Source organism: Crocodylus siamensis, chromosome 12 (assembly GCF_052110815.1).
Source record: "Crocodylus siamensis isolate JL-2025a chromosome 12, ASM5211081v1, whole genome shotgun sequence".
Classification (NCBI taxonomy): Eukaryota; Metazoa; Chordata; order Crocodylia; family Crocodylidae; genus Crocodylus; species Crocodylus siamensis.
Window position 1 is genome coordinate 28,686,774 of NC_143406.1, and position 144,179 is coordinate 28,830,952.

The 144,179-nt window shown below is 43.3% G+C and overlaps 1 long non-coding RNA gene across 1 annotated transcript; it reads left to right on the plus strand.

The window, feature by feature from the left end:
- Positions 1-18,238: 18,238 nt before the first annotated feature.
- LOC149854843 (uncharacterized) lies at positions 18,239-120,091 on the plus strand. Its single transcript, XR_016438789.1, has 3 exons — positions 18,239-18,419; positions 118,686-118,802; positions 119,432-120,091. It is a non-coding gene; the product is annotated as an uncharacterized LOC149854843 (long non-coding RNA).
- Positions 120,092-144,179: the final 24,088 nt, after the last annotated feature.

The window sequence follows — 144,179 nt, forward strand, 5'->3', positions numbered from 1 at the left end:
AAGGGACAGAGGTACCACAACTGCTGATACCGCGAAACTACCAGGAACCCTTCTTGAAACTCACTCATGCAAATCCATTAGGAGGGTACATGGGAAGAGCTAAAACAGAAACCAGGCTAACTAAGTGGTGTTTCTGGCCCAGAGTTTATGAACAAGTTGAAGACTATTGCAGAGCCTGCCCAAGTTGCCAGGGGGTAAGCCTTCAAAAATCCCTGCGGGCCCCCTTACAATACATGCCAGTGATAGGAGATTCATTCTCCCACATAGCCCTGGACGTGGTTGGACCGTTACTGAAAAGTGTGATGGGTTACCAATTTGTACTTGTCTTGATAGACTATGCCACTTGGTTTCCAGATGCCGTCTCATTGAGAACAGTCACTGGGCCTCGAATAGCAGAAGAATTGCTTAAGTAGTATCTCGCTTTGGTATTCCTAGGGAGGTCATTATGGGCCAAGGCACAAATTTTATGTCCCAGGTTATATGGAATCTGTGCCAAGTATTTAAAATAAAACACTTGCAAACCACGGTTTATCACCCCCAAACCAATGGGTTAGTGGAGACATTAAATGGAACCCTTAAAAATATGATGCGTAGATGTACACAAGAGGAACCGTGGAAGTGGGACTTAGCCATACCCCTCTGTTGTTTGCAGTATGGGAAGCCACACAATCATCCTTAGGATTTTCCCCATTTGAGTTGATTTATGGGCATCAACCCCGAAGCCTGACGGACATGGTCCAAGAGGGACAGGAAGAAGGAGGAACCCCAGGGGTGAGGCCATCTGAATATGTCAAAGAATTGAGAGAACAGTTATGAAAAGCAGAAAATTTAGCCCAAGAAAATATCCTACAAGCCCAAGAGAAACAAAAAACTAGGTATGACCAAAATATGAGTGAAAGGGACTTACAACTGGGACAAAAAGTGTTAGCCTTACTCCCAGATACTACAAGTAAATTTTTAACTTGTTGGCAAGGTCCATTCATGATATCCAGGTGTGTTGGACCTGTCGACTATGAGGTTCTTCGCCCTGGAGAAAAAAGGAAAAACAAATTTTTCACATTCATTTACTAAAACTGTGGAAAGAGCGAGAAGGTTTAGTAGCTTTTGCTATGAGAGGGCAAGCAGAAAATGAGGGTACAATGAATAGGGAACATCAAAACCGGCCAACAAGTGAAGAAGTCTGTCTAGGTACCCAGTTGACGGTGCAACAAAGAGATCAATTAAAACTGCTTATACGAGAGTTTGAAGATGTGTTTAACGAGAATCCTGGCTGTGCTACCAGGATTAGCCATAACATTGTTACATCAGAAGGAAGGGTAATAAGGGAAAGATGGCGGAGAATCCCGTATCATGGATATGAAGTAGTGAAGACAGAGATAGACAGGATGTTAAAGCAAGGAACAATAACAGAATAACAGATCCCATGGCGAAGCCCATTGGTAATTGTTCCAAAACAAGATGGGTCCCTCCGTTTGTGCATTGACTTTCGTAAATTAAATGCAATTTCAAAATTCGACACTTTTCCCATGCCCCAAATCAGCGAATTACTGGAGAGAGTAGGACAACCCAAATACATATCTACATTAGATTTGACAAAGGGATATCGGCAGATACCTGTATGCAGACAGAACCAAGCAAAAACTGCTTTCGCAAACCCATGGGGTTTGTACAAATTCAAGCGAATGCCATTTGGCTTGCATGGAGCTGCAGCCACTTTCCAAAGACTCATTGATTGGGTCCTAGCACCACACCAACAATACGCAGCAGCCTACATAGATGATATTATAATTTATACAGATGAGTGGGAACAACATTTAAAAGCTCTGCATGCTGTCCTCCAAGAACTCAGGCAAACAGACCTCACCGCCACCCCAGGGAAGTGTACCTTAGGTAAGGCAGAAACTAAATATCTTGGCTTCCTAGTAGGACAAGGATGCACGCACCCCTTGGTAGATAAGATCGAAAAGATACAGGATTATTCACCTCCACAGACGAGAAAACAAACATGCCTTCCTCGGCTTAGCCAGCTATTACCACAAGTTCATACCACATTTTGCTGAGATAACCACCCCCTTGACTGACTTATTAAAAGGATGAGGCAATGGGCCTATAAAATGGGAAGAGATACATTGAGAAGCTTTTCTTAGGAATCAACAAGCTTTATGTAACGACACAATCCTTCATACACCCGACTTCACCCGTCCTTTCATTTAACAGATGGATGCATCAAATTATGCTGTGGGCGCGGTGTTGACACAGGAAGTGGGTGGGATAGAACGCCCGATTGCCTATGCTAGCCGGAAACTTAGCCCCCCAGAACAAAGGTATGCCACGATCGAATGCAAGTGCCTAGCGATAAAGTGGGGAGTAGAATATTTTTGGTATTATCTCCTGGGCTGTAGATTCACTTTGGTTACTGATCATGCACCCTTGTAGTGGTTAAAGACAACCCAAACAGATAATACACAAATCACCAGATGGGCACTCGCCTTACAACCATTTCACTTTGATATTGAATATAGGCCTGGGCATGCCAACATGGTAGCAGACTTCCTATCTCAATGTCATCCTGATACCCAACCCCTAGAGGCATCAAATACTCAGGAAGATCTGAACTCCCTCCACAAGGAGGATCAGGGTAAACAACAAAAGGCGCCTAGTGGCATCTTAAGGGGGAAGGTGTGTGAAAGAGTAAACAGAGATGTGGTGAAAAGAGCCGGAGAATGCCGCTTCCGGAGCTATTACCATAATAGGATAGAAGCTCCAGGAAAAGAAAAGAAAGAGGGTATGGGAGTCTCAGAGAAAAATAAAAAAGAAATAGCGTCTGAAGGAGAAAATGAGGGAGAAAGAAGATCTCCAGGAGATAAGAGATTTACCTCATGATTGTTCTCAACGCTGGAGAGAGTGGAGCTCAAAGAAAGAGGGCGGATCCCCGAAGAGGCACAGGAGACGCAGCTGGCAGCCGTGCTGAAAAGTGAACAAAAAAACAAAAAAAGAGAAGAGTAAATTGACTCAATCCCACAAGCTTAGAGAAAACATCTGAGTGCTGGCCACAAGGATTCAAGGCTTCAGGCATGCATAAGATAAAAGGTGTACACATGCATGATAACAAAAAGAGAGAGAGAGAATACAACAGGGTTTGAAGAGAAAATTCTGCCCCAGAAAAAAAAGAAATAAATGAATGAACCACAGTTAAAGGGATTTTGTTTACTAACACCAAGTTCAGCCCAACCAAACTGATAATAGTTAAATAAGAACAGTATGTAGATAGAATTACAAAGTTGATATAACTCTTACTTAAAAAAAGAGATAAATGGATCACTTCTGTTTAAAGATAAAGAAAGTTTGTATAGTGTTATAAAGTATAAAAATAAAGACAAGTGTTAATCTGCATCTGATTGTGAATATATATATCGGCAAGTGTGTGTGAATAGTTGAGTGAAGTTTGCCTCTATAATACCGGGACTTCTAATAGAGACACCTAAAGAGTAACATAAAACAACAAATATATCATATCAACCCTCCCAACGAGTGACATCATAAAGCAGAACATATTATAATAACATCCAAGATGTGGCAGGCGGGAAAGTCAGGGTACTTACAGCTCTTTTGGAGAGAGGCATCGTAAGGTCTGCCATCACATCTATGAAGATGATTTTTCCAGAAGGTGCCCAAAGTCAATAGGTCATCAGATGGGGAAACTTGCCTTATTAGCAGCTGTGTTGTATTTGTGCTCTAGAGCTGTGGATGTGGTATAATCCATAAGCAAAACCTTAAGATTTTAAACACTGGAAAATTTTTATTTGTGTTACTCGTTGGGGGGAGTGTTTTGATATTTTTATTCCCATTCTTCCTCAGTAATACCACTCATTGACTCTCCATAAATGGATTACCCTTCTGCTCATCTTTTTAATGTTCCATGTTGTGGCACATCCTCATTGCGTTCTATCAGTATGAATTCAGTCTTCTCAATGAAGATTGTTCTACACTGATTTCTAGGTACTTTACCTTTCAATAAAGTAATTTTCCCCAGTCTATTGACAAGATTAAGAGCCAAAAGATCAGCTTAAGCTGAACAACCTTGTATTTAGATCTCGATTTTGAATATCCCAGGTGCTGGTGATGTTATGACATGCAATTTTGATTTACTCATCAGAAGGACAGAAGCCAGTTGCAAAATGTGAACCTGAATTAGGTTTTGGGATGAGGGGAAAAAACTGAGTCATGAAATAGGCCATGAAAGAATGGGAAGTCCCACTACAGTTTGTCCCTCTCGTTTTTCTAAGACTTTGCCACAGTTTAGATCTTCCTCTAATGGATAGACCACATAAAAAGTTTGAAGTCTGTTGTTAATTACAAGTTAATGGAGCTCTTAGCCCATGTGGTGGTGAGTCCTGCATTTAGATCTGACAGTCCTGAGTTTACATACAACCTAGTCAGGAACAGTGTGAGAATTGCTGGCTCATAAAATAATTGAATTGCTGAGCACTTCAGAATCACTGCATGATCTTCCTTGTTTTGTTTTTTTTGTGGGGGGGGAGGGAGTAATGTTAACCCAGTGGTATTCTGTATCCTTTTTCTAATGACTAGACCATATAAGTGGTTTGAATTTGCTACTGCCTCTCTGTGACTAGAGGGGAATTGTTTGCTCATATTCTGTGGCATTATCTAAAAAGCAGAATTTAGAGCTCCTGAGTATGACATTGTTATATTTAGCATCTTGAGCAATAGATCATCTGCTCAAGAAATATAGTGCCACATTCTGTTATTGAGAGAACAGTGACTTTTTATTAACAAGCTAAATTATGCCTCTCAAAAGTTCAGAAATGGAGCTTTTTCCTAGTGCCATGAGACCCCAAGCCTGTTGAGTGTTTAAGTACTACCACAGTACAGATACAAAGACCCAAACAAGTCCATGGGGATGGATGCAGTGCATCTGAGGGTGCTGAGGGAATTGGCTGATGTAACTGCAGAGCAGCTGGCTATTATTTTTTAAAACTCGTGGTGATCAGGGGAGGTCCTGGACAATTGGAAAAGGGCAAATATAGTGTCCATATTTAAGAAAAGGAAAGAGGACCCAAAGACCTACAGACCAGTCACCTTCACCTCAGTCCCTGAAAAAGTCATGAAGCAAGTCCTCAAGGAATCCATTTTAAGCACTTGGAGAAGGAGAAAGTGATCAGGAACAGTCAGCATGGATTCACCAAGGACAAGTCATGCCTAACCCATCTGATTGCTTTCTATGATAAGTTGAATGACTCTGTGGACGCTGGAAAAGCAGTGAATTTGATATATTTTGACTTTAGCAAGGTTTTTGTTATGGTCTTCTACAGCATTCTAGTAAGCAAGCTAAGGAATTATGGGTTGGATGAATGGACTGTAAGATGGATAGAAAGCTGGCCAGATGGTTGTATAGTGATCAATGGCTTGATGTCTAGTTGGCATCTGGTATCAAGTGGAGTGCCCCGGGGTCAGTCCTAGAGCTGGATTTATTCAGTATCTTCATTAATGATCTGGAAGACAGGTTGGAGCACAACCTCAGCAAGTTCACAGGTAACACCAAGCTGGGAGGGATAGTAGATATGCTGGAGGGTAAGGCTAAGATTCAGAGTGACCTCAACAAATTGGAGGATTGGGCAAAAAGAAATCTCATGAGGTTCAACAAGGACAAGTGCAAAGTCATGCGCTTAGGATAGAAGAATCCCATGCATGAGTACAGGCTTGGGAACAACTGGCTAAGCAGCAGATCTGCAGAAAAGGACCTGGGGGTTACAGTGGACAATAAGCTTGCTGTAAGTCAACAGTGTTCCCTTGTTGCCAAGAAGGCTAACAGCATATTGGGCTGCTCTAGTAGGAGCATTGCCAGCAGATTGAAGGAAGTAATTATTCTCTTCTATTCTGCACTGGTGAGGCCACATCTGGAATACTGTGTCCAGTTTGGGGCCCCCCACTTCAAAAAGGGTGTGGATGAGTTAAGGAGAGTCCAGAAGAGGGGAACATAAATGATTAGGGGACCAGGGGCACATGACTTCTGAGGAGAGGCTCAGGGAACTGTTCTTATTTAGTGTGGAGAAGAGAAGACTGAGGGAAGATTTAATAGTAGCCTGTAACTACCTGAAGGGTGGTTCCAAAGATGATGGAACTAGACTGTTGTCATTGTCAGACAGAACAATGAACAGTTGTTTCAAGTTGCAGCAAGGGAAGTTTAGGTTGGATATTAGGAAATACTTTCTCAGTAAGAGGGTGTTGAAGCATTGGAATGGATTACCTAGAGGGGTGGTGGAATCTCCTTCCTTGGAGGTTTTTAAGGCCTGGCTTGGCAAAGCCCTAATTGGAATGATCTAGTTGAAAATGGTCCTGCTTTGAGCAGAGGTTTGGGCTAGATGGCCTTCTGAGGTCCCTTCCAACCCTAATTTTCCATGAAATTCATTTTCTGTGATTCTATAAAATTCAAGTAGATGTTGGACTTAGCAAGAGAGTGAGTATCCCTTGGAGAAATACAAAGGGAACTTAAATGTGGTGAGATGATGCTGGCAATAGTTCTGGATTCTAAACCATCTACATCTAATCCCTTAGCAATTAATGTGAATTTCAAACAGTTATTCCACACTTTGCGGACACCTTCCTATCTCGTATTTTTAAATTATGTGAGTCCCACTGGTGCCATAGTGGTTTAGATTTTAAACCTGTTGTATTGTTTTAATATTGTGTCCTGTCTGGCCAGCTCTGATTGCTTTCTTTGCTGTGCATAGCAAGAGCAAACTAATGTTATGAGGACAAAGGAAAATGTGAGGTGGCTGTCATGGCCATTGTGTTCCAGCCTCTTAGCCCACCGGGGTGGGGGGGAAGTGAGCCACCCGCACAAAGGGGAGCAACCGAAATGGTGGCTTCACCGCCTTCCCTTGTCTCTTGCTACTGATTGGCTGAAAGTGTTGCCCACATGGCCATGCCCCTCTTCACCAATCAGTGGCAAGGGGTGGGTCTGCATGATGGACAGTGCTCTCAACCAATCAGTGGTGAAAGGCAGGGCTGCCAGGCCCCCTAGTCCAGTCAGCAACAAGGGGCAGGCTCTCCATGAAAAGGATGCAAAATCAGCTCTGTGTTAGTGAATGGCCCACAAAAATCCTTTTCACATGCCGCAACTTAGGTAACTCCCTAAATGTGAGAGAAGGGAAACAATCAGTTCAAACTGCTTGTTGTTTGAGGCTAATGCAAGGGTTCACAGGAAGCTTCTGGTGGCTATATTGTCATTTCTAAGCATTATGGTAACAGCAGGTGATTATGGGGCAACTGGCTTTCCCTCAGAAATTTAATGCTTTGGAGGCCCCATTTAACTTCTGGATTATAAATAAAATTGAAATAATCAAGCTCATGCTTTGTTGAGTGGTATGCACATGGGTATGGCAGCAGGTATCAATCATCTGCATAGCTCCAGGTTTGATAAGTACAGTACAACTTACTTTCATGAGAACTGTGTACCCCAAGTTCTTCTCAGGATTAAATATAAAAACTACCATGGGCAGGGCTGTCCCTAAGGGGTGCAGATCGGGACAACTCCCCCAGGCCCCACGGAGATGGGTGGAACAGTGGTGGCGTGGCGCTGGGCAGAGCGGCGGCTCCACAATCAGCCGCTTGCTACCCTGACGCTGCCAGTAGTGGCAGCAGCTTTTTCAGGTATGGGGCCCATGGGATCAGAGCGGGGTAGAGCCCCGCATGGCCTGATTTGCCCTGGGCCCCACACCCTGCTTGGGTCAGCTCTGACCATGGATCATATATGGAATATATTAAAAGGAAAGTGGAGTGTTAAGATTCTATAATAAATATTCAAGTATTCATTCAGTCTGAGAATGAGCATATAAAATATACATATTCAGATGAGATTTTAAATATAGATGGAGAATCAATGAGTGAGAAGGATACAGAAAGGCTGAAGATGGCAGGAGTGACAGAGAATCAGGCTATGGCTCCAACAGTGATGAGACTTCTGGAGAGAGAAAGAGGAGATAGGTGTTATATTTTTTATGGATCTTAGCAGAGGTGAAGTCAAGACAGTTGCAGAAATTAATTGTGCTGCACAAGGCAAGTTCAAAGACATAGTGTGTCAAAGGGAGTAAAGTTTATGGCCAGGTAAATGTAAAAAATAAGTCAGCTTCCCAGAGGGGCATAGGGGTATGATAGTAGTGCTTCAAGGATGATCTTTTATCTAGCTGAAAAACATCTTCCTTGGAAATATATGATGTATGGTGGAGAGAACATTAAATAGAAAGCAGAAAAGAAATGTCAGACCTAAAACTGAAGGCTCAGTTGAGGTCAAGAATTCCTAAGTATATTGATCCATACACTGATGGGTCCCTAACCACATCATGTTATCAGGGTAAATCGGAGCAACCTTTTATCTAGTCTTTTTCCTGAACTGGTCCAAAAATATTTTTGAAAGAGTTTTCCATAGGAAAATTTAGAATTCCCCATACATTTCTATAGAATGGTTACAAGTCCTCTAAAAGGTTTGGCTCACTATTTACTATTATGAGATGCATCTGTTGCTATGAGACATTTCCATAACTGTGTCCTTATGTGACTGGCAACAGAGTCTGAGGAGCATGACACAGTGGCATCATACCTGACATTCTGCAAAGCTTTGCTCAGTCATCAAAGATGTCTCTCTGTGACAGTCTGCTTCCCATTGCATCTTCAAAGCAGAAGTGAAACAGCGGCAGTAAGGGCTGTTTAACCATAATACCAGCTTCTGAATAGATATGCTTCCACTCCTGAATCATCCTGATTCCTTACTTCAGACTTCACAGTAGAACTGTCCATCAGCTGTGGAAGTGAGAATCTATTTGGATAAATTAGGAATTAAAGTAAACCTTTCCTTGACACTGAAACCAAAACCAAACTTCTCATTAATACCCAGCTAATTTCATAGTAATGTTCAGAGGCTTTGTACCTGTTAGAACCTCTTCTATGCTATTATAATTTATGCTGGGTTCCTAGCCTGCTTCACAGCCAGTTAAGGAACACAGGAGGCAAACAGGTGCTGTTAGCTCCCGTTGAACTCTACATTCCCTAGTTTTAATCTTCAGCTGCAGGATCTGAAACTAAGTATCCTCATGGCCACCGTGCATGAGGCTGGTGACAGGGTTCTAGCATTGGGAAAATAAAACTGAAAACCAGCTAATGGTCTGTGTGATCAAATTGTGTGCAATGTGCTTCATGTTATGGCTTGATCAGTAAAGATAAATTAAGTTTGAAATAGGAGGGTAAAAAAAAAAGAAAGCAAACCTTTAATGAGTTCTGAATCATATACAAATATTTCTGGTGGAGCAGCTGGGTCTTTCAAGTAATGGAAACTCAATTAACTGATTTCTTTTCAGCTCAAATACAGCAACATAACCTTTAGAGTTAATTAGTTTAAATAACAACAAACTGGTGAATTTCAGGATAGGATGATCTGTTAGTACCAAGAACAAATAACCTTGATTTTTATTGGACCCAAATTGCATTGAAAACCTGGAGCAATATCAGAATATGACTTGGATAGATGTTGTAGTTGATATAGTATGCAAAGCATGGGAAAATAACAAGTTTGTGACAGAAAAAAGGGGACTTGGGGACTTTCTGAATTTATAATGGCTTTACATATTGGTAATGGCAATACAAATTCAAATTTTGCCAGACGTGATGAAGTTTTCCAGATTTAAAAAAATTATTTTTTTGTTTTGCTCTATAGAGTATAGAGAGCACTCTTACCATGTCAGCTACTATGTTTCAATTCATACCAGTGTTTTTCATTGAGTGGCAGTAGAAAATAGCGTGTTTACTAGGGTTATTGAAGTACCCGTTTTCTGGAGTTGTGCTGGAAGACAAAAGTGGTGGTTATGCGGTTAATTTTCCAGGAACTATAGCTTTGAATGTGTTAACATTGCCAGATGGCAAATTAAGTGAGTATTCAGTACTCTAAATCCACATACCTTCTTTGGTGCAGTGTGTACTGTAAGATGTGCAAAGTGTGACTTCTATAAAGGAAAGATTAGCACAACTTCTCCTGGCTCTGATCAGTATCTGTCAAGAGGTGGGACATGTGCATGTGCATTTGTATGTGCAGACAGCCCCATATCTTACAGAATGTTAAACTGTGTACCAATCTGAGACTCCAAAAGTAAGAGGGACTTCTAATACAATGCCAGAGGGACTTCTAATACAAACCACTGGAAATGTTTATTTTCCTTCCCTTCTCTATATCACTTTCTTTTACCTAACCAATGACATTGTCCTTCCAGCAGCCCCATCCTTCTTCTGACTTCTCAGTAATGCTTCTTATTCCTATCCATATGACAAAATCTGTATGCCTACTGATCAGCAACTCTTCTTCTAAAAGTCTATGGATTAAAATTTGTGCTCAGCTCTAATTATATTACACTAAGATAAGAATTATATTGGTGACAAAGTCTGTTTCCTAAGAGGAAAAACTTCTTGCAGCCTTTTACATAAAGAAGCTTCAGTTGCTGGTTTGATTTGGAGGGGATTCAGCCTGATTCGGCGACCAAATCTCTGAATACGAATCGAATCGGAAGACCAATAAAAAGGTCCTAATTGATTAAAGGCCTCTGAATTGACTTGGAAAAGATTCAGAGGAGATTCAGAGATTTGGGCAGTCCCTGCTTACCGTCACAGGGAGCTGGACCCAGGCTCCATACTGGTGAGTGGGGGGGTGCTGAAGGAGGAAGGAGGGGACCATGGGGAGACCCCCACCAGGCCCTATTCCCTGCCTACTCCCCCAGCTCCTCTGAGTGCCCCTGAACCCCACCCACTCTCCCAGCCCTGTCACTGGCTGCCCCACCCAGCTTCACTTAAAAAAAAAAGCTCCACACTCACCAGCTGTTGCAGTGGCCATCAAGGCCTTTGAGGGGCTTGTGGCAGAGCCCCCTTGCACAGCTCAGGGCAGTGGGGTGCAGTGGGGACTGTCCCCCCATCTGGCAGGAGCTGGTAAGTGTGGGGCTTTGGGGTTTGTTTGTTTTTTTAAGTACTGAGATGCTGGGACCAGGTAGGGCAGCCATTTACTGGACTGGGAGAGTAGGCAGGGGATGGGACCTGTTCAATTCAGAGATTTGGCCAATTCAGCAGTGGCAGAATCTCCAAATCAGATTTGGCTGAATTGAATGGGACAGTGTTTTGAATGATGGATCGAATCTCTTCCCCCCGAATTAGCTGAATCTGAATCCCACACAAATACTAGGCACCTTGCACAGGCCTATTATGCAGTAACTCTGGTTACTGCACAACAGTGTATCATGTAGACATGCCCAGTCTATGCAGAATCAGGCCATGCAGGGTTCTAGAAATAGATATAACAAAGTGAGATCTGCACTAATCCAGGGCAAATCTTCTCCACTCTTCCAGAGCTTCAGAAGAACCACTGTTGTTCTGTTATTAAGAGGTGTTGGATGGGAACAGACAGTGTAGGAGGCCTGCAACCTCAGCGGGTCCCATTTTTATGGAGGTTTGCTAATTAGGCCCCTGTATGGGGAGGTAGGGTCCAATGGAGTTATGCAAGTCCTAATGATTATGTTCTGTGTTTTGTATTTGAATTTATAAGTTGAGGAAGGGAAAAAAGACAACTTATAACTTCAGAGGGAGACTGACTGACTGACTTGGGGTCAAACTGATAGATGGGCAGAGGTTGTAGAGGCACCACCTGTCTCAGTCACAATTCTGTGTGGTGTCTGGGCCAGGTGGTGCTTCAACAGACAAAGATAAGCTAAGTTTAGGTAAGACAACTGGTCTTATTGGCATTGGTAATCTTTTGTGTGTTGTTGGGAGTACATTTTTTCTGTGGTTTTGCTCCTCTGCATAACAGGGTCCAAGCTCACGTGAGTCCCTGTGGTAAAATGGTTTACAGATAGAGGTACTGTGATCTTCTCTAAAGATGGGAATAAAGAGCAAGTATAGATCTGCTACTTAAAAGAAGTGTTGGAGAAGTCAGGAGCTCTCCCCTTTACAAACCAGGTAAATAATGCCATATTAACATCATGTTTCTAAATCATTTACTTAAAACCTTAGGAAATCCATCTGCAAGCAACTTGGAATGTTGACATTTCCAAGGAGAGGCAAACGTCCATCCTATCAAAAACATCAATGTGCATGTAGTGAGTATACACTGAAAACACTGTCTGCCACATGAAGTGACATAAGAGTGGGCATAGGACAGTTTTAGCATTTTCCGCCATCAAGACTGTTGAATCAGTTTATAGAAAATTACTTCATGTTAAGTCACATCACATATGATGCTGTATTATATGATATGCTGCGCCCTTTTACAGATCATCAAACATTTAACATAACTTTTCTGATTTATGCTGTTATTAGCCAAAAGTTGAAGGGAGCATCTAACATCCAAGCATGGTGGATATGTGTCCCAAGGGCTACCCCCAGCTCCCCTACTCCTCTTTTTTTTGTTAAGACTGCTACATAAATGGAAGAGAACATCTTGATTTTAGTCATTTTCCTGATGTTCCTGTTCAGTTGTTCTGTACAAAAGTGGGTCTGAGCTATAGCTATAATACAGTTTGGCCCCTAAAACTTTGAATCTCTCTGGATTTTTTTAATGCTTCCTTATATCCAATGTTCATATCAATCTTGAAAACTTTTGCATGAAACTTGAATTTTATAAACTACTCAGGTGTTGTCTGTGTAGAAGAGGGGGTTCCCAATGTAGCCTCCCTGTTGCGGGTGGGGGCATAAAGCTAGTGTTCCTTGTCATCTTTGGTTATATTAAGTTCTATTATTTATTTTCCTTGAATCTCTAAAGGTTAAAAGTAGTGACATTTCTGAAAGCTCCTCTTGAGTAGGCCCAAATATATGCTGATCTTTTTTTTTCTTTCTTTTCAAGGCAACCTCAGAGCAATAGTGTTCAAATAATGATGCTGGCTCAGTGGTTAATTGCAAGCAGTTCATAGGTGCAATTTTCAAAACCTCTCACAAGTTTTCTGTTTGTTAAACTAGGCTTATTAAGAAACTTGTGGGGACTTTCCATCTGACCCTTGCCCCTTTCCATTCATTGGCTCGATTTGATAATTGTGCTACACTAGTGATTTTAGGTGTCTCTCTTGTCTATCTTTCCTGGGTTCTTGTCAGTATCTTGCAAAATTACCGTATTTATTGAAATTTAAGATGATCACCCAATAATTAGATTCCATACATGGAAAATTTATAAATTAGTTAACATTTTCCATGTATAGAATCTAATTATTGAACGGTCATCTTTAATTCATTCTCCCCCACAATGCTGCAAAGGGGCAGGCAGTGGAGGTGCAGTTGTTGTGAGGAGGTCAAGCAGCTAATCCTTGCTTGTGTCTGCCCCCTGCCCATGCCCCCACAAAGCCTGAGCCCCACCACCCTGCTCTGCCACCTGCCCCTCCACCCAGCCTCTGCTCCCCCCTCTTCCTAGCCTCTGTTCCCCTTCCCTCCCCAGTTACCTTTTCTTCATGCTGGCAGGCTCCATCCCTGTTTTTGCCTGGGGCACAGAGCACAGTCCCAGCCCAGTCTCCATAGCAGCTGCGCACTGCTGCTATGGACCAGGCTGGGGCTGAGCTTAGTGCCTCTGGGTGCAGTGTGGATGGAGCCGCCAGCACAGAGAAAAAGTAAGAGTGGGAGAGTGGAGGCTTGGAGGGAATGGGGGAAGAATGTGCAGGAGGGAGAGGGCAGGGTGCAGGAGCAGCAGAGTGGGTGAGGGCAGGCAGCAGTTATGGTTGCAGCTGCTCCCGCAGCCCCAACCCCAGGAAGGGGCTTGAGCCTGAGCTACAGCAGCTTTTTGTCCATCCACTGATGTTTTACACAGTTCTAAGATGAGGGACTTCCCCCCCTACCTACCATATTAAATGGGGGAAAAAAACCCGTCTTAGAACTGAGCATGTATAGTACATTGTCTCCCTTATGAGTATGAGGGACACTCATGAAGCCTGATCTATAGCTAGCATTCAAGACAGTGGCTAGGAATCCAAGACAGAAACTAGTGCAAAATGCAGCAGGGAGGTAATGGAAAAGGATGGATGGATGCTTAGCTCAATGAATTCTAATTTAACCACCAGTTTAGGTTGAAAGAGGTTAGAAAAGTTGATGTATTTGAAGAATGATTTTTTACCTTTTTTTGGTAAACTCACTTACCTGCCCTTGCATATTTGAAAGTCACTTTAACTTTTCAGTCCAAGTCTTGTATTATTAAAACAAAATCAGGATAGAGCGAGCAATATCGGTATAATTAAGTTTCTAAACAAACCAGTGTACTGCTTGTCTCCTGCTGACAGGTCAGCTATGTTGGACGTGAATGCCCAGAGCAATGCCTTGGTCAAAAGAGCTGATGTATTCATCAGATATGTCATGGGGAAGCTTGAACAGGACTGTAGAGTTACAGAACATCTGCATTGACAGTGGTGTGACCACTTGTAGTATGCCTTCCAGTTCTGGTGTCTGCAGTTCAGGAAGGATGTTGATAAAACTGCAGATTGTTCAGAAAAAAGACTAATTAAGTTCTTGGAAAATGTGCCATGCAGTAAAAGACACTAGGGCTTGAAACTACTTTAGCTATCAAAGGGAATATAAGTGGTGACTTATTCCTGGTCTGTAAGCTCCTTCTGGGGAACAGTTTAGTAATTAGCCCTTCAGTTTCCAGGCTGTGGTTCTTGTTATATCCCTGACCAGCAGACTGAAGCTAGATAAATTCAGACTGGAAATAAAGTCCCTTCTCCCTTTCTGTCTTCTAGAGTTTTGAGAAGGTGTCACTTAATCCTTTCCTATCCATTCAGAGTGACCAGCCCTTAGATGGGGGAATACTTGGGACTAGCAATTATATCTGAAAACTCATTTTACTGCAAACTTTCAACCCAGGCGCATTGCTCAATATTAACTGTCTTTCAACCCAAGCCCATTGCTTGATATTACTGTCTGGCTTATCATGACTAGTGGAAAATAGATTTAATGTTCATGATTGCTTGATTAGTCATAGTTTCAGTTCCCAACAGTGTCTGTCCTTGCTCTCCAGAGCTCTCTGATATCCACAGTGGCTGAGCCACCAAAGGGTTCAGTTATATAGACTTCTATGATGCAGTTATGGCAAGGAGTGTAGACAGAAGTGACAAGTCTCACCTGATCTAGCCCCAGAAAGTAGTCTACAACTGTAACCAAACAGAAGTGCATAGCTATAGATGGCTTATAAGAGCCTGATCCCATGAAAACCTGAACCCTCATTGCATGATGGTTCAGATGAACACTCTTCAAAATGGAGTGCAGTCTGTAAATTGTGTCTGCAGATCTCACAGCCTGTCACTGTTTTTAGAATGGGAGAGGGGCAATGAACACAGGGAGTTTACTCTGGAGTTTTTTCAGCCAGTGATGGAGGGTGGGGCAGGTGAATTGGCTGGCTGGGAAACCCTGAGAACAAACTCCCTCTTCTCCCTTTCCCCACTCCCATTCTGAAAACAGAGACAAGCTGGGAGTGGGGAGTGGTGCCGCTATGAAGAGCAGGCTGCAGGCTCGTATCAGCTGCTGGAATCTCCAACTCCGGGATCCAACAGTGAACTTCTGTTTGGTCTGGGGGATTGTTGCAGTTCATAGCATTTCCTGCAAAGTGCTATAAGTTACAATGGGGAGCTGCTTTTCTGTCTGCACTCCCATGGCTGTAAGCCACATTAGCTATAGGCACACCACTATACTTACCATAATATCATACCATGTGTGCCCATGAATAGGAGCCCAGATCAGCTGTTGAGACTCCCAGCCATTGAAGTGCATGATGCACCCCTACAACTGGGAACCACATCAGCTGTGGGCTCCCAGCTGCAGAAGCTTGTTCCTTGCTGGTGGAAGGGAAGCCTAGCATCAGGAACCTGGGTTTCCCATGCACTGGCAATTAGATGTGATGGGATCTGATGCTTGATGCCCCTGCCATGCTTCCTCAGAAATAGCCGTGCTGGCTGGAAACTCACCTATCTGAGTCTAGATGTGTGGCATGGCCCCCCGATGCATGCCAAAACACAGCTGCCAGAAATCCTGGGAGCACGAGAACACATGCTCTGGAGAACTGGTCCTAACTGGCCAGTGGTAAGAAGCAGGCAGTTAAAAGAGAGGATGCCAAAGAGAGTTTGGTGTTCCTGATGAGAAAAACCTTACTGGAGATGGCAGGAGAGGACAAGCCCCAAAGAAGAAGATCTGTGAGCCGGACTCAGGAACTGCCAAGACTGGGACAAGCCCTAAGGAGGGATTGACCCCCCCTGCCTTCGAAAGATAAGTAAATGGGAACAGGGGAAGGGACAGAGTGGGTCTCTCCCCACCCCCGCAGAAGTCCAAATTGATCTCCTAGGGAAAGAATCTCCCGGGGAAATAGTTGATGTAAGCCAGCCAAAGAAGGAGGGAGGAAGAGAGAGCAAGTGAGCTATTCTGCAGGGAGAAGTAGGGACTGAGAAGAAAACTAAGGCAGCCAGCAAAAAGGAAAAGGTTATACATGTCCTACTGATGAGAGAAAAACTGAGCAGAGGCACACTGTGTGAGGCAGTACATACCCTTGGAGAAGGGAGAAAAGACCCAGGATGTATACCTGCTAGTTTTGATTTATAAAAGAAATAAAGGGAGAAGTGGACCATGGTGGACCTGTATTTAACTCTTATATTAGTGGGGAAAATGGTAAGAACCCTAGCTAGAAAATTTGATTTAAAGTTAAGGGGGAAGCTGCACCTATTTTTCAAACAGGGAAAATTGAGGAGACCCAAAGTCAAAGGGCCTGGGGTCTGCAGGGGAAGGACTGCTAATGAGTTCATGAAGATAACTCTTATTTGAGTCAATGAGAGTAGTTCATATAGTGATGGAACTAGTGGAGAAAGAATATAGGGCATTGTGAGTTAAGACTGGGGAGAGAAAGAAGCCAGGATAGGCTTTGCTTGACGTCTATGGAGAATACCAACCATCCATCCAGGAGGAAAAGGACAGGATGTAGGGGAGGTGGAACCCTGCAGAAGATCTGCCATGAGGTCAGACGGACTGGCAAGTCAGAACATTCATCTTCCTGAACATCCATTTTCCATCAAGATGCGGTAAGTAAGTGGGAAAGAAAGACAGAGGTCAGTATAACACTTTGCAGTTCTGAAGCAGAAGAATAGTGCCTGCTCACGCATACATCTTGCCAAGTATATGTGGCATGATTATGTGGATCACACATCACATCCTATTGTGCCTTAACCTGTATGTCTGTTAAGGGCCTCTGTCTTGCATTACAAGAACTAGTGACCTGAGATTGACTAAGGTACTCATATAGCAAAATGAAAGGAGTGGGGGAGAGGTTCCAATCACTCTTTCTAATAAAAGATTTTTATAAAACAGAACATTTTGGCACTTGTGAACATGGTAGCTGCCTCCATTCAGGCTAAATGAGGGAACAAATGAGTGATATTAAATCAATAGAAGACACTACCCAGAGGCCAGACTGAATGCAGATGCAGAAATTAAGGATTGATGCAATGTGCGTCTATGTAAAAACAGTAGGCAGAAAGGAGGAGAAGTATAGGATACTGTGAGGGAGAGAAAGAGCCAGCAGGCTCCTTGGCTCCCAGACTGAGCTGAGGGCCAGTGACCCCAGGCCCGCAGCCCGAAAGAGACAGGAAGAAATCCCCCTTACCCAGGTGTGTGGGGAAGGGAGGGGCTGGTACTTCCTTCACCGGCATAAAAGAGAGGCTGGGGTCGACAAGCGGAGGCAACGTAGAACCGGAAGGAGGACGTGGAGCTGATGGAGCACGCCGGTGTACGTTGAAAAGGCTGCGAGCAACACTGAGTGCCGCTAGGAACCTCTGGCAAAGGGCTAAGCCCCAGCAGGGTTTTTGAGCCCAGTCTGCTGGCCCCTGAGGGGCATAGGATTGTTTGTTTAGCGGGTGAAGCCCGGCTGGAGCTGGGTACCGTAAAGACCCTAATAGAAGGGCACCATTTGACTTTGGGTACCGTAGCCCCTGTAATAGGGGCGCAGCTCAATAGTGACCTTTAAAGGGGAAGCTGACCAACCCCCCCCCCAAGGGACTTTTCGAGAGCCAAAAAGGGGCTTGACCCCACAGTTGGCAAGTTTGTATTTGAGGACGACTGCAGATGTCTGGGGCAGCCGCTCCGATCACGGGAACCCTCTCGGTCATAGTGCTTGTTTTGATTTTCAGGTTTCCTTTTGTGGACTATCTGAGTGATGTCCAGATACATGGCTGGACCAGACAGTCGGCCACCACCCGGTGGAATGGGTGAGGGTGTAGGGGTGGCGGAGCCCTCAAACTCGGGACCCACAGGATGCCAGTGAGACTCATAATTGGACTGCGCATGTTGGACATCTGAACCAACTCTGTTAACATCAAAGTCGTGGCAGGCGAAGCAGGCATGTGAGACACACCCAATCAAAGGTGAGGATACACTCGGCAACCAGCAGGCGGGCATTGGTGATAAACGTGACAGATACTGCAAAAAAAAGATTTGTATGTGGACCTAAGAGAGATCTAAAACACAGCTTTTGGGGCATAGTGCTAGCTGGAAAGGCAGACTTGAAATTATGAGAAAGGAAATAGCCCCATGTCACTTAGTGTGTTCAGAGAAATAGGACCTTGGACACACTTTTATTAGGTTCTTGGAATGCATGAATCCAGTTCTGATTCTGACTTTTTGTCTAATGTATGAGACAAAATAATTTACCTTTCCTGAGGGACATGGTTTCATATCGTACTATCTTGATTCTGCATATGTACACTTTACCTGCATCTAAAGTGTCTATAGTCCGTGACAGCAACTATGTTACAACAGTAGAAAAATTAATGTAAATAAACCGGAGATATTGTGAAAGGCACAAGTTTTCATTTTTGCAATTATTATAGAGCTCTATTTCTATTTTTCTGGGATTACAAAGGAGAAACTGTATTTCTTAAATACAGTGAGCATGTATAGACATGCTTCAGGAGGTGGGGTGGGAGGTGCTTTAATTAGTGAGCCATGCTAATTTAAAGCTCCAGAGTGTGACGTTTATCAAGCTCCAGCACACTTGATTAGTCAAGTCTGCTCCAATGCACTGAATCTCCTGGCATGTGTGTTAAGTGCCCAATGAGTTGATAAATGCTGATACAGCAGGCTTACCTGCAGGACAGTAAATTGTAAATTTCAAGCCCTTCCTGCCCCTCACTCATCCCTAGCTCTAGTTTGCATGACTTCATATTCTTATGAAGAATGGTCTCATCTGGAATTTAACCTAGTATCCCGATACATTTGTTAAATCAACAGTTAGTCTAAATGGCAATGGGAGAAAAATTAGTGACACTTATTGCTACTTTGAAATGAGTTTTCAGTGGTCTGAAAGGTCTATTTCAAATTTAACACCTTCCCCCCGCCCCCACCCATGGTTATTTCTGTACTTAGATCAAATGTTAAACAAAAACATAAATACTCAGTTCAAGAGCTGGCCCCTATAGGAGAGACACATTTTTCTATTTTATATATATTTCAAGAAAACAATATCTCTATACATGCCTTAATCAAGCCTTTAATACATGGTAGTGATCAGAAATGTCATGTTTTAGCATACAGCACATTTTGTAGCACTGTGACTTTGAAACTCTTGTGTGTCAGCAAATAAGTTTATTGCTACTGTGATTTAACAGCAGCAAAGGGTTTACCATCCTTTCAGAATTTCTTTTGATATAACCCTATAACCCTTCAAGCAGTGTTTTTGACAACATTCATGGGGTAAGTAGGTGTGGCTTCAGTCAGGACATGGCTGTACAGGAGACCTCTATGCAATCCTTTAGTGCTGGAGAAGCAACTCAAAGCTGTTGTTTCATCCTAAACAGTGCACAGTGTCAGTGTGGCAGACTGATTTATGAAGGGGGTACTCTGCTGGTAGAAGTGCCACCACTCACATGATAAGCAAAACAATTGCCCTGATCAGTTGTATCATTCAAACCCCACAACATGTCTTAGAAGAACAAAGGTGGTGCCCAGGTTAAATGTGACTTTGGACATCTATGCTGTCTTGTCTACTTAAAGCAATCCATGTCACTTCAAGCAGACATGATATGCTAATTTCCTTTTGTAGAATGTTTCTATGGTTATTAAAAATACATTTCATTTGTCTGCCCAGGGGTGGCTGCATTTCAGTGGCAGGAAGAGTGACACATTTGTTGTGAATATTTAATATATTTGTACAATTGCCCTGGAAAATTTCTAAAATGCTTTCAGGTTTACATAGAAGTTAGGCACTATCTAAACAGAACATCCTTATCCTTGCTGGGGAATTATTGAGACACAGTAGTGAGGTGTGCTAGGTTATTTATTAAATTATTGCAAAATATCATCTGATGCAATTTATTCAGTGGTCTAATTCTTGTCTGTATTGTGTCAAGGCAAAACGCATTAACTTCAGCCCCTTAGCTCACTCTATGACATCAGATTTCCAGTGGTGGTAGTTAATTAATTTGTCATTTATTTATACTTTTTAATATGCATACAGATTACATTCATAATTCCTTTTCTGGAATGAAAGGTTGGGGAATATGAATTATGTTAAGGGAACAGGGGACTCTCCTTGTTCTCTCTGTCATTCTCACTAATCTTTGGCATCATCTAGCTGTACAAGAAGACTACTGCTCTGATGTGGACGGTAAAAGTTGTTTAAATGGGTATAAGGATATCAAGAAAACCTGGTTAGGGCATGGGCCACTGGGATGCAGTCAAGAGACTGTTAACCTGCTATGTGAGCTTGTACAAATGATTTAACTTCTTTAACTGTCGGTGGAAAAGGGGATATAAAAAAGTAACAAGCATTTTTATAGGTGCTTTCAGATCTGCCAATGACAAATGCTGATTGATGTGGGCATGCTGAATACAAATGGTTTGATCCTGATCCTCATGGACTCAGATTATCAGAACTCCACAACATCAGTCAAATAAGCAGAGCAGGGAGCTAAGTGCCTCTGCTTCTAATGCAAGATCAAACTCAGCAGGGTAACACAGACATTAACCAGATCAATAAATGAAAATCAATATTTTCCCAACTCTGAAGTGTGAAGGGAAGGCATTCTGCATAGGTTTTCAAGGTCACACATTAAAAGATCCCAAAAAGATAGTGGGCCAAATCCTTTACTAGTTTGCAGGATTGTCCTGGAGTTGAATGGGCTCAGGTAAATGCAACATGCATTTCAGTGTACTTGCTTCCTCTCAAGTCTCAGTTCATTCAACAAATGGAACTAGAAAGGATCACAGGAACTAGCTGCAAATCTTATATTGATACTTTGCACTCCTACCCTTCAATATATGCAGGCAATGAAGGTTTTTAGAAATTATGTTTCATGATCTTTCCTGGATATCACAGCTCTTCTTGGAGGAAGCTAATCCTTAGAAACTTGGTTCTTTTAATGGCAAAATCTGACAGAGCACTAACATGTCCTGCCTTGATCTGATTATCAGTAGCTAGGGTGTCTTCACTTTAGTAGAAATAATCCGAACATTCTGGTTTTAGCAAAATACAAGAATATATATGTGCTGCATTAATAGACTCTAAATTAAAGACCATTAACATGGAAATTATTTGGTTTTTATAAAAGTGCCTCAACCAATATATGTAAAACTAAGAGTCATTTCGGTGATTCTTAAAGTGTTCCTGTAGTTCCCTTGTCATTTTCTCCACCCTAAATGTGAATCCTTAGAGTCCATCAATGTCTCAGAACTTCAAGAGAGAAAAAAAGATTTAAAGTACTGCTGGATTTTGCTTTTGATTCTTTAATGAAGCTAATAGTCTCTTAAGACGAAGCGTTTGGTAAAATGGGAGGGTGAAGGGGAAGAAGGCACTGTAACAAGCCTTTTTAATCTAACTGCTAAGTGTTTTTCCCCCTGAGGTGCACAGACATCTCCTTTCTTCAGCTGCACATTGTGCAAAGGGCATCAGTAAATTAAAGAATTTCAGAAAGTGGAGTTAAATGGGCATACTCCAATTAAGCTTGTAACTGGTATGCAAGACCTCAGTTTGCATCTAGAGCATTGTACATCTACTTTGTGGCAATTTATGGGTTTTGGACACACACATGTATATGCCAGATCTTGGGTGATAACAACTCAATTGTGTGCTATCATTAAAAAGTGGTCTGTTGTTTGTTTTCCCCCGTATGTCCATCCATGTGAACTGGGCTTTTTTGGTCTTGGCAACTGGGCTCAGAAGGAAGTCTTAGACTTAGTTCAGAAAGAGACTAGACAAATTAATGGATGATAGTTCCATTAATAGTTACTAAACTCAGTAGACAGAGATTATATTCTCTGGCGTCTCTAAACCACGGAAGGTGGATGCCAGGGTCAGGGGGGTGGCAATTGAATTGATCACTCTAGATCTACCCTGTTCATCTGCTCTTCCTCTAAGTATCCACTCCTGCCATTGCTGGAGACAGAATCCTGGTTTAGATGGATCATTGGCCTGACTCAGAAGGCATGTCTGCATGTGACAATGCATGATAGTGTTGCACTATGGAAACGTACCATCCACGAGCAAAACCTGTGACACCAGAACTACACTGCCATAGCAATGCACGCTCCCGTTACAATGGGTCACTGTGTTCTTAACCCTCTACATTTTGTTAGAGAATATGAATTGGAACTGTTGGGAAAAGTCATTGGAATTGTATATTCCACCAGCATAGTCTATGAATCCACCAGAAAATCATATCTCCTGGGTTGCTGTGGTCTGGCTTCCATATTGAAAACCCTTTTCAAAGAGAATATATGACTACCTGGATATTTATATGGCCTATCTTAACAAAGTACCTGGGTAAATCACGGTCAAAACTCATTTGAGTCATTTCTGTTTTACAGATAGGAAGCTGAGGCCCAGGGTATATAAACGATATACGTAAACTGAAATCAGGAGGTGTGAATGTGGTTTATGTAGACCCATCAGAGGTAACTAGTATCATGAGAGCTCAGTTATTAGTAGCCAACTAGTTATTGCTTCCGGGGAGTTTGGTTTAAGAGTTTGGAGGTTGGGGTCTGTGTTGCCACAGCTAATCAATGTACAAACTAGCTAGTTTAAAACTAGTTCAGATATGCCCACCCAAGCTGGAGTCATAACCTTTGGTTTGCAACATAGACTCATGCTCAATGACTTAACAGGACATGCAGCAGTTCAGCTGGCTGCAGACTTTACGCAGGACTCCTGAATTACTCTTCTTTTTACCCCTTAGAATTTTCCAAGGCTGCCAGATGCTTCCTATTTCTGTACCTAATCTTCAGTTTTTGGAAAAGAAAAACCAATACAAGTAGCAGTGTTACAAGCCTCCAAAGAAAATTAGGCAGGCCTTTCAATGGAATACAATATCATTTGGAATTTTACTTTTTGGTTTACAAAAATTATAAGACCACATCCACAGGTACTTTCAGAGACAGACATAAGTGGAAAAAATGTCATGCAGGAAAGTCAGCCTTAGAAACCAAGACTCACAAACAAACTATTCTAAATCTATAGTTACAGAATTGATATAGATGCTAGTACATTTGCCGTTTCAGCCATTTAATTCTACTTCTTATCCACCTCATCACTAGGTGGCAGCATAGTAACACACATCTTTGCTCTTCTTAAAAATATACATTGCAGCTTTAACACCTCTAGTTTTAGCTTATAAAAATGTGAATTAAAAACTTACTATTTGGCTTCTTGCATTTATACATACAGACCCATTTAGAAACCACCATTTACTTGTTTCAATTTCCTAATAGCTATTTTACTCTAAAAATGAAAGTGCAGTGGTTTTAAATAAAGTGGACAAATGTACCCTATCTCTGCAATTTAAATTTAGAGTTAAAAGCTCTAACAGGTGAACATATTCTGTTTGTGTCTCCTTTCTTCCACCAACTGTTCTCTAGTTATCTTCATATATACTTTATAGGTCTATGCTGAAGATTGCTTGGCTGGCAGATGGATTTATTGCTCCCAAATGATTATTTGATTTCATCTGCTCAGTTGTCTGTATTTTTAATCAACCAGTAACTTGGCTATCCTGTAGTCGTAGATTATATCAGTTCTTTACCCTTTTTGCTGGTCATTTTTCAATATAATCTTCAAAGTCTTGTAAACTGCTGTTTACTCCCACCCCTTTTTGAAAATCCAGTTCCATCAGTTAAATCTGTACTTTTGATGTTTCAATTAAGTATGAACATGGCTTATGCTTTGCATCCTAGTACCTGATTTCCATTTACTAGCCAAGTGATTTTGGATAGTTAGATAGTTTTATTTACTAACCTAGTGATTTGGAAACCATATTCAACTTCAAAAATAGTCTGAAGATCTGCTGGACTATAAGACAGTTTTCATTTTTATCTGTTTGCCCTTTAAGTAACCCTTGATTTCTAGACCATGACAGATGCCACGTGAGGTCAGCAGATATAGTGTAGTTAAAATTGCTTTTTCTAAAAACATCTGACAGGTTTCCGTATTGGAGATTAATGATTGATGCAAGAAGTAGTGGATACTAAAATCAGCAGATTGTTGGTCTCAGCCCTGAGATTGCACAGTAGCTTGTACAAGGTTCCAGTACAGTGCAGGTACTGGGACCAGCTCCTGTGCTGTACCTATGTCACTCCCTTTACCTGCACTGTACTGGATCATTGAACCAGCTCCCATGCGCTGTGGGAGCTGCATGCTGGTGTTGCTCCCAGCCTCTTTACCACATTGAACTGGCAATGCTCTGGTGTGGTGTTGGGTGTGGGGGGTGCTGGAGCCTAGCAAACAGCTGTTTATCAGACTTCTAACCCCACCCCATGGGGGCGTTGCTGGTTCAAAGGCTCTGGGATGGTAAGGAGGCTGGTAGTTCAACAAGCAACTTTTGTCAGGTCTCCAGGCCTCCCACCCCTCCATGGCACTTGAGTCTCCTGATCATATTTCCTGTGTGGAGCAGTCTGACTGTCTGACATTAACTTAACAAGTGTTGGGTAATAGATCTAAAGATATGACTTCCTGGAAAAAGCCTAATTTTACTATACTATGATGGCACTTAGTACATGCATTGCTGCGTGATGCTCAGACACTAGCTTTGTAAGGGCAGTTAGCATGTGCTAAGTGTAATATGTAACAAGGCCCTTAAATAAGAAATGGCTAATGTCTCCACTGATGGTGCAGTGACTAATGTTAAGGTTTTAGTGTAAACCTGCTCTATGACAAAGCTGAAGCCTCAGAGAAGCCACAAGACAGAAATTGAGTGGTATTGTTATTTATTTATTTGCTTGTTTTCTAACAATAGTCTGCCACTGCAGGGAAAATTTAACACCATAATAAGAAATGGATAATTCAGGATCTTACATCTGTTTCTATCTACGGTCATGAAAATGGTCAGTATGTCTTATGGAATCAGATTTTAGATTTATTCATGTCACACATTCCATCTCTGCATCAGTCCTCTGAAACAGCTGCTTCTTACTGCATCACACCAAGAAAAAAAAGACTTTTTTTTTAGCCCCATTATCTACAGATATAACAGAGTTGCCGGTGTCGCAGAGTAGTCAAGGGAGAAAACATAATAACTAAATGTGCATATATTGCAGCTCTTCATGAAGCCAGATATACGTGTATAATATATGGTTCCCAAGGGGTGGTTTTTACATATTTTGAATGGAGCTGTTTTCTTTAAATTTGATTTGAAAGTTAGGTACCTTCTAGCTTGCATCTAAATTCAGATCAATTACTGTTTTCTTTCTCATGGTAAAATGCTTTTTATGTTTGCTCTGAATGCCTTTCTATTAATGAGTGGTGCTTATAATGGGCAGTAGGAGAGTAAGTTTTCAAGATGCAGAAAATTTACACAGATGTGTAAGGTCTGCATTTGGGATGATCAATTTGTTTGTACTAATGCAGACTGGGGAATAGCTGGTGAGGCTGCAATACTGCAGAAAAGGACCTGGGGGTTACAGTGGACCGTAAGCTAAATATGATCTCACAATATGTTCTTATTGATAACAACAACAAAAAAGCAACCGCACATGGGGTTGTGTTAACAGGAGGTGTATCTTGCAAATCAAGAGCAGTGATTCTGCCACTTTATTCAGCACTGATGAGGGATCATCTGGAGTAGGCTGTCCAATATTGGGTGCCACACTTCCAAAAAAAAAAAGTGGACAAATTGGAAAAAGTCCATGGCTGAGCAACAAAAATGAGAGGAGGCTTAGGAAACATTACATGTGAGGAAAGCCTGAAAGAACTAGAGTTATTTAGTTTGGAGAAAAAAAGGCTGAGGGGTATTTGATAATGGTCTTCAGGACAACTTTAAAGAAGATGGAGATAAATTATTATTTGTGGCTGTAGGGCACAGAACTAGGAGCAATGGCCTCAAGATGAAGTGGAAGAAATTTAGTTTGGAGATCGGAAAGAACATTTGGACTGCGAGGGTGGTCAAGCACTGGAACAGGCTACCCAGAGAAGTTGTGGAATTTCCATGCTGGAAATTTTCAAAAGCAGGCTGGACAGACCTGGGATGGTTTAGTCATGGATGACATTGCCTTGAGCCAGAGATGAACTGCGTGACTTTATGAGGTCTCTTTCAGACCTACATTCCTATGATCCTAGATCTATTAGTTCTGTAACTAAGCTAAGGAATAGGACCAATTTCTGTCAACTTGTTTAGAGTCCAAGATGCCCTCAGTTGAATTAGAATTTGCAGTAATGGATCACTTGATTTTGAAGGCAAAATTTTGATGGACTGCTCTTAGAGCATATTTTAGCTTTACACTATCAATGAAGACAGTGGGAGTGTCCAGACTCTGCAAGGGGCACACTGGGAACAAAAAAACTTCCAGCGCAGGCTCAAAATTTGATACCTGGAAATCCAGGTTGACAGTGCACAGGGCCTGTGGAGGCAGAACCCACCCTGGCACAGTGCACAATCCCTACAAGCAGTGCCAGGGCCCGGATGACAGCCCAAGCAATCCAGGCCTACTGAAAGGTGCACAGTGCTGTACCAAGCTGGGCCAGCCTTGCAACAAGTGGCACAGGTGGTGCCAGGTGTGAGGTGGCCAGTGCCCTGAGCACCTGTTTGGTGTCAGGTGGTGGAGTTGGGAGCACTGTTAGGCTGGGCAAAGTGCCAGCCCCACAACAAACTCCAGTGGGCTGGTGGACATGGTGGAGGGAGGCAGGGACCACCATCACACAGGACCTGGTCAACAAAGGCAAGTGCGTCAGGAGATAAGGCAGATTTCACCTCTTGGACTATGCAGAAGGTTGCACATGCTGTGGATAAACTCATGCACTGGGCGATCACAGCGAGGCCCACCCACGCTCACCTATCATAATCCAGGAGGTCTCAAATATGGGTGACACCTGTTGCAACCGGGGCACCTATGCCATTGGTGCCTCCAGCTGGGGGTTCAAGAGGAGGGGCTCAATGAGCAGGTTGGTGCCCTGGGTGAGTGTTACAGGGGACTTGGAGGCTGAGCTGTGGGCTCTGTGGGCGGGGCTGTGGGCCCCGTGAGGGGGGCTGTGGGCCCTGTAGGGAAAGCCCTTTGGGGAGGCTGTGCCCTGTGGGGGGCAGAGGGCCCACCCCTCCTGAGAAGCCCCCCCACACAGTCCCCCCACATCCATAGCCACACCTACAAAATCCACCCACACCTATCCACACACCCCACTCCCCTCCACATTAACGCCCCACACACCCTCCCATATCCTCCCACACCTCTTCCCACTCCTCTCCTGCAAACCCCACATCCCCCCATCACACATCCAGCATGCCCAGCTTACAGACAGGATGAGACCTGCTGGCAGGAGCTGTGGCTTCATGGGTAGCTGTCCCCACATCTTACATAGTGAAGGGGTCAGGGGGAGCTCTAATTGTTCTATGATAAGAAAACTAAAAGCAAGCATGTGAGGGAGTGCAGGAGCAAACAGTAAATTCACAAAGTAATCCAATACAGGTGCAATGCAGTGTGGCACAAGGCAGTGCAGCACCCTTAGGTGCCAGCAGTGGGGGGGAAGGGGCTATCAGGCAGTGTAGGCCCTCTCTTGGGGTGTTCCCCCACCATGGCTTAGTGATAGGCTGGGCAGCAGGCCAGAACAGGAGTGCAGAAGCTAGGGTGCAGTACTGGGTTGTGGTGCAGTGCAGTGGGGAGCAGAGGACTGGGGGGTACCCCAGGGGGAGGCAGCAGTGTGTGGCATTCAGCAGAGGACCCCCTCCTTGGGGAGGGGGGGTGGCAATAGCAAGAGCAAGGCAGGAGCAAGAGCAGGAACAGGAGCCTGAGGCAGGAAGGTGCATGAGCAGCTTCCCCCCAGAAACTCCTACAAGCAAGTAGCAGGAGCAGCAGGAGCAGCAGCCTGAGGCAGGAATGGGCCTGGCCAACTTCCCCCCAGAAGCTCCTGAGAGCAAGTAGCCCCGAGTTGCTTGCCAGGGCAAGTTTTAATATTACTTGTTCCAGCACAGTTGCTGACCCCAGGCTCTAGCTTCCTCTGGCTGCAGATCCAGAAGGAGCTGGGCAGGGTTATTTTGCCCCAAGTGGAACAACTTGTGCCACACCAAAGTGCATGTCCAGGCATGTGCACTGAGGCAAAAATCCTTGGTGAAAATTTGTACTGCTCTGATGTGAGCTGCTGCAAGCGTGCGTGCCTGCATGTGTGGATGTGTCCAATGGACTTAATTGTTAATCTGTAGAATTTTCTGGATTTTTCCTTTTGATGATGGTAGATATGAAAAATCATGATCTATTCTACCAATTTTGTTCTCTCTTTTTGCAGTGAAGAGCACATTGGAAGGTCTTGGCATTGCTCATGGGTGAAGTGAAGCCATTATTTTGTGCGTTGATTTTTCAAAAGAACTAGGAAGTGGTTTGGGGTGATTTTACTAACTGGCTACTTCAAGGTTATTACTCGTGCTTTCTTTTGATAGGCAGTGAAAAGCCTTGACTTCCCTCCCTAGAGATCACATGCTTTAAGAATAATACTGTGCTAAAACCTTGCAGAAGCAGATTTTTTTCTTAGCCAATTCAAGTGTCCATTTAAATCACTCTTCAGTTTTGTAACAGTTCAGTAAGGAAGTTACCAAAGAAAATCAAGACTGATAGAAATCTCCCATAAAATATTCAAAAATACTATTATTCGTGATCTCATTTATTTCTAACTCTGATCGCTTCTCCTGGAATATTTTACTCTGTAAATGTAAAACTATTGGAGGCAAGGTAGGAGAAAAGGTTGACACTGGAAAATCCATTTTTTAGTGCAACCCACAGAAGATAATTCTAGCCTAAAAAATGAAAAAGTCTGGTGGGAGGCAATAATAGTGTTGAGTGGGAATTTGTATTGAGGCAATGCACTTCTCCTCAGCTCAACATTATCATCAGGGATCCTGGTTTTCTCTGATTTAAAAAAATCCCCAATTTTTGGTAAAAAGTAACCCCAAATCCACATTTTTCAATGATTAAAATGAAACGTGTGTGGCTGTGGCTTTGGCTGTGTGTATAATCAAGGATCCTGGCTTCCTCTGATTAAAAAAATATCCCCAATTTTTAGTTAAAAAAGTAACCCCAAATCAACATTCCCCTGTTCCTGGGACAGCAAACCTTCAGCTCCTGCTCCTGCACCATGTCCTAGTATTGCCCTGGGCACAGTGTGATAGGACTGACAAAAGAAAATGGTGACTACAAAAGAATGGGAAGTAGTATGGGCCCCAAGGTCAGGTCACCAAGTATATCTGCTCTGTGAAGACTGTTCCCAGTGTCTGAGTTTGCCACAACTGAAGTTCTGCTTTAAGGGCATGTGGCTCTGAGGTCACAACCAAAGTTCAGATCAAAGAGCTGTAGACCAAATAGCTTGTAATATAGCCACTACAATTAACAGATATGAGGATGGGAAGATTTGTAAGTCCTATTCTAGTCATGCAGTTATGCCTGTAAATAAAAATGATTTATTTGGGTCATTAAATAAAATTCAGTTTTATCATTCTTATTTCACATTGGTGGTGATTGGGAAAATTGGCCTTTGGGAATGGGAATTCTTTGAACTCAAAGGGTGTGTCCAGATGAGCATGGACATGAGGTATGCAGCACCTCAGACCCATCTGCGGTGCCGCAAACCGCACCTGTCATACATGCATGCATTTCCCATCCTGCTAATTAGCAGTGCGGTGGGGGGTTGACACTGAAAGATAATGCCATGTATCCCTGGGAAAATGTGTGTTCCTGTTCATGGCAACATGCCCAAAGGATTTGCATTTGCTTATGACAAATTTGCACGGGATGTGGTAAGTGACTTGTCTTTGGTCACACAGTTAGAGTTGGGAATGGCTGATTTTATTTATCTCTGTGGCCTGTTTAATCTACTTAGTGAAGTCACCTCTGGAGCAGGCCTTTCTATACTGCCTATTAGAATAACTTGGTTGAATGAACTGTTTCACCATTGTTTGAGTACATGTGAATGCCACATGTGCCCTCTGTACACTATAGATTGCTTGGCTAATTAAAATAGTGTTACATTATATTTATGTCTCAAATATTTTAATTTCTCACAAGGAAAAAAGACAAGAGAGTTGATACACAGATTTAGATAAGTCTGATTCCAATAGATTGAATGGTAAGGGAACTATATATCATGTTACTGTGCCTGTATTGATATCTATCTAAATAGATAATATATATTGTCTTTATTTCTTGTTAAAAATTAAATATTTGAGTTATTCTTTCTTTGGAGCTACATGTGTCACTGGAGAATTAGTATAACTCTTTTAGGGAGAAATGTACCCTTTTTGTTTTAGTTGGTTGTTGGGTTTTTTTGGTTTTTTGGTTTTTTTGTCTCTCCAATTCTACTTGTGTTTTGTGACTTTATAAAAAGATTGTATATATCCCTTCCATTGCTATTATGCACACTTTCCTTTTTAAAGTAAAAATGTTTTCTTCAGAGAAACTAACATCAGTTCTTGACTCTACTTGACTCCATGTTAGTACTCTACATAATGAACCTCGAAGATCTATGTTTTATATTGAAATAAGGTGACATTAGATTTGAGATCTTGTAGGATATACTGTTTTCATTTCAGTGATACATTGTCAAAGTCAGCTTCTGTTTGACATTTTACTGTAGGTTGTGGGTTACCTGTATTTTTTTAAAATTCTGATTGATGCAAACATGCAGTAACATACTACTATACAGTAAATTATTATTTTCCTCTCTCAAAGTGTTGGGCTTTGGCTATAGTGGAAAATTCCGAAAAAAAACCATTCACTTCATTTGAAGATGGATTGTTCTGACAAGTGGAAATCCAAGATGCAGTCATCTCAGGGGTTTCTTGTACTATAACTTTTACCCCTCTGTATGCAGCGCTTTCACCCACAGGATATGATATTAACACTAGATGTTTGAAAACTGATGCCTGGGCTGACTAGAAGACATACCTTCCAATTACAAAAGCCAAGAGGTAAAAGTTGAATTGAATTTAAGGGAATACCTAAAATGAGTACAAAACCATACAGTTGAGACAGTAGTATTTCCATTTCTAGTAGACTCATAACATGAAAACCAAGATTGCTCATTCACTTTAGTCACCTTGAAATCTTGTACCTATCTAAGGCACAACTTTTTGTGGGCAATCTCCATTTCAGTACCCTTTTCTTGTGTGTTTTTTTTAGAGGACATCTGGGGTGCACTTAGAATTCTTTCTCCAGTAAATGAAATTCCCAATGTCATATGCTCTCAGTTGGCTAGAAGAAACCTTTTCAGACTAATATTGTTAATCCATACTGTATTTGAAATAAAAACCATTTTATATTTGAAATCCTATTTAAGGTCAGTAAAATATAGTAAAGTGAGGGTCTATGAATTACATGATAACCACACAGGATCCATAATTCCTAGCTATTTCTGTGCAGCAGTTTATCTTTTCAATCCTATTCAAGATGACTCAAGGCCTGCTATAAATGTGACTAAAGAAAAGCAAATAAAAGTTTTTTCTATCAAATTAGCAGCTTTCCTGAAATATCACAGCAAATAATGTACAGTAGGTTGATAAATTTCATACATATGCCATTTTAATACCATTTGAATCAAATTATAAAACAATTTTATTATTGCTAATTCTCTGTAATCTAATCCCAATTTTCAAGAGAGAGAGGAAAAAATGCTTACTCTTACAAATGGAAACCCATCAAAACTTCTAAGCTAAAACAAACAAGAAAACTGATTTGGGAATAATCTGATAACTGGTAGCTACCAAGTGCCAAATTACCTATGAAAGTGACTCTGGCACTTCAATTGCAATCAGAAATGTAATCAGTAAAAATGAATTTCAGATTAACTTTGTGAAGGTCATATGGGTTTGCTTTCATCTGAATAGTTAAGAGTTTATTTTTTTTATTTATTTATTTTAAATCTCCAGTGTCATCTTTCAGAATCATTCACTGCAAGACTGGCCAGAGAATGACAATTCCATTTTGTTATAAATTTTGAGGTTTTGATATATGTTTTGTGTTCTGCATTGAATGGATGAAAGAAAATCTTTTGAACAATTTAAATGAACTTGTAGAAACATTCAAAAGCTCTGTATTTGCTCTCAGGTCTCTTCCCCTGCTTTTTAAAGTGACTAGAAGTCCAGTCTAGGCCTCTTCCCATCAAAACCTTTCTTGAAATTGAAACATCTCTGCAATTCTTTTCATTGTAATCAAACCTGTGTGTTTAGATGAAAAAGTATTTAGCTGAAAATGCTCCAACAAAATGTATTCAGAAGTACTCTAGATTCGGTTTGTAGAACATGGAAAAGTTAGTGAGGGTAAATCAATATTGGTATGCTTTCGTGGTGTTGAAACAATGATATGAGCCTATAAGGCCAAGATAGTAGCTGGCATCCATTTAGACAATATGGAATACCAGTCTGACATATATCTGTAACTGTTAGAGATGAGCAATGCTGATTAGGGGACCCTGCATTATTAACAGGAACTAGAGACTGCAGACCAAATTAGGATGTTGTCTATTTTTGTACATCCTCAGCAGGCTCCTAGACATAAATTGAGACTGAGTTGCATTATATTTGCAGAAATAAGTGGCTAACTCCACAGGCATTTTCCTTTCTATCTTACTTGAGAAGGGTGAATGTTTAAGGAAACTGTTGCAAAATTTTAAAAAAAATCAAAAGTAAAAATACCATTTCCACATGCAAATACACAACCTAAATTGGACTAGATAACTGTAGTCTGCTATAAAAACTGCTGCTTTAAGGTCCAAATATTAGCAGACTAAATTACTGAAATCAGAAGTGGCTGTGGTGGAAGAGATTGGCTGGTGGTTGGAGTGCTGTCACGGAAAAGTGGATCCTCTTCTTCCATGTCCCCCTGCCTCTGTTCTTCTACCTCCCTGACTGTCCACCAGCACCTCTGTCCACTGATCAAGGGTTTTGCTGCTGCAGATGCTCCCCTTTACCCTCAAGCCACACAAGACCACCAGCACGTGGACCATACTGGACTGCAACAGATTCAGCTGTTTTTTGATGCCCTCCTTCAGCCGCTTCACCAGTGCCTATAGCTCTGGTGAAAGTGGCTTGCCCCAGCCAAGAACATTGATCCCCTGGAACATCTCCATTTGGTTCTCAAACTCCTTCACTATGGGGATCACCTGGCTAAGATGGGCATCACCAGTGCTGAGGCTCTTGGTGGCCTCAAGTAATGGTTTGAGGACCACCAAGATCTGGGAGATGGCATCAGGCTCTGTTTTGTTAAGGGGGCCACTGATCCCCATCTCCCTGACCAAGGCCATCTCATGGATGGCATTCAGTTACTTCACCAGGCTTTCAAGCGTCAGGTATGTGGAGTTCCACTGAGTCTCCACATCCTGCATGATTTTGTGCTGTGAGATTCTCAGCTCTGCCTGCTTGTCCCACAGCATCTTGCCTCTCTTGATGCTCTGGTGGAAGTACCCTCCACCTTCCTGCATCTTGAAATGAGCTGGCTGGTAGTGGCAGTGATGGCACCATCACCGGCAGCCCTGTCCCTTTCCAAGGCATCCCTGACAATGAGGTGGAACTCGTGTGCCACACAGCAGATGCTAATAAAGTTAGCATCATGGACTGTCTTGACCATATTGGCCCCATTGTCAGTGGCCGTGAACCTCCGGGTGAGCTTGCCTTGCCCAATGGGCCACCCCTGCACCATGAAGTTCATAGTCCCCATGATCTCTGTTGCCATGTGGGATTCATCTATCACCTCCACCTGAAGGAGAGCCCACAGATGGCCTGACTGATTGCACCAGTGCCCTGTGAGGGAGAGGTAGGTGTGATCTTCACCCTGGCTGCTCCAGATGTCTGAGGTGAAGTGTAAGGCCACCTGCAGTCCTGCCTTGTGCAGCTCCTCCCTGAAATATTCACTGCATGCCTCATACAGGGAGGGAACCACTGTTCTGCTGAAGGTGGTACATGAGGGCTCTTGGTAGGATAGGGTCATGAGTGCCATGAGTCACCTGAACCCTGGCCACTCAACTGAGAAGGGCTGGCCATTGACATCAAGAAACTCCCCAGTGCTCTGGGTGATCTCCCTCACCTTTGCAATGCACCCCCCTTTCTGTCCGCCTTTCCCCTGCTGATCCAGGGTGGCCTGCCTCTGCTTTGGGGGGATGGGGGCTTTGGAGTGAGACAGGAACTTCCCTTTGGGCGTGCTCCCACTGGTGCCAGGCTGAGGAGGAGCAAGAGCATAGGGGTGATACCTATGGAGATGCATCAGTATCCCTATGGTGCTCATGTGTTTTGTCCCCTTGCCTCAGCTGGTTTTGGCTCTGCAGCGCAAGCAGATAGTGTACATGGGATCATCTGCCAGCTCAAAATGATCCCAGACCATGTTACCCACTCACTTCTGGAGTGTGGGTACAAGTGTGGATACTGGAATTTCCCCTCCTCAGCAGGCAGAGGCACAGCAACAGGAGGAGCAGACTCAGCTGGGCCACTTGCCTCCACAACCTCTACCTCAGCCTCCTCTGAAATGCCTTCTGGGGAAGGAGACCTGGCTCTAGGGGAAACTTGATGGGTGTGGAGCACAAACTCATAATTGCCCCTCCTTCCCCAGAATTTCCCTTGCTAGGGCACTCAGATCCAGCTCCAGCTCCAGCTCCAGCTCTCCCATGGAAGGCTCAGCATGGGAAGTGAAATGGGGGTGGAGGAGACTGTCATGCTCATGCTGGTGCTGTTGCTTGTTGTCATGGTTATGGTGGTGAGGGTTATGGCTGGTGTTCTTGGAGGGGGTGCAGTCTCAGGCACAGGCAGTGGCACTGGCACTGCTCCCCTCTCCTTGCTGCTTGTGGAAGCCTCATCCTTGCTAGTTGTAGGAAAGAGGCTATGTCTCAGTTTCAGGGGGAACTTACACCTCTCCCTCTACCCCCTCTTCCGCCCCTCCCTGAAGGCTTGCCAGCTGCCTTTCCACCATGTTTCATGGTGTGTTTCATAGTGTCTTGCTTTTATACAAATATGTAAATGTATCTGTGTTCCTGTATAAATTCTGTAAGGCATGGAGTCTATGCCACAAGGTATACATTTATAGAAATAAAATATAAATGTATCTCCCTTCCTATATAAATTAAATTCTATAGTGTAATATCCAATATAATTATAAAATTGAAAAGAATAAATCAATGAATATAATAATAAAATAAAAGGGTCTAGAAGTAAGGTATTGTGGAATGCCATTTGCTAAGCTAGGGTAGCAAGCAGGAAATCATTCAAATCAATGCTAGTAGTAGCCTTTGTTGTCTAATGCTTCTGAGATGCTGGAAAATAGCTCAGTAACTGTCAGACCCCAAGGCAGAAAGCAGGCCAGTTCAAACAATGCTGTCTTTTAAGCTGTTTTTCCATTCCTCCCCCAGAGCACTGGAATTGAAAGGGACCTCAGGGAAGGATCACAGTCACTGGCCAGCTACACATTCAATATGAGAACGGTTCTTCTCCCCTCTTCCCCCTTCCTCTCCTTACTTTCTGTTTCCCTTCAGGCAAGCCTGGGTTCAGCTTCAAAGCATTTCAAAACATTTGAAACATTTTAACTGCCTTCATTTCATTTCAAGGCTGTTCTGAAGCCCTTCGTTTTGTTTCAGTGTTGCTGTTTTGAGCTCAAAATGAGTCGAAACAGTGTCAAAATGAAACAGCCGGCAAAATTTTGCACAGCCCTATTGGTCAGCTGTGCTTGGATGTGTCCCAGTACAGCTGATCTGTTTCACTGGATGAAACAGATGCTATCTAATGTCCTGCCAGTTAAGTCCCTGTCCCTGTCCCTTTTGGGGCCTTGAGGGACACAATCCTATGGGACAGCATACAGGGTGTGCCTCTGCAAATGAGGAACCCTGGATTTCCCCACTTGCAGAGGTGCACCCAGGAATTCCCCAGGCAAACCGAGGGTTCCAGTATTTGCAGAGACACACCCAGGAATAGTTGGGTTTGCAGAGATACTTGTGGGGATTCTGAATTGGGCTGTGCTTCTGCAAATGGGGGAATCCTGGGGCTTCAGCATCATGAATTCCCCTGTAGACCACAGCCTACCTGCACTCTCCTGCTTTAAAACTAGCAGGTGTTTGCAACAAAGTACCAGCACGCATTTGTATTACTTTTTGTTATGGCCACGTGTTTGGACATTTGTTGCATGGCAAAAGGGATGGGCATCTGTTTGCTTTTGCTTTGTGCCACCATATAAATTATTATGATGACACAAATATGATGTGTGTTTGCAAATTCATTCCTCACAGTATCTGTAACTTCCTTGAGACTGTAAATATGGAAAAGGGACAAAAAGTAATCCCCTTTCCCATGCTCTGAACAAAAACTGAGGACTAGATTGTATGTTTTGAAGGAATTTAAGCCAATGCTCTACATTTAGCTGCAAGCCAAGGCTTCTTGGAAAAGTTTTGAATGTGTGCATTAAAGAAGCCCTAGCGTTCTATGCCAGTGTGCTAGAGAAACCCAAGGAACTGTTTGGTTTTTGGTAGAACAGGAATGACAAAGACAAAAAGGCATGTCAGAAGATAGGTATTGCATAGTACTAAATATAATATCCACGAGGGAGCCACTGAGTTCTGGAAATCATGAGATATTTAAGCCCCTAAACTATTATTATGTAGGTGAGGCTGGTAAGACTACTAAAGCCCACTAAATTCAAAGGGCTCATTTCCATTGTAGAATGAGCCCAGTAAGAGGGCATGAATAGATCATAATATTTCTCTTTATCTATTTTTGGGGGGGAGTCAATGACTGTACCCAAACCTTTGGTGTCAGTGAGGTATGTATATTTAAATATTCTCAGTAGTGTCCACTGGATTTAGGAATTTCTACTTTGGGGCTGCCTGACTTAAAAGTCCTTAGATCTGATTCTTCAAAGCTGTGGAGATCCCAGGGCTTTCACTGACTTCACCTGGAGTTCTGCCCCTCAACGCTGGCAAGAATTGGCCATTTGTTTGTCAGTTCAATCACTGAGACACCAGTGGACCTTCTACAATAGCTTCCATAAAGTACTGCACATTTAGCCTCAGTAGCAGTGTAAACCCCTTTCAACAGACTCCAGATCTCCTTTGTAGCTGTATTGGTCCAGGCACAACCAAAGATCTCAAGTGTAGAAAGGCAGACTTCCTCAAACCAGGGGTGTACATACTGGGAAGTATAGTACAGAATCTGACCCTTACCTAAGAGACATTTAGTTAATTCAGATAAAGTTCAAATCCCAGAGAATAACAAACTGGGTGTTAAAGATATGACTGACAATGATATTTGCATAGAAACAGGTGCAGTTTATTTTGAGTACTGAAACATACATGATGAAGGAACTGTTTGTTGGAGGTTAATACTATGCTTGAAAGAACAGTATTGAAGGAAAATGAGGAGCATGACACGTAGCAATTTTAACTCAAATAATATAAAATAAATATCCTCCAAACACAGATACTTCTTGCATTTTTCTCTCAAGCTTAAAGCTCCTGTAGCATAATTATTACTTTGATTTGTGATGGGGATTCTATTTTTCCCTTAAGATGTTTATAGCACCATCAGATCTAATTATTTCTGACTGTTGTGCAGCAATTTTTACAGAGGAAACAAGCGGAGCAACATTTCTTTTTTGAGAGAGAGAAAAAACAGTTTCTTTACTACAGTTACCTATCCTCCTGGAATCCAGGCTTCTAAATTTCCAGATAAATTAATACATTTAAGTAGGTCATAATGAGTAATAAGAAAAAGCTTGCATTCCATTTTCTTGGAATAGAACATTTTGGTGCTTTTTATTGTCATTTATTATTTATTTTAATTAGTTCTAATTGCTGTGACTATTTGCATTTTAATAGAAACCCAGATGATTAAGGAAAAGACTCTTCCAGAACCATAATCACTCCTATTTCTAGAGCATTGAAATTCAGCCTAACTACAAACATTATCCCAGCTGTATATCTTGAGAAACTCACAGCTATTAGCATTCAGACTTCTTAGCAACTGAGGTTATCACTAGAGCTGTAACAAAGTGTGTGCTCCTTTGGCAAATAATCCTTCAAATTTGCTCTTCTGGTAGACTTGCTTCACTGCAGGTGTAAAATGGTTGGTGTACTGATTGTGCCCACATAAGGCTAGTTCAAGACTTTTATTAACACTGTCACACTGAGCCCAAATGTTCCATTCGAAATCCGCATATTAAAAAAGGTGCTGAACTGTCTTTATAAGGCTCTTTACGGGCTATGTTCTTTCTAACTGTATTACAGTTTCATTCCAAAGCGACAGGAGCCTTTTGCATCAGCAACCAGGTTGTACTAGCTTATGTGTTTAGCTCTGGGGTCCAGCCATCATGCTATTACTGCCTGCAATCAGAGCTGTAGACAGTGTCCACTTCTCATTATGAATCCAGCGCAAAGACCTGCCCAGTCAGAGGCATCCTTTGTGTTGACTGCAGTTGACTAGCTCAGCTTTTCAGTCTTATCCCCATTCTCCTACTGAAGACATGGGAACTTTGGGTGCTTCTTCATGTGACATCATTAACATGTACACATGATGAAAATGTCACTTTGTGTTGATTAATGGTGTCACAGTGTACACATGCAAGACTGGGGTTTTTTAAAAGACTTTGCATTGTTGCAGACTAAACTACATCCAGATGTAATTTAGTTTGCAACTTTACAGATTGCAATGATACAGCTGTCACCTCACCCCCTGGCTGCAGGAGAGGTAGGCAGGCTCTGCAGAAAAAAAGAATCAGGCCCCTTGCCGCTTCTCCCTTCAGCAGGTGCCTGCTGAAGGCAGAAGCACTGTGGGACTTGGTGCTTTTTTAGCAGTCCAGTTGCTGCCCCAGCTCAGAGGCAGCACCTGGCCTGATCCAACTGTTTCCCCAGCCCACTCACTGGAAGCCTGCTGGGCGCTGCTCCCTGGACAGGCTCAGGGAACAGTTGGATCAGGCCAGGTGCTGCCTCTGAGCTGGGGCAGCACCTGGCTTGCTAGGGTGCTGCTGCTGTGGAGGGAAGGACCGGAGCCCCCCAGCTCAGGGGCCGCTCAGCCTACCAGTACCTTGCTCTGGCCACAGGCAGGTTTTGGCTCCGACAAAAAAAAGAAAGAAAAAAGGATCGGGCCCCTCGCTCTAATGTGATGGAAAAATTGAAATGATTTAGTCCTCAGGGTTTTATTCTATGCCCTGCCATTTCAATTTAGGGGGCATAGACTAAAACCTCAGGGATTAAACCCCAGTCATATGTACAAGTGCCATTTATCTCCAGTGAAAGAAAACAGCATAAGGCTGACAAAGAGAGATGGCCATAAAAGTTAGAGTGACTTCTACCCAAAAGAAGTGATCAAGAATGTCTACTTAGTCGCTATGAAAGTGTAGCAGCAGAAATGTTCTACAGTGAAAATGATCTGGGCAGCTCTATAGCGAACAATTGAAAATACAATCCCTACTTGAATAAATTATATTTAATATTAAACAGTTTTGTAGCAAGCTGTTTCAGTGGCTGCAATAAATATTTCCAGATAAGCTATACAAACCTCTCTCTTACCATATTAGATTTGTATAAAAAGATGAGAGAGATGCATTTTTGGTAGTTATTTCTGCTAACATGCAAGAAAGCTAGGGTATCCTGAAAGGCATTCAGTTTGTCTTTCAAAGAACAGGGCATGGCCCTGTTTTTTACCCTGTTTGAGGAAGCTGATGCAACTGGTTCGCCGGAGTGTACAGGAGTGCAGGGACTGTAGCTAGAGCTATCCTGTAGCACAGTATAACACAATAAGAACTATATTTTTATCTCACACCTTGACTAAGAGCTGACAAAGGAAGGACACAATAAGAATATTAATTTTTGAAGGGGTAACATCCATGGATAGAGAGAAATTATTTGGTTTAAAATGTTGGATTATAGTTGGGCACGATGTGCTGAAACTAAAAGAAAAAATGTAATCTGAGTATCAGGAAAGAATGCCCAAACTCTAATCTGTTAATCTAAGGAATAGATTATTATTTGATAGATTTATTTGAGATAATAGGTTGTACAACATTTTAGAAACTACACAGTAAACAGTAATACTTATAGATATAGAAAACAAGTCTCTTGAGTTTAGGGCTCTAGTTTATGATTAACAGGAACTTCACTAAGAACTATTTCTATACACTAAAATATTATTTTAAATGATTTTCATAATATAATCGCTCAGTAGAATCAAGAAATGATTTTATGGGTTATATGATAGACCCATAGACTGGGACAATTTAATTACTAATGAGAGTTAAGATGTATGTTACATCAGTGATAAATTTGGGCCATTATGTAAAAAGACAATTTAGTTGCTGTGCATCACCACGTAGTGAAACATCTGTTCTACTTCATGCGTTGTAGGAAGGAGCTAAATGAAAAACACAAGATGACAGTACTGAAATTAAGAAAAAGACAGAAGGCATAGGAGTTTTGAAAGATGAAAGAAAAGAACATGAGAACATTACAGATTCAGAGATTCACAGAAGTTTAGGGCTGGAAGGGACCTTGTGAGATCATTGGGTCCAGCCCCTTGCTCTGGGCAGGAAAGACTGCTGGGATCAAATAACCCCTGCAAGATGTACATCCAGTCTCCTTTTGAAGATCTCCAGGGTAGGTGCCTGCACCCCCCACCCCGCCACTCCTGCTGAGAGTCTATTCCAGGGTCTGGTCACACAAACCATGAAGAAGTTTTTCCTTATATCCAGTCTGAGATCTTCTAGGAGTTTATGACCATTGCTCCCAGTTTTCCCCTGGGGCGTTTTGATGAATAGTTGTTCATCGAGCCCCTGATGCTCACCTCTGATATATTTGTAAGTTGCCACCAAAGCCTCCCGAAGAGTTCTCTTTTACAGGCTAGACAGTCCCATATCTGTAAGTAATATCCCATTACAGCCTAGTAATACAAAGGAGATAGCATATACTTTTGATATTAGGTCATGATACAAGATACAATGCAGTGTACATGGTACAAAGTAGTGGGTAAGCTGCTTGATCTCCCCACACCACCTGCACCCGCCACTGCCTGCTCCCCTGAATGAAAGACAACCCTCCAATAATTAGATTCTATATATGGAAAATTATAACCAATTTATACATTTTCCACGTATAGGATCTAGTTATTAGAGGGTCATCTTAAATTCAGGGGGATCTAAAATTCAAGTAGATATGGTATAATCCTGGTGCCACAGAGTGTCCATCGTTGTTATAATTTAAGCTCATCTAATACAAACTGGCACTGACTCATGCTGATTATTATTCTGGCCACCAAAACCTTAAAAAAAATGAAGAGGAAAGTTAAAAGCATGGAGTATGTATTGATAAATGAACAGAGGAATTTTGCAGTAACAATAATATGGGCATTTATACAATTTATAAATTTGCAAAAAAAAATCTACTCTCATGCCTTGCAATTCTATTATGCATGCTACAAGACAATCTTTTTCCACAGATAAGTGCACTCAAGTAGCTTGTCTGGCTAGGCCATACAAATGAAGGCTGAGACTTTTCAAAGGAACCTAAAACCTTTGCCTATACATGCAGTTTAGAAACAAAATTGCTTTTTAAGCCAATCACAACTGTTTTATTAATATTGCTATTCTATAATACACTTGCAAATGTTGTTGTGAATGTTAAGTACTCAATTTATGTTACTCTTATATCCCCATAATCAAAATAACTGGAAAAAGGATTTATATTTATTTGAAGTGCCAAGTCAAAATATTATCTCATGCTTTCCTAAAAACATTTATAAACAATCATTTAATTTTATATGCCATAAAAAGATAAAATATAATGTATATACATACTGTGCTAGAACTTCAGCTAATGTCTATCACTATAAAGGGTGGCCTGAGGAAGGGTGGCCTCTGATACTGAAAAGCTTGTCTAAGTCTATCCCAACCCTGCAGTTTGTCCAATAAAAGACTTCACCCACAAGAATTCTTGCCTCGCATATTTCCTGTAGGGGTGTGTGAAGTGGGCCATATTCAATTCAGATTTGAATTCGACCTGAATCAGAGACAGGGATTTGATTTGTTGATTCAGATCACTGTCCCAATTCAATCCAGCTGATTCCGAATCTGAAGATTCGATGCTGATTCAGAGAATCAGCAATTCAGGTATATACGCAGATTTAAATGTTTTTTCTACATATTTCGAGATACCAGGCATGGCTTGTGAATTCTGCAGTGGTGGGGTGGATGGAGCATCCCACAGGAGTGTGGCCCCCTCCCTCACCCTGCATGTATTCAGCGGTGAACCCAGAAGTGGACCTGAAGTACTTCTGGTCCACTTCTGGGTCTGCTGCTGAGCATGTGGAGGACCTCCCCAGACCCTCCTGGCTTGGGAATCAGCTGCAGGGGGACCCCAGGTGCCCCCCCCAGACCCAGAAGGCACCCCCAGTGCCTGAGGCTTAGCTGGGGGGTGCAGGGAGGTCCACTGCACGCTCCCTGGCGGACCTGGAAGTGGACTGGAAGTGCTTCTGGTCCACTTCTAAGTCTGCTGTCAAGCATGCTGAGGACCCCCCATGCTCCTATGGGATGCTCCATCTGCCCCAGCATTTCAGGATTCATGAGCCATCTGGTACCTTGAGGTATGTAGAAAAAACATTTAAAGCTGTGTCTATGGCCAAATCATCAAATCTTTCTGAATCTCTCCAAATCGATTCAGAGGGTTCCAATTTGATTCAGAGAGATTAAAGGGTCTCCTGATTCAATTCAGATTTGGAGATTCAGCCTCTGAATTGGGCGGAATCTCTGCCAGATCAAATCAGTGACCAAAGCTTCACACAGCCGTAATTTCCTGGAGTATCACAGCACAGTATAACTTCAACTTTATTATAGTGGGCATTCATGTGAATGAAGCTATTATAAGAGATAAAGTTTTGGCCCTGTGTATCTAGTCCTAGAAAAAAATTAACTTTTATAAAAGATCCCAGTGTTTTTTATCTACACAGGAATCACTTTTAGTCTTACAATAACTTAATTGTTCTGAGGTGAGGATACAACAAATCTTTAATGTCTGCAGAACCCTCAGGGTTTACAGTCAGGGCAGGAAGTAAGAAAGACACCAAATACAAATCAAGCTGCTGTGAGCAGTGAGGATGGGGAATTCAAGCTAACGCTGTACTTATCAAATTGGAATTTGGCTAATATGAACAAACTTTCTTATTAATATCTGCTAGGCATAAATATTTAATAAATGCATCATTTAATTCTGCAGTGTAGATACTAGATTTAAAATCAGAACTCTTTTTAATTTAGTACCCACAAAGCCCTAGACATAAGACCTCTTGTGAGAGTGACCAAAGAATAGAAACCCTGCTCCAAAAACAAACAGCAAGAGCCAGCGGGGGGAGGTTGTTGAGATGAACATGACTCCCTAGTCACTTGGAAAGCTATGAGTCTCCCATGTTTTAATATAAAGAAGACTATTAACGTAATTAATGGTACAGGTATATTTTAAGTAGCCTTGCTAATGGCTTCTGAGAACATTTTTTCTAACCTACTAGGTTTCACTTACTGTAAACAATTCTTCCACCATGATGCTAAAAAAGAATTCTTTTGTTGCCTTTAGTTTTGTCATCTCAATATTAGTCGTGCACATATTTATTGCTGTGATAACTCTTTCCCCTTTCTGAAATAGGTATTTGTTTATTTCGCAGTGAGAAAATTCTGCATCTGTCTTTTGAATAGTAACAGGGAAATTCAGATTCTTATTTTTCTGTGTTTTCATTTTTCCTCACTATGGTAAGAAGATCTATACGTTGTTATGTTAATACGATGCAAGGAATCTCACTTATGTTTGTGTAATTTATGCTGTTCAGTCTTAGGTGCAATGTATTATTAAAGAGACCCCTAGGAGTTGAGACATTATTATGCTGGCTAAATAGTGAATGTTGATATATTTACATGTACAGTGCTTCACTGATGACAAGAAAACTATTCCTTAGTTGTTTCAATGCATACATTTGCTTTTTTTAAGAGTTATTTGGATGCATTTCAGTATTTGCGTAGCTCCATTGACTTCAACATACATACCCCGCCCATGTGTAAGTTTTTACTTATACAGTATACATCTTCAGTTTTTAGTGTACCCTTTGAAACGCACTGAAGTTTGGGCTATTTAAATACATTATGTAGGGCAGGTAAAATGTCAAAAACAGAAGATGGTCGTACTGAATCAAGTAGTTGCACAGTTGCATCACAAAAAGGGTGTTTGTTGGTGCTACTACACAGTAACTTGGGTTACTGCACATTAATTTAGCACTTGTATAAACAAGTACTAAATAAATGCACAGTAACCACTGCACAGTAGCAGTCTCATGTAGATGTGGCCACTAAACTGTAATTATACCATTAATTTTCCCTTATCAAAACTGAGTCTATGCAAAGCATGAATTGAGATTCCAATTTAGTACATTTTAAGCAAGTTTAAAGGGAAAAGTAAAGAAAAAATAGATTGTGCTGAATTATAGTGTCTTGCTTCTGCCTTTTCTCCAGAAATTAATCATAATAATAGATAAAATCCTTGTTCTTCTGGCTTCTCAAGCTGTAGAAAGTTCAATGACACTTTTCTGCATGTTCTAAGATCTGATTATACCCAGATTTTGGTACCTTCTTCATTTATTACTTAATTGCAGATGTTAGGATGATAATTCCTTCCTCGCCTTCCTGATTTCTGTCTCCTCCACTGTATTTACTAGAGAAATAAATCTAGTTAGCAAAACAAATTGTAAGGAGATGTATTTATTGTTAGCCACAGGCTTCTTTATGTTGCATTGGAAATCCAATAAGACCCCTCGGGTACAGTCTGGGGCAGCTGTCCTCCCAATCCTGTTGTAGAAAAATAGGACATTAAGTCATTCCTTTTAAATCACTGTCTTAACTTTTGTTCTAGGAAGAGTTGTGCTAATTAGACCAGTATAATCACAAATTCTTCTGGGCTCTTTCCTGACTTGTAGTTAACAGGAATTCCACACCCTGAGTTTTTGCAAAATCAGGGTGAAATCAAAGGTAATTTGATGTCTTTTTGCATACCACTTGTATAACCCTATGAAAGCTATTCCTTTAGGCTAGGGACAGAAATTACACATAAACCAGTTTAAGTGATCAGAAGCTGGTTTAAACCTGTAACAGAACAGACATTCAGTGCACATAAAACAGTTTCAAAATAGCTGCAACTGGTTTAAAATAAACCTGCTTGAATGTAGTATCAGACGTAAGTGATTTAAGTCAAAACAATTTATGGAACTTCTGACCCCTTCCTGATTCAAGTTAAGTCAATCCCCCAGCATCTCAGCATGCTTTGCAGCCCTGAGCTGGGCTGTACTGTCTGCTCAAGATCAGGGCCAGCTCCACCCCTCTGCTCCCTAGCTAGAGCAGAGAGGGCTGGCTCACTGCCACCTGCTGGATCACCGCAAGGGATCTGGGACTAGGGAGGGGGGTTAAATTAACCTCCCCCCAAGTACAGAACTTCCCTGCCCTGCTAAACTTACTTCTGGCTGCAACTGTGGACTACAAATCCCAGAGGCACCTGGAAGCAGGAAGAGGAAGTGATGAGCAACCCTGCAGAGTCTGGTTGTTGTGATTGTGGACTGCAAACTCCAGAGATTTTGGGAGTAGCAGGAAGAGGAAGAGAACACACAACCCATGCTGGCTACATGCCAGAGAGCTGTGCTGTAGCACCCCACCCCCAACCCAGCTTCTGGCTTGAGTCACTGCAGGCATGTGGCTGCATTTCCTGATTTAAAAGTGAATGTCTATTCATTTGCTTTTTTGGTTCAATCTTTGCAGCTTAAACTAACTTGCAGACTGAATCATTTTAGCTTAGGGCTTTTTGGGTGTCTGTACTTAGCCTTAATGACAATGCTCAGTGGGGTTTATGTAAGTGTGTTTGAAGAGAAATTAGTTCTGGCCAGGTACAGCAGTTGCATTTATTTGCAACAAGCGTGCAGAAAGTATTTTACAGACATAATGGAACAACCAGTCAGAGCACACAGAGCACTATAAAAATGGCATTTCCTGCTCTAAGATAACCCTCAATGGATATAGTATTAGGCTTCAGCACAGTAGGTTAGAGCCCCATAATAAACATCTGTACCATATCCCATCACAACTCACAGTGCTGTCTGACAGCCCATGGAGCATTGCGACACCTGCTTACTCCTGCTTTCCAGGGTGGCTCTCTAGCCTCAGCCAAAGCTTGTGCAAGCCAGCCCTGTCCCCAGGCTTTTAGTGACACAAGGTGGCAAAGCCCCAATTTCCAACCATTCTACCCCCCTGTCCCCTTGTTCCCTCTAGCCTGATATGAGCTACTGTCTGGTATTTTCACTCAGTGGGTGGATTCCATCTATCCTTTCTGGGCATTTGTAAAGATTGCAGTTTCTGATTAAATGCAGCTGTTTGCTGGACACTGCATTTACATATGGGGCCGTCCTAGATGTTAATCTTATATAGTGTTGTTTGAAGTGTCCATATTAGCTTAACCTATGCTTGTTTGCAAGGTCATGCCTGGTGGCAGACTCATTTGGTATTGGTATGAAACACTGTAAGAATAGATTTCAAACCAAATTACTCTATATGATCATTTCATTTCTATTCATCCATTCCTAACCTAAATTTAGTACAACACACAAGGCGACAGTACCCAGCCTACCAGACTTTCCATGGGCCCAGAAGTTTGTCAGCAGGGGAGTGGTTAGGGTCTGTCTTATTATGTCACTTGGGGTGCATCTGCATGACACATGATATGGGGGACGACCTAATCGGCGACCTAGTGATTGATGGGAAGTTGGGTGACAGCGACCACGAGCTGATCACCTTCACCATCCACCGTAAAGCTGGCAAGTCAGTCAGCAACACAGAAGTCCTTGACTTCAGAAAAGCCGACTCTGACAAGCTCAAGAAGCTAGTCAGTCAGGCCCTCAGGGACCATGACCCCAGGGAGATGGGAGTTCAAGAAGAGTGGTTGCTTCTCAAGGAAGCGATCCTCAGTGCACAAGCTAAATCTATTCCAACATGGAGGAAAGGCAGCAAGAAGGCACAGCAGCCCCCCTGGCTCTCCAGAGACCTAGCGGACCTACTGTGGCTAAAAAGGAAAGCCTACAAAGGATGGAGGACGGGATTCACCTCCAAGGAGGATTACTCCGCGCTGGTCCGGTCCTGCAGGGACTAAACCAGGAAAGCCAAAGCTGCAACTGAACTCCAACTAGCTTCAGGCATCAAGGACAACAAAAAGTCCTTTTTCAGATATGGGGGGAGCCGGAGGAAAAGCAAGGGCAATGTTGGACCCCTGCTAAACCAGATGGGGCAACTGCCAACTGACACCCAGGAAAAAGCCAACCTATTAAATAGGTACTTTGCGTCAGTCTTTCATCAGTCACACGGGATGCCCATGCCTGCTATGGGACAGGGAAATCTGGGTGAGGAGAATCCCCTACCCTCCATCAATGCTGACCTCGTGAAGGAACACCTTGAGAAGCTGGATACCTTCAAGTCAGCTGGCCCTGACAACCTGCACCCCAGGGTACTCAAGGAGCTGGCGAGTGTCATAGCCCAGCCCCTGGCACAGATCTTTGAAAACTCCTGGCGCTCTGGTGTAGTGCCAGAAGATTGGAAGAAGGCCAATCTGGTGCCGATCTTCAAGAAAGGGAGGAGAGTGGATCCGGCTAACTACAGGCCCATTAGCCTGACTTCCATCCTGGGGAAGATCTTAGAAAAGTTTATTAAGGAGGCCATCCTTGAGGGACTGGCCCAGGCTAACATTCTAAGGGACAGCCAGCACGGGTTTGTTGCGGGTAGGTCTTGTTTGACCAATCTCATTTCCTTCTATGACCAGGTGACCTATCACCTGGACAAGGGAGAAGACATTGATGTCATATATCTTGACTTCAGAAAAGCTTTTGATCTGGTATCCCATGATCACCTCTTGGCTAAACTGCCCAGTTGTGGCCTTGGCTCCACCACGATCCGCTGGCTGGGAAATTGGCTTCGTGGTCGGACCCAGAGGGTTGTGATTGATGGCAGTCACTCATCATGGTGCCCTGTAACCAGTGGGGTCCCTCAAGGCTCTGTCCTGGGACCCATACTGTTCAACATCTTCATTAACGATGTAGACATTGGAGTTAGGAGTGGACTGGCCAAGTTGGCCGATGACACCAGACTTTGGGGCAAAGCATCCATGCCAGAAGATAGGCGGGTGATCCAGGCTGACCTGGACAAGCTCAGCAAATGGGCAGATGAGAACCTCATGGTGTTTAACACCGAAAAATGCAAGGTTCTCCACCTTGGGAGGAAAAACCTTCAGCACCCTTATAGGCTCGGCAGTGCTACGTTGGTTAGCACTACAGAAGAAAAAGACTTGGGGGTCATCATTGACCACAAGATGAACATGAGCCTCCAATGCGATGCTGCGGCTAGTAAAGCGACCAAAATGCTGGCGTGCATCCATAGATGCTTCTCGAGCAAATCCCGGGACGTCATTCTCCCCTTGTACTCGGCCTCGGTGAGGCCGCAGCTGGAGTACTGTGTCCAGTTTTGGGCTCCACAATTCAAAAAGGATGTGGAGAAGCTTGAGAGAGTCCAGAGGAGAGCCACGTGCATGATTAGAGGTCAGGAAAACAGATCTTACGATGACAGGCTGAGAGCCATGGGACTCTTCAGCCTGGAAAAGCGCATGCTCAGGGGTGATCTGATGGCCACCTATAAGTTTATAAGGGGTGACCACCAGGACCTGGGGGAATGTCTGTTCACCAGAGCGCCCCAAGGGATGACGAGGTCGAACGGTCACAAACTCCTGCAAGACCGTTTCAGGCTGGACATAAGGAAGAATTTCCTTACTGTCCGAGCCCCCAAGGTCTGGAACAGTCTGCCAGCGGAGGTGGTTCAAGCACCTACATTGAACACCTTCAAGAGCAAATTGGATGCTTATCTTGCTGGGATCTTATGACCCCAGCTGACTTCCTGCCCTTTGGGCAGGGGGCTGGACTCGATGATCTCCCGAGGTCCCTTCCAGCCCTAATGTCTATGAAATCTATGAAATCTATGTTAATGCACATTAGCTTAATTTAATGTTAATAATGGGTACACATTTACATGTGCGTACCCTTAATGCACATTAAAAATGTCAAAATTAGGCTAATGTGATTAGTTAAAGCACATTAACACGTGTAGACATGGCCCAGCACTAACTTTAGTGGTGGGTCTGCCCAGCCACTAGGGGAATGTAGCACAGCTGCAGGGACTTGGCATTAACTTTACTGCAAAGTCCCTGCATGTGTAGACACCTGCCAAAAATCACTAAATGCGCATTGGCTTAATGTGCATTCAGTTTAATTGCACTTAAATGCATGTGTAGAATCACCCTTGGTCTAATGCCCGAGAGTGGATGGAATGCATCTGTGTGTTTGTAGGTTCTGCAGCCTGTTATCAGTCTCTGAACACTGTTAAGTGCAATGTCAAGCTTTTTAGTGTGATAATGTATAGACCATACAAGAGCACAGTAATTTGCTGGGATGTGTACCATTTCAAGTGTGGTGGGTCTGAGCATTTTGAAGTTGGCACACCATTTTGTGTTGGCTAAACATCTTCAGGCAGCTATCCATGCAGAAACTTTACTTCTGACATTCTGATTGTGTTGTTTATAGTTGAGGGAACCATCTAATGTGATTCCTAGGTAGGTTGGAGTATGTTCATTGGGAAGGATGTAGTTGTATACTCTGATATTCAGTGTGCTCTTGACTCAATGATTGTCCAGGTGGAAGAGTGATGATTCTGATTTATGGATGCTTCCCCACTGACCTCATGCCTCTCAAACATCTTTGCCCCCTAACCCCTGTACCACTGGCCTGGAAAGAGAAAGAAGTGCCAGGTCTAGTACCCCTTAGTGTTGTTGGGAGCTTATCAGTTTGTGTTACATTGTGTGGGACCATAAATCTGGTTAAATTACAAGTGGCTGCCTCATCCCTCAAGGTCACACTAATTTCCTGAGAAAGGCCAGCATGTGGAATCACTTTATGCAAAACTTTACCAAAACTGACCCTGAAAGATACTGGAAATCTTATTTTTAGTCCCACACTTTGGGGACTGTGTAACCTACAGCTGCAACTGCAGGTTTTTGCTAGTGAATGTCTGGTGCTGTTTGGCAGAGCACCTACTTATGAGAACTGCTGCAGGTAAGGTGCAGCGCAAAATGGGAATTCTCCTGAGCAGACCCTGCCCCCCCTGCCCACCACCACTCCCTTCCTCCCTCTCCTCCTGGAAAATTGACGAAGACTCATCACTCCTGGCCCAGACACTTTGGTTCTCAGCCCTCCCAGTTTCCGCAGAAGGGAGATGGAAATCAGGTATTTGGGTTTTCCCAGCTGGGAGGCAGAACACAGCTGTTCCTTGGCATGGTCAGTGCCAACTTATGAGCAGATGCATGGCTTCTGGCCCTGGGTGGCAGAAAGGGTTTGGACAGGGGACTCACGATAGATCTCTCAGTATCTCCCTTGTCTGCAAACTCTGGAGGCCCAGTTAAGCTGGAGATGTTTGGTCCAGGGTAGTCAGCCAGAGACATGTGCATGGTTGACTCAGCCTACCTTCTACAGCCAATTCACTAGCCCTGGCTGCTGACAGTCACTGGTGTAGACACAGGACCCCGAAGAGGTTCCAAGGTAGTCCTGGGAGGTCACAAGACTGCTCAGAATGGGGATGAGGAGAGGCCCACCACTCCACTGGGCCAGACTAGTCTGGCCCCAAGTTCTGCTGAAGGGGAGTGGCACGGCCTCTGCAAAGATAAGCAGCTCCCTGGGCTCTGGTCCAAGTTCCAGAGTGAGAAATGTTCTGTAGGTTTTCTTTATTGTGCACATGAAAAGTTTGGCAGCTGCAACATTTAATTAAACCAAGGGGCAGCAATTTAGTATGCAACATTCCCTCTGCCACTTCAAGGTTTCATGTCTGTTAAACTGAGCCCCCATTACTGCCCAACCCACTTCCCCCACTGATCTTCATAACTGCCTGGTGTTGCCTGGGTCTCTCCCTACTCTCTCAATGTTAACTGAGAAGAAGGTCCAAGTCCCAGAGTGGGCAAAGTTCCACAATTTTTGTTAATAAACATAAAAGTTTGGCAGCTTCAACATTTGATTAAAACAAGGCCCATCTCTTCCTCATGCTGCATTCCCCTGTATTCCTAATGTATACCCCTGGGGGGGTGGGAGGGGCAGGGAGAGGGGAAGGGGGCTGGTGCCTGGTTAGCCTGTGTTGTGGGTATTGGTGTCTGTGACATAAGGCCAGAGGAACCTGGGGCAGAAGACCTGTGTCCTAGTGTAAGTGCAGGAGTGCTCAAAGCCCTCTGCTCCTATCCATTTGGGGAGGGCTCCTGGTCCATGCAGGTGAGGACCTGCTCAGCCAGGACTTTGTGGATCTGGACAGCCTGTTGCTGTGCAAGGCTGGGGCCACTACCACTGGCAAGGGCAGAATACAGGCATCTGGGACACACACGCACATGTACATCACACACACACAAACACAATCTGGTCATCTGGGACACGCATGCATAAACTTGCATGTGCGCATACACACACGTAGAACATCTAGAACTCAGTACACACACTGTCCCCCCCAGCCAATCAGGGGTAGCCTGGCCATTTGGCTCTCCTCAGCATGCTGGGAGGTGTCAGAGCTCCCCCTACTTGCTGGTCTCAGGCCCTGCAGCCAGGCTCTGAGGCCCCTTCTCCCCCAAGGGCTAATGTGCTCCCAACTTAACCTTGGGCACTTAGAGTAAAGCTTGAAAGTTAGAGCACTTTTGCTTTGGGCTCCTTAAATAACTGTAGTTAGCCTCTAACATTTTTTCTTGAAAAAAAATCTTGTAAATCTCAAGGTTACATGAAATACAATGTGTGAACAAGGTAATCAGGCTACATCAATATAAAGCATATGTTCAAAAGCATTTTATTCGGCAAGGGCATGGTTTGTCATATTTATGCACGGTATCTTTTACTGTTAAGTCTTCTGGCCTTGACCTGTGTTTAATCTTTCAAATTAGATTTTCATCAGACATGTGAGTTTTGTTAATGCCTCATTTCTCAGCTGTTCTTATTTCTCTCACTAAGAAAACAGTTTGAATTGTGTTTTTTTCCCCCGTCAATATTTGTTTTATTTTTTTTTCATGATGATCTTGTCATTCTTCTTTACATGAAGGAAATGCTATATAAAGATGTAGCCCCTGAACTCAGATTTTTATCTCTTCTACTGGGGGCAAGGATTGTCTCTGTGTGTTTACATGGCACCCATCACATTAGGGACCCAGGGCTGGATATGAATATAAGGTATACATATTTTTAAGTTAACATACCTGAGTCAGCTTTTAGGTTGGGTATTGGTAGTGGTCTAGCTATGACAATATAATTTCGTATGGGTTGTGAAACTTGCCCTTTAGGGCAAATATTTGTTGTTAGCTTGTACTTAACTCCATACAGTGGGGGCCAGATTTACCTTCTTTTAAACTACCTTGGCTCTTTCTACATTATCCCACAGTCATGCCAATGCAGTGTTGAACATCGCAGCACTGAACATTTAGATGGCTGGATCCAATGAGGGAAACCAGAGCCCTGTGTGATGTGACTAGTGCAGTGATTCTCGACCACGGTGCCACGGCACCCTGGGGTGCCTTGATATCCTGTCAAGACTGCCACAGGGTGCCATGCAATGTTAGCACTGTTGGGTATATGACATGATTCACACAATAAACCCAGAGATTTCAAATAGGAATCTGTCATGCTAAAAACATTCTGCCCTGTTGTGGGCTTTCTGAGTTCTCTACAACAGGATAGGTTCTATTTTTTTCTGTAGTCAAAAAGCAAGTGAAACCTAAGCTGTCACTTTCCAAGGGGTGCCTCAAGTCAATCCAGGTGTGTCTTAAGTCTGTCCAAGGGCACCTAAAGTCTAAAAAAGGTTGAAAACCACTGGACTAATGTTTATAGAGAAGTGATTCTGAATGGGAAAGAACCAGTGTGGTGGGTCAGGAGTTTTCTAAATTCAGAAATGCTGAATGAGGGCCCTCATAGACCTGAGATCAGGTGACTAAGACTCAGGGAGGGATAAGTGTCAGGCATTCCTATCAATGGGAGTGTCAGTCTCTCATTGCTTAATTCAGTGTGGCTCTGTGCTAGGTAAGATGTTCTTTTGGTTTCCAGTATGAGTTGTCTAAGTGACCCAAGGAAAACAGCTAACACAAGCACCAAGGGAGTTTTTACACAGGCTTTGTGGTGTGGGGGAGGGTGTTTTAATTAGACCGACTCTTGGGAGCCGCTCTAATTAAAAGATTCTCAACATCTCATGTATTCAGCGTCCCACATTTCAAAATGGTGGTTGGGGTGCTTTAACTAAAGTTTGTTTGATGAGCTTTAGTTAAAGTGCTCCCACTGCCATTTTGAAATGCAGGAATGCTGAACACAGAAGACACTGCAGCATGCCGGAGCATGCTGATTGAAATACTCCAGCAGACTTGATCCAATGCATCCTAATCAGAATACATGTGTACAGGTGCCTCTAGATACAAGTCTAGAAAGCCAGATGCCTAAAAATATGCCACAACAGCACTGAACTCTTATGTCCTTATGTTGCTTATTGGCTCTAGCCCTTAAATCATCAGAGATTAAATTTAGTTCATCTTAAATACTGTCTACACTTTGTGATGGACCCTGATTGTAGATTTTCAGATACGAGATGGAAACAGCAAATATTATTCATTTAGACAGTTGTGACTGTGATTGACCCTTCCATGCATAATAATTTATCCCAATTAACTAGCGAATCTCGTTTTTAGAATATGGTGCAGTGTTTCCAAACTCTGGTTTACTAATTAAGTCACACCATTTAGGATTGAATGCAGTGATTCAGTTACTTTGAGCTGGGCTACAAACACCATCAAAACATTGATTGTTTTTCCCTTAATTCTACTGAAGGGCTAATTCAGACTGACTCATTAACTAGAGATAAGTGCAACTTTGGAGAGGTCCCTTAATCAAAAAGGCTTGATCCATTCTTGATTAAAAGATTTTTTTATGGCTGGTGTTTAAGTTTTTGAAGTTTATAAACCAAGTTACAATTAAAGTATGTGTTTAATTCTTATACATTTAAACATTGATATATTTTCTTTCCCCCTTAAAATTAAAAAGGATATTCAGCATGGTAAATTGCTATATAACATTTATGTTAACTGATGTCATTATAATTATTTCACAGCAGTCAAAAAATTGTGCAAACAATTACATCAATGACATGAATAAATAGGCAACCACTTGGTAATTCAGTACATTAAAACAACAATCTACCGAATTATCTAATTGCACATCATCCTTAAAGTATGCATTCATGGATGGCAAACCAAAAAAGGCTACATCTTATAATTTGACCTGAAAATGTATTACTGCAGAAATGGAGTGAGCTCCCTTTGTGACAGTTTTCTCAATGGGGAAGGATTGTGATGAAAATCACTTTTTCTCTTAGTGTTCTGTTTGACCCTCCATGTAAACCTTCCCCAAATTCGAGCCCATAATAAAAAAGAGCAAGTGGGTTACTGAATAATGCTTTTTCATATGCTTAAGTTCTGTTCTGTGACAAGATCTGTGGGAGGTGACCAGTTTTTGTGGGGCAGATTGTCAGAGGGGACAACACTGATTTACACCAGCTGAGCATATGGCCCCTCATGTTTAGAATTGGGATGTTTAATGCATGATGCCAACAGAGGAAATGATATGAATTAGTGTCTGTGTCTGTCAATGTAATTGCATTTATTTTGTGCATTTATAGAGTGCTATTTATCCAATTGAACAAAAGTGCTAGTGTTTGCTGCAAAGCATAACATTTCAACCTACTGATTTTCTCTATGTAGTTTGATCTAATGGGCTGCTAAGAATAGAGCTGGATGAAAGATTTTTGATGAATAGCAAATTGAAGAAAAATCAGGTTCTGACCATTCAGAAAATATTTATGAATTTGATACTAGTTTTTTAGGTGATTTCATTTGGAAAATAATCATCATGGGTAGAACCATAACACTGCAAGCAGTGGCAGCAATCTAATTCCCTTTCTCCCCTAGGTTGGGTGTTACACCACTTTCCTAATGTAACCCACCTCTGTTTGAAGGGCTTTGGATCTCCGTCTCCTAAATTACTGTCTCAGCCATCAGGCTAGAGAGTCTTTCTGTCATTCTCTCTCTAATTTATAAGAAATGGAACAGTGCCGTCGGGAGGGATTTAGAGAAATTCTGCAAGTACAAAATGTTGTTTAATTCACCTATGGCATTATTTACCACTGTGGTTTAATTTGCCACTATTCTAATCCCCTTCCCTCTCCACCTGCCACCTCCCCACCAATCCTAGTAATTAATAATGGGATGATTTGCCATTTTCTACATTCCTTTTTAGACTGGTGAATTAACCAGTATTTTCTTATCCTAACAACTATTCGTAGTTTTGCTTTTTACAGTATGTTTATAGTCATTGAGACCAAGAGCAAAAATGAGATGTGAGCTTGTAGCCTGCTGGTTTGGATAGTCACCTGTAAGGTAGGAGTCCTGGGTTCTAGCCCCTGCTGTGTTTATCTCATTGGCTATCTGTATAGAGACGCTCCAGAGTGGAGGGGAGGTGCTTTAATTAAAGCAGCTCTGAGTGCGCTTCAAAATGGCAGCAGGTGCACTTTAACTAAAACTTATTTGATGAGCTTTAGTTAAAACACCCCCACCACCCAAACATGAGGATGCTGAATACACACTATGCAGGGGCTGGTGGAATGGGCTAATTAGCAGACTTGAAGCAGACTTGATTAATCAAGTCTGCTCCAACACATGCTAATTAGTAGGGCTGTGTGAAGCTTTGCTGCCTGATTTGATTCAATTCACTGAATTGGTCTGGATCTCCAAATTTGAATTGAATCAGAGGACCCTTTAATCTCTCCAAATTGAATCAAAACCCTCCAAATCGATTCGGAGAGATTTGGAAAGATTCAGCGATTCAGACGTAAGGACAGCTTTAAATGTTTTTTCTGCATACTGCTAGGTAGCAGGGGCTTGTGAGTGCTGCAATGCTCGGGTGCATGAAATGTTGCACAGAAGTGTGAGGGGCTTCCCAGTGTGCTCAGCAGCAGACTTGGAAGTGGACCAGAAGTACTTCCAGTTTACTTCTGGGTCCTCCAGGAAGCGTGCCGGGGGGCCTCCCTCACATATCCCCAGCTTGGTGACTGGTGCCTCCTGGGTCTGGGTGGGGAACCCTCCACAGCCAATCACCGAGCTGGGGAAGCATGGGGGGTACGCTTCCCAGCAGACCCAGAAGTGGACCAGAAGTACTTGCAATTTATTTGTGTTTATACTATGTTCTTCCATGAGATAAAATGTCAAAATTCTGTTCAAACAAGTAACTGGCCTGTGAAGAAACCTGTCAAAAGCAAATGGCAGGCATACATCATGAAAAATTGGGTATTTTGGAGGTCTCACCTTAGCCCTGATTCTTCAAGCCACTCAAGTGTGGGCCTATGTCTGAGATAGCCTGTAGCTCCAGTGACTTTAGTTGGACCACTTCTGTGTTTAAAATTAGTCACATTGTTAAGGATATTGCTGTATCAGGGTCAAGGTCTGTTTATATTACTTGAAATTTATAAACTTTTTTATTAGGGCTTTGTCTTGCAATAGTATCTGTATGGTTCAGACTGTGAGACTACAAAGTGTTGCTTTCACAGTGCTAATTCTGAGTATCTAGTAGACTAAGAGAATTATGGAACCAGATCCCAATACAGAATGTGTCTCTGATTGCAGACAAGTACAAGATGATGTTGATTGCAAGAGTTACTCTACAAGTATGATACTGAACTGTTGCTGCTTTCTAATGTAGTTAAACTACTATCAGATAAGACTAACAATTTAATTTCAAGCTCTCCTGTGATATTCCCATGTCGGGCCAGGCCTGTCTTGGTCTGCTAACTGGTACAGTGTAAATTAGTAAAGCCTGCTCCATGGTTGGGTTCTTGGCGACTGAACTGGTGCCCCCATCTGGGCTTGCCTGGGTGAGGAGGGTGTGTGGATACCCAGCAGGACTAAAATCAAGACCTGTCAAAGGGTGGATGAGCTCCTTGAGAGCCAATGGCAATGGAGAGAAAATGGATGCCACCATGTCACTCTGCCTGAAGAATCACTAATGATGCAAAGTAACTGAACTAGAAGGCTTTTTACAGCATCTAAGGTACCCTAATGGTCGCAGCTGCCTTGGGAAAGACTTGACTTGACTTGTGATATTCACTCAGTAGCATAAATGCTGTTGTGTAGCAGCTTCACGTACTCACATCTGAATAAGAAGGAATTCTAATATGATAAAAGCCTTACCACTTACATCTGTCTGTCTGTAACACTCCAGGCCAACAGTGCATGCATGGCCTGGAGCCTGAGGATGGACAGACAGGCAGAGGTGGATGTGGGGAATGAGGTGGGTGGGGCCAGTGCTCCCCACTGTGGGGACTGGCTGTGTGGGAGCATGGCTTGCGACCACGGTGGGCGTGCGTGGGTGTGTGTGAGTGTGTGTGTGTGTGTGTGTGTGATATGTGGTTGGGTGGATGGTTGGCCTGTGGCTGGTTGGGTTGATGTGGGGGGTGTGTGTGTGTGTGTGTGGTCTGTTGCTGGGTGAGTGATTGAGGCTGGGTGTGGCTGGGTGGGTGTGGCATGTGGTTGGGTGTGTATGTGTCTGAGGTGTGTGTGAGGGACAAACACAGGGCTGGACACAGAGTAGAGGCGGGTGTTGCGTGCAGCCAGATGTGGAGTGGCAGCAGTGCGGGGCAGTGAGTGGTAGTACTCTGTCCCCACTGCCTGCCCGTCATTCTTGATGAGCACTTTGGTAGTGAACAATATTATTTTGTGTGAGTGTTTGGAAAATAAAGTTACAAGGAGAAGCCAGCCTCTTCCCAGTACTGGGTTGGTCTTGGAAGAAGCGGGGATTATTCATTTAAATGCAAGTCTTTCATATGCTGGCTATTTTGAAATCCTCAATCTCTGTTCAGATGAATACCTAAATACAAGTTTATGCTGCAATTTTACCAAATTAAATTGAGCCAGATCTTTACCTGCTTTACATATGCTTAATTCCAAAATGTATATGGTCAACTGTATTTCAGGACACACTTGTTAGGTTCCATTATGCTTCAGGTGAAGAGAGTGACCTTGATTCTTTTTCTAACTATACCAACACATATTAGGAAAAATGTTATTTACATCAAAGAAGTTATACTGGTATCAGTGGGCATATCTACACAAGATGCTAGAAGCGCAGTAGATTAATTCTACTGTGAATTAGCATGTTACAGTGAAAGCCTTGCTAAAGCACATTATAATTATTCTACATGGGGAGAGGGGCATTAACTCTCCGGCTAGTACATGCTGTCTCAGAAATATTTCATTACTTTTCTCCATAATGTTATTTACGGCATAGGCATCTTGATGTTAATTTAAAATGTATTTTCAATTAAGAAGAAAAAAACACCTCACCTACCTATACAAAGACATAGCAGCCCAAATGTTCAGCTGATGCAGATCGACATAGCCACACTATCACCAATGGAATCCTATGCTGAGACTCTGCCCATAAAAAGTTTAAATTGCATTGACACATCAGTTCAAAAAGGCAATCTCTGATCTGCCCTGCTATGACATGCTTCATAGAAAACATGACTACTCTAGGTTGTATTTGAAGGATTAAGGTGACAGCATTAGCAGAATAGAATTTCCTTCAGCTTTTCCTCCTGTTTTCTAGAGGGCATTTGATGTTCATGCAGGGAATAAATCAAAGGTTTTAGCATCTCTTCTTGTCAGTCACATGCAGAATTTCTCTCTGCCTGGTTTCTTATGTTGCATGACCACTAGGCAAGGTGATAATACAAAGATGTAAGAGACTGAGAGAAAACTCCTGCTTGGTCACCAGCCACCCCCATTTGACACGGATTTTTTTGTCAAAGTTGGTTACTATTTTTGTGTGTAAGATAAGGATCATATTCCTCTGCAGGTGCTGCTACTGCTAGTGCTGTATGTCTGGTGTAGACACTAGCAGTTCTCAGTAGGCCTACATCTGAAAGTAGATGCAGGTTGTCTCAAAATGTGAAAACTGCCAATTTAAATTAATTCTCCCCATTTTTTCCAGCATCCTTGTCACTGGACTCCTGTCAGAGAAGCGATCACATGAGCATAATTCCCTTGTCAACACTCATGCACAACAAAGGATCTATTTTCCATGTTTTTCCTCTACCTTTTATATTTTCATTTCTTACCTTTCCATTTAAATATTCTCAGTGAGTTTGTTACTGGTAAAAGGTTCTAGATTAATAGTCCACTAGATTAGAATATTCTGTTGTAAGCATTTTAGTGCATATACCTCTGGATCAGTACACCTACACCTGCCCCTCCACGTTATTTAAGGCATGATTAATGAATTAATCATGCCTTAACTTGTGACCCAGCTACAGGTCAACCAGTTAGTAGCTAATAAACTATGTTATGCCATGAGAAATGTGTAACAACTTTGTAGCTTGTTCTAATCACCCCATTAATTGAATGTGTGGCCAGGCACTCCCCTGTGGCTGGGAGTCTCATCAACTGAGGGGCTCCCAGCCATAGGGGTGCACCACCTGCTGCCAGCCTTGCAGTTGACAGGGCTTGCAGTGGTGGCAGTGTTGTCAGATGCGGGGCTTGCAGCAGAGAGAACACCGTCCCCTTGCAAGTCTCTTCAGCTGCGAGTGTCTTCCGGGATTCTCAGCGGGGACAGCAGGGAAAATGCTGCCCCGAGCCTCATAAGGTGCAGGGCTTACACCAGGGGCAGTGGGGCAAATGTTGCCCCTGCTGAGCCTTGTGCATTATGGGATACACAGTGGAGGAATGCTGCTGCCACTGCAAACCTCCTACTGTGAGGCCCAGGCTGATAATGCTTGTCAGCAGGGGCAGTGTTCCCAGCACTGCCCTCACTGCCAGCTCTGCAGCCCACATCAGCTATGGGGCTCACAGCTGTGAGAGCTAGTGCAAGGGGCCTCCCACACTAGGAATAAGGTGCGATGGGATCTAATCCACAATCCTACAATCACAGCTGCTGCCATGCACCCGTGGCTTGTAGAGGAGTCTTCATGATTTCAAAAACATTTATGTATATATGCATGTGTATTATATATAATAGGGGTGATGTAGACTGTATGCATAGCCAATTCCAGCAACAGAGCTCCTGAGAGCGTCACCTGATCCCAGTACATTCCTCCCAGTCTTCTTATCCTTTCCAGTCCAGCATTTGAAGGGATTTTTTTCATTTCTGTCACTTGTCCTCTGTCTATTGTTCTCCTGACAGGCTAGATTTCAGAACACAGCCCAGCAGCCTTTGGGGATGCAGACAGAAGTTTGCTTTGTGGCTAGCACCAGCAGTAGATTAGGAGGGCAAGTTGCAAAGGGGGAGAGAACTGCATGGCATTTTTTTTTTTTTTGCTTAGATCTCACAGTACCTAGTGACCTTCTTTGGGAGAGAGAAAGAAAGCACAGCACCCAACAGGAATATGCAGCTGACAGAATCAGCTTCCAGTACACAATAGCTCCAGGAAGGGATTTGTATTTGAGGAGTAATTATGGCTGATTGCAAAAAGGAGTAGGGACTGGAAACTAAGAATAATGGAATCTATCTATTAACAGTTTTGGGGAGTGGTGCTCTACAGTGAAAACAAGATTCACTATGATTTGGAAAAAATTCTATAGCTTTTAAACAAAACTTGGACTTAAAAAGAGATTACAAACCATGTTCAATCTGAGAAGCTACATTTGTTGGGTTTTTCCCCCTTTTTAATGGTTTCATGTTTTCCAAACCTTACTTGACCTTGTTCTAACTCTGAAGTGCAGCTTCCTAAACTCTGTAACTGAACGAATGATTCCTTGTGAGATTGATGGTAGTTTTATGTAGAGTTTAGATATGGTTTGTAGGGTTGTTTTGGATAGAGATGATCCTGCCTCAGTCAGTGGGTTGGACTAGATGACCTCTGGAGGTCTCCTCCTGCCTTATTTTTCTATGATTCTACTATTTTGTCAAACTATATAGTATCCATGCCCTTTTGGGGGTTCTTATTTTTAGCATAAACAACCAGGCATCTTCTACAGTTGCAGCCAGTACAAGTAGGATTTATATTGCTAGAGAACCAGGATTTGTAACAGGACTTTCTGTCTGAAATGTGATTTCTCAGAATGTACTACTAGAATGGCAGAATCAGTTTTCCTGATTGACTCCAGTATTGGAGTCTGAGGCTTGCTCTTCTCATCCTCTACAGATGTACAATCTCTCTCACACAACTATTGACTCAGTTGTATGCTGTGTTTTTACTGAATTTAAACTTCTACAAGCACTGTATCCATGAAAACTGATAAGGTACAGGGGCCTAATTCTCACTGAAATGCATGGGAGTTTTGCTGTAGAGAAGGGTCTCTCTAAGGTATCATGGACAAAAGGCTGCTATGCATTTACTTGTAATAAGCTGTGAGAAAAATCAAATGAGTGAACTTATCAGGAAGTCTAAGACAGAGGGAAGAGAAGACATTTTATAACAATCATAATAACCAGAGTCATCCCCTAGATGACTAATATGCAAGAAAAATCTGTTTACTTTCTAACTAAAGCAAAATGGTATGCTATGTGGCCACAAGCCTTCATGAAAATGTTTGTCATTTGCTGTGGAAAGTGTAGAGTTGGCCAAAAGTTGAAATGCTGAAGCTTTTCTCTTTTTATTTAGAAAATAATTATGACCTAATGATACTGTGGTACACTGAGAATACAGAAACTGGCAGAATAGGTAGCTAATCAGTGCTTTTGGAAAAATTATTCTACTGATCTTTGACTTCCCAGTTTGAAGGATGCAATAAAAAAGATGGTGCTATAAAAATTAAAACAAATTGAGAAAAATTAAAGTTACAAGAATCATAGACCTTGACTAGATGGATGAAGTACTGCTTAGCAGAACATATGAGCCATTCAGTTTGCCAGTAATCCAGTTTGGCCCACAAGCTCTTTGCCATACTGTGTGCCGAGAAGACACTTGGTCAGTTTGCTCTCACACCTGTCTACCACATCATTTCTTCTTCTGAAAACATCTATGATCACTGGTAGAAGGAATTCCAAGTGATCATACTTGGTGAAAATCATCCCATGCAGAGGATGAGTGCTAGATCTATGAGCCATTTTAAATCCCACATAAGATCTATTTAAAAGGGATAGGTGGAATTCAAAGGGCTCACAGATCTTGCGTTGCTTCCCTGAATGAATGTGAATCTTACCCACAGTGGATGTGTCTCTATGCACACTTTACTGCAGAGGAGACTAGCTTGTTCCACAGTAAAGCATCGCCATCTACATCTGCACTGCAATTAGGATGAGGTAGTCTAATTTACTCCAGTGTAGGATAGTCCCATCAAGACGCAAGTATTCTTTTATGCCAGAGTAAATAACTGCAATTAAACAAACATGAAGACTGTAGCACAGGTGCAAATTGTGTCCTATCAGATGAGCTAGCAGGGGGCCAGACTCCTGCCTGCTGCAGAAGATAAGCTGCTTCACGCAGGCTCGATTTGCTCCTGTTACTGGGCACACGTTCAGACGCTGCACCTGGATTAGTTTACTCCAGTGCAGATTGTCACAGAGAACAGTGACACACCTTAGCTTAGAGTCATAGGTAAGATAGAAACAACAATGACATAATGAGACAACAGGTATATTTATTTATCTACTTCTGTTGTAGTGGTATGAGAAGAAATACAGAAAAAGAGATATATAAAGCCCAATGGTCTCTGTGACTAACCCACTTTCCTCCCCTGCACTTATATCACACTCCACCGATTTTAAAGAGATGGACATTGCTGCAGGCACTACTACGCAGGAACTGATTTAAATGTGTTCACCACCCATCTATTTGTGTGTGATTAGTGGATATATATTCAGACTCTTGAAATGCTGCCAGCCTGTTTGAGAAGCTTTTGGAAAATGTATTTGCTTATGACGGGAGTTCGTTTTCTATGCTGTCTGATTTCATTTCCCATCTTATCAAATATACTCTGTATATCCTTTACTGATCTCACTTTTGGCAAATCCAGCTTTCTAGTAGCCTCTTTTTCACATCTCTACATTCTCAATGATCTTAATTTCCTGCTTTCTCTAAGCTTGGTATAATATATTGATATTATTATTAACCAGGCAAAATGAAAACCTTGCCTTTTAATAAAAAGAGTTCAGATGCCTTGGAGCATGGGAAAGCCAGGGTCACAAAATACAGTGCAAATGTAACAAAATTGATAAAGCTGATTGTAAATATATCGCTAAAAGAACAACAGAACATTCAACAGAGAGTAGCACATTTCTTTCCATCTTACAACTTTCATTTATAAATTATATTTGGACCAAAATATAGGTTTGTACTGCAATTTTACCAAATTAAATTGAGCCAGATCTTTACCTGCTTTACATAGGCTTAATTCCAATATATATATGGTCAATTGTAGTTAGGGACACCCTTGTTGTTAAGTTCCATTATACTTCAGGTATAATGGAAGTATACTGGAGTGTGATCCTGATTCTTTTTCTACTGATACCAACATATATTAGGAAAAACTTTATTTATATCAAACAAGTTATAGTGGTGTCAGTGGGCATGTCTACACGAGATGCTAAAAGCACAGTAGATTAATTCTGCTGTAAATTAGCACATCACAGTGAAAGCCATGCTGTTGAACAGTAGAATGAGTCTACTGTACATTAGCATCATGTAAAAGATGTGCACTGGCACTACTGTGCAGTAGCATTGATTATGGTGCACTCAGTTACTAACAGGTGCTGACTTGATGCACCATAATCACAGTGCATTTATGCATGTGTAGACATGCTCAGTGAGAAATTATTTATGTCCAGTGGCAAAACTCTTCAGTGGGAGTAAGATCAAGTTTTAACTTGTAGCAGAAAGCCCTCTTTGTACATTCCCTTCTGGACATTGATATAACAGAAGCCCCTTCTTGCCTGCAAACCCCCCCCCCCTTCCATTTTGTGCATTTATTTTCCTTCTCAGTATTGGCAGAGACCTAACACACTCATTGCATGGGTGTGGCAAGGTTCAGAGCAAGCCAGAAAGTTGATGTAGCTTTCTGTAGAAGAAACCTAGAAACTACATCTACATACAAATTAAGCTCAGTGTCACTAAAAAAAGCAAAAGAACTAAAATATCCACTGCAAAGACTATAAATATATCCTGGTGCTAACCTAAGTCACTTACTGTCCTCAGTAGCCTTTGATCCTCACTATTTCACATAGCATTTTTATATATTTCTCACAGTGCATTTTCATATTTCATCTGTCTCGTCTTTACCATGGCATTTTGTATTTTCTTTTTTATACTTTTAAACTCTTAAGGAATGTACTCCCTAAAGAATGAAATTGCACCCTGGGCCATTGTTAAAACTGCATTGAAATTGTAATTGTAAAGAGATAAAATCTGTTGAATGAATGCAAGTGAATGATGGTCATCAGTAGACAATAGCCTAGCCAAAGGAACTCCATTTTAAGCTAATCCAGATAAAGAACTGATTATTGGATCTGAGCACTCATCCTATGGGCTATTGCTGTAACTTATGACAATACAGCCATTAAGTCAGTAAGTCAAGGGTGGACCCCCAAAACGTCAGGTACCAGAAGGCAGAGACTCCTGTGACTAACAGCTGTTAGGTACTACTCAAGACCCGCGTGGGACAACAACCTCCGGATTGGGTAGCCAAGATGATTCTGGGAGATCACACAAGTCAGCCACAAAGGGATAAAAGGCAGTGAAGCGTGACCCTCAGTGGCAACCTCTCATCCAGCACCTAACCTACAAAGTCAGAAGGACAAGCAGGCAACCCCCGTTCTGGAGAAAACATAGCCTTGACGGAAGCTGACCATCAACAGCAGGCTCCAGGGCCTCGTATAGGTAGATATACTGACACCAGTGCTCTCACAATCACTACAGCAGCTACTATACACTGTACTATATGGGTTGCAATGAGTGAGTACATGTGTGTATGTGCTAAGGTGACCAGTACCACCCATAACTCAAAGTTTGCATTTATGATTTTATTGGTAATGTCACATCCTGTCCAACAAACTAGAATTTATTATGACCCCATGAGTTGGTCCTTTGTAGCCAACACACTTTCAAAGATTTGGGCATGTAAAAAAGTTAATGCCCTAGTTTACTTAATATTAACCTGTTCATGTAGCCATATCCTTTGTGCAATGTCTTGATTTCCATGTTAACTCATGGATTCTAGTGCAGTCAGCTCAGCGATCTACACATGTACCAGAGTGTGCAGTTGTTACTGTGCAGTCCCAATGCTCGTTGCCGCTGCACAGTAGCACAGTAGTTTGTTCCCACCGATGCTACGTTGCTGTAGCTCATCGCTATGGCAATGTAGCATCTTGTATAGACACATCCACCCTCTCCTAATTGTGTGACCTATTTTTCCTGCATAACTTTCAGGAATATAGTGGCAACCATGATGTAAGACACTGCATGCCCCAACAACTTTTACATATGTTCAAATTCAATTTCACTTCTATGATACAGACAATGACAAATATGGAATTAATACCCGATTTAAATAGGCAAAAGTGGGCCCTTATGGGGCAGATTCCTGACACCTTTGCTCATTATTTGTTTCACAAACAGTCTAATTGACATTAATGCAGCCATACATAAAGTTAGATACATTAATGAGCATTTTTAGAATCTGGCACAATATATGAAGCCCATTAGCATCACACTGAACTTTCCATTTAAACCCTGACCACCAGGTGGTGGGGTTTCCTGTATTACTGATATTCATGACCTACTAATAATTTGTAGAATGATATTTGTACATTAGCTTTGTGCTTTAAACTGATTCATTACAGCTCTGTAGCAGTCACAGAGTTATAATGATAATTAACTGGATGATTCTAGGGGCATGACTGAGGAGGAGAAATCTTAAATGAAAATCGATAAAACAGAAAGGTTGGTCAGAGTGCTGAGATTGCAAAGGAATATAGTCTTTATCTTATGGTGTCTTTTCTTTCCTTTGAACTACAATAGTAGCTCTGAATTCATGGAACTGACCGTGTGACCCACTATGTATGCAAGATCTTAAACACCAGTGAGATGCTCAGTTGGTGCAAACCGTTGATGTGACTGGACCAGTTCTCATTGACTCACTCTGTTATTATGACCCAAATACCGTATTAGTTGTCCTTGTCTGCCTTGTACATGTTATTTCTAAATCTATTAATGCTGCTTTATTTTTATTTCTTCTGCATCCCTCCTAAGTTTGCGAACCTAAATGCGGCAGATTACTTCAGCACATATCCAACCTTAAGCAATGAAATAGCTTCATTAATGATAGTAATGCTGGTCATATACTTCAAGTTGGCCTCAGGTACTCAGATCTTTCCAAATTAATCAGCAGCTTCAAATAGCCAAGTGAAGTAGGTGGTTTACCTGTAGCAAGTGGAAGAATCAAAATGGAAGTTTCTCCTCCAGCACACAGACCTCTTGATAATAAATTTAAATGCATCTGCAAAATAGACTGTGAATCAAATAAATATTCAGTTAGAGAAACAAATTAGGAACAGGCAGTTCCAGACTTAACCAAGCATGCAAAATTCTCTGTTGGTGTAGAAATTAGAGATTTCCACAGTCCTTTGAGGATATCTCTAAGAGTATCTAAATGTTCCCCAAGGTTAATTCCAGAATAAAAATGATCTATAATAATTGTGATCTTGTGGATATTTCCATTAGATAAAGATAATGGGATTTCTAAACTACTATTTGAGTTACCATTAGCTACATGCTGGGGAAAATAATGAAATATCTGGTTTATAAATTCATCTGTGCATTGATGGCAAACAATAACAGAAAATAATTCTTTCCTGGAATGCCAGTGAGTGATTTTTTTTTTTTAATATGGATTACAAGGTCAGGCTATTTGTGTAAGTGTCCTAAAGTCATTTCTTTCAAGGGCCTGATCCAAGTCCTAAAGGCAGTGGAAGGGTTTTCATTTTCTTCACTGGGCTTTTGATCAGACCTTAGATGGCTGCCTTTGTGTTCTGGTGATCTCCCTAATTAGAACAACTGAAATATTTGTTATTAAAAACTGCTGGGTTTTTTTAGACAAAAAAGAAAAAGCATTCGCACTGACAGTACATGGTTAGTCTTTATGTGGAAAGATCATAAGATTTATTTTTGAGAAGTCTGTGGGCAGAAAGAGAAACTCCCATTTTGATTTTTGCAATCGATACTGTTAAACCACCTACTTTACTTGGCTATTTGACCTTCTGGTTAATTTGGAAAGATGTGAGTAACTGAGACCAACTTGAAGTACATAACAACGTCATTAACATTAAACTTATGTTTTAAAACTGGGTTTAAAATTGACATTTATATGGCCTGTGCTGAATCCATTGGCTATACTACCTGTTGACAACAATTCTGGTTGGATGAGGGCAATGCCAAGATGGAAGTGCTCCTTGACTGGAAGAAAAGGGCTCATTCTGCTTGGCAATATGACACTTCCACTCACCAGAGAAGGAAATGCATCAATTCTTCAAAGCCACATCTCAAAGGAGGATCTGAAAAATCAAGAATCAGTGGTGGCAAAATAAAGCCAAGTAGGTCTTGCCATATGGTGACAAACATGACATGCACAGCTTTTTCCAGGCACCGAAAGCTATCTACTTCCCAGCTTCTCATCATTATACTTTCCTTCAACTGCAGGTTGGCTAGATGCCCCTCAAAGACAATGGAGCTATCCAAGCTAGATGGAAAGAGCATTTTGAGGCACTCCTGAACTTTGAGTCAGTTGTGGCACATACTACCATGAAGTCCATCCCTCAACACCCTGAAAGGGGATCTCTCACCAACCCTCCTATCCTAGAAGTTTGGTGTCCAATCAAGGACACCAAGAACAACAATTCTACTGGACTGGAAGGCATACCTGCTGAAAACTTCAAGGCTGGAAGCAAGGAGCTGGTACTGAAACTCCATGAATTTATTATATGAATTTGGAACAACGAAGAGATCTCTGGGGACCTGAGGAATGCCAACATCATGACTGCCTTCAAGAAAGGGAATAAGTCTTTGGGTGGGAATTATCGGGGTATTGTCCGTGTTTTCATGCATCTTTCTAAAGTGTGGTTTCAGACCATTCCATAGGGCAACTGATATGAACTTTGTTGCCTGCCAGGTCCAAGAAAAGTGTTGGGAACAATATCAGGACGGGTATATGGCTTTTATTGACCTCACTAAGGCCTTTTATCCCATCAATCATGAAGCCTTGTGGAAAGTACTGGCCACATTTGGATATCCTGAAAAGTATCTCAAGGTTCTGAGGCTTCTTCATGAAAAGATGACTGCAACCATCTTATGTAGTAGATCGAAGACAGATCCATTTGTAATCTGACCTGGGGTCAAGCAGGGATATGTCATCACCCCAGCTGTTCTCCATTTTTTTAACAATCATTTTGGTTCTACCACCTTCCTTCTGGAATTGGTATAGAATACTGCTGGATGAAGGGTTCATCAATCTGTGACATTTTTGGTCAAAGACCAGTGTACTCAAAACAACCATCAATGTGTCAACAACTCTGCGAACCTTTCACACACTGAAGAAAACCTCCAGACTGCACTGGATTTTCTTGGAGAAACCTAGCAAACTTTGGGCCTCTCTCTTAACATCAAGAAAACTGAAGTGCTGTGTCAGCTTGCCTCAGGCCATAAATGTGACACCCTCCCCCGCCTCCCCAAATTACTATTGAGAGAAAGACCCTGGAGGTAGTTGAGCACTTCCCTTACCTCAGTCACGTGCAACTGCCTTCTTTGGGAAATTACCTAGATGCAGAACTAACAGCAATGCAGCCCTGGCAGTGGAGACTCAGCATGGCCTAACCGCTCAAGCTCACTCAGATGTCTGTGTGAGCTGTGCTCATATCCCAAAATGCGTATTTAAATCCACCTTTGCCCTTTTCTCCTGTTCCTGATTGTGACCCCAAGAGGAGCCGCTTGAAATCTTCTTTTTTTGTTGGATCACAAGGGTATCAAACTGACAACACAGAGAGAGAGATGATACTTGTGGATGATACACTCCCACCACAGCCTGGCCCCTTTGATTTTGTTTCATCTTACTTTTTTTAGATCATTATGCATTTATATTATGTAGAAAATGTTTATTTCCAAGTCTCAAATGTTTTTCAGGTGTATCTGTACAGATGTTTCACTTTATACCTCTTAAGAGTGCCATGGCTACTTACTGCTTATCGCCATGCTCCTCAGTTACTGTACTTATTTACCAATTGCTTCAAGCTACCTTACATAATACTAAGGCAGGGAGACGATTTCTGTTCTAACTTAATTTCATCACTTTTCACTACTTCACTAGGAGGTTTTTCTTCTTACATATTTTAACAATAGCTTGCAGACTTTGTATCTGGTGAATGGCTGTAATTTTCAGATGCATGAAATTTCCAGGAGACATAATGGAACAGAAGTATGAATAAATGAATAAATGTCTAATATGCTGATTGGGAAATTACACTGCAGTTGCTTCGTTTGATGGCTTTTTGCTGTTATACATTTTCTAGGCTAGTGACCTTGATTGACATGTTGCATTTCAGTGGTTTTGTGTATTTCAGTGAGCAAGGACCAGGGAAATACAATAATAAAAATAAATCCAGTTGTATAGCAGGAAATTCAAAAAAGAGATTTACATGTGTTTTGGAAGGAGTGCTTCTTAGAGGAAAGAACAGTGGCAGTGCAGTTAGGTAACTGAATACTGAATTTCCCTGGCTTTATAGTCATCTGAAACTTGTTAACAAGTTATTAAGGACAAACCGGTGAGTTGTGCTACAAGACAGAACAGGGGAGAAGAGCTAGTAAGAGCAAGAAGTCAGAGAAGACCCCCTCTCTGCCAAATAATGGGAATGTAGCAAAGGAATGCAGCAGCACATCTTGAAGGGAATGCTTCTAGGGGCTACTACTCAGGTGTACTCATTGCCATACTATCACTTGTTCTAGACCAAGGGTGGGAAAAATGGCATATCCGGCCAACAGCAGAACCCCATTTCCCAGCAGCCCCTGCTTGCATTGCTGCAGGCAGTTTCCATGGAGCCAGTTTCCATGGTACTGTGACAGTACAGGGCCAAGGTTTCTATGGAGACTGGCCCCAGCAGTGCTGGCAGGGCACGTGGCTGGGTGAGGAGCTGCTCTGCAGCTGGAGCTGGGATCCTGTGGGGGTGACAGTGTGGTCCAGAGCTGGGACAGTCATGATCTCCTGCCTCTGCCTGGGGTATGTGGGCAATGGATTGCAGCTCTGCCCTGGGCTCTGGACGATGCTGTCACCCCCATAAGATCCCAGCCCCAGAGCAGCTCCCTTCCCAGCTGTGCCTCCTGCCAGTGCTGCTGGGGCTGGTCTCCATGGAAATGCTGGCCTGCACTTCCATAGCACTACTGCTGCTAGGGTCTCCATGGAAGCCAGCCAGTGACACTGGCAGGGGCTGCTGGAAAATGGAGTCTGCCATGGGCCTGATCCAGGTCATGGGCTGGACTTTGCCCACCTTAACTCTAGATCAGATGTGAAGACACAGTCTGGCCTATGCATGTGTAAAATGGACTCAGTGCTATTTGCTACATTTACTTCACAGCAATGCTGAGAGGCATTAATAAGTAACATCAAACAAAGGACTTTGAGATCCTAGAGTTCCCCATCACTTTGATTTTCAACATGCTGCTTCTTTTTCCTGGGCTAGAAAGCATGAAGACCCTCATTTCAAAGTCTGGTTTCTTTCTTGTCGTTTTCTATTATTGGATTTCTCACTAGATCCCCGATGTTATTGATGAAAGGACCAGAAAGCAGTAGTTCGATATCCAAGAAATGCAGGTTGAACCAACTATTTCTATGTGCAGCTGCTTTAAAAAGTGCACCAGAACTAGAAATAAACACTTCTTCAAGACTTACCTGCCAGTGTGTTCTGTTAAATAAAATTTGCAAGAGTATCTGTGACATGACTATCTATTGACCTATCGTATTACTATACTCCCCTGATTTTCACAATCTGGAATGGGCCAAATAAAGAATAACTTTGTTGAGGTAATGAAGTATATTTTAGGAAGAAAACACTAGGGTCCTCCTTGTTTATTCCAAGTCCTTCTGGCTTATCAAAGCAAATATTGATGTTCAGTATGTTATTAGAGTTTTCAAACTCCCTCATTTTAGCAGTTTTCATTTTCTAAGTGGACAACACATCTAATGCACTTACCTCAAGCCCACTATAAAAACAATAGAGTTAGTATTCCATAAATTCAGATGTATAGTGGGGGCTGATCTTTACCACGGCTATAGAAATCCAAATCTAACCATCACCAGATACAGGCTAATCAGGAGTAGAACAACTAATGTGTTTACAGACCCACTGTATTTCTAGGAACACTGGTTGAAGAGCATAGATTAAATGCAGAAAATATGCAGTAGCGGGCATTCATAATAATCTGATAGTTTTCAAGATTTTCCTTAGTCTTTTTGGGAAGGAGGGAATGAGACAGGAGTAGAATAATTTATCCATCCTGACTGAATAGCTGAGACTGCCAGCAAGGGTGCCAGTTAAAGCAAACAGTGGCTGTTTTGGTAATGTGGAACACCTGCCCACTTGGAAGTCAACTAAGACCTGAAGTCACATCATTTAGACGATCAAATAAGCACTAGTTGATGGTGGGTCAAGTAGGTTGTTTGTATCAGTAACTGAATTTCACACTAATGACCTACATGTAAAAAGCTTGGCGTATCATTGTCTCTGACTAGATTATTCTTTTTCCCCCTAATTCTGAGATATCCATGAATCTCACATTTGCACATAACTTCTGACACACATAAAAGTTATTGGCACACCTCCGGAGGATAAGCCTTTCCATTCTTAAAATAAGATCATATTTAAAAAAAATAGAGGAAATGAAAAGGAACTGATTTGCATATGGATGAGTTTTGGTTTTTTTAATCAGTTTTCTGGCTTATTGGATGACTAAATGAAAGATTAAAACATATCTTTACCCAAGGTGTAGGGAAATGTATTTTATTCATGTAGATAGGCTTAATTGAAGCCAGATGTGCTGTATTTTTAAATATGTCTATGGAGATTTTCCTACTAACGAACATACTGGAATTCAATGTGCTTTCACTTGTGTTAATGTTCTGCAAACCCAGAGAGGCTGAGGAAATTGTTTCAACAATTTGTACTTCATCCAGAGGAAGGACCCTTGGCTTGGAACTAGCTGGAGACTTGCATTCAATTCACAGATCCACCATAGTGCATGACTTCAGACAAGTCTCATAGCTTCCCTGGGCACTTCTTTATTTCTTGGGGCTATTCGGAGGATAAATATATTAACAGTTTCATGGTGTTGTGATAATGTGTTGAATGGAGCCATATGCCTGAATAAACTCCCTGATGTACCTAAAGGAATTCAAACCCACATGTCCTGTCTTCTAGGAGAGTGTCTTTAGCCACAATGTTATCTTGGATGGGCACTCTGGACTCTTGCTGATGGTTTGGCATTGAAAAAGCATTTAAAATTTATTGGGATCAGAAAGAAAGGAGAGCATGTTTCTCTGTGAGAGAGAGAGACAGCAAGAGCAAGCTAGTGGGTAGGCCACTTGCATGAAAATAATGAATCCTGGATCCAGTGCTGTTCCTGTGTTTTATATTACACAAAGGATGAAATCCTGAAGCAGTATTTAGAATAGGGATTACAACATACAGTTATTTGTAAGGATGAAGACAATGTCTAACATAAGGCCTCAGTCCTAATTAGTGGAAGCTACTGAGGGGCAAATAAAAATAAACATTTCATATCATCCTTTAACAGGTTATATTCATAGGTATATAAGCAAATAACTGTTCATACAGTACATACGAGTATGAAAAAATGCTCCTATATTTAAAAGGAAAATGAAGAAGTTTAATGATTTCTGAAAAGTAATGGAAGCCCTGAGTTTTCCTTAAAGTTATTAATATCACAGTATGAAGTCTTTAGATAGTGTTTAATAAGAACTGTTATAATCCCAGCAATACAGTTTGTGAGATTTTTATGACTGTACTTAAGGAAGCAATAGATGTCTTCTGTAGAATTAATATTTTGAATTGCTTCTACACAGGAAGAAGGCTACATGACCCACAGGTCTTGGCATGGGATGCTGAGGGGAAAGGTACTGGTGCTCCTGAAGTGAAAGGGCAACTCTCATTGACTCTCTTGGGGCCCTGACTTCATACCAAATCTTTTATTTTAAATCATCAGTTCAGATGGGCAAAAGTGAGCAGAAGCTGGTATCACCCACAGGCCATTCAGAGTTCCATAGAAAATGAGTTGTTCTTTGTCTTAGTCCCAGTGGGAAAGCATCCATGAAAAAAATGCCCTGCCATCATAGGTAACAGTGCTGTTCACTGTACCAGGAGATGGTCCTAGGATTGAATAGCCATGGAGGACTCAACTATTCTCATACACTTGTAAAGAAACACTGTATGAACATGGGCAGATGAGAGACTCATCACAAGTAATAAATCTACAATTGCAAAATTATTAATAATTGTATTAATAATGCACAGAGTGGATAAAAAACTGAATATTCATAATTTTTCTATTAATTTTTTTTTTTTACTAATTTTTGTTTTTGGAGAAGCTATAGAGTGGTGACTTCTTTGATTATAGTGAGTGTGGTGAAGCACAATTGGGGTGCTCACCACTTGGTGTGCTGCTGCAGGCTACAGAGAAGCCTGCATGGTGAGCAGCAGGGAGATCCCCCCACACCCGCTGGTAGCCATTTTAAGGGGGATGTTGTATGAAGCACCTTTGGTGCTTTGTTACTTCAGTGGCTGAGAGCAGGCAACCAGCAGGTGCAGACCAATCCTGATGATGTGGCTATTTTAGATCCTGGCTCTCAGGGCTGAGGCAGCAGTTTTGCTGCAAGTAGCTGAAGGAGCAACAACACCTGGCTGAGCGGCTGCTCACAGAACATCTTGGTGGTAAGAGAAGAACTATGGGGATGGCAGGAGGTTCCTACAGACCCAGTAGGGTCCAGAGTCCCAGGAAGAAGGCTTTGGCTTAGTTAGAACAAGGTTCAGCCTAGGCATGGGGCTAACAGCTGATAGGCCTACAAGGGAGCCAAGCAAGCCCCAGAGTAGAAGAGGGCTCTCTGTTGGGACCTAGGAACAACTGCTCTGGAGTATGGAGGTCAGCAGCTGCTAGGCTGACTCTTTGATCCCTCATGCTGGTCAATGCAAGAGGGCCAGGGCCAAAGGGAAATTAAGCCCAAAGTGAGGGGCAGGCTGTGGCCACTGTGAGCTATCTGGCACCCCAACTGGCCTGGAGGTGGGCTCAGAGCCTGTAAGGGCTGAAGGTCCCTTCAATGTGGGGGACATCACAGCCGAAAAGGGTAGATGTCAGCCAGCCTGCAGGCTGTTATAAGATTGGAATGGGGCCAAGTGAGAGCTGCGCACAATGAGAGAGAGCGTTCAAGGTCAGCATCCAGGAGCCCTAATGAGGGAGCTAGACCAGAGCAGGTGGGCCTGCTTGGTCTTGGATAAGACCTAAAACTACACCCTCCCAGGGAAGGGTGGTCTGGTGGGGCTGTCATGGCAGGACAGTCCCCCAGAAATGTTAAGCCAGTTACCTCTCCAGTGAAAGGTGTGTAGGGGTGCCTGATAACCCCAGGAAGGGGGCAGTTACGTCCAGGTAAGTCTTTGGATGCCTGAGGCCACAAGTGGGTCTGAGGCCAAGAGGGCAAGTAATTTGCTCTAATTAGAAGGTGAGAATGAGGAGTTACCTGGCAAGGGGCTTGGGTCAGAACTCCACCCAGGACAAGGTGAATTGCCTGGTAACCACTCAGATGAGGATAATGGGAGAGGCTCGAAAGGCTGCACCAGGGTCAGTCAAGGATTTTGAGTAGACAAGCCTGATGGCCTACAGGCGCCACTTAAGGGAGCAAGGCAGATTGAATGTGGTCTTGTGTGGGGCAGAGAGTAAGAGGCTCAGTGAGAGTGGGCCAAGTAATAGAGGCCTGGTGAGAGTGGGTGGAGTGAATGAGGCCCATTGGGGTGGAATGACAGGATGAATGTGTGAGACCTAGAAAGGGGCTGAGTTTGGCCTGGCCTCAAGCCAGAGCAAACAGCAACTCAAGGATAGCATCTGTGAGGCATGGGATGTGATAAGGAGAGTTCAGAGTTGTGTGAAAACCCCTAGGCATTGGGGTCTTGCATGGGCAGCTTCCTGCTTATATTGTAACACCATATTACATTACAACAAAGGCATGGCAGGAGAGACTGGGCAGACTGCCCTAGACAGGTGGGAGGCCGGAACTGTGACCAGGCCTGGGAGTTTGCCCTCTGTCACAGAGAGACTAAAAAAACCCCTCTACTTATACCATTGCTTGATATTATTAAAATTAATACTGATAGGTATTTGCCTTTTGTCAGAGGATCTGAAAATTATTTACAAAACTAAATACTTATAACACACCTATAACACTGTTAATTAAGATTTACCTGTATCTACAATGTATAGGATTTTTTAAATCATTTTTCTTTTTCATTTTTGCAAATAATAAAATATGTGTTATGTATGTATGGAACAGAATGACAAGTCTAATGAATCATGGATAATATGCAATAATTAGTGCAATATAATTTAGCATGAAAGATTAAAATTGATTTGCCTGTCAAATTTTAATCAAGGAACACAGTGTTTTACCAAACAACAGAGATGATGCTTTCCTTTTCTGGGGACAAAAAATGTTATTTGTCATGGCCAATACAAGAAAATGTCATAACACTAAAAAAAAAAAAAAAAAATTGAAACAAATTAACTAACTCTTTCTTATGATACTTTAAAGAAAAACAGGCACAAAGATTATTTTAAAACATTCCAGGGGGGAAATCTTTTATTTTGGAGCTATTCAATTTTTTTTTAATTAATTTTCATTATTTTGTTAAAATTCCTCAAAGTCAGATTTTGCCCTATTTTTATTTAAGAGGTAATCAAAAAAACATCAGTTAGAATTTTGCCAGTACTTCAGCGTGGCAAGATTTCATGTACTGATTACTTTTTAAAATAATCTTATCCATGTAAATCTAGAATGAGGATTGCATTCCATTAGAAAGTCTGGAAAATCACTGGAGAAACAAAAGCAGTTTGTGAAAGTTATAGAGTGCTTAGATAAAGACATATTAAAGAGCAAAACAGTAATGTTAAGAAGAATGGAATTACAGCTGAAGGCACTGGAACTGTATTCAGGAAACCTACAGTTAATTCCTGGGTTTGCCACAGAATTTCAGGGTGATTTTATGCAAGCCACTTAGCTTCCATATGCTGCAATTTCTAATCTACAAAATGGGACCCATAGTGCTTCCTTTCTGCTACTGTTTACATGCCTTTTCTGTTTAGACTGTAATAACATTGGGGGAGATGTTTTATTTCACATATGTACAGCACCTAACGGCTCCTCTATAAAAAGGAATACTGCAACTATTAGGTGAAAACACTATTCAGAGTGTAGAAGAATCAATATTAAGATAAGTGTTTATGATCATCAGTGGATACTTAAATGAACTCATTATTGAAAAAAGAAAGTATGGGATGTTCTATACTCAGAACATATTGACTCAGAGGGTCTGGCTGTATGACTCGAAAACCATTTTCTAGGGAGCGTTGCAGTGAAGCATGACATGTGCTCCCAAAACACACTGTAATGGCTGTGAAGTAGCCAGCTTAGTGCACAGAGATAAGTATTCCAAAGAAAGCAAGGTTATTGGCATGTGGCCAGTGCTACACTGGTGGTCATGGTGCAGAGATAGCATGTGCAGGCTGTATCATGGTTTGCTGATCTCCTTAACACAGTCTTCAAACATTTTTGGCATGGCTGGGGAATCTCTCTCAATTGTAAGAAACTAAGAGGTGAAAATCATGGCTTCTCGGTGATGTAAAGGTCAGCTTTTCAGTCTTGAGTGAAAAATCCTTTATTGAACTGCAAACAGGTGATGCCATTCTCTCTCTTAATGCAGTATTGGTATCACTTATGTCTCCTCTGACCTGCAAATCTTCATCATGTATTCATGAGTAACACCAGTAGATAGGTGAGAGGACAAAAATTAGGTGTCCTGCTATTTTTGTAGTGAGTTCCATGTCACTTCCATTTACAAAACAACTTAGCATCTCTTCGAAGGTAGACTCTTCCTCTCAAATTGCTGGTAGTCATAAGAGTGGGTATAAAACTGGACTTGCAGATTTGGGAACCAAGAAAGTGATCAGGTTTGGAAAGTCTGGTCTCAGATGAGAGCAAACATCCATTTTTACATCAAGATTTATGGCTATAAATTATGGATTCTATGAGCAGGAGGTACATCATCTTATGTTGTTAAAACTGCTGTCCCTGCGCTAAGAGTAGCACATACCCAGAATTCTGCATGAATAATACAGCATATTTTGATCCAGTTAACAGTGTATTTAGAAGCAACATATCCTGTGTCTGTGGTTTAAAATGAACACCTGACTGCAACTTAGTGCATGTGTTTGTATGCCTGATGCTAATTCAATATGCATGAAATCAGTTTTTAAAGTTGCAAATTTGATGGATACCTCTTCCCTTCTATTATTTAAAATCAAGGGTTTGTGTTTGAGTATTTATGGGGTTTTTTTTTACATAATCTCTAAAGACTCTTAAGTTTTACTGTCTAAAATAGGAAGCAAAAAAATATTATGTGTTTTTTACTCTCGGGATCCTGGGTTATGTTCTGCTACTGTTTTGTTCTGTACGTATCATGAGCATAGTAGAACTGGCAGGGATCCCAATCTTGGATTTGATGCAGAGCTTCAGAGCTCAGTTTCACACTGAGGCTGGTGTGGTTTTATTTGAAGCAGTGACAGGGAAGAGGAATGCAAGAACTACAGAGTACTTATGCAAAGTGTTATGAAGGAAGACAGGGAAAGGGCAGGGGAGAGGAGAACATTTAAGGGAAAAAGAAGGCAGATCATTTTTAGTTTTGATGGTGATGGCAGTTGTAGGGGCTTGCAATTCCACTGGTTCTTCAGGAAGGAAGTTTATTTCTTGCTTGAAACTAATGCTTATTCATTATAATTGCCACACAGAAGGCATACTCAATCCCAGGACATCATGCTATGACGTCCAATAATTATCTTAATACAGTTTCACTAAGGTCCCCACCTACATGTGTAGGTAAAGGCACAATGGGATCTAATGCATGATCCACATGTGCATGGCAGGAGGCATGATTGTGAAATCCAGCATCAGATCCTATCGCGCCCTATTCCTGGTGCAGGGGGAGCAGGAGCCTGATCCTGGGCTCCCACTGCACCAGCAAGAAGCAAACTCAGTTGAGGGGCTTCCAGTCACAGGAGTACACCAGGCACTCCCAGGGCTGGGAGATGGTGGCAGCCTCAATCTCCCAAGCCTGAGACTGGGAAACCCCCAAGCCTGGAGGATTGTGGCTGCTATGATTTCCCAGGCTTGGGGGTGTATGAAACCTCCAGGCCTGTGGGATTATGGAAACTGCAAACTCCCAGGCTTGGGGGGGATGAATGAAACCCCTGAGCCTGGGAGATCATGGCTGTCATGATCTCCCAGGCTCAGGGGTGCATAAAACTCCTGGACCTGGGGCATCACAGCAGCTGTCATCTCCAGGCCCAGGGTTTCATGCAGCTGCCAGGACCCATCTGGGTCCAAGCACCCAGTGACCACAGCTGCAGGATTCTGGGTCCCTGTGCTGCCAGGACCTAGAGTCAGCAGCTGCTGAGGCTGAGAGTCCCCTCGGTTGTGGGACTCCCAACCCCAGCTGGGCAAGATGCAGCCCTGCGGCTAGGAGCTGTGTTAACTGATGGGGCTCCCAGCCTTATGATTTGCAAATTAAAATGTGATAGCAATCAGCTATAAAGTTAGTACACATTTTCAAGGTCTGATTTATGGCGTGATAGATATTTTGCATGTGTAGCTGATCTTAAGGTAATTTCACAATTAACCAGGTAATTGCACGGTACCTGTAATATATAGAGGAGGCTTGACTCTCACAATATTTTGTTTAACCTATCTTTCTCAGCACTATATATTACATATGCTTGACTCTCAGAAAGAAGATAGAAAAACCTCTAGGAAAATAACACCAGGAAATTGTTTCCAATCCAAAGATATTGCTTTGTAAACCATTTATAGCTGCTACTCATAAAGTTAGTAGAAGCAGACCTAGGCTGTTAGTAAAATCATAGGCTCTACTTTAGGCAATGGAAGCTTTGCTGTGGACTCAATAAAACCAGGATTTCATTCCCCAAGTTGTATCATTCTTTAAAAATGATAATGTTTATTGTCTTTTTACTTATAATTTGGAGTATATCGCATTTTCTGGTGCCAGTTTCTTATACTTAAAGAGACATGATTTTTCAATCCATGCTTTGTAGTGGCTTCCTGAAAGTCAGACTCTTTATATGGTGCTTTTGGCTGGGGGCCCAATGTTGATATACCCAAAACAAGCCACTTTAAAAGTCTTGGCGGAGACCTCTTATTTGATTAGTTAAGAAAAGAAAATGCTAATTTTGATTTGATGCTTAATTTCACTTCATCCATTATAATATGGGAGCTACTTCCATAGCTGATCCTGGGCTCCACCTGCTTTGGCTTCTTATGAAACTTGCTTGCTTTGGCTTCTAATAACAGAGACAAAGCATTCAACATCCAAAACTAAAATCCCTAAACAAAAAAACCAAAAAAACCCAAAAGAAGTAAGTAAACAAAAAGACCTGTAGGGAGACTTTAGGAAGATAAGCACATTTATTTAAAAACAAATACATGGCATAAATCATTTCTTCTGAGAATGCTCACAAGAGAAAAGGCAATCAGATGAAGAACTAAGCATAAACAAGAAATGAAGCATACACAAAGAGCTACGGGGCAATTTTTTAGATTATTTTTTGTCTTTTGGGACAAGTGAAGCTAAGAGTGACTTCAGCCTCAAATCATAAGCTTAGAACGATGGATGAATTTCACTACAAAATAGGATCAGTTTCACTACCTTTATTGAAGGAAAGTTGTCTTACACGCAGGATGTTTTTTCTGTGTGAACCATCACGGAGATAAACTGTTGCTGACCAACATAGTGTGGTGGTTCATGAGGTTTGAACAGCAAGAGTTCTGGAAATCATCATGGCCAGGAGAGGGAGAAAACATGATGGACTGAAAAAGTGACAAATATTGCCCACATAGTAGTACAGCTAGTATCTTACAGTGGGCTTTGGACACCCAAGTGCAAAAATTATACCCTCAAAGTCCCTCCCAGCTGTTGCCCACCCCCTGAAGTCCATGGACATCTCAGTTTTTTAGATTAAAGTTCTCCCAAGTGCCAAACATTGTATTTCTTCATGTGCCAAACTTTTGCAAATGTTTTGCAACATGCCTTCTTCATTCACAATATTCATTGGGCAGTTCTTTCTTGTATGTCTGCGTGTCTTGACTGTTTATTTTCAGAACACAGCAGCCCAGTGTTTCAAGCGTTCATCCAGGATGTGGCAGATGCCAGCAGAGTTCCAGCCTCCATCCTACAAACTTGAACCCCCAGACTACAAAGCAGAGTGGGCAGAAACACTCCCCGCCCCTCCTGTTGACACTGTTCTACTTCAGAAAAATTCTAAACATTTCTTGGTTTAGAAAAAGAACGTGGGGGTGATCGTGACTTTCTAGTCTTGTGGTTAGACAAGTAGGGCTGGAAGGGACCTCCAGAGTTTATGTAGTCCAACCCCTTGCTCAAGCCAGGATCATCCATATCCTAACTATCCCACACAAGTCCTTGTATAGTTTTAGGAATAGGTTAGACAATATATTCGGTGTTGCTTTCCCACTCTCTGGCCCAACAGATATTTAATAATTCCATGCACAATAAAACAGCATCAGCAAGTAGCCATACCCCCAACCTATTCCATAACAGCCTGTAGCCCGGTGTTTAGTACATACTTATGGAAGATGTTAGGTTTGATTCCTTTGAGGCAGAAGAGAGAATTGAACTCAGCTATTCCACTTTCTGGACATGGGTTGTAACCATTGTGCTAGCCAAAATGCAGGGGTGCTGGTATCAGCAGCAACATCTCTATGGGTGTGTCTACACAAAATGCTATGATGCTACAAGCACGAACCATGATACCAATGTTACTGCACAATAGCAATGAACTACTGTGTAGTAGCTCATTGTTACTGCGCAGTAGGGTTGGAAATGACCCGTATGCTGCCAGAACCGTGCAGTAACAACGGTTACCACACAGTCATTTAGTACTTGCTAAAGCACTACAGTAGCAGCTTTGTAGTCAGAGGCACATGTAGATGCACCCTGTTTAAAAGAGGGGAACTCGTATCAGAAGTACATGTTCCTCTCACAGTGTTTTCCCAAGCTGATGAAGGCATCATCTGGTCAGGTAAAGAGTGATGACAGGAATAAACCAAGGCAAGAAGTTCAGCTCATTTAACAAAGAAAAGTATTTGGGCTACTGCCAATATCTATCTGTACAGATATAAATAAAGACAGTAATGAAAAGGGAGCATACATTTATCACACATAAATAAAGCATTTTACCTTTAATAAAAGTTTCTCTTTCATTTTCCTCCTTTTATACTTGGTAGGTAATGTTCTGCATGACATAAGGAAGAGCCAGAAACCTTTTGTTGGCTACAAACTGTTCAGTCAAAGTGATGTACATTTTGTTTTATTTTAAGTACTCGATGTCAAATCCTGGCTCCATTGCACTCTGTGAGGGTGTTGCCATGGCCTGCAGTAGGGCCAAGATTTCACCCATGAACTTTAAATGGAGTTACAACGTAATTCCACCTGTCAGCTTGGAGGTCTTCCCAGATGCTTGCAATGTGGGGTCAAATCAATTTCCATTAAGAGTGGAGGCAGAATTGTATTAGCTATTGCTGTCTTTTAGTACGACTGTGCCACGGTTGGAAAATAGCAAGTACATCAGACATTAGGAAAGTCAGTGTAAGAACTAAGAAGCAAGTAAGTAGAGCGATTTGTAAACCAGAGGCCTTGACCACCACTTCCTTGTTTAATGTACGAAATGCCTTGCCTGCATTTTGGTTCAGAAAGGTTCTGGCTTGTCAAAACAGCCAGCCACATCTTGGTCACCAAAGCATCAAGAGTTTTGGGAGGCACCTTCAACTTCTTTGGGCCTATGCCTGATTTTCATAGATTTCATAGACACTAAGGCTGGAAGGGACCTCGGAAAATCATCAAGTCCAGCCCCCTGCCCCAGGGGCAGGGAGTCAGCTGGGGTCATAGATCCCAGCAAGAAAAACATCCAGGTTTCTCCTGAAGGCATTCAAAGTAGGTGCTTGAACCACCTCTGGCGGCAGGCCATTCCAGACCTTGGGGGCTCGGACAGTAAAGAAGTTCTTCCTTATGTCCAGCCTGAAATGGTCTTGCAGGAATTTGTGACCATTCGACCTCGTCATCCCTTGGGGTGCTCTGGGGAACAAACATTCCCCCAGGTCCTGGTGAGCACCCCTTATAAACTTACAGGTGGCCATCAGGTTCCCCCTGAGCCTGCACCCTGATATTATTTTTGGGGTAGGAATGGTTAGTAGCTAGTGGTCTAAATGATTCTTGTCTCATGTTCTACAACAGTGCAATCACAATGATTTCAGTGACGTTTCCTGTACTTTACATGGTATAACTGAGAAGAGATCTCTGTTATTTCCACTGAAAGGGGCCTGAGCCAGAGCCAAATTTTCCCAAATAAATGTGTGTCTTAAATGGCTGGGGTACCTCATGCTGAGGTTAATTTGAAAGGTCTGAATGTAATCATCCCGTCCCCACTTGGAGCCTGTCCATGAACTATAGGCCCTTTACTAATTTTCACTCCCAGCCTGTGCATTTATTTGGTGCGATTTTGAGCTACATTGTTGATAACTTTAATTAACTGGCAGACGGTTTCATTTTTTCCTACTATGAGAAAAGCCTCCATGCTGTTTGGAGATCTCAGAGTTGCCTAAATTTTATCACTACTTTGCTTTTGAATGACTGTTACTGTTGCTAAGTGATGTGACATTAGACCAGTCTGCAGCGCAGTGGATCAGGACCACAGAGGGTACAAAGAATGAGGTCTACGTTTTCATGATCACACAGCATCAGTTGAGACAATATAGGCTGCATCTACGCCATACGGTAACATTGCTACAGCGCCGTGCTTTAATATGTCCTTTTGGACATAGGTGACATAGCTGCCAATCGTGTTTAGACCCATGTGATTGCTACATCACTGTAGTGCATCATATAGGGACATCATGTGTTGCTATGGCAATGTAGGGCAATGTGTAGATGAACCCATATTGTCTTAAAGTCTGATTGAAGTCAGAGGGAGTTTGTTTCACCTGTTTCAGTGAGCTTTGGATTGAGCCCATCGTGGGGACTGAGAAGCAGCAGTTTGTTTTTACTCAGGAAGACAGCATATTATACCACTTTTGGCATATCACAGCTGGACTAGTACAGCAGCTTTCTCTCTGCTCTTTCAGAGGAGGATACACAATACTCACAGTTGATTCAAAGGGACTTAACAGAGGCTAGAGCATCTTGTTGAATTTCACACATGCAGAGATCCTTGCTTTGGCTTCTAATGAAATGTGATGATTTAGAGGTTTTCACTGCTTTTGTTTAACACTTTCAAAACTGCTGAACGTGGGAAGGAGGGAGATAAATTAGTACTGAGGCATAGCTAGATTGCCTTTGGATCACCAGGTGGAAGGAGAATTGCAGACCGCTCAGAAGACAGCGCCAAGTAAGATTCAGTCCTGAAATCAGTTGGAATCACGGCGCAGGGGAGGAGAGCGGGGTGGCTGCAGACTGGCTGTAAAGAGTTTCAACTCTACATTAATACTCAGAGATAATGAATTTGATCTGATATGGGGGTCAAAGTCAAATGTTTCTCACAGCTGTATGTTAGGCAGAAGGTAGGGCACGGTAATACCTCAGGCCAGTGGTTCTCAATCTTCTAGCTTCAAGCACCCCTCCATAACTTTTCTGAATCCAGCAGCACCCCGGTTGAAATTGCCCTGTGAGACTGTTTCTGGGAGAAATGTGTAGGGTCAGACCAGGAAGGATTAGGCTCTTCTGCTTACGTGGGGCTTATCTGATAACCCTAATGCAGGCAGGAGCTCCCACTCCAGCTGCAGCTGCTTCCAGATCTGGGTCCTCATGAGGCACGTGGGACAGTTTCACCTGGCAGTGGCACCCACACGACAGGGTCTTGTGGCACAGCTTTAGAGACTAACTGGTTCAGAGATGCCTCCCTACCCCTGCCTGTTGCCTGACTTCAGAGTGAAAGCTAACCAGCTCACCACAATATGTTGAGGTCAAGCAACATTTAAACACATTTAACTCTCTTTAGCCCAACAGAGAGGTAATTAGAACAAAGATAACAGAAATTCTTCCATCGAAACCATGTATGAAGATACAACATATTATGAAAATGGTAGATGGCAAGGAGGTGTGGTTTACTCTCTGAATAAACTGCAATTCAGCGAGAATGATATCAGTCATTTTCACTTGCTCTTTTTTTACCTCTACAGGTAAAAAGGAGATCCTTTATCCACCAGGGTTTTAAAACGTCATTAATGGTCAGTGCTTGTGTTTAACTGGCTGAATTTCTGATAGTGCTTCAGAAAGACCTGTTTTATCAAAAGATTTTTGCTTGATTGAATAACTTAAGTAATTGAACAGATTAGAGATAGCTCAGAACCAAAATCCCAATTCTGACGAGACAGACTTTGAGGAAAGTTTTGATGCAGACCCGGAGTCTGATCCCAAAGTCCCTTGAAGTGGGTGGGAATCTTTTTATAGAAGTTATTGCAGTTTGGTGTGTGGCTTGGTGTGCCATGCTTGTTTGCAAGTCATTTATTTCAGTAGGATTGCTTTAGAAGGCAATAGTCAATGCAGTCCATGGGGCCAAAATCTGTCCTTTTTTGTCCTAAGGTCATTTCCATTCCTTATCACTCCAAGTTTATATTACTGATAAGAACTTTTACAAGCTAAATACTTCTGCTTCTCTATGTTCCTTTTTTTTTTTTTTTTTTGCCCCTCCAATTTCTTGAGCTCTTTTTTTTTTTTCTTTAAGCAGAAATAGCTAGAAATGAGAAACAGGCTGTTTTCAGCCTATTTGGGCGTACCTGATATATTTCCCTCCATTAGGAAGCATTTCTTGTGATGTTGGTTTTAGTACATGCTTATAATTCCCTGTACTGATTGCATTTTTCATGATGTTATCATTAAAAAGGCAAATTTCATTGCTGATTATTTGCTTTTCTCTCCATTAACTGTTCTGAGGCTATTTTATTAGCATGATTGTTATGGGGGCCAGAGCATGAGTTCCTATTCTCCTTGTTCTTAATGAGAGTTTTACCCCAGACTTCTGTGAAAACTGGATAAGGCCTCCAGTTCCTCCTTTATTTTTTATGTATCTCATGTATCATTATCCTGCAGATGATTTTGTCATACAGAAAACAAAAATCATTTGTACTTTCCATTTTTATGGCTCTGTTCGCACTAAAACTTCCATGGGGAGTTCATAAGAAATATTTTTTTATTAAAACAGCCTTATTCAGGTTGCTTTACTTAAAACTCTGTCAGCAATTAAGCTATAAGTTTTCAGAGACCTGTAACTCATGAGCATCGATTCAGCTTGCACTGAAACTTGGCAAATAGGTCTGGGTCCAGGAGTCCATTTTTTATCCAAATAATTGTACTATGCTTACTCACCTGCTGATTTCCTTTGCCCCAAGTACAAGGAGTTGGGCTGGTGAGCTTGTGCAGTGTCTCGCTAGCAGTGCTGCTGCTTCTTTGCTTACATGGGCCAGTGCCCATGCTCGCAGGTGTGGGGCACCTGCCATCACTTTGACACTGCCAAAACACCATTAAATATCTTACAACATGGATACCTGGGATCTCTAACACTCATGGCACACTCGTGTTGCAACAGGCAAGTCTCCAAACAGAATTAATATGGATGTTAAAGAAGAAATGGTTGCTTGAAAAGTACATATTTTACTCTGACATGATTAGTTTCTGAGACTCTCTTATTTCCAGATTTGTTTCCCACATCCATTGCACTTACTCCTCGTTCAAGGCATTACTTTTTACTGATAGCTTTGACTTTCTTAAGGAAAGTGTGAGGTCATTGGCACTGTCATTATCATTATGCCATTATGCTAGGCTCCATACATTCACATAGAGGGAATATCGGGGACAAGAGACAGAGATGTGAAGTGACCTTCCAAGACAACACAGGAACACTTTGCACCAAAGCCAGAAACTGAACCTAGTTCAGTGCCTCTTCCACAAGCTTTTTCTTTATATCTTACCTTTTTGGAAGGGGTGGCTTATGTATGTTCTTGTGTTTTTGTCTTCAGAGTTTTTCTTGTAGAAGAGTCTGACTCTGATGAAGTCATGGTTGAGAATACCTTAAAGGCTGACTTTTCTGAATGCTCTAAAATCTATACACACACTGATCCCCCAGGATTTAGGTGTGTTTCATAGTGGTGCAGTGCAGGGTTAACATCCCAAATCTGGGTTTACTTGAGTAAGGCGGTTCTGAGAAATAACCAGCTTTTCTTATATTTGACAGAATCTATCAAAGTTGGGGGGGTTGTTTTTGTTTTTGATTATTTGCACAGACCAGGGGATCAAACAATGGCTTTGATAGCCAATTTTCCTTCTGATACATGGCATCCACTACATTATAGGAAAACAGTACTGAAAACTATACTCAGGAAAAAGTTAAATTCTCCATATAAATGATGCTTTTCATATTTAATGATCATGAAGTGAATAAAGTACATGGAGTGCACCTGGGCCCCCCTGGGCAGGGCAGAGTGGAGCTGTGAGGGCTCGGCCAGACCCTGATATAAGTGATCAAAGGAGAGAGGTGTATGTGTCCTTTCAGAAGTGTTGGACTGAGTATTGGATTGTCAGGCGGGAGTGGCAAGCTTCTGTTCAGTAGAATCCAGAGGCAGAATGGGTGTCGATCTGCTCTATCACATCCCTGCATTGCTCAGAGTGTGCAGAATTGCAGTTTTTAAAGGTTTTTAGAGATTTACGTTTGAAGGGCCTTAACTCTGCAGGTCTTGGTCTTCAGAGTTTTGAGTTGTGCTGAGCGCAGTGTTCTGGGAGCGGAGAAGATGGCACCATGGAACTTTATCTCAGTGAGCCATGGTCTGTGTCACTAAGTTTTATAAAATCAATAGTGTCTGTGCAGGATGGCACGCCAGAAGCAGAACTGCTTCCCTCACACAGAGGAGAGAACTGTCTCTGGCCCACTGAGGAACAGCTGATTTATGAAAGGAGTGCTACATTGAGACTGTAACCACAATGGATGAAGTGTGAACCACATGCACTGCAGGACTTTGGCAAGGGTTAATGTGCTCAGTGCTACATTGCTGATGTAACCAGTGATAAGGGTGCAGACAGAAGTGATGAGTTTTACCCGATCCGGCCACAGAAAATAGTTTATAGCTGTGACCAAACACAAGTGCACGGCTGCAGAAGCTTAAAAAATGGCTGATCAGGTGAAAATCTGACTCCTCACACCATGAGGTATCAGATAAAGATGTTTCTAAATGTAGCATCTTTTCTAACTTGTATCTGCAGAGCTCCCAGCCTGTCACCGTTTTCTGAATGGGAGAGGGTAAAGGGAGCAGAGGGAGTTGAGTCTGGGGGTTTTTCAGCCCCATGGAGGATGGGGTGAGGATATTGAAGCGAGGTGGAGGTACGGGGGGGACTCCAATTCACCCACCCCACCCTTCAGCACCATCTGGAGAGCTGCCTTTCCCCCCTCCCATTCTGATAATAGCGAGCAGTGGCAGAGAGCCCTGACCATTGCTACGGGAACCTGGCTGCAGAAACAGCAGCTACATTTCCCTCTGCCCTAGAACCAGCAGCGAACTTCTGTTTGGTCTGGGGTAACCTCGTAACTCAGAACGCTTTACAGAAAAGTTCTGAGTTACAGCTGGGGCCTGCGCTTCTCTCTGCACCCTGGTGAGTCAAAATTAAACAAAGGCTTTAGTTCTCCTGTGCTTAGAAGACAGTTGCTTCATTTGAAACATGTAATCCCTGTGAAGTCAGCAGCGCCACTTGTGTGGTCAGTAAGTGGTTGCAGGGTCAAGGCCTACATTTCTAAAATCAGTCAATTCTATGAACTGGAGCAATGTAGGAGGTTTGAGAAATGCAATGAAAATTGCTATGTTACAGTGATCTGTAAATGAGGGCAACTACGACTTCCGTTTGCATAGGCAATATGTCTCTGAATTGCTGCAGTGGAAAGCAATCAGCAGCTGCAATATAAGAAACCAGCCAGTTAAAACATGAAATTGGGTGCAGTTGATATACTGTGCAATGTGCTGAGCTCTGTGCTGGAATAAGTTTTCAGGAGAATATTTATGTTTATTTAAGTTCCATCTTGTGATCTGGGATTCCTCATGAGACAGCAGCATTTATCCAATGTGACAAATTTATTTCTGCATTTAGACAGAGAGATGTTCCAAAGAAGAATTCCACAGTTTCAGTGAGGCAATATCCATCACTGGCTATAATGAAGTGTCTAGAGAGAAATGAGAGACTGCGTAACATTTCAGGAGTGATGTAGCAAGGAATCTGTGCCCTTTGTAGGCTCCCAGCCAGAAAACTGCATACTCGAAAGGGGATGTTTGGTCTGGAAAATACTTTTATTCTGCAATGCCTTTCCTAATCAAATATTTTTCTCCCACTGTCACAGTGTATTGATTCCTAGTCAGCAGCTTAAATGCAGCAGACTTTTTTCTATAGCACCCAAACAAACACAATAACCTTCATCAATCCATGATAAACTATTACCAGGACAGTTTAAAATGTCCACTTGCAATAGCTCTTGTAGAGCAAAGTGGCAAATGATGAAAAAGGGAAACTTGCTTTTCCTATTCAAATCTTAGGAACTCACTTTTTTAGCCATTGGGTAGAAGACAAATAATGGAGGTTAATGTCTCTCAAGACAAGAGTCAAGTGCAGTTAAAAAAAAGAGGAGAAAGAACAAGCCACATATTTTCTGTGAAAAACAAATGGGCATTCATCACACTTCCCTCTGCAGCCTTTCAGAGAGGGATTATCTCTGCAGAAAGGCCAGACCAGAATAGATTTTAGGTACTTGTAGACTTATTTGTAGCATTATTTTGTCTGTCTATAGAGAAAGGAATGCATTAGCTAAGGGTAAGTCTAGAAGACTTAATTCTTCTTAGCCTACAGACTAATAATAATTAATGGCTTGGTTCTGCATTCCTTGCGGTCCAAATAGCCTTACTGCAGACAATAGGGCTGTGCCCAGATGTGTGTGGACATTCATTTGGTTCCCAGGAGACAACTAGCAGCGGTGCACCTTGTGCTGTGACTAGTTGTCCCCAGGGTATGCCTATGCCATGCATGCTGTGGTGCATGGCAGGTTACCCTGGGTGGGGCAGGGGCCAGCACTGGGCTAGCCCCAGCACTCTTACCTGGGCGCCTGGGGGCCTCTCAGGGCTGCAGTTGCATTGCTCCTGCTGCACAGAGCCTGGCTTGCAGTGGAGTGTGACTCCAGCTGGCCAGGGTCTGACTCTGGGCAGCTCACACTGCTGCCATGTGCGTCACTGTTTTTTTTCTGCAGTTTTATTTGGCGGCTCCCTTTGGCGGCTGACTATGCAGTGTGTGGTGCTATAGATGTGTCTGAGGTGCCACATAGCACACAGCGGCCCTCATCTGGATGTGGCCTAGGAGTGTAATAGGATCAACTCTTGTAATTTACAAAGCTTGCAATCTCTTCCACACTGGTAGCTGTAGGTATACGCTACTGTAATTCCACAGATACCAAAGCTGCAGCAATACAGTGGCGTATCAGACTTAATTTACATAAAAGTGAATTATTGTACACATGCACATATAAAACACAAGCAAGTCATATTCCCTGTTCACAACAGCAGTCATTCCAAACTCTTGCAAACTTCCTGTGAGTGCGAGTCATAGATGTCAGAGGGTCTCTTGCCCTTCAGATGAGTTTCCATAATCATTTTACAGTTTTAAAACTAGAACACCACAATTCTCCATTATGAACATATTCATGCAAATATATTTATTATTTCCTTGCAACTTTGTTCCCAGCGCTTACATAACGTGGTCAGTTTCTTTTCATTTTGATACAACTCTACTCTTCATAGGAGTGTCATTTTGATTGAGACCCTGTGAGACACAAACTATATTTCATCACTGATTTGCAGTTCCGCCTCCGTGGTAAATAGAGCTGGGCCAGGACAGAAAGAGCACTTTTAAAAATGATTTCAAAATCATCCACTGAGCAAAAAGCATAGGTTTTTTTCTCTCCATCTTTTTGTTTTGAACCCTTCGTAATTGATTTGTTGGCAGTCAGTGATTAATGCAAAATGATTGACCTCACCTCTGACCTCTGAAGATGGCTTCTTCAGAACAGGGTTGCAACACTGCATAGCTTGCTATTGCTTATGCCTCTTCTGTTGAATAAACACATTTTGCTTCTGGTAAATGGACATCAATCCTGGGCATTTAATTCAGACATCTATTTTAAGAAAATCTGCTTTTTACTTAAGGTAAAACTTTCCTCATAGTGGAATGAATGTTTTGTCAGTTAATGGAAATTAGTGTAGCTCTGTGTATGACAACAGGCAGATAATAGGAGACAGAAAAGTGGGAGCAGTAGTAACAGTGTGTCACAGACCAAATCAATAATCTGGAGCCACCCACCCCACATAGAATCACATGCCCACATTTCAGTAGCGCTTACTGATCCCAGATTGGCCTTGTCAGCCATCTTCAGGCCCACAGATAAGGCAATCGTGGAAGACAATCGTCCTTGACTATGAGGGATTGCCAGTGATGATGACTAGGTATTGCATAGGAAAGGAGATCATGTCATCTGATCACCATAGGTAATTTGGCAATGTTATCTTACTGCCATTAATGTCTCAGTAACAGCAGTTTTAAAAACATCTTGATTCCTTTCTGTTTACATCAATTTAGAGATTGGATAAGATTTTCTACCTGTAGTCAGCCTAAGCATCTGCCATCCACACTCTTTCTTTTGGGTCTAGAGGGTAAGAAAATAAGAGGAATTTATTAAGCCTTTCAGGTATTTGTTTTGATATATTTATTATCTATTTACATAGTAAAAGATGTCACCTACAACTGGGGTATGCTGCTATCCAGGGCTGTGCGAAGCGTCAGGTGGTGATTCAATTTGGAGGAGATTTGGCCAATTCTGAATCTCCAAATCCGAATTGAATCAGGAGATCAATTTAAAGGTCTGAATCAATTCAAAGCTCTCCAAATCTTTCCAAAGATTGCAACAGTCCCCGGTGGCTGCAGTAGGGAGCTGCAGCTGACTCTACACTGTTTAGAGACAACAGCTACTAATTGTTTGTGACCAGGACTCTCCAAGTTGTAGCCCGTGGGCTGCATCCAGCCCGAGAGGGGTTAACCTACAGCCTGCCAGCCTCTATTGCTCTGGCTGCTGTAGCAATCTCTAGGCTTCTCCTCTGGTTTCCACTTTCTGCACCTGCCCAGCCCAGCACAGCACAATGTGGCAAAGCCCATGGGGCACGGCGGGAGGTGACTGGTGATCTAGGTGGCAGGGAGTGACCTGCTTGCATGCAGTCAAGGGGTGAGGTGCCTGTTGGTTCATCTGTTGCAACAGGGAGCCTGTGTGGGGGTGGCCCTTGAGGCCTACGGCTCACACTCCTGTGGCCTGCTGGTGTGGCTCACATGGGCCTGGCCCCCGGCCATGCGGAAGTTGGGTAGCCCTGATTTGAGACAATGAATGAATTACATTGTGCAATTAAGAAACTACAGTGCCTGAATTCATCCTGTCAATCTAGTTTCACTTGGCACAGTCAGTGGACTAGGTAATTACAAATTGTGCTTCAGCATTTTACAACCTAATTGGGACAAATGTGTAGATATTGGAATTACATAGTGCTGTGTCCGCACTTTTTATTCTGAACCTGCTGCTTCAGGCACTTGTAACTTGTATGTAACAATTCCTTCTGGACTACAGTCACTTGGTATTTCTTGGGGTTGCATTCCTTATAAGGAGGAGGGGAACAACACTAGCATTTCAGTTTATTATTGCTGTATTTTTTATAACAAGTAGCAAAAAAACAAGATTTTTTAAAACTTTCTGAAGTAGGAAGGTTTTTGTGTTTAATTTCACTGATGTAATCAGTATTCCACCTGGGTGGAAGTATAGCTGACTGATGTAACAAACCTTTAAAATGTGATAATTTTCCCCAACCCTGTAGACTTACCTTGACAGAGCCAGGAATATAAATATGATGGTGTAATTTACAGCAGCATAAGCGTGGTCTTTCCACATTTTATCCTGGGGTAACCATTTGCAAAGAGGCAATTATCTCCTCCCCAGGTAATAGCCTCACATTTACCCATTCTTTATCTGGTATAATTTACACCTGTGTACAAAAGCCATATAAATTACATCAGATTATGGGCTCATGTGCTCACATCCTTAGATACTGTATGCTAAACTTAGAACATGAAGCCTGTGCACTAGCAGAACAGGTCAAGTACAGACAGAAGCCATGCAAGCGTTCACATGGCCCCAGTGCCAGACTATTACTTTACTCAAGAGGACAACTGTTAGAACTAAGCGGGTAATTCAGGCCTGATGGTGCATCCAGTTCTTACCCACCCCAATAAGAGCATCTAGTGATGTTAATAGGAGTGCTGCTGTCTTTGATGTGAGCTTTTGTTCACTAGGAATTGTGCTAACTTACTCCAGCCAGACCACGTAGCTGATTGCAATAATTTTTCAAGTACTACAGATCTGGGCTGGATTCCAACCGGCAACCTGGAGATAAAAGCTTTCGTAATCCAGTCCAGGTCAGTGCCCCGATCTGGAACACGCACCATTCCCTTTCTCATCCTCCCCTCCCTAACCCCACCTGAGCTTGATAAAAAAAAGGGGACAAAAATTACTTATTGGTGTATATTGGCAAAAGTCAATTGACAAATATTTTGTGCGCATACATAAGTGATAGAATATGGCTCTGAGTCCAGTGATAGATTTACATTTTGTTATTTATTGCATATTAAAGGGTTTTTTATGTTTATAACATTTATATTTATATTTCTGACAGACCCTTTAAAGATAAATCACAAATGAATGCAAGAACAACAGTGCATTGTATGTTGTTAAAGTTAATCTAAAATTTCAGTGAACTTTTGTCTTTAGTGATGTTTAAACCACATAATTAACATGCAGTAATATGATACTAAATGAGACATGCTATTTCTGTCTCTGGGTGCAGAAATACAACTGGAGAGAGAGCATTTACTATAAAGCCCATGGTAATAAGTGGCAGGATCAAGTGAATCATTTATAAACTTTCCTTGATTAGTGAAGTAATTTTTTTGATAAATTTCCAGTCTCTTGAAAATGACCACATATATTCTATAATATGAGTCATCCCTTTTAAATAGAGATTCTGTCACCAAAGGAATAACAACTAAGAGAAAGTTTCTAATTGACTATTACCTTTTGTAAGTTCACTTTATTATATTTCTGTAGCTTGATGGTAAATTTGGTTACAAAAGTCTAAACCTACTTCACAGTCTGCTAGTACAGGGGCATGTGGAGTGGAGTTTTGCTTGCACTGCTGGGAGGGGGAGGCAGAGAGACAGGGGTTCTGCAGTTTGGTGGCAGGAGGGCTCTACACATGCTGTGCAACAGGCTGGGGGGGTAGGAGGGGATGCATGCACTGTGGGGGGTGGGGATGCACTTGAAGCACAATTTGCTGATTTGGATCACTGTCCTGATTTTCTTTGGCTGAATCTAAAGATTTGATTCTGATTCGGAGAATTAGCGATTTGGCCGTAAACACAGCTTTATATATATTTTCTACATACCTCGAGGTACCTCTGCTGGGAGTGTGTTCCAGAGTCTGGTAACCCTTACAGTAAAAAAGTTTTTCCTCATATCTAGCCCAAATTTTCCCTCTTTTAGCGTGTGCCCATTGCTCCTCGTCCTCCCTTGAGGTGCCTTCCTGAAGAGTTGCTCCCCAGGATTTAATGTTCACTCCTAATGTACTTAGCTATCAAGCTAAGCTAATGTACTTAGCTATCAAGTCACCTCTCAGTCTTCTCTTACTCAAACTGAACAAACCCAGTTCCCAGAGTCTCTCCTCATAGCGCCTATCCTCCAGGCCCCTAATCATATGGATGGCCCTTCTTTGTACCCTCTCAAACTTATCCACATCTGTCCTGAAGTATGGTGCTCAGAACTGGACACAGTACTCCAGCTGTGGCCTTGCCAATGCTGAATAGAGAGGGAGAAGCACCTCCCTGGATCTCTTCATATATCTGGTACCAAAGCTGGATTGATCTAGCCTTCAGTCCCAAAGACTTGCTGACTGCAGTATTAGCAGCATAATTTAAACTATTTACTTTGAGTTGTATCTAACAGGACCTAGGTTTCTAAACTGGGACTTTAGTGCTGTTTAGGTGCCAAAGTCCAAAATTGTGACCTGGAAAATTCTGATCAGGTACCATGCTTAAAATCCCCTAGGTACTTCAGGTTTTTTTCACTTAAAGTTTTGTCTGTGGACATGCCCAGGTACACCTCAGCTCTAACCACTGTAGAGTCACTTGGCACCCTTCTTCACCCATTTAGCCAAACTTTTCATTTTGATAGTCAATCTCACACCAGGCTAACTGTCTCAAACTCACAAAATGCAGTAGCAGTCCCTTTTTTAAATCTCAGTCCCTGAGATTTACTTCTCAGTTCAGCAATGGACTAGTCTTAGGGCACACATTCAAGATGTGGAAGACCCAGTTTGAGGTCCCATCTTTTTTGGAAGAGGTCCAAGTCCACATCTTTCACCACCCAGAAAAGTGTCCCAATCATTAAACTATAGTCTAGTCAGGTGTGGAGTGGGATGGCAGAGGGGCACGAGTGAGCAAAGCATGACTTTCTAGCTTAACAGGTAAGGCCTTCACCTGTCAGGGAGGAGACTAGGAGTGTGCAAAGTAGACAGTATTCAATTCAGATTCAGCCCAATTCAGGGACAGTGATTCAGTTCGCTGATTTGGATCACTGTCCCAATTCAATTTGGCTGAATCTGAAGATTCGATTCTGATTTGGAGAATTTGTGATTTGGCCATAGACACAGATTTATATGTTTTTTCTACATACCTTGAGGTATCAGGCATGGCCCATGAACACTGAGATGGAGGCGCAGATAGAGTGTCCTATAGGAGTGGGAGTGAGGCCCCGCATGCTCAGATGTGGACACCTCCCCCGCAGCCCTCCAGCTCAGCAAATGACCACAGGGGGACCCAGAGCCAGACGGCACAAGTTGCCAAGCTGGGGGGGTGGGAGTGGTCCCCTGTGCATTCGGCAGTGGATTGGAAGTACTTCTGGTCAACTTCTGGGTCCACTGCTAAGCATGCAAGGGACCCCCCTCATGCTCCCATGTGATGCTTCATCTTCCCCGCCATCTCAGCATTCATGAGCTGTGCCTGGTACCTTGAGATATGTAGAAAAAACATATAAAGCGTTGTCTATGGCCCAATTGTCAAATCTTTCAGAATCGAATCAGAGGCTTCCTATTTGATTTGGAGAGATTAATGGGTCTCCTGATTCAATTTGGATTCAAAGATTTGGCCACTGAATCTGGTTGAATCTCCTCCGAATTGAATCAGTGACCAAGCTGATGCCCAGGAAAAAGTGAACTTGCTAAATGAGTACTTTGCATCAGATTTTCACCAGTCCCACGGGACGGCTCTGCCCACTATGGGTCAGGGAGGCCCAGGTGAGGGAGATTCCTTACCCTCCATTGAAGCTGACCTCGTGAAGGAACACCTTGACAGGCTGGATACCTTCAAGTCAGCCGGCCCTGATGGGTTACACCTAAGGGAACTGGTGAGCATCATAGCTCAGCCCCTGGCATGGATCTGCGAGAGCTCTTGGTGCTCTGGTGAAGTGCCCAATAATTGGAAGAAGGCCAATGTCATACCTATCTTCAAGAAAGGGAGGAAAGTAGATCCAGCTAACTACAGGCCCATCAGCCTGACCTCTGTCCTGGGGAAGGTTCTGGAAAAGATTTTCAAAGAGGCCATCCTTAACAGACTAGCTGAAGGCAATATCCTGAGGGATACCCAGCATGGGTTTGTTGCGGGTAGGTCTTGCCTGACCAACCTCATTTCCTTTTATGACCAGGTGACTTATAACCTGGACAAGGGGGAAGAGATCGACATTGTATATATTGACTTTAAAAAAGCTTTTGATTTGGTATCCCATGATCACCTCTTGGCTAAACTGGCTAACTATGGCCTCGACCTCACCACGATCCACTGGCTGGGGAATTGGCTCCACGGTAGGACCCAAAGGGTGGTGGTTGATGGGAGCCAATCATCTTGGTGCACTGTGACCAGTGGGGTCCCTCAAGGCTCTGTCCTAGGGCCTATACTATTTAGCATCTTCATCAGTGATGTGGACATTGGTGTCAGAAGCGGACTAGCCAAGTTTGCCAATGATAGCAAACTCTGGGATAAAGCATCCACACCTGAGGACAGGAGGGTGATCCAGGCAGATCTTGACAGGCTCAGGAAATGGGCAGATGAGAACCTGATGGTGTTCAACACCAAAAAATGCAAGGTTCTCCACCATGGGAGGAAAAACCTGCAGCATGCTTATAGGCTTGGCAGTGCTACACTGGTTAGCACTACAGATGAAAGGGACTTGGGGGTCATGATTGACCACAAGATGAACATGAACCTTTAGTGTGATGCTATGGCTAGTAAAGCAAGCAAAATGCTGGCTTGCATCCATAGATGCTTCTCAAGTAAATCCCAGGACGTCATTCTCCCGCTGTACTCTGCCTTGGTGAAGCCCCAGCTGGAGTACTGCATCCAGTTTTGGGCTCTGCAATTCAAAAAAGGATGTGGAGAAGCTTGAGAGGGTGCAGAGGAGAGCCACGCACGTGATCAGAGGTCAGGAAAACAGACCTTATGATGAGAGGCTGAGAGCCATGGGGCTCTTCAGCCTGGAAAAGTGCAGGTTCAGAGGTGATCTGGTAGCCAACTATAAATTTATCAGGGGTGCTCATCAGGATCTGGGGGAACGTCTGTTCACCAGAGCGCCCCAAGAGATGACAAGATGGAATGGTCACAAACTCTGCCATGACCAATTCGGGCTGGATATAAGAAGGAACTTCTTCACTGTCAGAGCCCCCAAGTTTTGGAATAGACTGCCGCTGGAGGCTGTTCAAGCACCCACTTTGAACGCCTTCAAGACACATTTGGATGCTTATCTTGCTGGGATCCTAAGATTCCTGCTGACTTCCTGCCCCTGGGGCAGGGGGCTGGACTCAATGATCCTCTGGGGCCTGTTCCAGCCCAAATGTCTATGAAATCTATGAAGCTTCGCATAGTCCTAGAGGAGACTGGTGTTCTACTCCAAGGACATTTAATGGACATAATCCACTACATGTTTACTGTAAAATATATAAACAGCCCTTTGAGCATCCCTATCTCCCCTCTTATGAGTGTCCTAGGATTACATTACAGTGTTGTACTAAAGCCTTCTTTTCTTTCTCTGCCTCTGAGAATCCTTATTTTTACTTGTATCGTGGAAACAGCTTCAGCAGGAGTGGTAGAGAGTGTCTATCCTTCTTTGTGGACCCCAAATACAGGGAATGCCTCTTGTAACCCTGATCAAAGTAAGTGCCAGACAGGGAACGTCTCTCATACTGAGGTGACTAACTCTCCCCCTACATGGTATGCAGGGTCCTGAACTTCTTTCTGAGGACCAAAAATGCCTGGAGCCCTCTTTGGATTGAATCATTTGGTCTAACACTCAAGCCACATACCACTGAAATCCATAGTTTGGGTTTTTTTCTTTGACTTCAACTACAGTAATCCTGGGGCTTTTCTTAACAGGTCACTTGCTGAGATTCATTTGGGAATGGTTGCCATATGCATGTTCTACCACATATGGTGTCAAATCCTTCTTGCTTTACTTGTGACAGCCACTGCACTGAACTAGATCTGATACACTGGTTGGCACTTCAAGTGAATTGATTGTGAGTTGTAGATGTTCAGAAAAATCAGCTTCAGTATAACTTATAGCATGGATAAAGCAATTGACATTTGACTTACTCAGCCTTGTGCTTGGGGGCAGTATTAAGGCTGTTCAACATTTGGGGCCTTGTTAAACATTAATTTTAGGCAGCTCTTGGAGCTCTTAACCCCTGGATTGTCCACACATTAACACCTGAAACTAGCTTTAAGCATACTTTAGGTGGCTTAAAGTTATGCCTGTTCAGGACAAGTTTCTCTTTGATGCATATTATCTAGCTTGTGTTCCATGAATGTGTGGCAACTCCCCACAGATGAACTGACCAAGTTGCATTCCTGCAGCATCCAAGGTTGCAGTTTCCCCTCCCCTCCCCCCCCCGGCCCCGCTCTCTGTGGACAAAATTTCCACCTCCTGAACTCTACTACCCAGGGGGCAGATCTGGCACCAAGCCAACTGCCCCTCCCACCCCCAGGGGTGCAACCCTGTGTAAACAGGCTGCAAAGCACACACCACTTAGCCAGGTGACAAGGTATGGATGGGTCCAGGAGTGAGGTCTAAGGGGATGGGGAGCGGATTGGGTCCCCATGACCTCAGGCTTAGTTCCTAGGGCAGGGGCTCCTCCAAAAGCACCTTCCCTTACTGCTCCCACCTCCCAGCCTTCCCAGGAAGCATGACCAGCACACACAACCCAAACCCAATCTATTAAAACATGAGCCCTTCTTTAATTTACTTCCTCTTTATTTGCTGTTGAATTCTTTTTTTCTTTTTTTTTCTTTCTGATTTTATTTTTCAGCAGTCAACTTCCTTTATTTCACCACCCTTCCCCCACCCCCATTTCCTTTCTGCCTTCTATTTAATTACCCACCCCATCCCATTAACTCTCTGCATCCCAGCTTCATGCCTCCCCTGGGCCCCATCTCTTATACACCACCACCTAGAGCAAGGATAGAAGCTTGTCCTGGTTCACCAGCTCTGTAGTGCCAACTCACAGCTGTAGCTCCCAGTCAGGCCCCTTGCCAGCCCTCTAGTTGCAAGTCTCAGCTATGCAGGTGGGGGACAGTCAGAGAAGGTTTTTATCCTTAAGGTGTGACTGCTCCCAACTCAAGCTAGCACAATCAACATTTGAGCAGCACAAAGTGCAACATGTAACAAGGCTATTTCAGGGGCTTAAGTGAGGCTAAAGTAGTTCAAAAGCCCTGTGCTCTGATAAATTTCAGTCCATGAAGAAAAAGGGAAATAGTATTGTGAAACTGGGGGACCTCCACTCAGCCTGGTAGAAACTTCACATCTGGCCATAGTGAAGATTTTTTAGAAGGAAGTCAGTTATATTACCAATGGCAATATGCTTATAATCACAGTTAATTAAGTGTCCCTTTAAAACACAAGATTCCCTAATCCTGAATAAAATGAATGATTTGTTTTACTATCATTTTCTTTTTCAGATCACAACTTTAGGGGTAATATTTCAAATTTGCCAAGTTGATCCCTGGACTATTAAAGTAAAATAATTTCTATTTCTACCCTTTATTTCTTAACGTTAGGATTAAAACAGTGTATTTCATAATTTTAAACTAGCAATTAATTGGTCTCAGTCTTTCAGCAGTGTTTGTAGATTTATCTAGAACAATATTATCATAAAGTTTAAACAAATTAGTAAAGAAAATGATAATATTTTATATATGGAAATAGTACATGTGATGTTCAGTGTTAAATGATATGCCTGCAGCCAATGAACAGACTTTGGTGGTTAGATAAATATCCAGGGGAAAAAAATGCCTTGAATAATGAAAAACAATCTGCTAACTAAAATGTTTCTTGTTTATGAGACTTGCATAGGAAAGTGATGTAAGCATAAGAAGCAACTATGTGAGTATTTTTTGCATTATACCAGACCCTAAACTGCAGTGGAGATCATGGCCCATTGGACTAGGTACAGTACATAACTCTTGCCACAAGATGATCCTAGCCTCCATGCAGCTTAAAGTCAAAACAGGATGGAAGCAGAAACAGAGCTAGGAAAGTGAAGACATAAACCAGATGACTTGAAAGACCAAGAAAATAATTCAGACCTCTTGAATCCTGGTTCAGTACTTGTATTTATTGACTATTTTTGTATATGCATTTCCACTTCATGCCCATTAGAAATTCTGTCTAGAATCAAGAGATATTTTTACATGGGTGTTGCGAGACAGCACCGGGTGCTTTAATTAGCGAGCCATGCTAATTAAAAGTACATGCGTTTCACATGTATCGGTGTCCCCAAGAATCCCAGTGCTGGAAAAATGGTGGTGGGGTGCTTTGAACTAAAACTCATCGAACATATTTTATTTCAAAGCACCCCACCACTATTTTTTCAGTTCAGGGACACACGGGAACGCTGATACACATGATGTGGAAGGCTGCTGGAGCACATCAATTTCCATGCTCCAGCAGACTTGATTAGTTGAGTCTGCTCCAATGCACTGATTTTCTAGAGCATCAGAACAGGCTCCCCACACATCCATGGGAGCCCAAGGGTTATCCAGCCGAGGAGTAAGAATCCACTTCAACTCCTTGGGTTGTATGGTTGGAAACAGAGTGATTCAGAGTTTGGGGGTTTTTTTTCCTAATTTAGTTGTGTTGCAAATGGTTGCCGGTTCTTGGAAGTTAGTGCTTTTACCCCAGTGTTTCATTTGTCCTGTTTGTGTTCCAGCCGGCTCTGAAGCAGGATTTAAAATATCCTTTACCAAAAAAATGGCCAGCTACTTCTAAAATGAGATAAATATTATACAAAGTATTCTTGTCAGCTCTCGTCTGCTGTACCTTTCTAGTTCTTTCTGTTGTAGTTAAGCTTCTTATCACTCCAACATTTTTTGATTTATGACTATAAATGTTAAAAAATACCCAAGGCACACACTGTCTGATACACAGCAGAAAATATATGCTCTTATTTGCGTAATGAAAAGCAACTGATGTATCATTTAGGAAAACATGTTTTGTAGTTTAACAGGAAAACAACAGTACATTTCTCTACTGCATTGTTTGGCCTTTTTCCATTTGTTATCGAAGCTGAATTTGAAATTACAAATATTTTTTTAAAACAACATAAGGCATCAAACCAGGGGCCCATGATTCAGAAGAGTAAAATGCTGGGGAAAGAATATTATCCTTTTGGTACTTGTATTTCACACACATCAAATATCAGAGAATTAGATAATTTTTTTCAGACATTTTTTTCCAGTGAAAAAATCAGAAGTTTTCACAGAAAGCAGGCATTTTTCATGAAAACTCTTATTTGGTTCACCTTCCCTCCCAATTTTATCTAAAAAAAAAAAAACAGCTTAAAGGGGAATACTAATTGTAACGCAGATAAATAGAAATAAACCAAAAATGACATTAGGTGACTGGGCTTTAAGTTCTACAAGATTGTTATACAGCAAGCCACTTTCACGTTCCATCTGTGCACCCTATTCCTTTTAAATTATATAAAGATTTAAACTCATTTCTGTATTTTCTTTTAATAGAACTGGCTTTTTTAGAAAGGTTTCTGTGAGCATTCCTGTCCACTGGAGCATGTATAAGCTGTGATATACATTTCCTCTTGAAGAGTGAGATCAGATATGAAAAAGTGGATCAGTGCATCTCTCACCTGGAATTCTTAGGCAGCTGTAAGTCATTGAATGAATCCAGCATTGAAGTTAAGTGGAGCCTAACTTGAATGGTGTGGACAACTTAGAAAACTGCTACAGAGCAGATACATTAAGACAGGAGTAAAGGCAGTTCTTCTGCTCTTTTCTATGAGCTCAAATATAAGGGAGTAAAGGGCAGGGTAGCCTTCCATTATCCTACCTAAGACCTATGAAAGGCAGAAAGCAGCTGCTACTGAGATGCTGCTACTTTTTTGCTGGAGTAAGGTTAGCAGTAAAATGGGGGAAGATCTTGGCTCTTCCTCCAGGTTGATTACATATGTTGGGGCTGGCATAAGGTGAGGGAAGTAATCATTAGGCCTGTGCGAATAGGGAATTTTTGATTCAGGTTTGGATTCGGCTGTTTCGGATGCCAGTGATTCAGTTCAGAACTCCAAATCAGTTTTCTCCTTGAATTCAGCTGAATTGGCACCAAAGCTTCAGAGCCGATTCAGTGATTCGGCCATAGGGTATAATGGGGAATCAATGAAATATCTATAACATTGTTGTTTTTTCCTGATTCAGATGAAAGTTTCAGGGGTGGTAGTCTGCTGAGAGCATAAATCTTATCAAGCTTCAAGAAGATAGGTGCAGTGGTTCGGGTGATACTGCACCCCAGATTCTTGAAAGCAAAACTCATGCCGTGTGTGTGTTAAGCCACAGCAGGGCCAATACTGCAGGCACGCTAGCCCCTGCAGAGACCATAAAGCCTGCCAAGTTTCAAGAAGATGGGTGTGGCGGTTTGGGGAAAACTGTACTTCAAGCTGTGCGCAAGCAAAAATTGTGACATGGGTGACACTGTTTGTGTTAAAGCGCAGCAGGGTGAAAGCTGCAGGCCTGCTAGCCCCTGCTGTGGCCACAAAGTCTGCCAGCTGTCGAGGAGATTGGTGCAGGGGGGTTCTGGGTTCTGGGGCCTACACCCCTGGCTGCTGACGGGCAAAACTCGTGACATGGGTGCTTGTCTCTGTCTTGGGGCAGTTGATTGTCTGTATTGGTTCTTTCCTCTCCTTAGTATGTGGTTTTGTTGGTGTTAATCTTTGCTCGTTAATTCATTATCTGGTAGCTAGCTACTGTGTATTGAGCTGGTCCCTGAGTGATTCATGATTGATTGGTAACACAGTACCCTAGCAGCCAGACCTGCAGTAGTATCCCTCTCCCCACCCCCCATGCCCCAAGACAGACGAGTTGCACAAGCACCCATGACATGAGTTTTGCTTTAAGGAGAAAAATCCAGGTTTTTCTCCTTAAAATGATAAAAATCTGCTTTTCACTGTGTTTTACTGTGGCAAATGGAAAACCCGTCCATATATAGATAACTCTGCAGATGCTTCGCACTGTTACGTCAAATGCTGAGACTAAAATTACATGATACTAGCTGTTGTTGGAGTTCTGGTAGAAGCTCCAGCACTAGTACTATGTTGTAGACAGGTTCAGTAATACTTACAAACCTCTAGAACAAGCCTTGCCCTTGCTTCCAGTGAACTTGGGGGATGGACAATTTTGCATCCATTTGTTTAAAATCCTGTCTGTTTTTTATTAAATTGGGTGAGACCAGCCAGTTTCAACATAGTTTTCCTCTGTGACTGTAAATTCATTGTAATAAAAAACTTGAAGCAGAACTAGAAGCTTCTGATCTGTGACACTGAAATGAAAGAAAACGTTCATGGAAAAAATAAAAGGTTTTGACATTCCAAAGGACAGAATCAATAGAGAGGGCAAAGGGTAACCATAACATGATAGGAACTGAGATGCTGAGTGTTTTTCTTGCTGTAGTTAAGTATTTGGAAAAAAAAGGGTCCCATCTTACTGTAGACTCCAGTGATCATTCTCTCCCTGAAATCTTCACCTATAAAAATCAAGGGGGATTTTGTTACTTACTTTTAATGGGTTCAAGATTTTACTCTTTCTCTTGGAAGTGATTGGATCAGATTGAGGCAAACTTTTCTTCACATAATATGACCTTTAAAGTTGCCTCATTGTATAAAGACCTAATAGGAACATGACAACTCTTCATAATTTAGAGAGAATTACCCAGTATAATTGCCTGAATTTCCCCACATGATATATGTATAGAATCATAGAATCAAAGGACCAGAAGGGACCTGTAAGATCATCAAGTTTGGTCCCCTGCCACGGGCAGGAGGTTATTGGGCTCAAACAAGCTCAATGAGGTGCTTGTCCAGCCTCCTCTTAGACACCCCTAAGGATGATGACTGCATCACCTCTGCTGGGAATGTGTTCCAGATTCTAGATACCTTTATGGAAAATAACTTTTTCCTCATGTCCAACCTAAATTTTTCCTCTTAGCTTGTGCCTCTTGGTTCTCATCCTTCCTGGGGGTGCCTTTCAGAAGAGTTGCTCCCCTAGTTCTTGGTGTTCACCCTTGACATACTTATAGGTTTCTATCAAGTCACCTCTCAGTCTTCTCTTGCTCAGAGTGAACAAACCCAGTTCCTGGAGTTTCTCCTCATAAGTCCTATCCTCCAGGACCCTAATCATATGGGTGGTCCTACTCTGTACCCTCTCAAGCTTAGCCACATCCTTCTTGAAATGCAGAGCCCAGAACTGGACACAGTACTCCAGCTGTGGCCTCACCAGTGCTGAAAAGAGGGGAAGAAGCACCTCTCTGGTTCTGTTCACAATACATTGGCTGATACACATCAGAGTCCTATTTGCCCTGCTGGAGACTTCTGTTTTCCCTGCTGGAAATTCTCAGGTCAGCTCATGGAGGCAGGTAAGTCAAAGGGTATGATCATCATGGGTGACCTAAATTATCCGATTTTTGCTGAGAAGAGCAGTTAGCCAGGTCTGACCACTCATGTAGGTTCCTAGGCAAGTTACAGGACCTCCATCTAACCCAGGAGGTGCACAGTCTCACCAGGGGAAATGTCTTTTTAGACCTGGTCCTGGCCACAAGCGACAACCTGGTGAGGTGACTGCAGGTGCTTCATCACCTGGGTGACAGCAACCATCACCTATTGGAATTCACCATCCAGCTCAGGGTGGCAAAGGCCTGCAGCAAGACAACAGCCTTGGACTTCAGGAGGGCGGATTTCATTGAGCTAAGGAGACTAGTCAGGGAGGCCTTGAGGTCCTGGAGGGGAGGGGAGTTGGGAATCCAAGAAGAGTGGTCGTTCCTGAAGGACATGATCCTCCAAGCCCAAAGGGTGGAAATCCCAACATGGATCAAAAGGGAGAAGCATGCTCAAAAGCCCCCATCGCTCACCAAAAGCATCCAGGAACATCTCAAAGCGAAGAAGGAGGCGTACACCCAATGGAAAGGAAGGGCCATCACCATGGAGGACTATACCTCCATTGCTCGGGATTGTAGGGGGGTGGTCAGGAAGGCCAAGGTGGAGATGGAACTGGGACTAGCAACCCAGATCAAGGATAACAAGAAATCCTTTTTTAAATACATAAGGGGTAAAAAGAAGGTTCTGGGTAATGTGCGGCCCCTGCAGGACACACTTGGAAATCTGGTGGTCTCACCAAATGACAAAGCTAACCTATTTAACAATTTCTTTGCCTCCATTTTTCTGAGCAGGGACCAGGTCATCCTCCCCACCAGGATCCCCAGTGGTCCCAGGGGAGGCACAGCCAGGCCCAGAGTCAGAGAGGACCTAGTCAGGGAACTTCTGTTGGGACTGGACATGTTCAAATCATCAGGTCCTGATGATCTCCACCCCCGAGTACTGAGGGAATTGGCTGAGGTCATTGTGGGACCCCGGTACAGCTTTATGGGCACTCATGGTGCTCTGGTGAGGTGCCAGAGGACTGGAAAAGGGCCAATGTGGTCCCCATTTTCAAAAAGGGGAGGAAGGAGGACCTGGGAAATTATAGGCCTGTTAGTTTTACCTCAGACCTGGGGAAGTTCTTTGAGAAAATTATCCAGTTGCACATCTGCAAGGGGCTAGCAGGGGAGTGTGTCTTTAGGGACAACCAACATGGATTCATTAGGGGCAGGTCCTGTCAGACCAACCTGGTGGCCTTCTATGCCCAGGTCACAAAAACTTGAACACAGGTATCGCGGTGGACTTTAGGAAGGCCTTCGACACTATCTGTCACCCCATCCTCATTAAAAATTTAGGAGATTGTGGTGTCGATGCCTACACAGTCAGATGGGTCACCAGTTGGCTGGAGGGCTGCATCCAGAGAGTGGTGGTGGATGGGTCATTTTCAAACTGGAGGGATGTGGGCAGTGGGGTCCCCCAGGGCTTGGTCCTCGGGCCCGCACTGTTCAACATCTTCATCAGCGACTTGGACGAAGGGGTGAAAAGCACCTTGTTCAAATTTGCAGGTGACGCTAAGATGTGGGGGAATGTGGGCACATTAGAAGGGAGGGACAGGCTGCAATTGGATCTGGACAGGTTACAGGGGTGGGTGGATGAGCATAAGATGGGATTCAATACTGACAAGTGCAGGGTACTGGACCTAGGGAGAATGAACCAGCAGCATACCTACAGGCTGGGGAACTCCCTTCTCATCAGCACAGAGGCAGAAAAGGATCTTGGAGTCATTATTGATTCCAAGATGAACATGGGCCACCAATGTGGGGCCATGGTCAGGAAGGCCAATCACACCTTGTCATGCATCCATAGATGCATTGTGAGCAGGTCCAAGGAGGTGATCCTCCCCTTCTATGCAACATTTATCAGGTAACAGTTGGAGTACTGCATCCAGTTCTGGGAACTGCACTTCAGGAGGGATGTGGGTAGCATTGAGAGAGCTTCTGATCTATGAACACTGAAATGAAAGAAAATGTTCACCTGCCCAGGGTTGCAACAGGCATGGGGTGTGCTGGGTGTCTCCACTGGGGGGGCAACTTGGAGCTGAGAATGCCTGCTAGTGGCCCCTCCATGCACCCTCCTGCGTGAATTCCCATGTGCTGGGCCCAGAGCATGCCTGTTTGCATGGCACCCTGGGGACTGGGCTAAGTAAGAACCAGTGGGGTGTGACATGATGATCCTTGGCTGTGCTCAGCTGTCCCCTCTAGCTACTGCCTACCAGCCATGGGACTGACTTATTTTCCAGCTCTGCACTGGGGGTCAGATAGGGGTCCACCAAGAGGGTCCGCCAGGGGTGTTCGCTCTTGGGGTGGAACAGGCTTGCACCCGTGTGTCTAACACCAAGAGCTGGTCCCAATATGTATTTGAGCTCCAGCTCCTCTTTCAGACAAGGATAGAAAGAGATGTTCATTTAACGTGTTAAATCATTCCATCCCTTGCACCCCTTACTAGTATTATTAGTGGTGTCTAGAAGCATCAATTATAGTGTGATCCTATTTTGATGGGCATTACTCAAAATTCATAGCAAAAGACTGTCCTCAATCCAGTTTATAATCTAAATAAGCAAAACAGTTCAAATATGGCAGAGAAAAAGCCACGAGTTGTCCATAGTCCCATATTAATTCAGGAGCTGTATTTCCAGACCCACTGAATTGCACTGCAGTGCTGCTTTGGGCATGCCTTCTGTTTTAATATACATGTAATTATGGAATATTTTTTGTTTATATGTGTATGTAATTATACTGCTTTTACTTGAAAATCCATATGCAAGGATTCAGCATTCTGGCATGAGCATAGCGAGGTCACAGGCATGAGCAAGTTAGAATAAGATAAAGGAGAGGGGATTTAGTGTGTATCAGGTGCGCTCATTGTGTATAGTCATACCCTTAGTAAACAAGGGATAAACTACTGGAGGGTAAAAGCCTGCTCATGCGCAGTTACTGTGGAGTCACTGACATGCTGTAAAATGTCAAAGTAACTCATTTGTTTGTCCTTGCCTTGGGAGTGGGTTTAAAAAGATTCAAGGAGTGTGTCAAAATACTAAATTAATTGGACAATTCCATACAGACTGTCTTTAATAGTGTCCTTATGATGCATGGAGCTTCCATTATTGTAACCCTAAAGGACATATTTATTAAGTGAGGCAATTAACTTAAGAAACATGTTCTTTTGATGCAAACAAACAAAATTATACCTTTATGCTTTAAACACAGTTTATTGATTTTTATCACTGCTCCCTTTGGATTCGATTCCATTAATTAACATTAAAGGGTATTTCTGGCTCAAAGCACTGTGGTTAAAAATTTAGTTCCATGAAATAAATGTTCCCTGTTTAGACTTAGGGCAGTTCTTGGATTAGCTTTGAAATCAATGGAAATCATAACTACAGTGGAACCAAGGCTTTCATAGCAATGCTATAGGTTGGGGCAGAGTGGAGGGGAAGGGTAGATAACACTGCCAACAATCATACTGATACATGGATTCACTTTGGGGAAAAAAATTAAAGATTCTTTGGGCCATCATGGAGAGAAAGAGAGGAAAGGAGTGTGAGAGGGAAAATGACTCTCAAGCCTAGCAGTCATGGCATTAATGTGGGAAGAGGGAGATCTGAGTTCCTACTCCAAGTCTTTTAAATAAAATTTTAATTGAATGACAACTAAGAGTTAAAGAAATAGTTTTTGGACAAGGGTCTCTACCTGGACTCTACTTTCCCAGGTGAATGCCCAAAGTGCTAGGGATATACTTTGTAGCCATATTGGTCTGAGACAAGAAGACATACAAAAAACTAGAACTCTTGGTTCCAAAATGATACCTTCTATTAGAGCAACTGGGATCCATTCTTTCCCCAGAGCCTGATGAAGGAATTTTGATCCCAAAAAGGACAATTTTCTTGTGATTTCCACGTTGGTCTAATAAAAGTTATCATTTTGAAACAAGAGTTCTAGTTTTTTGTATGTCTAAAGTGCTAGGGAGTCATGCATTCTTTTACATTTCTCTTTTCCCATATCCTTTTTCGGACCTATTTTCCCTTCTTTCCCATCCCAAAAAAATATTAAATTCTTTTCTGAGAAGCAGAATGTTTTCAGCAGAGGGGAGGAGACTACCTTGTACCCACAGCCCAGAATGGCCTATGGTATTGGCATAAGAAAAGGTGCATTTCATTCCTTGCAGAATCTGCTATTTAATCATCTCTCTCTCGCTAATGTTAAGGAATCTTAGTTTGCCATAGGGGATTTAATTCTGCCATCAGTTGAAACTGGTTTATGCAAGGAAAGCAAACTTAGAGTTTCATCCATAATGGCCTGATCCAAAACTCAGGGAAGGAGAATCCAGATTACCTCCACGGGCTTTGGTTTGCATCCCAAGAACAGAATATCCTTATCTCCAGTTTATCTGATGCCCATGAAAGACCCTTAATGTTGCAGAATTGGCCCTAATTACTGGAGAATTCCACAGGTTCTTTGGATACGAGTGAGTTGGTGGGGGAGGAAAAGGTTACTGTACTCTTGTTATGTTTTTAACAGGCACAATAAAGAGTGAAATATAGATAGAAGTCCACAGATTTCTGTAGGGGACTCCTTTCCTGTGTTCTACATATTGCTAAAATTTCAGCCCTAAAGTAGGTCTTCCAGTTGCAGTAAGACATGAAAGTAGGCAAAGCTTATATAGATTAGAATTTCACTACTATGTTGTATAGCTCCTGTTGCAATGTTATCTGAGCTCCTCACAATCCTTGAAGTCTTATAGCACCCCATGAGGTGGTCAGACTAACCGCTTGTAGTAAGGAGCTGAATAGCTGAGGCAGAGTCACACTACAGATCTGTGGCAGGGAAGTGAATGCCAGTCCCCTGGAGTGTTACAGATCCGAACTCAGATAATGATTCTTAAGTACCAGAGGTCCTCAGGATCTGATACAGTAGAAACTAGCTAAGTTTTATTTAGACTTGTTGCTTTCCTTTGAACTGGAAACTCAAGAAGTTGGATCTCTTAAAAACTAAAATCAAAGCTAAGTGATGACCTGAATCTTGTGGACAGAAATTGTTAGATTTATTGAAGTTGTAGGGAAAAGGTCCTTATGGATTTATACAAGAGAAATGTCTTACAAATGGTACATCCAAAGTAGGTATTATTTAGATAGACCTTTTTAGAGCAGTTGTTCTGCCACCAGTGAATGCTTCCTGCATTTTCTTTGGGTTAAAAGCATCATCTGGTTCCTCTCAAGTCATTGCTGAGATTTCCCAAGAACTGTGTACTGTAAATCAGTGGAAACTATAAGGCTGTGCAAAAACAGCCAGTAGAAATCAGCTTCCTAAATGTGTTATATTTTGATTTATAAGATGTTGGTTCTACTTTATTGTAGAACAATAATTATGAGACGAGAGGTCTGTGGTTTATTTAACTCTCCCCTTCCACATAACCTATCAAGGTTTTCCCACTTCAGTAGAAATTCTGTCACTGTCCAATTGTTTACCAAAGCCAAGCATTACAAAAAAACCCAAGATGGATCATGTGGTCCAGGGTTTTGCTTTGAGCCCATGTTCACTGTCTGGCATTTAGTCCTTTTTTGGCCTCCCTCTTCAATTTTTGATTCACTTTTATAGTTAGCAGTGCATCTGGTACTGTAGAAGATGAAGAATGCATAAACCTTACACTTGGCTGCTAATTGCCTATTTAAGCAATTCTTTTTTAGATACTTTAAGCAAGAAGCAGATGGCAGTATGTGGACAAAACTGAAGAAAATGTGGATAGGTGTTGTGATCTAAATACACTGGACACCACTCCTCCCAGGACAAGAATTTTAAGACAGTTCTCTCTTTCTTATGGCTTTAAGTGGGGTTTCTCAAGAACAGGCAGGAATTATGTTGGAAGTTTTATGCCCTGGAGGTAAAAGAGCTTGGCCAATGTGTATTTTTTTCTTTATCTTTCACTATTTTTCCACTTACCAAACAGAGAGTCAGTGGCATTGGAATGAAAAATCTGAATATAAAATACCCTATCTAAAAAGAAATCGATATTCAGGTTGAGGCTTTTTGTACTACCTAGCATGTTCACGTCTCAGAATTTCATATCACATCCCTGTCATTGTTATGCCAGGTCATAGGCATCCAGGTCTGGGGGTTACCTCTGTCAAGAGAAGCAGCCAAGGTCTGAAGGGAGCATGCTAAGTCAGAGTATAGGGAATCCAAAAGATCTGTCCTGGGAACTGAGTCAGAGATCTAGGTGTTCAGGCACAGCATGGGATCAGGAGGTTAGCTGGATTGGCTAATCAAACCAGAATTGGGTCAGGTATCCAAAGGGTCAGGCCAGACTCAGGGTCTGAGGGAAAGCCAGGTCAGGTATCCAGAGACTTTGTCAGGAAGCCACTAGCAGCACAAGCCAAGGGTGCAACAACCTAGATACAGGGTTGAACTTTGTTGCCCAGGCATTCCTCTTCTGGGTTAGGGGTTCACACTGGAGGGGTCAGCTGACCCTGGCTGGCCACTGCAGTGGCAGAGAGTGGGCATGTGGCTAGGCCCAGCTAGAGGGTTGTGGCCAACTGCGTCCACCCCGGTGCTCTGCTGAAGAGGTGGCAAATAAGGATCAGCAGCTGTGTTAGGCATGCTGAAGCCTCAGATTTAAGACAGCAGTCTGACACTTGTGTGGCCCCTTGGCAACAAGTAAGACGTCAGTTGTTAGAAATATGTGTGTGACTATTCCCAGCAGTAAAGTAAGGTCAGTGTCTTGGTCCGTAACCTCAGTGCTCTCTGTGAGTAGACCTAGGGCATATAAAAGACCATGTGAGACTCTGTGAAGTCAGTAACTTCACTCTTGAGGCACAGTGGAAGTTTCTACAATAAAGGTAAAAGTCATCTGTGAGGAAGATAGGTTTCGTGAGGTGCCCTAAGGCCATTAGTCCCCCAAAAGCCAAGGGCCACTGCAGATTTCACCCCCTTTTGCAGCAAAAGTGAATGCATTTCTTCAACTTTGTCTTCTCTAACATAAAAACACAGCAACAAATACATTAAGCAAAGCAAAGCAAAGCAAAAATCTTCCTAAACAAGACCATATACTGCACATGCATCTCCCCTTGTAGAAAGGATGATAGTAAAAAGTATGTGATAGATGTTAGTCATGTTTCTTCAAGCACTATTGGAAGGTGCTTGGATGCTATGGTGATAACTGTGGTTAAACAGCCAGAATAGAATAGATTTCCGAAACATGGAAATGGAATTGCAGATGCAAACCTTCATCATAAGATCAGGGTTTATCCATGGGCACTGGTGGTGGAAGGGGGTTTTGTTAGAACAGCTTTGTGGATGATTTGCCTGGAGTGTACGTTTCCAAAGTTTATTATTTCCCCCCATGTAGTCTTCCTAAGCTATGAATTTGTTATTTGGATGTTGATGAGACACAGTGTCCTTAAAGATGTTGTGTGGAATAAGCAGAGCCCCCTTTTTTCCTAGAATGTTTTGATACCACAGAGCAAAGTGGCCATGCTGTAGTGTTATGTGCTCAGGAGCCAGCCTGTTTTCCTTAATTGAAAGAAGCATATCAGAAGCTATTCGGGTGGCAACAGCAGAGTTAGAGAAACAGAGCTGAACTAGGAATGAGATGCTGCTGTAATGCAAGGCAGGGCAGGCTCCAGGTCATAGAATAATATGTCGTTAGACATCCAAACTGACACAAAATAGACAATAAAAAATGTGTATCTGAAATACTGAGAGGAGGAAAAATAACTGGTTTTCATGCTCTTCCTGCACCTTAAGGCAAATTAGTTTCTTTATACTTTTTTTTACTTGCATTTTATATTACTTTTAGCCCCATTAAAAGATTTAGAAGAACAATAGTGCAAATAAGAAAATGGAAGCTAAAATTATCTCTGCAAATTCTTTCCAACAGCATCCTATTCACGAATACTCTGAGAGGCACTTTGAAGTGGCACTGCCTTGTTAGTGATGGTCCCTTAAAAGATGCAAACTCTTGTCTCTGCCTGATCGCAGTCAGTCAGAACTGTGTACACGTGAGATACCTAACTAGAGAAATTGCAGTCTAGAAAAAAAAAAGGGGGGGGGCAAAGTCCCCTTATGCCAATAATAGGATGCAAATGAGACTTCTCTAATGTTCTCCATTTAACTTTTGCTGCAGAGCACTGAGATAATTCCTAGCTGGGAACTCGTAGGTATACTAAATACTTGGTATAATGGCCAATGGACTGGGCACCAGGGAACCCAGATTTTGTCAGTGGCTCTATTGCTGATCTGCCATAGGATATTCTATCTTTCTGTACCTTTGTGCCCTGTCCCACACTTAGACTAGGTACAGACATACAGAAAGCCTAAGGTGGATTCAAACTAATTTATGCGGGTTTCTCTGAGCAGATTAGTTTGGGAGCAGACAGATTATAATTCACCTTTCGGTGGTGGGGGCACACAGGCTGCTTGCACTAGCTGAGCCCAGCAGGTTGGGGGCACTCCTGCACATATCCCAATAGGCCAGGTGTGGGCAAAATACGACTCGCAGGCCAGATCCAGACCACCAGGCCTAAAAATGTAGAAAATTAATATTTATCTGCCCCTGGGTCCTGTCAAAGATGCCAGGAGCCAGGGGCAATAGGACCCAGGGGAAGCCATGGCAGGCTCCTCCAACAGCATAGCAGAGGCTTCTGTCTTGGGACTGTGGGGCTGTTTGTGCCTGTGCCGGGGCAGGAAATTCAGGTAAGAGTGGGGCAGCAAAGGAGGCGATCACCCCAGTCCTTGGAGCCAGGTCAGCTCCTGCTGACTCCCACGGTCCAGCGATGCAGCTGGGAGCGGGCGGGAAGTGGGGGGAATTGAGGGGAGCAGATAGCAGGTACTGCGCTGGTGTCCTGGGGCCAGCACTAGCAGGGAGCATGAGGCGTGGGCTGGCAGGGGTCCATGGAGCTGGGCTCAGCTGCCAGAAGGGAGAAAGGGGACCTGGCCTACTTCTTTGCAGCTTTGGGCCAGCGCGGTGTGCCTTGGCCTTCAGCTCCTTCTTGCCAAGCAAGGCAGAGTGGGCGTTGCGGTGCCCCTCAGCATTGAGGAGGAGGAGGAGGTGAGCTTGGCTGCCGCTCTGCTGCCCCCATCCCTTGGCTGCCCCCATCCCTCTGGCTGCTGCTGCTACCTGGCCTGTAAGGGGAAGTCAGCGGGGGCCCACGAAGCAGCCAGTGATGCTGGCAGAGAGTGACGTAACTTGAGAAATTCAATAGAATTGTCTAACCTAAATCATTTAGGTTGTGATACCACATAGATCCAGATCTATCGTAGACCAGGTTCTGCCATTTTTAAAGCTGTCCATTTGTGCTGAACTTCTGCTGTGTTACAGATTTAAACCAGCTTCTGCTCACTTTTGCCAGTTTATGTGTATGACTTTACCTGGCTTTGTCTATCATGTTTATTTACCTGTGAGCTATTTTAAACAGGGAACATCACATACTGTGTGTGTCTATATTGCCTATCCTTGATTTGCTTCTGGCTTCCAAGTGCTGAAGTTATGCAAATAAAAGTAAAACCCAAAATGTGGCACAAATGCTCCTGGGATCTTGCTTTAGTGATGGAATCCATTTATGTAGAGTAGAGATTTTTTTGACATAACAACATTCTGATTTGAAAATCTCAGATTTTTTCTTTTTCTGGGAATGTTCCATTATCTGATTCGGCCAGTAAAAATTATAGGTTGCAAGTAACACGCCTTTTGGTAACTAGTTTCCAACTTAAAGTTCTTTCAATGCTTTTCAGTTTTTGAAACAAAACAAAGCAAAGCAAAAATACCCTAATCTCCCTTTCTTAATTCCAGTGTCTTTTTTTAATCTCATAGTCTCTGTGTTGGTATCACTAGTCATATGATACAGATGTGACCACCAGGGGAGGAAGAAGTATACATCCAGAAAACATTAGGATAATTATTGCAACAACCTTTTAGAACAAAAAGAGAAAAAAATGAAATGTAATTAGTTGTGTTTAGCACTATCCTTTACTGTTCTGTGGGTCTTGCCCATCCTCTTGGCCCCTCGTCTCTTAAAAATGTAGAGATTTGGACAACCTTCCCTAATAGCTCCCTGTTTTCTGACTGCCTTGTCATCATTGAAATTCCCTCTTTGGGGCATTTATAGGAAACCCTTTCCTATCATACTCTCCATATAGCAAGCCCTTTAACTTGAGGAGTTTAACTGTATCTTAAAAAGGGAGGTTACAAGTTGTAACTTTCCTCCCTTCAAGCTGATATTTAATTCCTTTTCTGTTGCTTGTTGTTCCATTCCTGAGGAGGTGGTACAATCTCACATGGCAGCCTTACAGTTGTCAGTGTTTCCTATGTTGCACTTCAAATAGGGTGGGTCTACACATTACCTTAAGGTGATGTAGCAAGGTGCTATGTCACCATACAACACGCTATGGTGACATAGTGTTCATGTGGATCTGCACGTGACCACAGCTTTGTCTCCTTAGCGGCGCACTCTCGTGTTTTAGCGTGCCGCTATGGCGACATAGCAGTGAAATCTAACTCTGCAGTGCGTACATGGCTCAGTATGAGTAGTTACTGTGCCTTGCTTTAGTACTTCCAAAAGAAAGTACTGAAGTGTGGTGCTGTAGCAATGTCACTATATGGTGATGTGTAGACACACCCATAGTGTGATAAAGTTGGTTGAGGAATTAAGCAAAGTTTTAAGGCTGTCCATAGTAACCAGAAGTGGCTGCAAACAGGGAATTACATCTCTAAAAGTCAGTGAGTCATGTTAAGGGTCCTTTTTTCTTATCTACATGGACAGAGGAAATATATGGCATTCCTAAGTGTGTGGAAATGAAATCAATGATCAGCTTCAGTCCACACAATTGCTTCTTATGTGAGACCTTGGCTATCAACCCACATATCAATCAATAACTGGTTATGCCACAAGCTAAGAAAAAATATTGCTTCTATCATCTATTAATTAGAATGGCTAGGGAAGCATAGGACAGAAGGTATGGGATACTGTTGTTCCTGATTACTTGCAGCTCAGAATAAGTCTGTGTTGATAGATTTTTTTTCAGTTGTGATTCATGATTTCACTTTAAAGAGATCAAAATTTGGGGAGGATAGAATTGATTGCTTTCCCTTTATCTATTGAAGGTACCAGGTTTCTGATATTTTCATTATAAACGGAAAGCAAATAAGACTTTCCAGTTCTACTGCCTGAGAACATGTTTCCGAGTATACATGGCTCAGACCAAAGATTTTTTTTCTTTCCCTTAGGACTGATTAAAATGATTCACAGTTGATGTCTCTCTACGTATCAAAGCCTAAATTACACTGTATGTTAAATATTAAGAGGTAGAGGCTGCTGTTTGGCTAACATACAGGTTTGGAAAGTACTTTGCTGAATAAGCAGAATTTAAATTAGAGGCAAATATTGCTGAAGATATGTTAATAAAGAAGTTAACTCTCATGTGTATTTCCTGACAGATAATCATGAGAGTGCTGTAAAATCAGAGAGAAAATGAAAGCAAAGCAAAAAGTAAGCTATGCGGGGTATTACTGTGTTGCTTCAGTTGAAAAACAAAGGTTTAACAGAACTAATAATGAAGTAAGCCTGGCTTTTAAAATAATGCAAAGAATTCTCATCACAAATTAAAAGAAATTCCTGACTAGGGAATTAACTGTATTACCATCTTCATAAATTCAGACTACAGGAGGGTACTACAATACCAATCCTGTTTCAAGGACAACAGCATTTCTTTTATCACCTGCAGCCCCCAGCTTGAACACCTTGTACACCTTATCAATGCCTTCCAGCCCCTCCTTGAAAAATAATGATCATCTCAATGTAGCCTTGGAGAACAAGCGTATCCTGACTTAGGTAGCCCCTCAACCTCAAACACTATCTCACAAGCAACATACTACCAAACTCCTGTTCTCACCGAGGCACCAGGTCTTGCACCTGACCCAGATGTCAGCTGCATCCTCTCATCAGCATAGACCACACAAGTACTGGACCAAATAACATGGATTAAAACATCTGGGGTTTATTCCCTTGCTCCTACACCAACTTCATATATGACATCACCTGCTTATTGTGCCGCTTTGCTGTCTATGTGGGAAAGATGGGCCAATCCTTATGGGAAAGACACAGAAGCCTATGGCAGAGCACCTTAACCTCCATGGATATTCCATCTCTGTCTATCACTGTCCTCAGAGTAGCTGTTCTTAAAGCAAAAAAACCCTTTAAAAATTTACTTAAAAACTGAATGTAAAATTGTGGAACAAGAAATCATCCACAGATTGGATTGTCTCATACAGACTGTATGTTCTCAACAGAAACTCTGGATTCTTATCCCATTACCTGGACTAGGTTTTATAACCCTTATGTCCCTCAGTGAGTTAACCTATTTTTTTAAAAATCTGTTTAACCCACCTTGACCTCCCTCAACTGTGTAGTCTCCTTTTCCCCCTTTTCCCTACACCTTGCTTTTAAATGACTATTATTTTCTCTTTAGTACCCCTGCTCTTTGCAAGTCTATTCCATACCATCTGACAAAATAGACTGTAGCCTATAAAAGCTCATGCCACTTTGAAGACTTTAGTTAGGCTGCCAGGGTAAAATTGAGGTCACAGTTGGGTTCCTGGCCTGTTTGAATAAACTATGTATAAGCTCTCAATTTTTTTTTTTGAGCTCTGACATAAGGTGGTCCATTGAAACTAAATAAAAACAACCCATGTTTTGACATTCACTCATCCCTGCTTGCTATTGAATGTCTCCATTTAAATCCAGTTTGTCCTGATAATACCTTTTAATATTAATGTAGGTATGGGCAAATCCAAATAGACATCTGGTTGTCCTTGACCTTAACGTATCTTTTTTCTAAAAATGGCTTTTACAATTTATAAACAGTTCTGAATAATTTATGGGCTCAAGGACAAATGTAAAGTTATTTTATTTTTCTGTGATTCCTGTAGTCAAAAGAGAAAATACTGCAAGCATTGCCACAGCTTCATAGACTAGTACTGGTGATGTTTTATTAAAGTTGTGTATATGTTATGAAGTAACACTTCCCCATATGACCCACTATTCTGAGATTACAATTTGAGATACTAGCATGGACTTTTCTGACATACCTGAGTAACGAGACCACTCTGAGCCATGGGGCTTCTGTGCTTAGGTGACTAAGAGACACCTTTTTCAAAGGCATTAAAAATCTGAAGAGACACATAGGAATCTAAGAAGTGTCTGAGAAACCAAGGGGGGTTACATGCCTATTTTTTTAGGTGCTTTTGGAAATCCCACTGGGCATGTCTGCACAGGCATTAAAGCACTTTTTTCTAATATGCATTACATTTAATACCTCCAATATGAAATACTAAACAAATGTGCATTAGGCTGCCTTAATGCACAGTAATGAATGTGCACAGTTTTAAAGTGATGCTTAATGCTCAGTAGTCTATTTTACTATGCATTAGTGTGATCACCTTTTTTATATGACACAATGCACAGTAAAATAGGCTACTGTGCATAAAGAGCACATATAGGGACCCACTAAGTGCCTAATTGCTTCTCTAAGAACTTAAATATCTTTGAAAATGTGACCAGTGACCCAGCAAACAGAGACTGCAAACAGAGGAGCAGTTTGCCGGCAGTTGCTGGAGGTAAAAGGAGGGAGGAAGAAGGAGAGAAGCCAGGTTAGGCACCAGATCCCACCCAGTAAAGGTAAGTGATCCAGCTGCCTGTATACCTTTGGTTTAGCTGTTTGTTTGGTGAGAAGTATGCTCTGAGAAGCTGGGAGTGAGTGTCAACTGCTGAGTGACTGCAGACTGTTGATTGCTGTGGGATTGCTGACTGCTGTGTGATTGCTGCTTGGGCCTGAGTCAGCCCAGGACCAGATATAAAAGGAGAACCCCTAGGTGACCAGGGAGTCAGGAAATAGGGATGGTCAATAAGGGAGTAGGTTAGTTTGTGGGTAGGAGAACATACCATATAAGAGTACATGGGAGCTTCTGAGAGAGACTTCAGGTAAGTGAATGAGGAGGGGAGCTACTGTGGGGGGTGGTGACATGGAGTGCAGCCAGGAACCCTGCCCTGTTGCTGCTTCTGGCCTGGAGCTCCTGGAAGGGCCTCTACCCAGACAGGTCCCTTGGATGGGTCAGCAGTGCCCTGGCCCCCTGTCTGCATGGGTTGCCTGGTGGGACCTCTGAGGTCTGGGGGTAGCCTTGGGAGCTGGGGGTTACCTTGCCTGTCCCAGATGTGCCTGGATAGAGGCCCTGGAGAGGTAGGTGAGCAGGCTGTGGTGGATCAGGGCTGCAGGGGATGAGACTGATAGGTACTTTCATTCTCTGCAGGACTAGACACCTAGAGCAGAGACTTCATGGAAGAGTCCCAGGACAGCTGAATGGAGGATGGTCACCTCCAGAGCTAAATGGTATTCAGCTGTGATTGGTTCCCCAGTGCAAATGGGGAACAGATATGAAGCCCTGGCAGCACTGGAGGATGATGCAGCAGAGGAAGTCACAGGGGAAGGCACATCTGCAACAAACACCCAGCAGGCTAAGTGAGAACCAAGCAGTCAGAGGAAGAGACTCCAAGTCATTGTAGTGGGCAATTCCTTCCTGAGAGACACGGAAGGGCCTGTCTATCAACTGGGTCCCACAGCATGGGAGATTTGCTGCCTACATGGAGCCAGGATCCAGGACATCTCTGTGAGGATTCCCAACCTCATCCAGACCTCTGATTACTACCCTATGGCCCTCATCCATGTGGGCATGAATGAAGCAGCCAGGAGTAGTCCAGGCTGGGGGCCAGGCTTAGGAAGTCAGGGCCGCAGGTGACCTTCTCGTCCCTTTCTCTGGTCAGCAGTCACCATCAGCATCAGGATGCCTGCATCAGGGAAGTCAACCTGCAACTCCGGAGTTGGTGCCATCATGCGGGTTTTGGCTTCTACAGCCATGATCTGTGCTTCCTTGAGAGAGGCATCCTGTGACAAGATGGTCTTCACCTCTCTTCTAAAGGTAAGAATCTGTTCTCTTACAGGTTGGCTGATCTCCTCCAAAGGATTTACCCTAGGTTCATCAGGGGATGGGGAAGCAGAGGATAAGGAGAACCTAGGATCATGAAGTCATGAGCAACATGCTGGGTCAGCCCAGATAAGCACAAAGGGGCCCAATAGACAGGACAGGGGGTACCAAGGGCACCCATTGTAGGGTTTAAATGTCTCTACACTAATGCTAGGAGCATGGGGAACAAGCAGCAGGAACTTACACTCCTGCTGCAAGCAAAAACTTCAACCTGGCTGGATTAACTGAAACCTGGTGGGACCCTACTCACAATTGGGTAGCAGGCACTGAGGGTTACAGGCTGTACAGATGGGATAGAGTGAGGGGGGTGGGGAAGGGAGAGGACATTTTCCTCTGTGAAGGAACAATATGCATCCTCTATAATCAAGATGGGATCAGAGGAGAGCCAAACCGAGGTACTATGTGTCAGGATACAAGGGGGTAGGGGGGAAAGGGACTTGGTAGTGAGGGGTCTGCTATAGACTGCCACACCAGGAGCATAAGCTAGACCTGGAGTTCTCCAGGCAACTCTCAGGCTGTATGGTCAAGAGAGATGGTTGTTATGGGTGACCTAAACTACCCTGACATCTGCTGAAAGGAGCAGTCAGCCAAATATAACCAGTCATGTAGGTTTTTAACCTGCATAAAGGATATCTACTTAACGCAGGAGGTATACAATCCCATTAGGGGAAATGTCTTGCTGGACTTGGTGTTAGCTTCAGGGGATCACCTGGTGGGGAATCTGCAGGTACAAGGTAACCTAGGAGATGATGACCATCAATTGATCATTATCCAGAGAAGGGTGAGTAAACTAACCAGCAGGGCTGAAGTGCTAGACTTCTGAGCACACTGAAATTAGCCTTTCTGAAGATTAGTGAGGCATTAAAGCTCAAAAGAATTGATGAAATGCGGGTCCAGGAGGGGTGGTCTTTCCTCAGTGGAACGATCCTATGGGCACAGAAGGAGACAATCCCATTACACATAGAAGGGGGCAAAGGGACCAAGAAGCCCTCTTGGCTGCATAGGAAAGCCTAAGGGCAAAGAAAGAGGTATGCAGGCTGTGGAAATGGGGTATACCTACCTGGCTCTCACTTGCAGGGAATTGGCCAGGAAGGCCAAAGCATGACTAGAATTTTAAGCTGGTGACAAATTAAGGACAACAAAAAGTTCTTCAGGCATATAGGGAGCAAAAGGAAGGCTTAGGGCTCCTGCAGGACAAACTAGAGCAATTGGTGACAGAGAGGGGGAACAAAGCTGAGCTCTTCAGTGAGTGGTTTGCATCTGTATTCCTAGACACAGACCAAAACAAATATCCCAGCTGGATCATAGATGGACATGGGACGGACACCACCCACTAACTGTTAGTGCAGACTTAGTGAAGGGGCACTTGGAGGGGTTGGATGTGTTCAAATCATCGGGCTCAGATGAACTTCATCCAAGGTGCTGAAGAAATTGGGCAGTGTCATAGCAGAGCCACTGGCACAGCTGGTTTGAGCACTCCTGGTGTTCCAGTCCAGTCCCAGAGGACTGGAAAAGGGCCGGTGTGATCTCTATTTTCAAGAAGGAGAGGAGGGGGGAACTGGGAAACTATAGGCCAATGAGTTTCACCTCTATCCTTGGAAAAACTCTGGAAAAAGTCATTAAGGAACACATTTGTGGGAACCCAGCAGGGGAAATAATGTTGAAAGAAAATCAGCATGGGTTCACTGCAGGTAGATCCTGCCTGAATAATTTTGTTTCTTGTATGACCAGGTCACAACATGCTTAGATGCAGGAGTCGAGGTAGATGCCATCTACCTAGACTTTAAAAAGGCGTTCAATACAGTATCTCATTCTGTTCTTGTAAATAAACTGACAGGCTGTGACGTAGATGAGTACATGGTCAGGGGGGTGGCAAATTGGTTTAGGGGTCACCCCCAGAAAGTGGTGGTGGATGGGTCGATATTAACCTGGAAAGATGTAGGCAGTGGAATCCCACAAGGCTCGGTCCTTGGACCAGTGCAATTCAATGTCTTCATCGGTGACTTGGACGACAGCATGGAGAGCATCCAGTCCATGTTCACAGTTGATACCAAATTATGGGGAAAGTTAACACACCAGAGGGCAGGGAGTGGATCCAGGCGGATCTGGACAGGTTGTAAAAATGGGCAGAACAAAATGGGATGCCGTTCAACAAAAACAAGTGCAACGTGCTGCACCTGGGCAAGAAGAGCCAGCAACACACTTACAGGCGGGATGACCTTCTCAGCAGCCAAAAGGGATCTTGGAGTCATAGTTGACTCCAAGATGAACATGAGTCATCAATGTGATAAAGTGATCAACAAGAGTAACCGCACTTCATCATGCATCTGCTATTGCATGATAAACAGGTCCAGGGAGGTGATGGTTCCCCTCTGCAGTACTGGTCCGGCTGCAGCTGGAGTACTGCATCCAGTTTTGGGCACCGCACTTCAAGAGGGATGTGGGAAATCTTGAGAGGGTTCAGAGGAGGCCACTCATATTGTCAGAGGCCTGCAGGCAAAGCCCTACAATGAGAAACTGAGGGACCTAGATCTCTTCAGCCTTTGCAAGGGAAGGCTGAGAGGTGATCTTGTGGCTGCCTCTAAATTTAATCAGGGATGGGCAGCAGGGAATAAGAGATGCTCTATTTACTAGGGCACCCCCTGAAGTAACTAGGAACAATGGCCACAAGTTGATGGAGATGGGATTTAGGTTGGACATTAGAAAGAATTTCTTTACAGTAAGGATTGCCAGTATCTGGAACGGGCTTCAAAGGAAAGTGGTGCTCCCCCTACCTTGTCCAGTCTTCTCTTGAAGACCCCCAAGCACCTAGCTGTCTGACCCCAGCACTCTTCCCTGCCCAAGGCAGGGGGGTCAGACTCAATGACCTACTGAGGTCCCTTCTGACCCTAACACTTATGAATCTATGAATGTAGTCAACCCAACTGGTTTTCCCAATATTCTTGTATTCCTGGTAATTTGATTAACACTGAAGTTAAGTGCCTCACTTAAACCAACGTGAAACTGGATTAACTTCATTTGCTTCCTTGCATTTTTATCAGTGAAGGAGAGCAGGAGGCTGCTCCACTGATTCCTCTGCCGCCTCAAGGACGTATATTCTCTCTCTTTGTACTCTACATTTGCCCAAGCCTGATAGCAAATTGTTTTCTTAGGTTCCTATCAAATTAAGTTTTCACAGATACATGGTCGGAATGAGATGAACTCTGAACGGCTGAGTTATCAGGTACCGCACCAAAATAGCAGCTGGAGCTTGTCGAATCATGGATTGATTCACTAAGTGTTAGGAATTGGCAGCCATTTGTTTTACCATATGTTTTTCCTCTGTATCCCCTGTATGATTATATGCAATGCATGCTCTCCAGTCATACAAACCAAATCTATTATGCATATATTCGTTTAAAAAGTCCAATTGTTTTGTTTTTTGTTTTTTAATTATCTCTTACAGCTGCATCCCTAAAGTCTGATCCTCTCAGTCCAACCAGTCAGGGAATGAATTACAATTCAACTAAACAATTGCAAGGAGATGCATCTGGAGATATGTAATTGCTTAGGAGTTTTGATCTTTTGCCTTTTTAATCCAGTTTGTAGCATTGAATTCATTCCAATTCTGCATGGCTGTGATAACTTACCCATTCGTTTGAAAATTATTTTAATTTTTTTAGAAAACCTCTATGTGTAAGTAAGGCAGTCAAAAAGCCACAGGCTGAATTGATTCAGTCTTTGAAGGTTAGTCTAAACTGCGTAGACTGAACCAAGAAGCAAGCGAACAGACAATCACTTTTGATTCCAGAAATGCAGCCACGTGCCTGGAGTGGCTCAGAAGCAGGAAGTGGGGCGTGGGGGCTAGCACTAGAGCACGCCTCCCAGCCCCTGCCAAATGGAAGGGACAAAAGTTCCAAGGCTTTCCTGCCCCCCACCCCCATCCCTGCCTGAGAGCAGAGTATGAGGCCAGGCCCTAGTCCTGGGCCAGCATGCTGAGGCCTAAAGGAGAGGGGATTTAAATTCCTCTCCTTTGCCCACCTGGGACCCCAGCCAACTTGAGGAGGATGCCTCTTCCAGGCTTATCCCCTGCTACCTGCCTGGGTCATGATGCTGAGGGGTGAGAAGGGGAGCTTAAACCCCATCTCTGCCCTGCAGGAGACCCAAGCTATGGTCTGCCTGGTGTGTATGTGTGTTGGCAGGGGCTACCTCCTGCAAAGCTTTTGCCTCCCTGTTCCCTGTTGAAGGGGCAGTCCCTGACAGGCTTTTGCACCCCCCCCCCAATACCCTGTTCCCCACTCTAGCAGAGAGAGGAATTGCCACGTTGTGGCCCTAGGCTGGCAGGCTGAGGTAGAGGGTGGCTTAACCCCCTCCCTGGCCACAAGGAACCCCAGCCCAGGTCTCCCTGGGGGGAAGCCCCTGTCAGGCTTCTGCCCCCCCCCCCAGGTGGAGGAGGCAGCCCCTGCCAGGGTTTTGCTCCCCCCCCACTGCTTCAACTGAGTGGAGGCTGTGGCCACACTCTATCTGGGGCTGGCAACTTGAGGCAGGGGGGAAGGGAGTTAAACCCCTTCCCTGGCTGCACAGGACCCCAGCACTGGTCTGCCTGGGGAGTGGGCAGCCCCTGCCCTCTCCTGCTTGAGCAGAGTGTGGTGATGTCCCATGGCCTGGCCGAGGGCTCTCATGCTGTAGTGGGGAAGGTGGGGGTTTAAATTCCCTCCCATGCCCATATAGGACCCCAGCCAGGGTCTGATTGGGGGGGGGGGGAGGCATCCCCTGCAAGACTTTTGCCCCTCCCCTGCCCCCCTGCTGGAGCAGAGAGCAAGGCCAGGTGCTGGCCTGGGGCCAGCATGCTGAGACGAGGGATGGGGGTTTAGACCCTTCCCTGTCCCACACAGCACCCCAGCCAGGTCTGGGGTGAGGGGCAGGCCCTACCAAGATTCTGCCCCTGTCCCCACTCCTCGACAGTGGAGGAGATAGGGGGCAGCCCCTGCCAGGCTTTTTGCCCTTTCCCTGCTTAAGCAGAGAACAGGAAGTGTGGCCACACCTTGGCCCTGGGCTGGCATACTGAAGGAGTGGGGGAAGGAGGGTTTAAACCCCTTCCCTGGCCCACACAGGACCCCAGCCTGGGTCTGCCAGGGGTGGGGGTGTCTTGGGAGAAGGAAGCCCTCCAAAGGTTTCCCCAAACCTCATTCTAAGCTTTCTGCTGGCTGAGGAGGGGATAAAAGGTGCATCAGATAGCAGCTGACTACCTGGACCACAGAGTTGGCTGATGGCATGGGCAAGCATGCATCAACCCCTGAGAGGCTCCCTGATTTAGAGCCAGAGAATTTCAGGAGAACTTTATTGGCCTCTCTGTCCAGAACTGCCTGCACTTCTACCTGTGCCTGAGAATGGATGCCCATGACATTGTGTTCTGCTTGTCACCATGCTAGACTCTAGCCAGAGCTTGTGAGACATCATGTACATCCACCTGGACATGATGTAGCATCATGTCCCCAACCTTGGAGCTGGCCTTTCTGCACAGGGTCAGCTATCGCACCCTGCACCTACCAAGCATCCTGTACTGAATCACTGACTTCCACATGGCCAATGAAGATGAAGCAACCCAGGACATCATGGATGCTAGGGTACACTGGAACCACGTGGACCTGTCCTGTGCACCACGAGTGCTCAAATATTGTTGCCAGTGGCTGTGCAGTGATATCAGCCAGTGCCTTCAGTACCCTTGGATGGAGCTCATCCAGGCCTGCTGACTTAACCACATCCAGTCCTTCCAAGTGACTCTGCCACATGTCGGGGTCAACGCTTGGTAGTCCAGCACCCAGCTGTTGCCTCTCTACAATCCCATTGTGAGACTTGTCTTGCCCCTCGTTTAGGAAGACTGAGGCAAAGACCTCATTGAGGAGTATAGCCTTGTCCTCCCTGTATGTCACCAATTGCTTTTGCCCATTCAGTAGTGGTCCTATTCCACCCTGGGCCTTCCTTTTACTCCTTATATATCTGAAAAATAATTTTTTGTTATCCTTAACATGGGATGCCATCCTCAGCTCCTTGGTAGCTTTGGCCTTTCTAACTGCCTCCCTACAACTGCGAGCTGAGGAGGTATACTCCTCTTTAGTAATCTCTCCCTATTTCCACTGCATATATGCCCCCCCCTTTTGCCCTTAGGCTGCTCTGGATTTCTCTGGTCAGCCAAGGAAGCCTCTCGGCCCCTTTCCCCCCACATTGGAATCATCTCCCTCAGTGCCCAAAGGATTGTTTCCTTGAGGCACAGCCGCCCTTCCTGGGCTCCCATCTCACCAAATCTCTTACTCTGCAGTGCGTCATTGACTAAACGCCTGAGTTGGCTGAAGTCAGCCTTCCTAAAGTCTAGCACTTCCACCCTACTAGTTACCTTTCCCACTCTATGCCTTATGATGAATTCTATTATTTGGTGGTCACTGTCCCCCAGGTGACCACTGATCTGCAGGTCCCTTACTATGTCATCCCCTGTTGTCAATACCAGGTCCAGTAAGGCATTCCCCCTAGTAGGATCGTGTACCTCCTGCATCAGGTGGAGGTGCTATACACAGGATAGGAACCTGCGTGAATGGTGGGAATTTGCTGTCTGCATTTCCCAGCAGATGTCAGGGTAGTTTAGGTCCCCCATGACTAGTGCCTCCCTAGTCTTTATGGTCTCCGACAGCTGCCTCAGGAGTTCCAAATCTAGTTCTTCCCCTTGGTGCGGGGGTCTGTAGCAGACCCTTAACACCAAATCCCTTTCTCCTTGACCTCCATGTATCCTAACCCATAATCCTTCTACTTTCTCCTTCTCTGATTCCATTTTGATAAGGCTTAATGTATAACACTCCTTGACACAGAGCGCAACCCCTCCCCCTCTCTTCCCCACTCTATCCTTTCTGTATAGCTTATAGCCCTCAATGTTTACTGCCCAGTCATGGGTAGAGTCCCACCAGGTTTCTGTTAACCTCACTAAGTCGAAAGTGTTTTCTGCAAGCAGGCGTGCTAGTTCATCCTGCTTGCTCCCCATGCTCTTAGCATTAGTGTATAGGCACTTGAGCCCTGTGACTACCACCTTTGTGGCCCCCCAGCTCTGATGCCCAATGGGCCCCTCATTGCTTACCTGCTTATTGCTTACCTGTGCTGTACTGCTGCACGTCCCGTGGAATGCAGATCCCTGATGATCTCCTTTTTCTGCTTCCCCATCCCCCGTCTGAGCTAGTTTAAAGCCCGACATAGGAGATCAGCCAACCTGTTGGAGAAGAGACTTTTACCTTTCACTGAGAGGTGAAGTCCATCGCACCCCAGGAAGTTCCTTGCCAGGGAGTGTGGGTCGTGGTCCAGGAAGCCAAATCCTGAAGTATGGCACCAACTCCTGAGCCACAGGTTGACCTCTCTGATGCAGGCACCGTGATGTCTACTACAGCCTCTGACTGGGAGAATGGATGAGAAGACCACCTGCACCCCTGTCTCCCTAAACCTGGCCCCCAGAGCCCTGTAGTCACCCATGACACAGTCAGGACTACTCCTGGCTACGTCATTGGTTCCCACATGGATGAGGTCCAAGGGCCGGATCAGGTCAGGAATCAGACCTCACGCACCATGGGATCTGGGCAGCAGATGTTTCCTTCTGCTCCTCTCAGTAGGGAGTTGCACACTATGATGACCCATCTCTTCTTCCTCTGGTAGCTTGTCTGGCCCTCAGCTTGCTCAGGGATGGATTGGGGTACCTCCTGTGCCATTTCCTCTACCACACTCTCCTCCAGTGCAGCCAGGGCTTCATATCTGTTTCCCAGCTGCACCACTGGATCCATTTCTGCGGTGAGTGGCCTGGCCCTGGAGGTGACTTCCGTATCGGCTTCAGGGCTTCTGCAGTCCACTCCTCTTCCTGGTGTCTGGCTCTGAAGAGAAAGGAAGTACTCATCCATCTCCTCCTCAATTGCCCTGATCCCCCTCAATCTGCTCACCTCTGCCTGGAGTACCGCCACCTGCCTCTCCAGTGCCTCAACCCTGGCACTTGTGGGACAGGCGGGGGGACCCCTGGCCTCCCCCTTGCCTCTGGGCCTCTGAGGACCCGCCAGGCAACCCCTGCACACAGGGGGCCCAGGTGCCACTGCCCTGACCCAAGGCTTCATATGCGTGGAGGCTGCAGAGGAACCCTAGGCGGTGGGCAGCATTGGGGCAGAGTCCCTGGCTGCACTCCGAGTCACCACCCCCATCAATATCCCCACATGTGCTCACCCCTGGAGAGTCACTGCCCCCCCCCCCCACTTCCCGCCCTGTGCTAATGCTGGTGCAAACGCTGATGCACCCCACAGAGCACACCTCCCCACCTGCCTCAGCATGCCGGCCCTGGGCTGGGTCATGGCCATGCTGTCTCGTCCAGGGGGGAAGAGGGGTGGGGGTCAAATCTTAGCAGGGGCTGCCCTTCCCCTCATTGAGTGGGGAGTGGGGAGCAAAAGGCTGGCAGAGGCTTCCCCCCACTAGCACATCTTGGCTGGGGTCCAAGCGGGGCCTGAGAAGGTTTTAAATCCCCTTTCCCCAAGTCCAACAGCATGTTGGCCTGGGGCTGGCATGTGGCCACACACCCTCCCCACACTCTCTCCACTCAAGTGGGGAAGGGGTAAAAGCCTGGCAGGGGCTGCCCTCTCACCCCCTCAAGTGGGGAGCAGGGGTGGGGCAGAGGCAGAAGCCTGGCACAGGGCTGCCACCCCCCTGCAGATCCAGCTAGGGTCCTATGCAGGTCAGGGAAGGAACTTAAACCCCCTCCCCACTGCTTAAGCATGCTGGCCGTGGGATGAGCCCTGGCCATGCTCTCCGCTCCAGTGGGGAGTGGAGAAGGAGCAAAGACCTGTCGGGGACTGCGTCCTCTGTCAGATCCTGGCTGGGGTCCCATGCAGGCATGGGAGGTGGCTTAAACCTCCTCATTCCCTGCCTCAGTATGCAAGCTCTGAGCTGGGTGTGGCCATCCCCGCCCCCCCCCCTCCCTGAAGCAAGGAGCAAAGGAGAGGCAGGATCCTGGTAGGGGCTGGCTCCCCACCGCCCAGGCAAACCCCAGCTGGAATCCAGGTCCAGGGAGGTGATTGAAACCCCCTCTCTCCTCCCTCAGCATGTGAGCCCTGGCCGGAGTGTGGCCATGCCCCCTGCTTTCTGCCCAAGTGAGGGAGAAAACTCTGGCAGGGGCAACCCTCTCACCTCCCTCAAGCAGGGAGAGGCAGAAGTGTTGCAGCCCTCAACCCCTAGGCAAACCCCAGCTAGGGTCCTTTGCAGCAAGGAAGGGAGCTTAAATCCCCCTCGCTCCTTGCCCCAGCCTGCTGGATCTAATCATGTTTGCCCAAGGCAACTTACCCCTCTGCTTGAGTGGGAAGCAGGGGGCAAGTTTGTGAGGCCTCCTCCCCCCATGCAGACCCAGATTGGGGTCCAGACCTGGGTTATCTCACCCCCACACCCTTGTCAGCCAGTTGCTGGGGCTAGGGAGCAGAAGGGTGGAGCCAGCCCTGCTTGGCTAGAGCTGGAAGCACAGCCCAACCCATGGATGCAAAGCATCCTGGGATGCTGGGGGACTGTGAACCAGGAACGTTCATAAACCAGTTTGATCTAAATCAGCTAAGTCTGATACTACATTTAACCAGATTTATCTTAATCCAATTTCAGCCATCTTGAAAGTGGTTTAAGTGCACTAAACTTCTGTCTTGTTACAAATTTGAATTGACTTTTGATTAATAAAACTGGTTTATGTGTAACTTCTGTTCCTAGCCTATTTCCCTAAAAGGAAACAACAAATTTTGGTAGGAAAACTGTCTTTGTATAAAGGCCAAATCCCACTAAAACACTGGTTTCTACCTAGAGGGAAGGGATGTCCTACTAGTGTTGTTGATGTTCAGGTCCAAACTTGCCCTAAATATTGTGCATTATGGTAGGATTTATTTTCTGTTTAAATGTCTGAAGTATTGTGTAAATACAACAGCTAGGGGCATGTGATGGAGGTCAGTCATTTTTTCTTCTTTGTAGAAATCCTTTTTTCTATGAGGACTTTGTCTCTGAACTGTAGAAGACAACAGATCAGTGTGGTAACAGCTTGCTTCCTATAAGACATACTCCAATTTATATATGCCCTTTATATAATGATAGTCCAGATTCCCAGGCTAGGCCAAGCTGTCCCTGGTGTTACCATCTGAAAGGAGTTGGGACCATGCCTGTAAATCACCTTTCTACTTTCAAGTCCAGAGCCAGATCAGTCCTCACTATAAATTATAGTAACATCTCATATTCAGACTGGATCAGTCCCAAGGAAACATGGAGAAATGAGATTGCATGTGTTCATGGGGAGGAAGAGTGTCACGGCCTGGGTTAATTCATCTTATTAAAGACACTGCTCTGAAAGATGAAAAGCTACTGGTGCAGAATAAGTCCTCTATTTAGCTGCTACTGTGTGCAGTGTGATAAAAGATTCCCTTTACTGTGCTGGTAGCCTAAATCTGTTACCTGGGAAAACCACTTGTGATGGTGAGAGGGTCATTATGTCCATCCAATCCTGGGCCTCTTTTCCAACAACGTGACTAAATTAAGAGCCAGTTCCAAAAAAGGACTTAGGCAGACAAGGTTCTTTGGGTGAATCTGATATCTTTTATTAGACCAACTTAAATAGTTGGAAAACAATTATTAAGCAAGCTTTCAGGTTCAAAACCCCTTTGTCAGGCTAAGGCAGTTTCAGCAGTTGGTGTGTGCTCTTCCTGGATTGAATGAAAAGTAAAGAAGCCAGTGGCTGGTATGGTCTGCATGCAAGACATGTTGTCAGTGAAAATGTAGATTGGGGAGTCAATGGGTGAGAGACAGGCTGGGGGGTGGGGGGAGAGAAGGGAGATGGATAGTGGAGAGATACCTGGGGAGTCAGATGTCAGGCAGGTTATAATGTGTCATAAATCCAATGTGTATATTTAGTCCATGATTTTTAGTATCCAGGAGGCTGATGAAGTGGAGTTCATAGGCTCGTCTCTGGGAGGTGTTTTGTAAGTTTCCTTTGAGGATCAGGACTGAGAGATTGGAGAGAGAGTGGTTTTCTTGTGAGAAATGTGCCCCCACAGGTAATTGGGTATTCCTGTCTTTGATAGATTTCCGGTGTGCGTTCATTCTGGTGCGCAGTTGTTGTTTGGTCTCTCCTATGTATTTTCCATCAGGGCATTTAGTTCATTGGATAAGATATATTACATTTCAGCTGAAAGATCCATGAATGCTGATGGCTCTGTTGTGTGGTGTAGTAATTGTGGGGGTGGTGGAGATGTGTTGGCAGGTTTTGCATTTCTTGTCACGGCATGGTCTGGATCCTTTTGGTGTGTTCTGGGCTTGAGGAAGTTTGCTTTTGGTGATGAGGTTAGTGAAGTTCAGTGCTTGTTTAAAGGCTAGGATGGGTGGCTCTGGGAAGATCTTTTTAAGAATACAGTCTCTTTCTAGTATGGGTTGTAATTGTTTGAGGATTTTCCGTACGTGTTCGAGGGAGTATTGCCAACACATCTCCATGCCTCCTGAGTGTGCAAGCCCCCTTTACAGTTAGGAGCAGTGTGGCTTGGCCCTAGCCACCAGGTATCCACGCATCCTCTGCCAGAGCATGCTGCTGTGGCCCAGATTGGCACAATGCAACATGGGGCCATGTGTTTTCAGGCAGCTCCAGGCTGTCACCCAAGAATTCATGCTGCTCATGGGGACCTCCAGCCACACTGGCCTGGGTTCTGCATGCACAGAAGTGGCCCAGCCACTTTGATAGGATCCTCTTATCCAGGGCACAGATCCAGGGCCTCACACCCCCAGGACGGCTGCTGGGCTGTGCCAGACTCCTCCTGGGGGTGCAAATCCCCAGATCTACACCGAATGAGAGGAGGCTCAGGCTGCAGCAGCAGCAATCTTGTCTGGTTCTGGGCGCAGCCCATGCCCATTGACAGTCCTAGGTGGTAGAAGCAGCCTGAGCCTTCTCTCATCCAGCACAGATCTGGGGTCTTATACCCCTGGAAGGGCTGCTGGGCTGTGCTGGACTCCTCCCGGGGGTGCAAACCCTGGATCTGCGCGCTGGATGAGAGGAGGTTGCTGGTGCTGGCAAGTGTCAGGTCTTTTGGTCTGAACAGTTTGAGGTGCAGTTTCCCAGAAGCTTCTGCACCTATCTCCTTGAAGCTTGGCAGGCTTTATGCTCTCAGAAGGGGCTACCACCCCTGCAATTTTCATCCAAATCAGGCAAGAAATGACAAAGTGTTAAGTATTTTAATAATTTACCCATTATAGCCTATGGGCGAAATGTTGAAACTTGTTGAAATGAAGCAGGACAGTGCTTTGAAATGAAACAAAATGATAAAACAAAACGCTGTCCCTTCGAAATGGTAATACAGACATCAAAACGAAATAATGGTGTTTCTCACAGCCTTAGAAATTGGGTCTAAATGGTCTTTCCATACCCCTGCACTATCAGTTTCCTTGCTAAAGGAAGCTTATAAATTGCAATTATTTTCTAAAGATATGTTTATTGAAGTATGTAATTATTAGAACTGTATAATAAGAATGTTCTGTTCCATAATTGTGGGATTGCTTAGTGAATTAATATGCACCCCAGAGGTCTTGTACTGAAATTATAGACAGAGATGTTTATTTATTTAATAGAGTTGCATAACTTACCAAAAGTTAATGAGGGACATGTACAAGGACTTTGGAATTACTCTGGTGCTTTAATGTTTTCAGAGTTAGTGGGAATAGTTTTATTTTATTAACCATGTTGAGTGAGACCAGGTGACTGGCTAAGAAGCATTTAAAGCTTGCTCCCTATTTTTACTTCAAATGTTCTGTTTCTCCAGTCAAAAATATTCCTTCTATCTCTAGCTGTTTCTGGTTGCAGTTCATTAGGTCATGCCTCTGATTATAAAGTTGCTAAGAAATTGACGGTAGCAGATGTTTATATTGATCTATTGCCCATAATAACAGAATCAATAATAACCACATACAATTCAAATTTGATCCTTACTTGCTGAAGCCAATGGGAGTCTTTCAGTCAGCTCTTAAGTTCCTTTTATCCTTCAGGATCCTGGAGTGCTTCACAAAATCTATATATGCAGTGCCAATGAAATGTATTAATGTATCATATCTGGGGCAGAGGGCAGCTGTCATGTAGTGTAGAAAACAACACAGCTGTAGCCAAGGACACACAGAGCAAACTCATGCTCTATGAAAAGTGCTATAGCATCCTAATGTTGATGTAAAGCAGACATTTCCATTCTAAGTCCTAGCACACAGTGTATTTTTTTTCAAAAAATAGATAGCTATTTCTAACAGGATTTAAATGAATCATTTCCAGCAGTCCTAGGGATTCCACACCTCACACACATATTCAAGGAATCCCAGTATTAAAGTCAGGATAGGAAATTTCTTCACAGCCTTTTGAGTAAGAAAAAATCCAAGTGTATACAGAATCGGACTCTTCAGGGGAGGTTTTGCTTAAGCACTTTCAGTATATTTTTCTAAATAGCTGCCTCTTCAGTATAAGCCCTGGTTAAATATAAAATATTTCCATAGCTTCAAAAAATCCATTGGCTCTAGGATGCCACAGAGCTTCCTCTGATACTATGTTACCCATCTTGAAAGAACCCCAGTTCTGTGATGCATGTCATGTCTGGCAGTCACTGTGCTTTCCTCTCTAAATGCCTAAAACCATGCAGTCCAAACTACTTCTGTTATTAAAGATGCCTATTTAGCAATGTCCAGAAACCATCCTCTCATTCACCGAGCCCCAGTTTTATCATCTAAATAAAAAAATGCATGCTTTTTTATTGAACTTTATAAAGATTCCTTCAGTGCAGCTCTTTACAGCCTTTCTAGAATTCCTGAAATCAGTGATATAATCCAGGGGATTCTTGTGGCATGCCATCAATCACAATGCCCTAATTTGCTCCTGTGATAGGGCTTAGCATTTTCTGCCTTTGTATTTAGTGACAAAGTAAAACCCTGAGGGCCTTCAGGTTCTGTCTCCAAGAGCATAAAGCACACCAAATACTACTACTCTGGAGACCATGCCACATGGGATGCTTGACTGGCGCTATCCACTGTCAAGCCATCATTAAATGCAAATGTCCTAAGGCAAGCCTTGAAGCATCTTCTAACAGTTCTGTGTCCTTGGATGGAAAGGCTCTATCCACTGAGTGAATAAAAAAAAATGAATTTGCTCTGACTTAGGTCAAGACATCAAGGGACTTAGAGAGAATACGTTCTTTAATTGCTTACACACTAATGCTAGGAGCCTGGCTAATAAATTTGACCTTACTGCTGTTACTGAAACCTGGTGTGTATATTCACATTATTAGAATGTTAAAGTCACCAGTTAAAATCTATTTAGAAAAGATCAAGTAGAAACAAGAAAAGAATCATAGAATCATAGGAAATTAGGGTTGGAAGGGACCTCAGGAGGGCATCTTGTCCAACCCCCCCACTCAAAGCAGGACCATCTGCAACTACATCATCCCAAGCAAAGCTTTGTCTAGCTGGGTCTTAAAAGCCTCTAAGGACAGAGATTCCAAAACCTCTCTGGATAACGTGTTCCAGTGTTTTACTACCATCTTAGTAAGATTTTTTTTCCTAATATCTAACCTGTTTTTAGTTTTTCCTGGTATCTGATATCTTTGACAAAGATGGCAATCTATCAAAAACAGCAGTACTGTTTCTAAGTCACTGACTCTGAAGCAAATCATCTAGAGTGCAGGAGGCCCAGGAGGGTGATGGCAGCACCGGTGGTGGCATCCTGCAGCCCCTCATCAGTGTCCCTGGTGGCGGCATCTGTGTGGCAGTGGCAGGGGCCCTGAGAGGGAGCACTGCAGATAGGCAGGTTCTTGCTGCATGTTGGGGAACCAGATTGGGGGAGATGGCCAAGGGCTAGCTGTTGGTCAATGCAGCGGGCCAGCAGGGTGATTGAGGTGGTCAGCAGGATCCTGGGAGCCTGCTCCTCACTGCAAGGGCCAGGGGCTAGAGCAGCCATAGTGCACGGAGGCAGAGTGGATAGTAACACAGCTGCCTCGTGCTGCCTCTGTGCATGCCATGCTACCCCTCTGAGCACAGGAACTGCCTAGAGAGCACAGAGTAGGGCTGGGCTTTAAAGATGGCTGCAGGATACTGGCAGCTGGGGCTGTCTTCAAAGATGGCTGGCAACTGGGGCTGGAGCCTGGAGTGCTTGCAACTGGGGCTGGAGCCTGGAGCTGCCACTAGTGGCCACAGGGGCACCTAGAAGGTCTGGAGGAACCTGACAGAAAATTTTCTGCAAGGTCTTTGCATGTGTAGACACCTAGCAAAAATCACTTACTGCACAATAATTTACTGCACTGTAAAACTAGGTGGAACTAAATTCATGTGTAGACATGCCCAGTATGTCTTAGTCTGGCCCAGCATATGAACATATATATAGAAACAAAGAATGTAAGCATTAGATAAGATTGGGAACTCTACCCTGGCAAGCAGTAAATCTGAAAGAGACTTGGGGATCATGGCAGATAATTAGATGAACACATCAGGAAGGTTGATTTTTGGATTGTTATGTGTCAAATTTCATATTGAGACTGCCCTATTATAAAGACTGATCTTTAAGCATAAAATAAAATCTGAGTTTGAGAAGCATTCAGGTAAGAAGGAAATCTATATACCATATGTATAAGAACAAGATCAAGGAAAACAAAACCTCTAAACAAAGAATTAAAAAAACCCAAACCTATAGTGGAGTGATTCTAAACTGAAACACAGACAGCAAGTGCTAAGACAATTCTATCAGCATTTTTAAGGAAAAGGTGATCCAAAGCAAATTTAAATACAGAGAACACTCTTAAAAGTTTCCATCAGTGTACAAGGTTCTCTAGTTTTACTGACATTCCCCATCATATTTGCATTTTTTATTTCAAGTGTAGGGAGTATTTCAGAAATTAACAGTAGCTTTTTAGATGGAAGTAAAAATATGAGAGTAATCCTGCCTTTTTTGCTATCCCCCACACCCTCATTATGCCACATTCTTTCCTTTTCAGATTCTGCATTTGAACTGGTCTAAGTGGAGCGGATATATTTCAGAGTTACTATGGAGCTGAGTTGGCCTAATATTTCTAATCAGTAAGAAATGCGTTGTCAGCAGTATGCAGTATAGGCAGAGAACCAAACTGATTCCTTACCTAATTCTACTGATATTTTCTGTTTTTGTGATACATGTGTATAATTACAGCTGCAGATAATGCAAAGTTCATCTGTGTATTCAAGATCATAGATATCCACATTGTGGACTGTACTTAGCTTCTTTAGCAAACCCAAGTGCTCCAATTTCTATAGTGTGGATGAATAAAAAAGGCAATATCTTTAGCTTTTCCTGGGTTTTCAGTGCTGAAAAGGACAGCTTTGTGTTCCATTCATTGCATTCTTAGTATGCTGAGCTCTGTGTCCATAGTTATCTACACATACAGGAATACTTGTAGACCTTACAGTTATTATCTATTGCATTGTTTAAAAAATGCACCCCCACAAGCAGTGCATAAAAAATGACAACGTCTGGGAGCTTTTAGGAAGATACCATTGTTCATGTGGTCAGAAATATCTGGAAATTTCAGGAGTTCGGTTAAATTTTTGGATCTGAACAAATTTAAATTATTACTGAAGAGTAAATAAACCATTCTGGAGGGTTTGTGGTATCTTCTCTTGTTTCCCCCAATTTGCATGAATAATACATCGTTATTAACATATATTAGTACGATTTGCTCTCTGTTCCCATCTGTGTATTTTTGAATCTGTGATCTTTGTCTCCAGCTGTAAAGGGCTAGCATTGAGAAAAGCTCTCATGTTGAGTGGCACGTCCGCTGCAAAGGAGTTCTGTTTGAATTATTAAGGGACCACTCAATATGGAGAAAGGGAACAGATTTTATCGTGTTTTGCTAGATTTAAGTCAGCGAGATTTAAATCAGCATAGCTCTGTCAGCTCAAAGATAGTTAAGTATTTCATTTAGCATTTGTGCCTAAGATAAAGGCCACAGATATGGAATGAAGTTTGTTCTCATTCACGCAAGTGTAGCGATTTTGATACCAATGGGGTGCATCTACACATTCATTCATCACCACTCCAATAGCTGATACTAAATGGACCGTAATCAGCTCTACTGTCCATTAGCGCAAATGAACACTTTTTTTTGTGACTCTTAGTGCTCATTGGACTAATCTACTGTGCATTAGTGCACTAGCATGGTTTTTGCCAGACTCGCTATGCGCAGTAGAATTAGCCCAATGGGTATTACATACCTTGTGTAGATGTGCCCATGGAAAACCAGAAATTGGATCTAAGTTAAATCATTTGTAACAAGAAGCACCTAAAAGTGTCAGACTTTCAACCAGCTCTGTAAACTGTTGAAAGAAATTGTGTTTGTTTGCAAAGTACTTTCGTGAACAGGTTTGCATAAAATCACTTAAGACTAAAAAATACGTCCTCTTGCTCTGCTCCAAAACTTTTTCGATAAACCATTTCTGTTCTCCTTTTCTCCAGCATGTTTGTACCTAGGCAGACCGTTACATTAAGTTTCACAAACCATGCTTCATAAGGGCTACATGACACAAATTTATAAGGCTTCTCCCTACGTAATACCAAGCATAAGAGTGACAATTGTAAAGCATTCCTTATTTCCCACCCCCCACTTAGCAAAGTCAATCATGAATAGTTGTCAGTCCTGAATTACCTGTGAATGTAAGAGCAGTTATATAACAACTACTCTCCATAAGCTAAAGGTGGCTTATAAAAATCTAATTTAAAATCCACACTGGGCAGCCTACTTTATTCTGTGTTTTTGATTAGTATTCTCTTCCCTCTGCACTGAAGCATGCAATGGATCTACAAGACAAACGATGCAACCAGTCCCACTCCACTAAAGTTAGCAGCAAAAGACCTACTTCTCAGCTGGTAAAAATGTATATAGCTCCACTCATTTCTAAGTAGCTGTACAGTAGCTGAGGATTTAGTTCTAAGAGAGGCGGCAGGCTTCAAGGCCTGATGCTGAAAGGTGCTCAGCTTCTTCAGTACATGGACAGTCAACAATGGAGCTCCATTTTGGTCTACAGCAGTTGCCAGATACACCCTTCTGTTTGTGGGGTTGGAGGTTATTATCTGTTTTCAGAGTGTCCTCCAAACCTAGTCCTGTCTAGCTGAGCAGGGTCAGCTTGACCCTATGTTGGAGTAAATTTTTCCTCAAAGCTGCCAGTAAACAATCTGTTCCCTAAATGAAAGAACTACAGTATGCTGTTACAGCATCTCACAGATGCTAATTCAACACAAACTTTCACATCAAGGTATAGAGAGAAGCCTGATTTGAAGCCTGTTGAAGTCAATAGGTTTCTTTCCATTGATTTCAGTGGACCTTGAATCTGTCCCAGAAAGAACTCTTCAAAATGCCTTTAATGAGAACAGAAACATTTTCTTTTGCTGCTGCCTTTTTGCCTTCAGCCACAATCATGGGAAATGATTTCTCAAAGTAAATTCACTTTTTTAAATGTTTCATTTCCTCAATTAATTTTTGTTCTATTAATGTTTTCATGCAAAAAAGATTCCATTTAGATCTTGAAAAGTGCTCAGAATTAGCCTAATTTGTTGACTTCAGTGGGTGCAGCTAGTCCAGTGGAGAATCCTTGTGAAAATCCCTCCTTTCATACACTGTATTTAATATAAGTGGTCCAAACCCAGTCCCTTTTCTTCAGCATGTTATCCTTGGGAGGGTAAACAACTAGGCTTTTTATGTGTTACTGCAGAATTTATTTCCTTATGCAGGATGTTATGAGAATATGATTATGAAGAGAAATATGCCAAAACACGGTGTCTTGCACACTTTTTGAGCACCTCTGCTCCAGAACTGGTGTATATATGTAAATAAAACGAGTGGACACAAAGAATGTACCCTGTCTCTACGCCCCAGATTTCTCTTCAGCTTGAACGCTAATCTTCAAAGTCCAAGGCATGTACTACTGCATGCAGCAAAGGAGTGACACTGGTTTCAGAAAAGAGCATTAGAGCTGGAAGCAGGGGAAATAATATAAGATTTTACTTCATCTTACTGCCCGTTGTGCATTGCAGACACCAGTTTCAGCTTACTAATAATGATTAGTATGCCATGAATGCCTGTGTGAAACTCATCTTATGTATCTCACTTGCATGGCATAATCTAGCCTGTGCTTCTCTGTTTATCTTCCCTGTCTTTGGAGATAATATGCTCCCTGATTTCTTTACACATCAGAGATGAGACACACAAAATAGTGGATGAGATGGACAAAGTTTCCAAGAAAAATAAATTATTCCACACTATTCCTACAATCCATCTTTTGCCATCATTCCTCACAACTAAACTATTGGCTGTCATCAGCTCCTGCCTTGATTATTGCAATGTACCCTTCTCTGGTCCACCTAAATTATCCATCTTCCTTTACACTGCTCCATGCAAAATGCAGTTACTATTTCCATCCTTCCCACCCAGCTTCCTTAACATGTCACCTTCTTCCTTCAAATCCTTCCTGCTTAGATGAAAAGAGAAGTCAAATGTCTTGCCTAGGATTACAAGAGGAGTCAATGACAAGGTCAAGAATTGAATTTATACTTCTATATCCATCATATCAATTTCAAGCTTCTTGTCTTCTTGGAAGAGAGGTTGCCTTCTCTGGTCTCTTCCCATTTCTGTTCCACTCTTTCTTCTCTCCTGTGTTGTCTTTTACCTCTTCTCTCAACAGATTTCTCACTTTTCCTCTTATCAGTTTTCAAAGTATGAAACAATCATCTTGATCTAATGTCTGAATCCAAATTGAATAGGGAGATGAATGAAAAGGTCCAAATCAATTCAAAGCCTCTGAATTGATTTGGAAAAGATTTGGAGAAAGATTCAGAGAATTGGTGATTTGGGCAGTCTCTGCTCAGTGCCACAGGGAGTTGGACCTAGGCTCCATGCTGGTAAGTAGGGGGTGGAGGGCCTGAAATGAAGGGGGAGGGGACCATGGGGGGGACCCTTGCCAGGCCCCATCCCCTGCCTTCTTCACCAGACCCCATAAGCACTCCCTGGACCTCCCTCACTCTCCCAGCCCTGTCAATGGCTGCCCCACCTGAACCCAGCGTCCTGGCTCTTAAAAAAAAAAAAAAGCAAAGACCCCCACTCACCGGCTCCTGCCAGTTTTGGGGGGGTGATCTCCACTGTCCCCCATTGCCCTGTGCCACAGGGGAAGCTGTGCCATGAGCCCCCATCCCCCACCTACTCCCTCAGTCCTCCCCCCATGTCTGCTCTGCCCAACCCCAGTGTCCTGGTGCTTAAAAAAAAAAAAAGCCCTGCACTCACTGGATCCTTCAGTGGCCACTGGGGCTTCTTGGGGCTCCAGGCAGAGCCCCTCATGTAACATGAGGCAGTGGGGGGCAGCAGGGATCATCCCCTCCCCCCACACACACCTGGCAGGAGCTGGTGAGTGCAGAGCTTTTTTTTAAAAAAAAGCACCAGGATGCTGGGGACATGTGGGGCAGCCATTGACAAGGCTGGACGAGTGGGTGGGGTCTAGAGATTCAGCCAATTTGGCAAATCACCAAATCATATCACTGTCCCACAAATTGGCTGAATCCAAAGCAAATACTAGCTGCTTTGCACAGGCCTAGCTGTTACCACAATGCCTGCAGGTATTGGTGGCGGATGGGTCATTTTTGACCTGGAAGGATGTGGGCAGGGGGAGTCCCCAGGGCTTGGTCCTTGGGCCCCCACTGTTCAATATCTTCACTGGCGACTTGGACAAGGGGGTGAAAAGCACCTTGTTCAAATTCGTAGATGATACTAAGATGTGGGGAGAAGTGAGCATGCTAGAAGGCAGGGACAGGCTACAACTAGATCTGGATAGGTTACAGAGGTGGGCAGATGAGACAGGGTGGGTTTCAATACAGAGACGTGCAAGGTGCTGCACCTGGGGAGGAAAAACCAGCAGCATATCTACAGGCTGGGGAACTCCCTTCTTGTCAGCACAGAGGCAGAAAAGGATCTTGGAGTCACTATTGATTCCAAGATGAACATGGGCAGCCAATGTGGGGACGTGGTCAGGAAGGCCAACTGCACCTTGTCATGCATCCATAGATGCATCATGAGCAGGTCCAAGGAGGTGATTCTCCCCCTCTATGCAATATTGGTCAGGTAGCAGCTGGAGTATTGCATCCAGTTCTGGGCACTGCACTTCAGGAGGGATGTGGATAGCATCAAGAGGGTCCAGAGGAGGTCCACTCACATAATCAGGGTTCGACAGGGTAGGCCTTACGAGGAGAGGCTATGGGACCTGAACCTGTTCAGCCTACACAAAAGAAGGCTGCGAGGGGATCTAGTGGCTGCCTACAAACTTGCCAGGGGGAACCAGCAGGCAACGGGAGAATCTCTGTACCCGCAAGCACTACTGGGAGTTACAAGAAATAATGGCCATAAGCTGACTGAGAGTAGATTCAGGCTAGTCATCAGGAGGCACTACTTCACAGTCAGGGTGGCTAGGAGCTGGAACCAACTTCCAAGTGAAGTGGTGCTGGGACTCCCTATCTTGGGAGTCTTTAAAAGGAGGCTAGACAATCACCTAGCCAGGGTCGTTTGACCCCAGCATCCTTTCCTGTCATGGCAGGGGGTCAGACTTGATGACCTGCTTCGGTCCCTTCTGACCCTACCAACTATGAAACTATTATGAATCTGTTCTGAGGCATCAGATTAGGTGAAAGATTGTGCTCTCTCTATATATATCTTCCTTAGTTAAAGGTGCATATCTACCTTACCTTTACTTCTAAGGTGCCACCCTACCTGCAAAAGGTAGTGCAAGAGCCTGCTAATTATGGCTCAATATTGGGCAGTGAGGGATGAGTGAGGTTTACTGATGAAATAAAGCTGTACATAATATAGCTGTGAACTTTTATCTCTGTTTTCCACCACCCAATCCCTTAATATATTAATTTTTATCTTTTCACTCTGTGACTTTTCTGGGGCTTGGAACAATGTTTGAATCTATTTTTGAACAATACCTAATGCATTGTGAGCACTGGCTGAGCCAAATAAAGAGCTGAATGTCAGAGAGATAAAGCAGGGAAGGAAGTACAGGGGAGAGTTTATTAGCCCAAGGGTAATCCTTCAGGTGTACTGAATGTTAGGGCATTTCTACTCAGGCAGTCTCCAGGTTTGTAGCATGTCTCTGAAAGGAAGCCTAACATGACACCTAAATGAAAAAAAAAATGCAATGCTGGATCTCTTGCAGTTGAACTGGAACTTTGAAGTAGAGGCTCACAACATCTCAAGGATATTCTGAAAAAGAGCTGTGATGGGGCTGTGCTATACCACCAGCAAATTTTAGGGGAAAGTTGTGGAGCAGGAGATATGTTAGACACATGGCTGGGGTTAGGAGCCTACTGATAGGTGAAGCTTTCTGGGTGGTTTGTGAGAGAGAGAGAGAGAAAGAGAGAGAGAATGACGAAGTAGAATTTGATGAAGTTGGTTGTTGCCTGTGAAAGCTGATGCCTCTCTGAACCAGTAAGTCTCTAAAGTTGCATGCAAACATTACATTTTAGCCAGCAGAATCATAATTATACCAGTGGAAATCTCCACCACATCAGATAAGGTAGAAGTGCTAATCAGCTGGGGTTTAAGTGTTTGGACGAACACTTGCACACAACCTAAGGTGCTACCCTGTGTTATTTTCTGTCAGAGCAGAGAGGGTGCATTTAGGGGAAGTGAAGAGGAAGGAGAGCACTACCTTTTAGATACACATGACTATATTCAAGACGTGTTGACAATTAATTCAATCAGAACCTTGTAAACATCGGATACTTACTATCATGGCTGTAATGCTATGCTACCATGAGTAGCATATTTTTTTAACAGAAATTTCAGATCAGGAGGTTTGAGGGAAGGGATTGCAGATATTCTTTGTTTTAGCCTACCTAGCAGTGCCCAGATTTGATTGAAGATCTGAAGTACTTGTTGTTAATCTAGCTGTTAAAGACCAGAATTGGGAATCTGGGTTCTGTTGCAAGCTGTGCCACCTCCTATTCATCTGACCTTAGGCAAGTCACTTAACTTTTCTTCCCTTCTACTAGGTAGGAATAAGACCTGCTTCATTCTGGTGTCTGGAGTTTGCTTTATTCATCTGTAAACAGTTTGGAGAGCCTCAGGTTAAAGGTGCTATTGAAATCGCAATATTATATTGTTATGAGTAGCATCCTCACATTCTGTTCGTTCATACGGAGGGATCTGAGTCACTAAGTTCTGATTCTGATCCAAAGTGGACTTCCTTTAGTGTCGGCAGTGGTTCCATCCCAGTGTCTTGGTTCAGTCCCAGCTATAGTTTAGAGATGAGAGAATTCTGTGAAGCAGAAATGAACATGATTCTCTTTACAAGATTATCACTGGGATGCACTAGTAGATTTAATGTATTCCTTCTCGGCAGCACAAACGATCTCATTGTGTCAAAGCAGCAAGCATTGAATAATCACAGGGAAACATGGCTTCACAGGCTTTGAACAGTGCACAGTGCTCTATCCTGGAGTACAATGCTGCAAGTAATTTCCAGCCCCTCTCCTCTCTCCCATATCTATAAAACATGTGGCAGATTTACATCCTCAGCGTTGCTGTTGCCTCCTGATAATTGTACAGTGGATCTGGGTATGCAAGTAGATGCAGTCTATGCTCTATCACCATGCTTTCTAGGGCACTTCCAGTCAATATGTTTTACTTTTTGATTAGGTTAGAGTTGTGATGAATAGCGGTCACTCCAACACATATTCCACAAAGCCACAGAACAGAAGCTGCTTCCAGTTAGTAATGAGCAGATTTGTAGGGGAAACAATGAGGCAAAAAGATCTCCCCTAGTAGAAGTGGTGCATGGTCTATTTATAGCCAAGGCAGAAAAAAAGCACTGATTTATAGATCACGGTGTGTGGATCATGCAGCTTTATTTGCTCCCCTGAAGAGCTCAGAATAAATCAGCAGAGACAGGGAAGTATCATGCAGCCTGGCAGTGAGCATGAGTGCTG